Genomic DNA, 144,179 nt, shown 5'->3' on the forward strand with positions numbered 1-144,179 from the left:
AGATTTCATTAATTGAAGCACATATAATGTTATGTATCTAGTCATTTAAAAAATATTGTAATGTAGAGCTGATTTTCTGGAAAAATCACATTGACTGCTGTTCATTTGACTCTGTTTAGCCCAGTTGTAGCTCTCTTTGTTGGCCCCTGGAGGTGGAGACACATTTGCATAAAGCTTTCTTTCTAGGTGGAAAGTGGCCTGATATTCTACACTCTTAAAATTGCAACCTAATATAGCTGTTTTTAGTCAACTGATATTTCTCAAACAAGATTAGACAATGATATATTAGTATATGTTCAAAGTTTGTTTCATTTACTGAAGGTCAGAATTATTTGATTCATTATGTGGTCTGCTGTTTGCTTTAATCACAGCTTGGACACAATCTTACTGGGATCGGTTCTACAGGTTTTTGCAGAAACTGAGAATCCACATCATTCCAGTGCTCTAAGAATGTCTTGTGATAGTACAGTCTGTCTCACCTTTTTCCTTTTCAAATGTTTTCAAAGATGTTCAGTGGGGTTGAGGTCTGACTACAGAGCAAAAGCCATGCCAGTCAGCACTCTTCACTCTACCTTGAATTTGACATAAGCCTGGCACGGCTTTGATGCATGTTTAGGGTCACTGGCCTTGTGGAAAATGAATCCTTTTCCATGCAACTTTAAACCTGAGGGGATGGCATGCTTCTGCATAAAAGACTGGTGCTTCTCTTTAGTCAGTGTGTAGCCAGCTCCACAACATGAAAAACATCCCCACACCTGAACTTTTGTACTTCCATGTTTGACTGTATAGGTTATACATGATTTCAACCTCTGATTTTAATCTGTAAACAAGACTTTCTTCAAGTCTTCAACAGTGAAATTTTGGTTGCTTGACCCATGAACTTTACTCTGTTAAGGGGCTTTCACATAGCACTAGGTGTACTGGCTACGGCGCTGGGTACCGCACAGACTGGTGCAGAGTACAGCGCCGAGTAGTTGCTGGTTGCTATGTGACCGATACAGACGCTTGGAAGTAGTCAATCATCTAAATTTCTAAATACACACACCTTCTGTCTGTTTAGAAAATCATTTGCTTCAGTTTACAACAGTATTGGTCTTTAATTGCAGAAAAAAGAAAAAAAAAAAACGCCTATTGTGGAAAGGAAAAACGTCATATATCTGCTAGTTTTTAAACACACCTGGTATTCCCAAATTGTGGGATATCTCTCTCCATGCCTGGGCTTTTTTTTTAACAATATCACGGTATGACTGCAGTCCAGTGTCCCACAGCTCTGCACACAGAGAGACAGCCACGATGATGCTTTCCTTCATTTTTGTTGTGCCTTTCTGCCAAAATCCGCCTATTTTTTTCCCCGAATCCAATATTCTCTCCTATTGGACGCGCCGAGGTGATGTCACAGGGTGCTGTGCCCAAGTTGAAAATGTTTAACTTGGGCGCAGTGCCCAGTCTAGTGGTGGCGCCCTATCCAGCGGCGGCGCCAGCCTCGCGCTGCGCCCTCCTTGGCAACCAGCAATCACATACACAATGAATGGTCGGTGCCGAGCGTGCGCTATGTGAAAGCCCCTTTAGGATCTCAAAGAAGTGGTTTGGAAACTGGTGCTCTCCTTTAAAGGGATAGTTCACCCATTCTGAAAGATGTGTGTAACATTATTTCACTTCCCCCTTGCCTTCCTGTTATACATAATTCTGACATTGTTAATTTCAGAACTATTTTGTGTGTGTGTAATGATAGATGTAAATGTAATGTAATGTAACAAATGTTATGATATAATATGATATAATATATACATGTATTTGTATATACTGACATCATTTCTGCTAAACTGAACTTCTAAAACTGATAAACTAATGGCTTATAATATTGATGGAGCTCTGCTTGTGTATGTGTGTGCGTGTATGTGTGTGTGTGTGTGTGTGTGTGTGCAAATGTGTGTGTATCAGGTTTTACTAATGTTGTGGGGATGTAAATCAGTGTGTGTGTGTGTGTGTGTGTGTATCTTTTAATCTTTTTTCCCTATTTTGTCTCGCAAAAAATCTTAATGCATAAAACCTCATTACAATGCAAGATTGTGCGTGACATTTAAAAAAAAAAAAAAAAAAAAAAGCTTGACATTCAAAGTGACTGTCAAGTGAATGAGGTGTAAAACCAATAATTCCCAGAGGAACACAACAAAAGAGAGACTGCGGATCACAGATACATCACTTATAGTTAAACAGCGAGGCAAAAGTAGCTAAATTATCATTTATTCGAGTGCTATATTTAATCTTTTAATTTCTATTTCTTTCTGTATTGTGTGGTAAGCTGGTGGGAAATCTGAAAAGGTATATTCCATGTTTGAGTGAATCACTTGTGGCAAAAAAAAAAAAAAAAAAAAAAAAAAAAAAAGCTCTACCAATGAGACTCAGGGATCTGCTACTGAAGTCAAAACAGCAATTAAACATAACTTTATTAAATAACATGAAACAAAATACATGTAAACATATAGTACCTCAGGCACTTTGAGGAGCTATCAAGTTTACCCTTCATCAGACACTGCAGCTAGATTCCCTGCTTTCTAATCAGTCCACCACTGTAGGCCTACCTACTGAGACAACCTCTTTCTAACAGGGCCTCACCTTACTCTAACCATTGCTGCTCACAAAACCACCTGGTTGCTGTCAAATAAAGAAGAAATAAATAGAAAGAAAATAAATAAAAATGAACAAAGAAAGAAAGTAAACTACTGTCCACACGCTGCCACTGATCCTTTCAAGAACAGTCTTCTGAGCCACTCTGCTGGGCTGCTGCATGTGTCTCTGTAATCAGCAGCACCAACCCAAAGTGCCTCCCTGTTCATCTTCAACACACACACACACACACACACACGCCCAAACACACACTCGCACTCAAAGCTCCCTCAGCTCTCCTCTGGCTCAGTCTGAGTAGGCGGCTGTCTGTCAAGAATGCTAGCTAGTGTTTTGAATGGCTGTCCCCAGTCACTGAGGGAACTGAAATCCTCTGATCCCTCTATGGCCCATGATTCCTCTATGGAGCTGAGCGAGCCAGCAATCGAACCCTCGCCCTCGTAGGCGTAGGTCGCCAGCGAATCGTACGGCGGCGCGCCATAACCCAGCTGGCTCTCCTCCAGCCGCTGCTGGATGAACTCTCTGATCATATCCGCGTCGTGTTCGGTCACTTCGCCGCAGGAGATGGGCCTGTTCTCTACGGCGGGGACAATGCCGGCTGTTTGTCGGTGGATGTCAGGTGATCTCACGTCGTCGTGGCGGCTGCCGAGGTGCAGCAGGACCCCGTTGCCGTAGCCGTTTTTCTCCTTCTTAGCCGTGCTGCTGTGACTGCTGCTGCTGGCGATGTGCGAGCTGGTGCGGTGTGTGTGTGTGTTGCGCAGCGTGCCCATGTCGAAGGCATGAGTGTCTTCCTCTCCGCCGCCTTCATCATCGTAGTGAATGACGTTATCTCGGATGTCCTCCTTCGATGACATCAAGGTCTCCTTCTCCTTGTGCCTCCTCTGGCCCATGTACAGGGCAGCCATCACTGTAGACACAGACACAATCAAGTGATGGGTTAGGGAAAACATGGCTTCTGCAAATGTTTTATTTTCATGCCTGTCTGTTTTTTTTTTTTTTAATTTGTTTGATACTTGTTCTATTTATAGCGTTATTTTTCTGAAATGGTGCATATTAATCAACAGCAGTAAGAAAAGAAACTATAAATGTGCATATGCCTAAAAGGGTTAGGGTTGTCCTATGCCAGGTCGTAATAGGGATAAAAAAAAAAAAAAAAAAAAACATAAAACTGTTTTTAAATGAAGATAATATTTTCTTTAATAAAGCAGTTATGGTTGATTTAGAGAATATTTGTGTTGAGTTTTGCACCAGCTCTTCCTTTCCCTATGACCAAACTTTCCACAAAGTTTTCCCATGTCACATGAATTTGTTCGGAAATGATGCACCTTTTTGTGGTAGGCCACGCCCACCGCCACGCTCCATTTTGACCAGTCACCATGAAAAATGAATCAGCTCTGCTTAGGGCTAGGACTAACCTTTTCACAAATGCATCCATATCTTTTTGAGATATCCAGCCAACAAACAAACCAATGGAATGGGATGTAAACATAAGCTCCCGTCCAACTCCATTGGCAGAGGCGAAAATATGGAAGAATAAAGGCAACCTCAACGGATAATCTAACTATGAAGCTGAGTCTTGAGCCGTCACACAGTTCCAGGTAGTGGGAAATCAGCTCCTACATTTATTTCCCCATCCAGGTTCCTGTGGTTGCCATGGACACAGGGAGAGGCGAGCTAGAAAAGTTGAACAACCATCAACAAAGGCTGCAGCAGCATAGAAGCCAGCGCGTACAGGAGAGCAGCAGCCGCCTCTCTGCTTGCCATCATGTCAGCAGTGGAGACAGTGGAGGTGGCAGTGGGAACCGCTCGCTGTTTGAATCCTCCTTAAGACACATGGCTTTGATATTGTGTAACGTCTGCAATACCTGGCCTCATGAAGTAAAGTGCTTCCTGAATTTATGTTTTCCTGCTCATTCAACATTTTCAAAGATTCATTTTTCACCACCCAGCCCACCTTCATTATTTTCTTCCCAACTTCTATGCACTCATTAGTCAAAATCCTATGAATTCATTAGTTGACTGTTTAAGGACTGTTTCCTGCTTATTTTGGTCTTGGCCTTGAACAGGACTTGATTTGCTCTGGACGTGGTCTTGACTTGATCTCATTAATATTTATCCTCAATCATTCATGACGGCTCCTGGTATTGTAATTGATCTGGACTCCCCCACGGTGGTCTTGATTACAGCCTTGTTTGCTTTAATCAATGAGTTTACCCAGGCCAAACATTCAATTGCAACAATTCCATTGCAACAAATCATTTTGCAAATCATGTGGGGTTACTAAAGTTTCACAACATTTAGTCATATTGATTTTCAAATGTGAATTTTGGGTGAAAAGCCCCCCTTATTATGTTCTGTTTCTGCAGCTAACAAAGTCATCATCATCCATAAACCACAGAACTGATAATTGGCTGTGTCAAGCAAACATTTTGAAAGTCATGAAAATGACTTTGAACAGTGCTGCTGCTTTTAGGAAAACTAACATGGACAACTTTATTACAGTGATGGAATACTGCTGTGAAGAAAGTTTGAAGTCTCTGAAAGTTCATTTTCATTTTCATATCAAAAGCATTGCTTAAATTATAGTGATCCAACAGTCTCTTTTGTACTGAAGCGAGGAATTTTCCAGAGGTTTCACATTCTCTCTACACACCACTACACACACCATTTTCTGAATGTTGTCTCTGGCTGATGTTTGGGGCAGCCAACAGAGCAAAGGCCCATGAATGGATTAGTGAGAACATAATAAGACTGGTTTCGAGCCTGCTGTCTGTGTCAGATGTACATTGCAGAACAAATAGTGCTGTGGATTAGTCTCACAACTGAAACTCATTCTACAGTGGCAATGCAAACCTCTTCCATGAAGCCACATGCTGTTTGAATTTAAAAAGCAGTATACAGCACTATGCATAATATGCCAGCACATGATTCAGCCATGCTTTATTTAGCTCTCTTGAATGTGCAAGGGCATCCATTATTTTCAATATTTAATATAAATTCTAACAATAAATACAAACATGGAGCAGATCTGAGAGAAAGCTCTGTCACATGACACAGGCCTGTATTATGTGGTGCACAGTAGATGGTGACGGATGAAAGAGAGGAAGATGGGGGATGACAAGAGGGAGGTCATGAGTATGATTCAAACCCACAATGTCACTATTACATGTTCTCTGAATGCTCAAGGGCAGCCATAGCTGGAAAAACACAAGAGGTAATAGCACTGTTCCACCATTAGAAGATGATGCCCTTCATCACCTCGGTCTTTTTCTGCTTGTTAAACAGCTGCACCGACTGGAGAGTAACCAGAGAAGTGACTGGAGACTGAGACAGAGTGGAGAGGGCGGGCCATAAAGGTCACGATTCTGATTGGAGCCCACAATGTCACGAATCTGAGGGGGACAAGTGTAAATCTTGGCTTTCTGGATCATCACCCCACTGTTTCTGAGATGTTTTAATTCCTATTTGCACTTTGGACTAAAAATATGACTTGGTGATACCCAGTGATAACTGAAGTTAATTGCTGCTTAAGGTGCTTTTTAACACTGTAATTAATTCCACAATACCTCAATGTCTCTTCGGAAATTATCTGTCAGATTTATTACTGTGCATGTATTCATTCTCACCTTACAAAGAGCGAGTTGCAGGCAGACAATGTTACCTCAGTTGAAATCAAACTTTTACATGTACAGCTAATATGTTTTGGAATCGGAGTTATTATTGTTTTGCATTTTTTATTAGTCTTTATTTTCATGACATTTTGAAATTTTTGGTTGTCAGTTTCAGTTAAGTTTTAATTAGTTCTTAAGGCGGGTTTGTGGGAATTTGTCAGGGGTGAGATTCAAAAAGGTCTCGTTTGTGTAACTGTGCTGACAGAATATTACCCATCTGCTGCATGAAACTGACACAGCTAAAAAAATGGAAGATGGATTTCTTATCCACCCAAAGTGCTAGGCTTGAGTATGAAATAAATTGACAAAGAGGAAAACTAAAGATTAAATTAATTATTATTCTGTAATTTCAGTTTTTTTTTTTTTTTTTAATCTAGTTTTGTAAACTCGCAACAGTTTCAGTTGGTTCAGTTGTTTTTTTTTTTTTTGTTTTTTTTTTGTAAAGCCTTATTTGTAATTTTAACTTAGTTGAAGAAAATGTTTTATTCACACCTAGTTTTCATTCCTCTGTTAGTTTTCGTTAACGATAATAACCTTGTTTGGAATTTAATTTGTTTTATATTATTTGATGTACTTTATTTTATGTTATTCTCTGCTGCAGTTATGAATTATTTGACTTTGTTTGATGTTCCCAGTGTTATTTCTGTGCAGCAAAATGCAAAGCCTTATATGCCATTGCCTTTCTGTTTGTACATGACTTCTGTTTAAAAAAGTAGTGCGTCCGTGTTGTTGAAGTGTTTAAGAGAGAACATAGCTGTTAGAATTGGGGAAGCTATAGATATCCCCAACTGCCTTTCAAAAAGTTGACAAAAACTGTTGTAATTTTCTTTTGTGTATGTATTTTTGACATCATAATACCTTATCAATGACTTGGCTGGGCCTAAGGTTTATGATAAACTCTATATGATGACTGAGCTCAGGGGTTATCCAACTTTTTGATGCTAGGATCAACATTTAGAGGTGCCGTTTGTCCCATGACCCAACACACATTTTATGAAGTGATCAGCTTTCAGAGCACTTATGGCCATCTTTATAGTAAATCCTAATGATCCTTCAGTATTTGAAGTCTGTATTTGCAAAAACAGATACCCCCAGTTGTGCTGTTTCTTTTTCTTTTTTCAGATATCAATGAAAAAATCATATCAACAGGCTAATGTATAGTCAATATTGGCCTTTGCAACAAACTTTTGGATTCAGATGGAATGTCAAACAGAATTTACAGACATCATCAAGTTCCTTTTTCCAAGTACGACGTGCCTATTTTTGCAGATAAATGTAAAACATTCTCACATTTCATACACCATTACTATGTGGAGAACATTAAATGACAGTTACATTAGTTCAACTAAAAAGCATCAACCTCAAAATATTAAGCTTGAAAATATTTTAAAACAGGCTACAAAACTGCTATAAATGATCCAGTGCACTTCCTATGTGGGGCCTTTGGAGTCTATGGTATTTATTATAAAACAAAAAATGTGTCGATGTTGTCAGCAAGCCAAGAGGCTTGCTAAAACTCTTTACTCATTGTCACTCTGGGCAGGGCATCACAGTCGATGGAGCTTTTAGTGGTGTCTGATGGATGTAGAAATTGTGTCACCTATCATTACAGGCCCACAGCCCATGCTTCAGAAATTTTTATCTGCCATTATTGAGAGAAGAATGTCCTCATGTTGCATTCCTGTGTCCCCTGTTGCCACACTGGGACCAACCAGTGGGTTGGAACCCACTGTTTGAAAATCACTGCCTTTTGTAATCTAATTATGAAAAGCAGAAAAACATGGACATTACAACTAAGATACTTGAAAAAATAGTTGCAGGGCAAATAAATGCCTTCCTTAAAGAAAATAACATCCTGGAGGAATTTCAATCAGGCTTTAGAAAATATCATAGCACTGAAACGGCTCTTGCTAAAATTGTCAGTGACCTCAGACTGAACTATGATGGAAATAAAGTCTCAATTCTTATACTCTTAGACCTTAGCGCTGCGTTTGATATGATTGACCATGACATCTTAATCAATTGCCTTGAAAAATTGGTTGGTCTTTCTGACTGTGTGTTACACTGGTTTAAAACTTACATCAAAGGGAGAAAGTTTTACGTCAGACTGGGAGATCATGTGTCTGGGGAACAGGACAACTGCTATGGAGTTCCACAAGGGAGCTGCCTTGGTCCATTACTATTCTCACTATACATGCTGCCACTCAGTGACATCATCAGAGAGCACAATGTATGTTTTCATAGTTATGCAGATGACACACAACTGTATATTTCTGCTGAACTAAATGTGGCCACAGCAATAAATTCCATCACTACCTGTCTCATGGCAGTGAACAAATGGATGAGCGAGCTAAATGAAGACAAAACAGAGATCCTGTTAGTTGGCCCCAAAACAAAAAGAGAGATGCTGTCCATTAACTTGGGGAAACTGGCACCCAGGATTAAATCTGAGGTTACAAGTCTCACATTAATAAGGTGACGACGACATCATTCTTCCACCTTAGAAACATCGCTAAAGTGTGACCATTTATATATCAAAAAGACACTGAAAAACTAATACATGCTTTTATCTCAAGCAGACTTGACTACTGTAATGTACTTTTTGCCGGCCTCCCAAAGAAAACTACTGACAGACTTCAGCTCATCCAAAACTCTGCTGCTCGCTTATTAACCAGAACCAGGAAGAGAGAGCATATTAGCCCGGTCTTAGCTGCCCTACACTGGCTGCCTGTAACATTTAGAATTGACTTTAAGGTTCTCCTACTTGTATATAAAGCACTTCATGGGCTAGGACCAAGCTACATTGCCAACTCCCTTATTGGCTATGCACCCCAAAGAACACTGCGATCGTCTGCTGCTGGCTTATTGGTTCCCTACAACAGTCGAAAGAAAATCGGGGATGCTGCCTTTGTTACTTACGCCCCTTATCTTTGGAACACACTACCTTTAGACATCAGGGAAGCCAGCTCACCAGATATCTTTAAAAGAAGATTAAAGACCCACCTTTTCACTTTAGCCTTTAACTAGCTCCTATTTTATTCCCACACTGTGTTGTCTTTTACACCTGTATGGCACCTGTAATACACCTGTATGACACCTGTAATACACCTGTATGACACATATAATACACCTGTATGACACCTGCCTGCCACCTGTAATACACCTGTATGACACCTGTAATACATCTTTATGTCTTTAACTAGCTCCTATTTTATTCCACACTGTGTTGTCTTTTATTGTTTTATTTACAACTTCTGTTTTATTTCAAAGTTCTTCATCTTTAGCCTTTTCCTTTTTTAACACCACCCTGTGCTGTTTTATTCCTTTTAATGTTTTATTTTTATTTTATGTGTTTCAAATGTTCGTCTTTTTATTGTGAAGCACTTTGAGCTGCAATTCTTGTATGAAAGGTGCTATACAAATAAAGTTTTATTATTATTATTATTATTATTACAAAGTTTCTGCAGGGGACTGACCATTTACACAGTCAAATAAATCTGCACTACCTTCATCAGAAAGTCTAAGCATGGCAACATCAATGGAAGGAAGCCAAGAATGTGAATTAGGTATAGGACAGAGGGCCAGTACCCAAAGATCTCATGATCCATAAGCAATCTTTTGCACCATCTGCTACAGACAGCCCTTGCTCGAAACCCTGCATATAGATGTGGACTTACATACACCATATCGGGGAACTGCACCCCTTTTCCCCCCACTCCATTACAAACCACTCGTGTGATCTATGAAGCAGATCTGTGCACAAAGAAAGAAAAACAGCAACATCCCCTTGAGGCTATGTGCTATAGAAACTAAACAAGGTCATGGAGCAGAATAGTGGCTGGGTTAATAGGAGCTCCTGATATGTACTGGAGTATTGATGTTTCAGCATGTTCTGCTCTTTGGGAGACTTAATAGAAGAGGGTCATGTGTCTACATCAGGCTGTTTTTTTTTTTTTTTTTTGGAAAATGCTTGCTGCTGGGGAAATTGACTGAATACGGTACAACTGAGTAACAATAAAATGGAAGTAACACAGGAAAATTAATAGAGGCTCTGGGTCAGATAGGAATTCAAATGAGAGGAGACAAAGTCTGTAACCTGTCTGGGGAAATGCATGCATGCTCCCAAAAATATTCACTGCCTAAAAATGTTGAGGAATGGGATTTCTTTTGAATGTGTATGATACAATAATGCAGGTTAATTCACCCTGAAATAAGCTCTTTCTTGACAAAATAAGTACAGTCCGTACAGGGGTAATTGTTTTTTTTTTTTTTTTTTTTTTTTTTTTTTTTTTTTTTTGTTGTTGTTGTTGTTTTTTTGCCACTTTTCTCTTAATAGTGTTCCCAATCCACCCTTTTATTCAGCAATATTGATGACAGGCAAATTCAGACAATATAGTGCATAAAATTGAAGCCTTAAAATCTTCATGTATAATAAAAAAAATATATAAAAAATCAAGGAAACAAGTGTACAAAGGGGTGACAAAATAGCAAAATGTAAAACTGAAAAGAGGCCTTATAATGTAAAATTATCCGGTACATTCTGAAAAAGCAGTCCTTAGTATCCTTGTGCAGGTGAGAGGATAATGCTGTGTTAGCATTAGTAGAGGATTTATTCAGAGTTAAGAAGGGTGGTGTGGGCTTGGTGTTTGTGAATGTGTGTGTGCAACAGAACTGATCTAAGCATCAAGAGCTTCCATTCGTCCATTTTCTGCTGCTTATCCGGGACCGGGTCATGGTGGTAGCAGGAAGAGGAGGTCAGCCACATCAACCAGCTTCTCTTGCTAGATCCCAAGACATTATAGAGACAGCGGATACATAATCCACCCAGGAGGTCCTGCGTCTGCCCTGGGGTCTCCTCCCAGTTGGTCATGCCTGGAGCAACCTCCACAGGGAGGCGTCCAGGAGGCATCCTAACTAGATGTCTGAACCGCTTTCAATACACAGGACCAGTGGCTCGACTTGGAGCTCCTCACAGATGTCTGTATTCTTCACCCTATCCCTAAAGGTGCACCCAGCCATCCTATGGAGGAACTAATTTCTGCTGCTTGAATCCGCCACCTCATTCTTTCAGTCGCTACCCAGAGCTTGTGACCATAGGTGAGGTTGGAACAAAAAATGACTGGTAAGCGATCACATGACTGCCATTGCCCCAGTGCACCTATCAATCTCTAATTCCATTTTACCCTCGTTCGTGAACTAGACCCCAGGTTACTTGAACCTTGAACTCAAGCAGTAGAGGCAGTAACTCAGTCCCAACTCTGAGAAGACAAGCCACCTTGTTTAAACAGAGAGCTGCTTGGTCTAATGAGCAGTGTTGGCTGGGTTTCTGACAGCAGCTTGTCTTTACAATGTTAGGTAGAAGAATGTGCTTAAGTGTAAAAATGAAATAAACATTTCTTGTAGTGAACATATATTCAAATGAATAGACCGTAAAGGTACAATTAAATATTTTTTTTATTTTTTAATTTTAACTGGTATGCTGACTCTTATGGAAGGGCGGGAAACCTGTTCAACTGTTGGCAGTCAACTGAATCCTGCCCAAAAATAAATTGATTTAAACTTTAATAAGTATTTACACTATAAACATGAATCCCCATGAACAACAAATAAACCTAACAGAATGAAATCCAAATACTACAGCAGTGTGCTACAAATATAATATTAACCTGGTCATATTGATGCCATATTGATTCTGATGAGTGACAAATTAAATGGGAAAAAAGTGTCTTTGTAAAGTGTTGGACCACCATGAGCTGCCATATACCTTCAAAGCTCCTTGTCATAGATCCTCAAAGTCTCTGGAACTCTACTAGAGCGACTGAGCACCATTCTTGCAAAACATATTCTCTCATTGGGTGTTTTGATGATATTGGTGGAGAATGCTGTCTAACATGTTGGCCCAAAATCTCCCAGAGGTGTTCTCAGCTGGGTTGAGATCTGGTTGCTGGTCTTTACTAATTCTCTTAGCCCTCGGTGCTGCTTTGATACCGCTGAAGAATCTAGGAGAACTGAACCGGATCCTACTCTGAATCTGTCTGAGCTGAACTGTTTGATGATAAGTTTCTATTGTGATTTCCAATGCCTCATCTGCTTCAGCGCCTCTCTGTTGTGGTGTTCTACTAGAGTCACCCACAGGCCCACTGACCTCCTTTTATATGCTCCCTGTCAGTCACATTTGTAAAAAGAAAAAAAAAAACATAACTACTTTACGTTAAAGACTACCTTGAGGATTGCTTGTTGGACATTGAAGGCTGGATGTCAAAACTCAGTCAATTCAATCTCAAGTTGAATGACAATAAATGTATGTTTAACTGTTAGTGCTGCTGTAGTTGCAGTAACATGTAAGTGTATTGCAAGTTTATGTCCATGTTTCTCTATAGTTTTGTGCTCCTGATTCATTGGGTCTTTTACAATCAAATAGCCTCACACACCACACATGCACTGTGCAGCTGTTACAGGTTTCTGCCCTCAGGATACCATTAGCAACAGTGCTGGGGAAAACAAAAAGGTGGCAAAGTAACAAATTACTGTAATCACAATAGCTTTCCCAGAATCACAGTAGTAGTCTAATACACTATTGTCTGTTAAGTAATCACATTACAGTTACTCGCCAGTACATTTTTTTTTACTACCATTAAAGACAGAATTTGAAAGGTATTATGCACAAAGCTTTGAATTGAGACAATCTACTTAGCACCTGATTGCAGCTTCAAATTAATCCAGTAATTAGCCCAAGCATTCAATCAGAAAACATCACTGGAATCTCTTGAGTCTTGAACCGGCTCCGTTTGGGATTCTTGGAGGTGCTAACTGGTGAACCAGTCCATGTTTGCACCAGTTTGGAGTGGAACCATTGTGATAGAGGTGTCACCAAGACCACTTGGTTAAGGTTAAGGAAAGGTTAGGTTTAGGCATAAAAGCCAATTGGTTATGGTAACATGGTGTAACAAACACCACTGTCGCTTCATGCAGGACCTGAACTTGGGTCATCGGGGTGAAAATCAGTTGTTTGACCCATCCACCAACTTGCCTGCTTTCTAGCATGGACTTCAGACTAGGTGATTACAAACACTGTTGTGTTGCAATACAACAATACTCTCTCATAACACCCCGTCCAGCACCACTTATCACTAGATCCTTTTTGGAAGCTCTATACTCCTTCAGTTTTTTTGGTCCTGGATCTAACAAATCCAACCTTCACCAACTCTTCAGCAATTCGAGGATAAAACTGACTTTTTTTTAGTACTCCTGAATTTCAGGAGCTGCTCAAATTGAAGGCAGCAGTTTTTTTTGTTGTTGTTGTTGTTCTTCAGCAGACCACTGCAGACTCCGCATTGATTTCTCCCTCATCTCCATCTTGCAGAATAATAATTCACCTACTCTTGTTGTTATCACTGTTCCCACTTCAGGGCCTATTATTTTTGGTTTTGGTTGGGAACCAACTTTAAAGGTTCCACACCAATTTTTGGTGGGGTCCACAAACCTGCATAGAACCAGTTCCACTTGCGAGGTTCACAGATAGGCCTTTTCAACCAACAAGGAAGATCCCTGTCCCAACACACCAACATATGATGGCAAGAATGCCTCAATCTTTCCTAAGCAGGTACAGACTGATGTTAAAATGTGCAGGGAACACAGAGGGAAAGAAACAGAAATTAAGGGGTAAATCAAATGGAACTAAGCAAGAGGTTTCAAAAGCACTGAGGTCATGAAATGACTAGAGAAGGGCTTTGGCTTGTGGGAGGCAATGTAGTGGAAGAAATGCTGCCTGTGTCTACAGAGGAAAGCTCTGTCTTCCAAAAGATAAATAAATAAATACATAAATAAAATAAATACTAGTGACAGGAGGAAGCCCAAGTGTCACTGGATGGCAAGAAAAATGTGCTACTTATTTGGATAAATATTTTGCCGACATGGAAGCTGAAAAAAAAAAAAAAAAAAAAAACTCTTGGAAGCTTAGAGGATGCATAGACTACAGCAGATATTTGAACTGCAACAATAAAAGTTTCCATGGGATGACAGCCCTCTGGATTAACCCCGGTACTTTTAAGCATGAGTCGGCAGCCTGTAAAAGACTACGAGGAAGAGGAAGACACATGGCATGTCATAAGCTGTGAAACTGTCACGCCACTGAAGTAAGTTTTGCTTCATAATACATGAAAAAGAAGTCATTTGTCAATGCACCATCCATAATAATCAGGATTAGAGGAATAATTTGTTTTATAAAGTAACCTAAAAGTAAAGCAATGCGTAATGTGATAACTTTCCTCCCCTTTCCACTTCCTCCCAAACACTCATACACTTAAACCTTTTTTTCTTTTAATTCTGTGGATTTGTGATTGTTGTGACTATGAGGTTTGTTGTCTTTTGCCAGTGCACAAATGAATTTCCTTGTGGAAAACAGAAGTGCAATACATTCACATTCACATACATTAATATGTAAGTCCCTCGATTCAACTCTCCTTGGAAATTCACCCAAGAAAAAAAAGTCCTGTTTTTGTGAATTAATGAGATCACTATCTCTGAATTCTGAAAAAAGTTTTCATGAAAAAAAACTTCTCTGTTTCAGAAAACAGGACTGATTCCTTTCCCCCAATTAAAACTTTTCTCAAAATTATCTTGTTATTTCAGAAAAAAGGGCAGATTTTCTTCTCAAGTCCATGTATGACGCCTCCATGGAAAACAAACTTCAATTTGAATATGTGTTGGGACCAATTCTGGACCTCATGCTCTTGCTGTAAGTTTTCAGGTTCCAAAAGGTCTCACCTCAGACCCTAGTGACCTTAACTGTCACCGAGGGCCCTCAGCCTGTTCCTAGATCCAGGCTTAAAACTTAGAGAGCAGGGTTTTGCTGTCAGAAACTCTTTGGTTTGGGACAGCCTGTCTAAGGAACTCCACCAGAGTCTATGCCATCTCTTAAATCCCTGCTTAAACCCGTCTCTTACAGGAAAGCCAGTTTTATCTGTTATTTCTTCTCTGACATTTCTGACTTTGCTTTTTTCTTCCTTGATATTTTGTTCTCACTATTTGTCTGTCTGGTGCTTCTGTTAGATTTTTATTCTCTTTTTCTTCCATATCTTTTAGAGGCATTAATAATTCTATGTGTTATTAATGTCATTTAAAATTTTAAAAAGTACATTGCTGCTATTTAAATTTTTAAAAGTAAGAGTAATATCACCATTGTAATTTATGTGTGGAAAGCTTGTCTTTCTGTCAGCTATGGCAGGCATGGAGGGGAGAAGGTGGATGTTATACGCTAGCAGCCATTAGCCCATCCTCCATTCTTCCTTTATGCAATCATCCCTTCTTTCAGTTATCCCCTCTTTGCAGAAGACACCGATAAAGGAGGCACAATGGCCTCAGGGAGGCTGTTATTCCTTTCTGATGTGCTATCTGTCAGTCCAGTACACACACACACACACACACACACAAACAGAAGCAAAGACCTGCACGCATCTTTCTCTCGATAGTGATGATTCCATTGGAGAGGCAGGATAAAAAATGTTCTAACTGCTTTCATTTCATGTGCTTTATCTGTATCACAACTTGCTCACACATACAGACACACAAACACACACACACACACACACACACACACACACACACACACACACACACACAAACAGGCTTCCCTACACACATGGATGTGAACATACATGCACAGATGTGTTCACGAAAAAAACACTGCAACACACTGTCCATACTCTGTTGTTGCTAGACAGGTGATTATGCAACTATAATTCACTGAACAGACATGACATGAGAGGACAGGACAGGAAAGGGGAAGATAAGTGCATCAGAAAATGCTGTCTCTCTCAGTGCACTTTGACGTGTCCCTAGAACAGGGAGCCCATAGCATACCATAGATTTCTGGCACCATCTAGTGTTACATTAAACGCATGAATTCAGGGATACATGCCTCAGTGCTTTGTGGCATTGGTGGACAGCTGCATGTGAGCAGACTAAAAAATGGCCATCTACCTCAACCCTTACAAAATTATAATGCGGGATAACAGGCATCATGTGCTGTCAATACCACAAGGTTTAACAGAAACACATTGTCAGTGTGCGCTGACTGTGCACAACAACAACCTACAATGAAAGTAGATCCCGTAAGCGTTATTTTCAACAAATCAGTGGGCACAATATCTGCTACTACATCTCCAGTGTATAGTCCCATAAAATACTCAGTTAAACCCTCACACTCCCAAAAGGAAGCCATTGTCCTTGCTAGAGTGGATATAATGTATTGCTGCTGTCAAGTAAAGCGCTTACCAGACCCTACTCCAGTTTTGGGGATTTTAAAGGGTAAGTTCATCCATTTTGATAAATGTGATATTATTTCATCCCCCTCCCCCCCAGCTGTTCTGTAGGACAGTAGTGCTGCTATCTTCCTCTCACTGTTACTGAGTGCTGGATAATGACTGCATGCTCAAAATGCTAACTGTTAGCCTCCTGCCATTGCACTTCCCCCCGGCTATGGCTCTTAAAAATAACAGCCTTAATCCGCTCTGATTGTTAAATAAACAAGGTGTATGTTTGATGATATGTATCAGAGGTTTTACGGCCCAAAATGACATAAAACGATGACATGATGTTTTTTTTTAACTGTCAACGTGTTTTATGTTTTTTGATTTTCTTGTGTGGTCTAAGCTCTCTGTGCTGGTCCTCAGTTTAAAAGGTGGCTGGCAGGAGCCTGAGAGGTTTGTGAAATGTGTGATAGAGGGGAGCTGAGGTAAAAAAAAAAAAAAAGAAGAAGAAGAAGAAGCTAGCCACAACATGACCTGCCAGCTATCTTTTAGTAGCTACTTCAGAGAAAGTTGTTCAGAGAAAATTGTTGCGATCTACTTTCTGTCTCTGTGGTGGCTACTGGAGTGATACATGAAGTGCAGAAGTTACTGGATCTTTCTGGATGTTGATAGCAGGAAAAATACAGTTATAAATAGTAATTTGAGCAAAACTGTGGTGTGTGTGCCCATGGTAGTCATGTGTGCATTTTAGTTTCGGAAAGTGACACTTGCAAAGTGATGTTAACCCTCTCTTTGAGTGGATTAAAGCAGTTATTTTTCTAAGAATGTTAGCCGACTAGGGGGGGAGTGAAATAACATCAAATTTAGAAAAATGGAAGAACTATCCCTTTACAGCTGTACTCGGCTTAAGAAAATGAATCTCAATACCCAGATGTGATGCAAGGCGATGCCAGCGAACTGCATACAACACGCTTGCAGCTGGTCTGTGATACTTTATAGCAAAGGATATCAAAGTGTTGGGAGAGGCTCTGCTTTCATGCTGGCACAGATTAGACCCTCTGCTATTGATCGGACAGTTCAAGAGCCTCATCTCAGAGCTTGTTGACCTTGATAAAAATGTTTCGTTTTTTTTTTTTTTTTTTTTTTCCTGAAGTTCATTATGATGAATATCTCATTTTCTGTTTTCATGTTTCATCTAGTGATTTTATGTGTCCTCATAGATGTGGGCATTTGTTATATTCATTTGCTGTTCTGTGTCTCATCTTAGTCTCCTTGGTTTTTATGAGGCCTACATGTGTTTTATCTAGAACTAAACACCAGTGTAAAGGAGGAGTCAGTTGCTCTTTTGCGTTGAAATAAAGGTCTGACGATTACTTTGTCATTGTCTTTTTTTTCCACCAGTAGCTCTAATGACTATAGAATTTAATTTTGGTGAGTAGTGTGAATCTATAGGTGACTTTCACATCCACCATGGTTATCCCTGTGGTTGGTAGGCACAGTAGTCAGGGGAGAACACCCCGGGGCACTTTTACACTTAGCAGAATATTTGCATGTTGTTTGATAGCTTATTACATTCACACTTGTTTCGGCTATAATACAGTGAGAACAGAACTGGCTTTTACTTTTATGGCAGTCGTCCTCCTTTTGTCTCGACATCAAAGGAAGATTAAAGAAACAGAACTGGAGAGACTGATATGACTTACTTCAGTGAGGACACCATTCCAAAGAAGGCACACTGCCATCACAACCTGGTGCTGATGTAAAAGGCTGCGGTGTCATGATTTCATAACTGATTTACAAAAGACCCAAACAAGGTAGTCTGCTTGAAAAGCTAGATCTCTGATTGGTTCTTAGTGAGCTCTTGAGCGGCTCATGTTAACTGAGATTTTTTTTTTTTTTAATCCTTGTATTTATATATTTATTTATGTATTTATTTAGCCTTTATTTAACCAGGTCAGTCCCATTGAGATTAGAATATCTTTTTCAAGAGAGACCGGGCCAAGAGGGGCAGCAGCATATGAAGTAGTTTCAAACAAGACAAAAAATAATAATATTAATAATTCAGTGAGAGATACGAAGCTTTGGCATTTAAGATAATTTTGCAAATGATTCTAAGCAGAGAGAGTAGAAAATATGAAGGCCTTGGAGCCCAGCTCAGTCTGTGCTTTAGGTATAGTCAAACCATGACATACTGTGCCAGCACTGTGAACTGTGGACTGGCTGAGAGTAATTTATAGCATGCTGTGCCTCATTTGTCTCTTTTGTAATGCTGTTCTGAAATCATGACACTGCAGTATCCTTCTTTGGCTGCACAGACAAAAGGAAGATGCCTGCCACAAATGTTGAGACAAGTTGTATCGTTAAGTATAAGTTCACGCTCTTTGACCAATGATAAGCAAGCAGTTAACACTCTGGTTTACATACAGCAGTCCACTTGTATTTGAACTGTTTGAAAGTCAACCAAGTGATAAATAGTAACAAACTATCAAATGACCTGTTAATCACGACCAAGCAACTATTCTGACTATTAGTTGTGAAATGCCCTTGGTATCATCACATAATGTGGCTGGTAGTCATCTAAATGCCACTCAGGAAAATCTGTTTTCCCTGATAAATGCAAATTTATGTAGAAAGGTTTTGGTGCATCCTCACTTGGTAATTTAGACAGACAAAACAGGTGGGTTTTTGCATGATAATCGCTGATTTAGTTATTGGGTCAGTTTAAACCTGCTGTGGTATAAGACTGTTACAGTATACTTGTCAGCAAAGCTTTACACAGCCAAAGAGGAATCTATGGGATAGGTGTGCTTACCCATAAGTATGACGACACACAGCAGAATAGCCATCATAGCTCCAGTGCTGAGACCCACAGGCAAGAAGACGGCCTCGGCCGAGCAGGAGAGCAGGAAGCCTCCCGGCTCGCAGGAACAAACTCGAATCGTGAGTGTTGCTGTGCTGCTCTGGGCTGGATAACCGCTGTCCTCAACCACAACAGGAAGCACGTAAGTGTCCTGCACACGCCGCTGGAAGCCCAGGCGTCGCGTCACGATGCCGGCTGTGTTGTCTGGAAACCACAGTTGCATACAAGTATGAAATTACGAGTATGAAATTACAAAATAATATCCTGCATAACTAGTACTTTGAATGTATACCTATCAACAGATAAAGACATATCAGATCCGACCTTCCCACTATGATTATGCCAAGAATCTAGAAACATTTACAATGGGGACTGAGGAGTGTAGACACTGGTAGCTTAGCAATAAAGGCTGCACTTTTACACACACATACACACACACACACACACACACACACAATCCCTGAACATGGCAAAATTGGTTGAGAATTTGCAGGTATAATTATTGCTGGAAAGATTTTTTCATAAACGTGGACTGTCTATGCAGTAGAGAGACAGAAATATTTTTGAAATTGGTGCTACATGATCAGAGAAAAAGGGGCTGTGTTGGGGCTGTGTTATGCCCTTTGGGTCAAAAGGAACAGAGTGCACTGCACAGATAACACCACTGGGTAAAAAACTGGGGCAGTGTATGTGCTAAGCTAGTCTTGAACGGATCTCATGGAAAAAAAAAAAAAAAAAAAAAAACTGTAACGTTTACCATGTTGGTAACAAAACACTGTTGCTGCTGCACTTCAGATGACCATTTTGCTCCGCGGACAAAAAATGTGTAATTACAAGAAAGGCGTCATCAGCAAATGAACAGAGAGGCAATGCACAAAGGTCTCACTCACTTCCATACGAACTGGCTTAGATCATCATGCTGCTTCCAATTTCCCTACCCAGGACACACTCACACAACTTAACGCACACACCTGATGGCGATCGGCTGATAGCGATCGGCTGATGGCGATCAGCTGATAGCAATCGGCTGATGCCGATCAGCTGATTATCCCGACAGTATAATTCACCTGGCTGTGAGTGCCAGGGTTTGCCTCCTGACTGTTTGCCGAGATCACAACATGTCTCCTATCTCCTGGCCTGCAAACTTATCCTGTGTGCGTCTTCAAATGTGAGTGTGGATTTTCTCATGCCTTGCCTTTGATCTTGGCTGTATCCCCGACATCTGCCTTTGGGCGGCAAGCAGCAATAATATGAGCGATGCCAGTACCCGGAAGTAATGTAGATATGTAAATATGTAAATATATATTCTCCAAGTATATTGGTTTAATTTCGTAATTTATGTTAATGTTGCCATGGTAGTTATGTAACTTTACAATGTTATATTGTGCTGTTCGAACAGTAAATTAATTATGCGATGTGTGAATGTGAAATGTTAGAATGGAAGGCCATTAGGGCCAAAAAATTCAGATTATGACTGTTATGTTAAATGTGCTGATACAAAGTGCTATGTTATGTTAATTATGCATATGAGTTCTGATGGCTATTTTTTGTTTCCTCTTTTGTTGTTACAGCACGCATACAAATTAAGCCTCTACAAGAACGATAAAGAAAGCAAAGATGAAAAGAAATCAATAAATGCCCGTTTGCGGCTACACTGGACTTCTCTCTCCTGTGTCCTCCTTCCAACTCTCCTACCATCTGAACGTGGTTAGCCTGTTCCCCAGTCTCTTAAAGTGTCCCAGACTCTGTAATAAAGCATAACCTGAAGTGGGCGTGACCATGTGTCAACCAACTTGTTGGCAGCTAAACATCGAGTCAGAGGACACCCCACAAGGCCCCTTTTGGAAATACTGCAAACAACTCCAGTGTGTGTGGCCTATGCATGGCCTGATCCATGTCCCAGTTCAGACCCGGTGTTTTGTATCCAGAAAAACGGCTCAAGTGATGGGATCTCAATGTGTCTTCAAACCATTTTGAATGTGTTCACACCTGTATTTGGTGTTAATGCCAGGTCTGAACAGCCTGAAAGCGGATTTCTTAGCCTGGGACAAACCCTGCAACGAAATCTTGCTGTGTACCCAAACCTGACGTTATCTGACTTTTTGTGGTCACACCAAGCTAACCTCCATGGGCTCTTTTGACTGAACCGCCTGAAGAGTTGATCAGCTTTTCGGTGGCCTATAAATCTGCTCAAAGTTTCATGATGACATGTGTTTCTGTTCAGACATTATGAGCCTGTTATGCCTGTGATATGCCACATCCTTTCTGGCCAAGGGTTGTGGAAAGTTGATCATTTCTTCCTTGACCCATGACCAACCTCTCCAGCAAATCATGCAGAAACTATGACCCCTCCTCCCACCCACCAACCCACCAACCCCCCCCCCCCCCCCCCCCCCCCCCCCCCCACACACACACACACACACACACTACATTTTCATCCAGTAGAGGATAAAAAATTGATGTGTAGTTGATATAGCTAGAGCAAAATGTTTAAAAAGATTCAAACCAGTGACTGTTAGACAGCCTTTCAGCATGAAGTAAGTGTGTGTGTGTGTGTGTGTGTGTGTGTGTGTGTGTCAGAACAGATCCACTCTCCCTTGGTTGGACCGAGATCTAGCTTGACAAGGTAGAGACCATTAAGGCACCTTGTTCCTGTTATACACACACACACACACACACACACACACACACACACACACACACACATACACACACACAAACACGCACTCACACACTCACACACATGCTCCAGTTCTCCTTGGTGGCTGCAGGCCTCTATGTCTCACACTATCAGCCCTGATGCTGACTGTATGGGTACAAAAATACAACAATGCTTGTTAGATGGTGAGAAGCAGCAGGGAAAAAACACAGAAAATGTCAGCGGGGGCTTTGTTAAAGCAGAATGCTTCCTGGCAACTGTCTAAGGTAAATGGATTTGGGGGAAAGGAACTAATAATTGGCAAAAAAAAATTGCCTATTTTTGTTTGCTTTTATTCCCTATCATAGTGGAGACAAACAAGTAAGAAAACCTCTGCAACTAAATGATGAAGACAGAGGACAACTAAATTAAGGCAAAAAAGATGCTTAACCTGGTTCTGATAAAACATTTCATTTTATAAATGAATAAAGAAAAAAAACAAAAGTACAAATAAAATGAACAAAGAGCACAGCATTGTGTCTTATATGAAAATGATGATGAATATTTATTTATTTATTCATTTTTTTGATGTTGGCTTTCTCCTAAACTCTCTGTCTTGTTTTGTCTGCTTTATTTTGCGTCTCAGGATGGTGATCTTCAAACTCAGTCCATTTGGACTTTTTCGTATTGTTTTTTAAATCTTTTTCTTCTGTAAATTAAATATCTGCGGTCAAGATGATAAGACTTGTGCACAAGGTAGCAATGTCCTTCCCAAACCTGACACACTGAAAGGATCACTTCAGGACAGTCAGCTTTTGGGTAAAAATTTGGCTAATTTGAGGTTCTTAAATATTTGTTAATTCCTAAAGGACTCTGACAGCATTTGGTTTATTTCTGGAAGGTCTCATGTGAGTCCAGTAAGCTGCACCCCTTTGAGATGGAAAATCCTCATTACTTTTGACCACCCTTGCATTTTGCACAATAATGGAAGGCGAGCTTGTGCGTGCCAAGGTCAACTGCGTTCCCATTGTCACTTCCAGTGACAACGGGAATGCAATGAGTTTGATTGCACCTCAGTGAGCCTATGTCCAATCCAGTTTCCAGGTGCTAACTAACCCAAGGCAAAAAGTCCACTTCAGTCAAGTGGCAGCGCTTCACCAAATCTAGGGTATGGCAGAATAATGACACAACAGCAATGGGCCAGACAGGGCTAACCATGCCCTGAGACAGAGGCAAGTCTCATGGGCAGGGATTACCTGGCTTTGGGCGGGGAAATGGTGTTGCTGATATGTAGAGATGTCAGTGCAGCAGCTTGTTTCAGTTGTGTATGTGTGTATATATATATATATATATAGAGAGAGAGAGAGTATATCTATATCTATCTATCTATATATCTATATCTATCTATCTATCTATCTATCTATCTATCTATCTATATATATATGTGTGTGTGTATGTATATATATATATATATATATATATATATATATATATATATATATATATATATATACATATATATATATATAAATATATATGTATATATATATATATATATATACAGTACAGTGTAGATTCTCACTGAAGGAATCAAAACTATGAATGAACACATGTGGAGTTATGTACTTAACAAAAAAAAAGGTGAAATAACTGAAAACATGTTTTATATTCTAGTTTCTTCAAAATAGCCACCCTTTGCTCTGATTACTGCTTTGCACACTCTTGGCATTCTCTCGATGAGCTTCAAGAGGTAGTCACCTGAAATGGTTTTCACTTCACAGGTGTACCTTATCAGGGTTAATTAGTGGAATTTCTTGCTTTATCAATGGGGTTGGGACCATCAGTTGTGTTGTGCAGAAGTCAGGTTAATTACACAGCCGACAGCCCTATTGGACAACTGTTAAAATTCATATTATGGCAAGAACCAATCAGCTAACTAAAGAAAAACGAGTGGCCATCATTAGTTTAAGAAATGAAGGTCAGTCAGTCCGGAAAATTGCAAAAACTTTAAATGTGTCCCCAAGTGGAGTCGCAAAAACCATCAAGCGCTACAACGAAACTGGCACACATGAGGACCGACCCAGGAAAGGAAGACCAAGAGTCACCTCTACTTCTGAGGACAAGTTCATCTGAGTCACCAGCCTCAGAAATGGCAAGTTAACAGCAGCTCAGATCAGAGACCAGATAAATACCACACAGAGTTCTAGCAGCAGACCCATCTCTAGAACAACTGTTGAGAGGAGACTGCGCGAATCAGGCCTTCATGGTCAAATAGCTGCTAGGAAACCACTGCTAAGGAGAGGCAACAAGCAGAAGAGATTTGTTTGGGCCAAGAAACACAAGGAATGGACATTAGACCAGTGGAAATCTGTGCTTTGGTCTGATGAGTCCAAATTTGAGATCTTTGGTTCCACCCAACGTGTCTTTGTGAGACGCAGAAAAGGTGAACGGATGGATTCCACATGCCTGGTTCCCACTGTGAAGCATGGAGGAGGAGGTGTGATGGTGTGGGGGTGTTTTGCTGGTGACACTGTTGGGGATTTATTCAAAATTGAAGGCACACTGAACCAGCATGGCTACCACAGCATCCTGCAGCGACATGCCATCCCATCCGGTTTGCATTTAGTTGGACGATCATTTATTTTTCAACAGGACAATGAGCCCAAACACACCTCCAGGCTGTGTAAGGGCTATTTGACCAAGAAGGAGAGTGATGGAGTGCTGCGGCAGATGACCTGGCCTCCACAGTCACCGGACCTGAACCCAATCGAGATTGTTTGGGGTGAGCTGGACCGCAGAGTGAAGGCAAAGGGGCCAACAAGTGCTAAACACCTCTGGGAACTCCTTCAAGACTGTTGGAAAACCATTTCAGGTGACTACCTCTTGAAGCTCATCGAGAGAATGCCAAGAGTGTGCAAAGCAGTAATCAGAGCAAAGGGTGGCTATTTTGAAGAAACTACAATATAAAACATGTTTTCAGTTATTTCACCTTTTTTTGTTAAGTACATAACTCCACATGTGTTCATTCATAGTTTTGATGCCTTCAGTGAGAATCTACAATGTAAATAGTCATGAAAATAAAGAAAACGCATTTAATAAGAAGGTGTGTCCAAACTTTTGGCCTGTACTGTATATATATATATATATATATATATATATATATATATTTAATATATATATATATATTTTATATATATATATATATATATATATATATATATATATATATATATATATATATATTATTATTTATTTTTTTTTTCTAATAAATAATAAATGTAGCAACTTCTGATCAACATACCGGTTAAGCCCCACACATTTCCGGTCGAACCACACCAACTTCCGGTTTAGGCACCGCCCGCTCCGAATACGATTACGAATAATGTAGATGGTTAAACAGATACAGATACAGATACAGATACAGATACAGATAGTGGTGTACTCGCTCATCCCTAGTAGAAACACAAATGGATTTTGCTCCTGTGGCTTGCGGCCGTGGGTCATCAACAATGTCTGGCTCGAAGACAGCCCTAGCTATAGTGCAATAGTGGAAAGAAGGCTGTTTATAGTAAGCCAAAATCCAAGTCATAGTAGCAAAGCAAAAGGTCCCCTTCAATCCAGTAGTGGTGTCTCACTAAAACCTAAGGTATGGTGGATTTATGACCAAACACAACTACAGTGTATGCCTCGCACTGAAATGTTGCACCATACCTAACACTGGCTACGTTTACATGCGCAAAATTTCTCCAATCCGGTCTAAACCTTGGTTGATCGGAAATTCCAAATCCACTGTTTACATGTACACTAAATAAAATGATCCGATCATGACGTGCGTATACATGCACCAAGCGTTTGATCAGAATAAATCATTTGGGCATGCGCGGAGTCGTCTAATTTTCTGGAAACAGTAGTAGAAGAAGAAGCTGTACTTCCGCCTGTGTTGTAAACAAACGCCGTGTTGTCTGCACGTCCTCAGCTCGTTCACTCTTTGTGCCTCTCACATTTTATTTTCCTCCCCTCTGGCACAGTGTCTGTTTATGTAGGTTTTTTTTTTTTTTTTTTTAATATGGACCTTTTGGACCGTTTGCTGCTTGCCGAAAAACGACCGGCTGCCGCAAAGGCGGAAACGCATCACACTGACGTAACACAATTTTACCCCAACCAGGAAGACAGGATCCGAATGGATGTGTACATGGACGCCGTTCAGAATAATGATCGGCATAAACCACCTCTCTCTTTCGGAATGAAATTTCTTTCCGAATGGATCGTATCGGATCACAATCTTCCGATTGACGTGTTTACATGAAGCATTTTGAACCTGATTTGGCCTTTATTCCGATTATTTGTGTCCATGTAAACATAGCTAATGTAAGGTCCCCATAGAATTACATAGACTCGCAGAACCAAACAATCTAACCAGAACAAGCAAAACATAAATTCAAATCTAACAGTGACACTACCTACAGCCAGAGAAAAGAGACCAGCTCTGCGGAAAGTCTCCACATGAATACAGTTCAGACACACCATGTTGGACGCTGTTTCTCTGACTGAGTGCTGTTCCAGGCATTCCGCTGCTCAATAAGGAACTTTCTTGTCCAAAATTGTTGAAGAATGACTGCTTAGGTGGCCTTGTCCCCTTATTTTTTTCACTGCTGTCCGATGATAGTGCGCAGATGAGAATGCTGAGCGCTCAAACTCAAGCAATGCAACATCACAGTGGTTCCCATGGCAACCGGTTAGTGTGAGAGCAGGGCACTGGTGCAACATTACTGACCCTTGGAAATTTTCCGGCCCATTGTAGATTTTAATTAGTCATTTATCCTATTGCGTTCAACAGGAAATTTAGTACACATTGGTAACTTAATCACAGATTTTCCTATTTTGGTTGCCACGCAAACTCAAACGCAAAGGTTGCCCTTGCTTCGGTCCGTCTCTTAAGGAAAACTGCAGCTTTCCCAAACACGGCAGCAGCCAGGCTAGAGAGCGACTTGCACACAGTTGCACTTGTTGAAATGCTTTGAAAACGACTGGAGCGAGGAAGGCAACCTGTAACATAAGAGTTGAAAGCACAATGGGAAAAACAGGGAGGAAGTGGAAGTGGAGCAGGGTTCAGTGACAACTCTGAGGCAACAGTTTGAGGCTAAGACAGACTTTTAGAGGAAGGCTTTTTTTTGTAGCAAATTTGTTTTTTGCCTGTTGTCATCCTTTTTTTTTTATCAATTTTATTTCATTTGTTTTCAGTATATACTTTGGGATTATGTTTTATGTTTTGTTTTATTTTTTCTCTTGTTTTATTCTGAGTATGTGTTTTATCTTGTTATGTGAGGAACTTTCTAATTTTGTTTTGAAAAGCACTATGCAAATAAAGTTATTTATTATTATTATTGTTATATTTGGCATGTTTGGAAACCTTGGACCAAACAAAACTGTGAGTTTGGCTGCATCTGTAATGGTGAACACCTCGAAGGAACTGGCAGAGTTGTACAGGCTAAACATGGAGTGTAGTTGAATTCTCAAACTTTTTAGAGGCGTTTCATGGAGAGGTCATCACGACTGTGCAGCATTTTTGAAACTGGTGGTTGCAAAGGCCGCCCCACCCACGCACACCCGCAATAAATACACACACACACACACACACACACACACACACACACACACACACACACACACACACACACACAAATACGCCAACCCGGACCTGCGCACCTGAATCAATGCAGCTGACTCAGTCATGCTGAATCCAGTAGGGCAACTGGTACACCACCAGCATTTATTTATGTATGTTTTCAGTATAGATGTGTGTGTGTGTGTGTGTGTGTGTGTGTGTGTGCTAACTCAGTCGCCTAACTCAGTCACCTAACTCACTCAACTCACTCACTCACCTCTTTCAGCTAATTGATTTAACTAACTCACAACTCATTCAGTTAACTCAGTCACCTGACTCACTCATTCACTCTCACTCAACGAACTTACTCGAGTAACTCATTCACTCACTCGCTCACTCACTCATTCACTCACTCACTCACCACTTTTAACTAACTGACTTAACCAACTCAGTTACTGAGCGAACTCAGTGACTTCCTCACTCAGCTCACTCACTCTTTAAACTCATTCAACTGCCTGGCTCAACTTTGACATAAGTACAGCATCACTGATCAGATGTTTGAATAATAACATAATTTTAATAATAACAGAGCCAGTGGCCTGGCTATTGTTCATGCTGGCTCATTGCAAAGGCTCTGCTCCTGTGTCTGTGTGTGTGTGTGTGTGTGTGTTTGTGTGTGGTATGTTTCTAGTAATTTTCTTGTAAACATTCTATTGCTGCTATTTTTTTTCTAATGTTCCAGTAACTTTGTTCTTCTGCTGCTTCTTCCCCTTTTTTTTTTTTTTTGAAAGAAATCAAGTGATTTTGATCAGATTTCAATGGGTTAATTGTAACTGAAGCTTTTCCATTGCACCAATTTTCAATTGTAAATGAAGGCCGGTTTTGGTATTTGTGGAGCTCAAGTTTTCAGAAAATATGAGAGAAAGTAGAGGGGTGATAGAATAGCAACAACCGCTATACAAACACTTCTAATTTAGTCTAACCAGAGCTCTCTAAGTGTTTCTCAGTTGACATATGGCATTTCTACAATACTGTGACTCATCTTGTGCAGCCAGTGTTGGTCTTGGGAAGCTGACTAATCCTTCCCCTACAATAGAAGTGTGAATCATATGCAAAAATAATCAAATGATGTGGAGGCACAGTGAAGTTGCAGAGAACTTGAATAGCATTATGGATCTGCATTTATCTACGCTTAACCTGTGGTGTAAACATGCAATAATATTAATTGATTCGATTCATATTAAGAATTCAGAGCAATATTTTTCTTCTGCTGCTGCCATGGAAACACATCAGGATTCCTTGGCCCAACAGTGGGCTGGTGAAGCACCACTTATAATGTTTCTCCCATAACTAGTGTCATTAAATACACAAAACAACTCTAAATATGTTTCTAATATTTAACTCATATATATTTTTTACATATATGTATAATGTAATAAAGTTTGTGCAAACTTTTTGTAGAGTGACATATTTGCTACCTGTTTTTTTCAATCTTATCTTTGAGACAGGCTCACTCCAAAATTTGACCTGCTTTCTGCTTTGTGACCTACAAAACGAGCTCAACATTTAATAGATTTCCACTGTGAAAAATGCCAACAAAAAATAAGAAAAAAAAATCAGCCCATCAATTAAAAATTAAATTAAACGAAATGAATTTAAATTGAAATTCAAAAATAAGTAACATAACATGAACTTTTGAGAGTGAGTGACTTTCTGGATGCTTGAGGTGTCTTGCATCTATAAAGTTTTTTTGTATTTGTGTTCATATTCAACATATAAAATTTTCAGCCTGACAGCATGAAAGAATTTTTTCCCCTGTTTTCACAAGCGATGCCTCACCTTTATCTAACTGCACCCAGAGGTTCTCTTTCATTTTTTTCTTTCTTTTTTCCCACTTTCAACATGCTTTTTGTTACAACAGTTCATAAACAATGCTGTCAAAATATCAAAACATCAAAACAAATATCATCTCTCTCTCTCTTTCTCTCTCTCTCTCTCTCTCTCTCTCACACACACACACACACACACTCTTTCTCTCTCTCTCTCTCTCTCTCTCTCTCTCTCTCTCTCTCTCTCTCTCTCTCTCTCTCTCTCTCTCTTCACTTGTCCTTACTTCCAAAATCTCGTATAGTGAAGTTTCTGTTGCGGAGCTCCTTGGGGGATTTGAAGAAGAACCTCTGGCCAACAGGAGGAAGGTCTTTGTCTGTGGCACTAACTGTCTGGATCACCTGGTCAGGCAGAAAACAAAAGGAGAAGCATTCCAGCATTCCCTACATACATAAAGCTTTACAGCTGCACTGTGTAAGAATCCATCTCTTTCTGTAAATATCCACCTGTGTAAATCACAAAGTGGGACCAAATCACAAAAGGATGCACCATCATAACTTTTGATTCATTGTATTTGCCAAGGTTCAATTCTGAATGCACAAAACCTCTAGACACAGAAAGTGCCGAAGTGTAATCAGAAAACAGATTTTTTTTTTTTTAACACAAAATTAACAACAAAAACAAATAATACAAGGTATCAAGATACAGGGTGACCCAAAAAAACGGGAACTTTTGAAGTGCGTATTGGCAGACATGAGCAAGTGGCAGCACAATTTTTAAAAAATGAAAATTCCATCATTGTTTCTTAAATGGCATGTCTTCAGGTTTCAATTACTATGAATAAAATATTTTTCTTCCATCACTCTTGGTTTTATTGGATTGTTAAAACGTTCCATTTTTTTTGTGTCACCCTGTACTTCAAAGTAAGACATTCCTACTGTTTATTGAACATATATGGTATGAAATGATGGTAATATATGGCAATAAGATGGGCCTGCTCCTGGTGCATTATTTCTGAGGACTGAAGTCCTATAAATTTCATCCTTGTACAAAAACCAGTACATTCTCATTCCTAGGTCATCAAATACCACAGGTTTGTCATCCCCCTTTCACTTGTGATGCCTATACCGGACGCAGCCTTCAGCATCAGGATGAGAAGCATCGGGCTTTCTCACTTTCATCATGTCTGTGTCTGTTAGATTACAAAACCACTTGGTTAAGGTTAGAGAAAGGTTAGGTTTAGACAACATAACCACTTGGTTAAGGTTGGGAAAAGGTTAGGTTAAGGCATAAAGATGGAAACTGGACATGGTCTCAGTCACTCATGACAGGTCTCACTGGAAACGGGAATGGAGCTCAGGTCTCGTGTGTGAATGCCCTGTGCCATCCACCCCGACCACCTCCTTTCACAGACCTTCTTCTTCTTGTATGACATCACCATGTCTTCTACTGATGCCAAATGGTGCCTCTGGTTTCTAATGGGCACCCTTGGCATAAGTATAAGATGAAGAAGTGCATGAACAGGTTCCAGTAATTTGACACCCTGGGAACGAGAGTGGGCAGACAAAAATCGTATAGTGCTGCTTTAAAGCAAAATTGAGCTTTGATAGCATGGTGGGCTGTGGTGGGCACCTGGGCATGATTACCTGGGCATCCACATGGTCGTGAAATCTCCTCATCAGTTGCTCTGTTGTCCCCTGGGCTGCTAATCCACAATACTGGATTTGTGCCACTCCATTCACTTCCATAGTGCAGCAACACAAAATAACACTTTTAGCTCATAAACAAATGTGAACAAAATGGATTTTGACAAACTAAAAAACAGCAGGTCCTGATACCCATTTTTGGTCAAAGTGCTAACAGGCTGTTTCTTCTTGGTGCAGGGATACTATGCAGAAATTTCCTACAGATGCTGTGTTCCGGGTCTAGTTTCTAGTCCAAAAAGGGAACTAATAAGAAAAGAGGCGTTTAATATCCTAAAAAAAAAATGGGTACCAGGACTTGTTGTTTTTTATAGTGGCATTATGTGTCTTGTTCATGTTTGTTTATGTGCTAAAAGGGATACTTCGTGTTTGCTGTTTTGTTGCGCTATGGAAGTGAATGGAGAGACACAAATATGTCTGTATCATGGAGGAACTAATGAGGATAGATTTGGATACACTCCACCAAATCAGTTTTGCTTTCAAAAGACATGTACATACACAGTCAGACAGCTGTGCTTACCTGTCCTGCTTTGGCGTTTTCGCAGACGAAGGTGTCTGATGGAACAGCCAGCTCAGGGGGGAACTCATTGACGTCCAACACTTTGACTATCACCGACACCTTGGTGGACAGCAGAGGGTTGTCTGCAAAGTTCCACACAATCTAATGCTGTTATACAGTCAGTGACATGGCCTAGTGACAATTACAGCCTAGCATCAAAACTGACAACAAATGGATTTCAGTAGAGACGATGGTTAAACCCACATGATATGTGGGAGCAGCAGCACATTAAAAGCTGATGTATTTGTTGAACTTTTACATCTTTTACATGTATAATTACACTAACTAGGTTCTGTTTCGACTCTCACATATCTTGGCATTCATTTCTATAGCTAACTTTTAAACTATTAAACTATATTTTACTTTTAACTTTTAACTATTTATGTTTCCTATTTGCCACTTTTTGAAAATTCCTTTCATCTGTCCTCTTGCATAACTTAATATTAAGCATATTACATCTTCATACTTTTATCAACCACTATGAGCTACATCCTCTGTATGAAAGGTATCCTATAAATAAAGTTTGTTGTTGTTGTTGTTGTTGTTGTTTTTGGTAACCCTAACCCTAACCCTAACTGCACCATATGAGTATGCTCATTGAAAATATTGACTTCAAGTCTGAAATGAGCCATGGTGCATAATGTGACAGTCACACTTGGTGCTTGGGCAAATTAGTAAAGCTCTCTCACACAATGAGAAAACCCAGCTGATTCATCGAGGATAACAGCATGCCGTGATGCACAGATCCAACATTTTCTTTAGCCTGGAGAAGCTGCACCCAGTCACCCAAAAGAATGTCAGAAGAGCTTTGTTGTCTAAATACACCTTCATTTGTAGAAATTTCATAGAAGATTCTCTGGGAATTTTCTTATTTTTTTCAATGACATAAAAAGCTTCTGAAACAAAAAAAACTATTGAATGTTAAAATTGTTAAAATGTTAGAAACATGGTAAAGCCCCTTATTATGTGCCACATTCATTTTTCCCAGCTAAAATTATGTTGCAACTCCTTTTCCAATGAATGACAGTTGTTGTTATCAGAGTCTGCCACTAGATGGCGCCAGACGCTCAAAAAGGCTTTATATAGTCTCTCCTGCTGTGCACGTTTCCTGATCTCTTCTCTAGAAATTGGCAGATACGCTTTTCCAATTTTTTTCATTTTCTTTTCTTTTCTTTTCTTTTTTTTTGGGGAATAATCTTGACATTTCAACATGATCCTCATATTTGCAAAAGCTATATATTTTTTTTTTCAATTCCAATGCATCATTGTGACAGGGTTAGACACAATACATTGTCGCTCCAGCTATTAAGGAGAGTTGGGAGATTTGTGACTCGCCACCCTTTGCCTCCACAAGAAGCTTAGAGGAGCAAATCATATGGTGCAGAGACAGTCTGGATGAGTTAAGCTGCTTGCTCAAATTTACTAAATTTAGTTTCCACCACAGTAACTACAGCTGCAGTCCAACAAAACATGCAGCACAGTGGGGGAGACAGTGGCACATAGCAGTTGGAGAAGTGTTACAGCTCTTTTCTAAGCTTTCTATGAGATGGACGGCCAGAACACAGTCAGCGTTTAACAAGGAACAGTTTCATTCTCTGACACTGCTTGCTTTTTTATGCACAGGGCACTCTAATAGGACATTAAAAGAGAGCTTATGCTTTGATACTGCCTAAGTATTATTGTATATAAGTATTATTGGGCAACTTCTGGGAAATGCTGCCCATCCGATTTGGCCAGAGGCTACCCTCTGTATTACTGCTTTTATCACCATGAAGGTGCCTCATATTCTTACTGACTTTGGCCACCACCACCGATTACACACTGTAATCTGATTAAATATTAGATATGGTGATTACCCAAGCATTACAACTAGAATTACTACTAACAACAACTACTAAGTTTTATAGTGCAGAGGTTTTCAAAGTGAGGTCCGCAGACCCCCAGGGGTCCTTTAGGGTCCGGCAGGGGGTCTTCAGCAAAATGAGGAATAGTTTAATTTCACTGTCATTTTATTCACTATGAATTTTTACGATGCAGAAAACGCATGAGGGATCTTGTAAACATTTTCTTCTTTCAGGTTTAATCGCATCACGATTTGTCAGAGTTCAAGCAGACATCTAGACAGTTTAACCCTTTGTAACTTGTATAAACTGACTTATTTACATTCAAAAACATGGGGAAAAAAGGGAGGGAAGAGGAGAAAAAATTACAAAAAAAAAAAAAACATACAGAAAAAAAAAAAAAAAAAACGGAAAATTACCCAAAGCACAACAAAACAAAATAGAAAATTAGCCAAAAAAAAAAAATGAAACAAAAGACACAAAACAATTATATACTAATCATTAAAATGATATATTTCAACTTCAGATCACTGATGCTTTGACAGCAATTGATGGCAGATCATTTGTTTTTATGCTTGTGAAACCATGTAATAACTCTTGATATAAAGCCAAATATCTCTTGCTATAAAGTCCCATAGGGCAAAATCCCTTCAGATGGGGGTCCACGGCTTACTGAAAGTCAAACTGGGAGTCCAGAACATTAAAAAAAAAGTTTGAAAAGCCCTGCTATAGCGCATTAATTGTTGTAGTAAAGCTGTGCATTTTCTTCAGACCCTGACAAACTGGTGTGAAATTGAGGACATTGTTGAGTGAGATGATATTTGTGGCCGCGAGTTAAAAAGCCATTTTAATTCACCAAGGAGGGCCAGCTCTTTGGGTTCTCTTATGAAGCAGAGGGAGAGGAGAACATGAAAGCCCTTCTCCCTAATTTACTGTTGACCTTATGGGCAGACAGCAACAACAAATCCTAAGGTTGTGTGTCAGTAGTATCCCCAAATTTGGTGGATTAAAAGTAATTTAAGTGCACAAATAAGACGATAAGACGATATAAATGAAAATGTATGAATGACTAACTGTGACTTGAGAGAGCGAGCCAACAAATCCAAGCATTCAAGACACAACAGAGAGAGTGCAAGCCTTTAACTGACATTAATGAAACTGCATTCAAACAGCTAATATCTCTTGGAGGTGATATTGCACTGGGTTGCATAAATAAGGCATGTGCTCTGGTACCCAGCAGTGACTGGAATTATTTTAGTCCCCTTTTTTGCGCACAGTTTGTGTTAATACTTTCACATACTGTTACATATATTGTTACAATTGAGCATATTTCAATTTGACCCCTGTCTGCAGAAAAGCATGTTCCCATGCAGCTAAACTGCATTCTTAATTACATTAAGGGGTAAACCTATTTTGTCACAGATTATGTTTGTTTCTGACACATCACAAATCCGTTTCTAATCAATATATCTTTTATATTATGTCGGGCAGCATTTTAGCTGATTTTCATACCTTTAACCCCCAGAAGTTCTTTGTTAAGGTTAGGGAAAGGTTAGATTTAGACATAAAAACCATGTGGTTAAGTTGAATAGGAACAAGATATGCTGTTAGAAACATTTTTATACATGTTTGTATTTGTGATAAGAATGCAGCTTAGTTGTATGAGATCATAAAGCTAACAGGGTCAGTTATTACATACTCATTTCATCAAATAGGTGACCATGAAATTTTATTGATGTAAGCTATATTTAGTTCTCTATAGTCCTCTATAGTTAGTTTTATGTATTCATTCATCTTTTTTTTTTTTTTTTCAAGGCAATGTTCAGTTCCCCTCACTGACTGAAATGGACTGAAATGGAAGATACAAACTGACATGAGGACAGTATGAAGGGGGGTGAGGACAGCATATTGCTGACTGAGCCTCCCTTATGAAAAACTCACATGTGAAATAAACCCCATGTGGCTTTGGAACACATGTGATCTACCACCACATGTGATTGAATTATTTCACATGTGATTTCCATGTTGGTTGTGTTGTCATCTGCAACCACATGTTATTATTTCACATGTGAAAAGGCATATTTCACATGTGACATTTTCAAAAGGGCCCTCATATGAGAGGCAAATATTTGGAATATGAAGCATTTCACACTCATTTCATTTTTATAAAGGGAATGGGTTGTTGTCACCAAAGCCAACCATGAATTGTGTTTTGATAAAGCTGAACTGTGCCTCTAAAAGCACAGTGACTAAAAACACGCCATATACATTTGAGGCAGGAATTAGATTGTGATTGGGACATTTCAGGTTCTTGTGTCCACCTCTCAAAAACATCAGAAGTGTCTATTTGAAAAACAGGAAACCGATGATACAGTTGCATTTGTCCCATAGATTTTTGTTTTTATCCGGGACAAATTTCCTACGACAAAAATGTTCCATGTTTGGAACTGCCTTTTCAGAATGATACCGCATAAATCCCAAACTTTAGTAAACTCCCACAAAGAGCAGTTCAGAGAGCTGTATGTAGCGTAATTTCACCAAACTAGCACCCGAATGGTGCAGGCAATGTAGGCAATGAAGACAACGTATTATTGCAAAAACTGTTAGAAAGCACAGTTTGCAACTTTTTTCATTTCATGACACATTTGACTTTGCAAGTTTCCTGTTTTCAAAAAAAGGACATTCATAATGTTTGTGAGACCAAAAACCAGTGCACATTTAACTGTTTGGAAGCAAAGCAACACATTTCTCATCTCTAAAGCTGGCAGTGAAGTTGTGCTATGAACAATTAGAAATAATCCACATTGTAATGCGAGTTGGTTTGAGGATACCAAATCTAGCCATTTAACATTTTGTCCAAGTCCAACATGGTTCATGTTGGTGTGTAGAAAATGTTGCTGCTAAATACTTACTGACTTTGGTTGCCACCACAGTGATATTGTGCTGAGTAGCTGCCTCTCTGTCCAGGTATTCATTAGTTGACAGGGTTCCTTCAACTGTGTCAATGTCAAAGCAGCTATCAGCTTCTCTCTGCCACTCCAGTGAATACCTGCCAAGAAAAATCCTGTTATGTCACAGAAACACAACTTGCTAAAATCAAACTATAAGACTGAATACTTATAAATTATTCAAGTAGGAGCCATACTACGCAAAAAATAGTATTACTTGAAAACCTGCTCCAGCTCAGTCCCAGAGTTCTTATAATTAGATCATTTCCACCTCTCTCCAAACGAACAATGACAAACATATTCCTATATTATACATACAGGGCAGGCGAACTGAAAGGTCTTTTAAAGCTAGGGAATAAAATATTAAAGATACAGAAATGTTCAACTGCAACACGTTGTCATACAATTTTGTAGTCTGCCTCTACAGTTTTCTACTATATCAGCTGATGTTTGGTAAGAAAAAGAAAGAACACCGACTCTCATAAAAGACAGGAAGAATAATGGAAATTAGTTGATTGTTAGGAATCTTACATCAGCCCTACTGTATTAATGTTTGCGTTGTATTTTTAAAGCATAGTATGCAGGACTGGCATATATTTAAGTTGTTTTTGGAGCCCATTATTCCTTTATTTTGGCAACTTTGCATCACTTCAGTTGCTGTCTTTGATAATTACATGAACTATATTTGGAATGTAATATTGAAGTGTTAATACCAGTATAACACATTTATTTTACAACTGATGTTTGGCAAGTTTCACATGTTTAGTTTCAACAATTGTTAACCTGTGTTTAATGTAATGTAGGTACAAAGGTTGCAATTTACGCCATGCAATTTATTACATGTAGAGATGTTCCCATAGTCATTGGATTTATTGTTTACAAAACATTTGTATCGTATCTTTTTTCAGTTCCACGCTGTAGCTCAGTAAATCGATCCAATGGATTTCACTCCAATGGATTTCACATCAGCGTATAATTATGTTTTTGTTCTAAATTAAAAAAAAAAAAATAGTGTAATTAATGGTAAATATTTGAAATCATATATAGTGATTACTCAATATCATTAGCCCAAGTGTCTGGTATATATCCTCCTTGTTTAGCAAGTGCTCAGCACTGCCCCCAGTGGTCAAGACTGTACTACACTGTTTTTTGTGTTTTGTTTTTGCCTTCTAACAGTGGCCAGTGGCCATGGTTCCCCTTTCTCTTTTGATAGGTTTTGGCTGCATAATGTTCTCCTAACTTAACTGTAACTTAGTGGCTCATCCCTGTAATGTGTGTAACTGTGTGAGTGAGGAGGATCCCAGAGTGGAAAAGGCATTGCTGGAGTTCAGCATGGTCATACTGTTGGTCATGCTGGTCATTTTGAAGACTCAGTTGACAGCTGTACCAGATGAATGCTGCAGCACAGAACGGCTGCATCAGGGGACATCACCAGGAGGGAAACTGATCAAAAATGTACTCAATACTTCTCAACCTTTCTTACAAGAAGGTTGATATATCTGTATGAAACTGACATGCTGGAGTGCTATTAAGAATTGCAGGTAATGGTGAAATGTTTAAACAGAATTTGACAAAGATTATCACTTCGGGGTGAAGGTTGCTAAGCAACACTCTGTCCCAGAGAGAGTAAGCAAGAGTCCCACAAGCACAAACTGTGTGGTCTACAGCATTATCTTGTTATTAGCCAAATTATTGTTTTAACTAAAAAAAAAGCCACACAGTTCATTAGACCCAGTGCCATTAAAAAGATAAATGTACATAGATAAAAACATTAAAATGCAAGAAGACAGAATTGAGGACACTCACAGAAACGGATAATTATGTGAACATTCTGTTTATTTTCCCCATAGAGAGACTTGAGATCCAGAAGTCTATATTTGGGCAAGGCTGAACTCTTCAATACTGGTTCTCAGACTAGCTGCTGAACTTGTACATCAAATGATTCTAGTGAGCAAATAGTAAAGATAATAGGTTTTGTTTAAAGAAGCTAGGGTCTACCAAAAGCCCCGCAAAGCACTCTCCGAAAAGCATCTATACTTAAGTGTAAAATGTAATGTATAAACATAAACACATTAACAGACATCAGTTAAGCACAGGTCATTACAAAGCAGTGGCTAAGAAAGCTGGGACCTTTTAGTTTACCAGCCTTTACAACAGAACTCCTAACATTTTCAGTGAGTTTATTCTCCTCTGTGCTTTGAGGATGCTAATCAGTGATATTATCTGGTTTTAAACGTGATGGATGACATCACTATTAGTGCATTAATTCTCCATAGTAACATGGCAACACTGTAAATTTAAGTTGTGGGTTGGACTGAAAACATCTGATTGACAAAAGCAGTATACGTATTATGAAACTGCAATATTGCAATAGTATCCTGGTTTATCTGGTAGCAGTTCTCACAGAGTTATGTAATGCTACACTGCCTTAATATACTGTGTTTGCCTTGCAAAGCTGTGCTGCTGTTGAGTAAATCTCTCTGTGTGTGTTTCTCTCACTATATGCATCTGGCCTTGACTTTCAGCATTTACAACTGTGTCACAACTGTGATGATGCCACAAGTCAGTGTGATGGGACAGCCCAGGATTACCAGTCTGGACATGCAAGGTCCCAGTATGGTATTATATCCAGCTTTGCTAACACAGAACCTAAAAGTTCATTCCCATTCAAACGTGCAATTTATATTTATACTGTAAATTTGCACATTGCCCACATCTATGCACATTGTATACATCGATGCACACTGGTTTTTTTTTGTTTGTTTTTTATCATCTATTTATCAGCTATTTATCATCTGTTTATACTGTAAATTTGCACATTGCCCATATCTATGCACATTGTATACATTGATGCACACTGTTTTTTTTTTGGTTTTTTATCATCTATTTATCAGCTATTTATCATCTGTTTATACTGTAAATTTGCACATTGCCCACATCTATGCACATTGTATACATCGATGCACACTGGTTTTTTGGTTTTTTGCACATTGTTTTTTGCACATTGGGTACTTAGATCGTTAGAGCTCAAGTGTCATCTTTTATTCTTTATTTTTTATCTTTTATTCTTTATTTTTTATTTACTTAATCTTGTACTCTGTGGATACTGCTGAAAACTGTGAATTTCCTTCGGGATGAATAAAGTATCTATCTATCTATCTAATAACTCAATTGTAATTTGTGTGGTACATTAAAGGAGCTACTTTGCTTCTGTATAGGGTTATACAGTATATTATATTATATAGTATCACTGTGCGGCGGCTTCATGTCAGCGCTGAATGTTTGTTTACATATCTGGTATGTGGTCTATAATAGTATCCTAGTAGTATAATTATTTTAAGGATAAGCAATTCTTTGTTTTATTGTCCTATAGTAATCAATACATTATCAGACAAAATACATGGTTACAAGGTTAAAATGTACATGCGTGTTTGGTGTGCTACTCCCTGTGCAGGCGACATTATAGGTAAAATGTGAGGGTGTGTGTTGTTTTTATTATATATTTTGAACTGCTTGTGCTTTGTGTTGGCATTTGCTTTTGGGTCCTGGAATTTTCATTTATAGTGACAAACAACCCTAAACCAAAGAGCATCCCTTTAATTTAACTCGGCACGAGAAGTGAATTCAGATCTTTCAGAGACTCAAATTTGGTGCTACAATATGATTAGTCAGTGCTGCTTTATATAGTTTAAGCAAAAACATACTCATATAACACTTACAGCTCTCACATAGAAGGCAGGTGCATGATGAGGGGCAGTTATCATGACTGCTGCTGTAACATATGCAGCACTCAGTAACAATGAGAGGAAGATAGCACCGCTACTGTGCTACATAACAGCTGGGGGGGAAGTGAAATAATATCAAAGTTTTCAGAATGGGTGAGCTTTCTCTAGGCAAGACATATGCAGGTTGGGGGTCTGTTACTATGGCTACCATTGTAGTACTAATGGGAACTTCATTTTGTGGGGTACCTGACAGCGCTGCTGCTGGCGTCGAGGTCGTGAGCCGTTACTGAGCCAATGATGGTTCCTGGAGGAGTGTCCTCATATACATCCACAGAGTAGAAGGGCTTGGTGAAAACAGGGGGCTCATCTACGTCCAGGACGTTCACTTTGATGGTGGCTGAGTCCTTGAAGGGCCCCAGGTGGAGGAAGCGGGGATCCAGCTGAGCATTGGATGCCTCCACTTTGAACGTGTACGACTTCTTGGTCTCATAGTCCAGAGTCTGGATGTGTGGACATGCGAAACAGGAATCATGTGAGAGGACATATAAAAAAGTTTTGAATGTATGAAACACTGAAGAAGGGTTGGTCATGAGCTCAGGAAGAACTCCACCACTTCATACAAATTGGCCAAAGAGGGGGCATGAAGTTTGTGAGGCGTCTCATTAAAAGACATATAACTTTCTTGATACCACAATACTTGTGGAATGGTTGGTCATGCGGTAAGGAAGAACTCATTAACTTTCCACACTAATTGGCCAAAGCTGGGCATGGCAGTGGGTGTTCTCACAAAAAGGAATATAAGTGTTGAATGGAATCACAGAACACCATCAAATTGTGTGCGCCTGTTTATATCGGTTTGGACATAAGAATCCTTCCAGTTTTTCAAAAAGTCACCACAGTGGTAGAGGGGCACTTTTAAAGGCCACTGAACAAGCAACGGTACAGATTGGCTATGTGGTGGTGTGATAATCAGCATAAAATCCTGGTGACAAGAATTTCAACAATCATATCTAATTTCTGAACATTTCAGCTTCTATCATACTAGCTATTGTAATGAGTATGTGTGCATGCACTGACGTGAAAGACTTTGATAATGGTGCACAGAAGGAATTATTCAGTTTTAGTAAAACTCAGTATATAGAGGTGACATAACTTGGCAATCGTGTGCACTCTAACAATTGCTGTCTAAAGTGGAAATGACCAGTTGAACAATAATCATATGATATCAAAACCACATTCACCACGGTTCATTCTTATGCTCATTTTTACTTTGCACATTACCAAGATTGTATCTTCACCAGTCAGAGGTGTCCTTAATTAGCCAATCAGAAGTCAAAGAGGCAGTGTCCACCAGGCGTTAGCGAATCAGAGGTTAGACATACAGTATCTAAACCATCAGAGGCCATAGAGACACTGTTTTTGTCCTTTTCACTGAATTATTGATGATTTATTTTTACTCTTCACAACAAGAAATGTTAATAGACAGGTAATATGACGGCACCATATTGATCTACTTAATGGCAGAGTTGGCTTAGTGTCATGCTAGCAAAATAAAAAGGTGTAACTTTGTCTTCATGTATGATCTGAAACAACATTACTTTTCAGAAAAGAAGAAGAAAAGAAAAGATCTGAAAATGGGGACCAGGACTTGGTTTTTGTATTTGCATAAAGCACTTTGTTCATGTTCGCCTGTGTGCTGAAAGTGTTACTGTGGGGGCTGTTTCGCCTCACAATGGAAGTGAATGCAGAGCTAGAAATCCAGTCCTGTGGATTAGCAGCCAGGGAAGCAAAAAGCAACTAATGAAGGTATTCCACCACCATGGGGACTCGTATCACGTCTAAGTTACTATACAATCCAACACTCTATCAAACTTCAATTGCTTTAATATGAAATTATTATGCACACGGGTACCGGTCAGGAGATGGTCATTACTTTAGCAACAGCTTTAGCAAAACCAGGAATACAATTATATTAGCTTTATTAACTTTCCTCATCATCTAATCAGCTCAACTCGTCTAAGGCTTCCTCCTACCTCCACCTGGCAGTACAGGCATTCAGAGGCATCGATGGCTTTTAAATGATTATATTCAGATTAAATCATAGACAACATGTGATGTACGAATGCAGCACACTGTATTTAACTCACATCTCATATCTCTTTTCCTTAGGTTAGCCCTTATTGTACATTTTAGTTTTTAGTCTTTATAGTCTTTACTGTATATATTTAGCCTTTATTCTTTTTTATTTAACTTTATTGTATGTTCTACTGTTGCAGCTGGAACACCAGAATTTCCCTGGTTGGGATCAATAAAGTATATCTATCTATCTATCTATCTATCTATCTATCTATCTATCTATCTATCTATCTATCTATCTATCTACCTATCTATCTGTCTAACTAACATTAGTCAATCACACACCAATATAGCCACATATTTCTTCATTTTCCTATTCACTTTGAACACATAGTTTTATCACTGAGATAAGGTTGAAAATAAGACAGAATCCCCAGTTTCTTTTCTCCCAACATTTCGCCACATGTTGCAGCTCCACAGATCATATTAAATTGTCTGCACATGGTATTTAATTGTGCGTTTGCTTAATGTTGCCTGACTTATCAGTTGGATGAAGTTTAATGTTTTGAAGCACTGTGTTTGGCCTGAGGCTCTAAAACACCTTCCTGCAAATCTGATGTAAATAAGTAACCAAACCAGCTGTTTGAGCGCTAAGTATGTTGTAAACCATCTGCACTGCACATGTGTTGTTCTGTGACTGATAAAACAGTCACCAACGGTTTTCTTTGACTGTATCAAAGCACCAGTCTGAAATTTGGACATAAACCTCGTCAGCTCAGTATTGAGTCTATAAGGTGTTTCAAGCTCTGCTTTTCCCTCAAAACTCCACTGGGCATCTTCAGCGTTAGCTCCTCCAAATGGAAGCAACATAGATTCCACGCTGTTGTCTTTTATTGTTTTAGGGCCCGAGCGCTGGAACAGCGCGAAGCCCTATTGTAATTGCTTCGTTTTTTATTATTATTCTTACGTGTCATTTGGCCTTAATTTGACCCCCTAAACATGCTCCAAAACTCACCAAATTCGGCACGCAGGCCAGGTCTGGCGAAAAATTTGATAAAATGGACAAACGGACCCCCTAAGTGCAAAAATGGGCTCGGTAGCGCCACCTAGGGACACAAAGGCAGCTGCTGTGGCCCACAGGAATGTGATAGAAACACCAAACCAACGCCGAAATGTAGGTCTCATGAAGGCCTACAAATCACGCGCTGACACCCCCCCTCTAAAACCAACAGGAAGTCCGCAATTTGCGTTTGAACATCACGTTCTCGCCCAAAATTCCGCTTTGAACAAAATCTATCTCCTCCCAGGGCGTAAATGCCAGCGGCTTGAAAATTTAATAGATGACAGAGGACACAGTGCTGAACAAAAGTTGCTAAAAACTCCGTCATTACTCGATTCGTTTGGATTTTATAAGCCCTCAAAGTCAGAGTGGCCAGAGCCAAAATCTCATTTTTTCCCATGGAGTTTGGTGTGCAGAGGCTGACACTTGGCACTAATTAGGCCCCTGGACTCTAAAGTAAAAGTCTGATGGCTTTGAAAACTATGCAGATGGAAAGAAGACGAAAATTCCTACAAAAATATGTAGTTTTGATGTGGATTGGACCAAGTCTGTGGGAGCTGTGAAGAGTTTTCAAACATTTTTGACTCTGGTGTGCTCTGCTCTGCACTCTGCCTGGACATGTGACTCACTCTAGCTGCCTCAGGAATGCGCAATACACACCCATTGTAAGAGCTCAGAGGGAGCAGAAAACACTCTCAAACTAAAACTGCCATAACTCAAAAACGGTAAAAGATAGCAAAATCATGTAAATGGGAGATTTATAGATCCGAGTCTCGTGACTCGTTTAAACTTTGAATCAAGTCTGTCACTTAAACGGTGACCGAGCTGTGACACCTCAAAAAGGGGTGGGTTTTCTGGATTTCTCCATTAGATTGAATGAGGATTTCTCTGTCTGCCTGCATTTTGGTGTGATCATGCCACAGCTGCCACTACTCAAGTCAGTCAGACACTAGGACATGCTAAGGGCGCCATCTGCTGGAGGGGCGCTGCTAGTGGCCAGAGGGGCACCAGCAGCGAATGTACTACCAGTGGGTTTTTTGTTGGCGTCGTGTGTGTGTGTGTGTGTGTGTGTGTGTGTGTGTGTGTGTGTGTGTGTGTGTGTGTGTGTTTGTGCACGTGCACGTGCGTATGTGTGTGTGTGTGTGTTTGTGTGAGTGAGTGAGTGAGTGAGTGAGTGTGTGTGCCTGCATTTTGGTGTGATCATGCAGCAGCTGCCAGTAGTCCTGTCGGTCACACGCTAGAACTTCCGCGACCTTTCAAAATAAAAGCCCAAAACTCTTTCACAATAAAAGCACCGAAAAATACCCTTAAAACTGGAACAAACGGACGAATTGTCTGCGCTTCGACACGCGCGCCGTCCCCGACGTGCACGGGGGGGGGGGGCGAGGGCCCGTCCAACGCTGCTTGCAGCTTTAATTAGGCCCTCGCCCTCCATCGGAGAGAGGGCCTATTGTTTTTGTATTGTTTTTTATTATTCTTATTCTTATTATTATTATCGGTACGTTTTTTTGACGCTTAATTTGACCCCCTAAACATGCTCAAAAACTCACCAAATTCGGCACGCACCTCTGGCCTGGCGAAAAATTCGATAAAATGGAAAAACGCAGCCTCTAAGTGCATAAATGGGCTCGCTAGCGCCACCTAGGCACAAAAAGGCACACGAAGGCGGCCGCTGCGGCCCACAGGAACGTGATAGAAAGACCAAACCAGCGCCGAAACGTAGGTCTCATCAAGGCCGACATTTCACGCGCTCGCCCCCCCGACCTAAAATCAACAGGAAGTCCGCAATTTGCCTTTCAAAGTAAAAGTCGGGCCCCGAAATTGCGTGTTGAACAAAATTGATCTCCTCCGAGGCCGTAAATCGCGGCGGCTCAAAAAGCTAATAGATGAAAGAGGATACAGTGCTGAACAACAGTTGCTAAAGACTTCGTCATTACTCGCTTCGTTTTTAAACTATAAGGCGTCGTTTTTCCCATAGAGTTTGGCGTGAAGAGGCGCACACTTGGCGCTAATTAGGCCCCTGGAGTCTAAAGTAAACGTCGCACGGCTTCGAAAATTATGCCACACGAAAGAGGACGAAAATTCCTACAAAAATATGAAATTAATTTTTAAATTGGAACAAGTTTGTGGCCGCTGTGAAGACTTTTCGACCATTTTGAACCCTGGTGTCCTCTCCTCTGCACTCTGCCCGGTCATGTGACTCACTCTAGGCAACGGACAGTTCCGCAATACACACCCATTATAAACCGTCAGCGGGAGCAGAGAAAACAGTCAAACTTAAACTGCCATAATTCAAAAACGGTACAAGATAGCAAAATCATGTAAATACAAGATTTATAGAGCAGAGTCTTGTGCCTCGTTTAAACTTTGAAAAAAGTCTGTAACTCAAACGATGTCCGAGCGGCGTTACCTCAAACATGGGTGGGTTTGATCGATTTCTCCATTGGATTGAATGAGGATTTCTCTGTGTGCCTGCATTTTGGTCTGATCATGACACAGCTGCCAGTACTCATGTATTAGCGCAGTACTCATGTCACTCACACACTAGGACATCCTGGGCCTTTCAAAATAAAAGCCCAAAACTCTTTCCAACTGAAAGCACCGAAAAAGACCCTCACAAATGGTAAAAATGGATAAATTGTCTGCACTTCGATGACACAAACATCGTGGCGGACCGGCACCGGTGCGAGGGCCGACCAACGCTGCTTGCAGCTTTAATTAGGCCCTCGCCCTCCATCGGAGAGAGGGCCTATTGTTATTGTACTGTTTCTTTTTTTTTTTCCTATTGTTACGTCTCTTTGAGGCTTAATTTGACCCCCTAAACATGCTCAAAAACTCACCAAATTTGGCACGCACTCCAGGTCTGGCGAAAAATTCGATAAAATGGCAACTCGGACCCCCAAAGTGCAAAAATGGGCTCTCTAGCGCCACCTAGGCACACTAAATCGGCCGCTGCGGCCCACAGGAACGTGATAGAAAGACCAAACCAACGCCGAAACGTAGGTCTCATCAAGGCCGAGATTTCACGCGCTCGCCCCCCCAACCTAAAACCAACAGGAAGTCCGCAATTTGCCTTTCAAAGTAAAAGTCAGGCCCCGAAATTGCGTGTTGAACAAAATTTATCTCCTCCGAGGCCGTAAATCGTGGCGGCTCAAAAAGCTAATGGATGAAAGAGGATACAGTGCTGAACAAAAGTTGCTAAAGGTTTATTATTAATTTGAACCGTTTGGGATTTATAAGCCCTCGAAGTCGGCAATGCCGACTTCGAGGGCGTCGTTTTTTCCATGGAGTTTGGCGTGAAGAGGCGCACACTTGGCGCTAATTAGGCCCCTGGCGTCTAAAGTAAACGTTGCACGGCTTCGAAACTTATGCCACACGAAAGAGGACGAAAATTCCTACAAAAATATGAAATTAATTTTTAAATTGGAACAAGTTTGTGGCCGCTGTGAAGACTTTTCCAACATTTTGGACCCTGGTGTCCTCTCCTCTGCACTCTGCCCGGTCATGTGACTCACTCTAGGTAACGGACAGTTCCGCAATACACACCCATTATAAACCGTCAGCGGGAGCAGAGAAAACAGTCAAACTAAAACTGCCATAATTCAAAAACGGTAAAAGATAGCAAAATGGTGTTAATACAAGAATTATAGAGCCGAGTCTTGTGACTCGTTTAAACTTCGAATTGCGTCTGTAACTCAAACGATATCCAAGCGGCGTTACCTCAAAACGGGTGTGGGTTTGATCGATTTCTCTATTGGATTGCATGGGGATTTCTCTGTCTGCCTGCATTTCGGTCTGATCATGACACAGTACTCATGTATTAGCGCAGTACTCATGTCACATGCCAAAACTCTTTCCAACTGAAAGCACAGAAAAATACCCTTACAAATGGGAAAAATGGATGAATTGTCTGCACTTCAATGACACAAACATCATCACGGATCGTGGCGGACCGGCACCGGTGCGAGGGCCGACCAACGCTGCTTGCAGCTTTAATTAGGGCCCGAGCACTGGAACAGTGCGAAGCCCTATTGTTATTGCTTCGTTTTTTCCTTCTTCTTCTTATTATTATTACGCCCAAATAACGCTTAATTTGACCCCCTAAACATGCTCCAAAACTCACCAAATTCGGCACGCAGGCCAGGTCTGGCGAAAAATTTGATAAAATGGACAAACAGACCCCCTAAGTGCAAAAATGGGCTCGGTAGCGCCACCTAGGCACACAAAGGCAGCCGCTGCGGCCCACAGGAATGTGATAGAAACACCAAACCAACGCCGAAATGTAGGTCTCATCAAGCCCTACAATTCACGCGCTGACACCCCCCCTCTAAAACCAACAGGAAGTCTGCAATTTGCGTTGGAATGTTCACATTCTCGCCCAAAGTTCCGCGTTGAACAAAATCTATCTCCTCCCAGGGCATAAATGTCAGCGGCTTGAAAACTTAATAGATGACAGAGGACACAGTGCTGAACAAAAGTTGCTAAAAACTCCGTCATTACTCGATTCGTTTGGATTTTATAAGCCCTCAAAGTCGGAGTGGCCAGAGCCAAAACCTCATTTTTTCCCATGGAGTTTGGTGTGCAGAGGCTGACACTTGGCACTAATTAGGCCCCTGCAGTCTAAAGTAAAAGTCTGACGGCTTTGAAAACTATGCAGATGGAAAGAGGACAAAAATTCCTACAAAAATATGTAGTTTTGATGTGGATTGGACCAAGTTTGTGGGAGCTGTGAAGAGTTTTCAAACATTTTTGACTCTGGTGTGCTCTGCTCTGCACTCTGCCTGGACATGTGACTCACTCTAGCTGCCTCAGGAATGCGCAATACACACCCATTGTAAGAGCTCAGAGGGAGCAGAAAACACTCTCAAACTAAAACTGCCATAACTCCAAAACGGTAAAAGATAGCAAAATCATGTAAATGGGAGATTTATAGATCCGAGTCTCGTGCCTCGTTTAAACTTTGAATCAAGTCTGTCACTTAAACGGTGACCGAGCTGTGACACCTCAAAAAGGGGTGGGTTTTCTGGATTTCTCCATTAGATTGAATGAGGATTTCTCTGTCTGCCTGCATTTTGGTGTGATCATGCCACAGCTGCCAGTACTCAAGTCAGTCACACACTAGGACATGCTAAGGGCGCCATCTGCTGGAGGGGCGCTGCTAGTGGCCAGAGGGGCACCAGCAGCGAATGTACTACCAGTGGGTTTTTGTTGGCATCGTGTGTGTGTGTGTGTGTGTGTGTGTGTGTGCACGTGCGTATGTGTCTGTGTGTGTGTGTGTGTGTGTGTGTGTTTGTGTGAGTGAGTGAGTGTGTGTGCCTGCATTTTGGTGTGATCATGCAGCAGCTGCCAGTAGTCCTGTCGGTCACACACTAGGACTTCCGCGGCCTTTCAAAATAAAAGCCCAAAACTCTTTCACAATGAAAGCACCAAAAAATACCCTTAAAACTGGAACAAACGGACGAATTGTCTGCGCTTCGACACGCGCGCCGTCCCCGACGTGCACGGGGGGGCGAGGGCCCGTCCAACGCTGCTTGCAGCTTTAATTATTATTATTCTTACGTGTCATTCGGCCTTAATTTGACCCCCTAAACATGCTCAAAAACTCACCAAATTCGGCACGCAGCCCACGTCTGGCGAAAAATTGGATAAAATGGACAAACAGACCCCCAAGGTGCAAAAATGGGTTCGGTAGCGCCACCTAGGCACACAAAGGCAGCCGCTGCGGCCCACAGGAATGTGATAAAAAGACCAAACCACTGCCGAAATGTAGGTCTCAGCAAGCCCTACAATTCACGCGCTGACACCCCCGACCTAAAATCAACAGGAAGTCCGCAATTTGCGTTTGAACATCACGTTCTCGCCCAAAATTCCGCTTTGAACAAAATCTATCTCCTCCCAGGGCGTAAATGTCAGCGGCTTGAAAATTTAACAGATGACAGAGGACACAGTGCTGAACAAAAGTTGCTAAAGACTCCGTCATTACTCGATTCGTTTGGATTTTATAAGCCCTCAAAGTCGGAGTGGCCAGAGCCAAAACCTCATTTTTTCCCATGGAGTTTGGTGTGAAGAGGCTGACACTTGGCAATAATTAAGCCCCTGGAGTCTAAAGTAAAAGTCTGACGGTTTTGAAAACTATGCAGATGGAAAGAGGACAAAAATTCCTACAAAAATATGTAGTTTTGATGTGGATTGGACCAAGTTTGTGGGAGCTGTGAAGAGTTTTCAAACGTTTTTGACTCTGGTGTGCTCTGCTCTGCACTCTGCCTGGACATGTGACTCACTCTAGCTGCCTCAGGAATGCGCAATACACACCCATTGTAAGAGCTCAGAGGGAGCAGAAAACACTCTCAAACTAAAACTGCCATAACTCCAAAACGGTAAAAGATAGCAAAATCATGTAAATGGGAGATTTATAGATCTCGTGCCTCGTTTAAACTTTGAATCAAGTCTGTCACTTAAACGGTGACCGAGCTGTGACACCTCAAAAAGGGGTGGGTTTTATGGATTTCTCCATTAGATTGAATGAGGATTTCTCTGTCTGCCTGCATTTTGGTGTGATCATGCCACAGCTGCCACTACTCAAGTCAGTCACACACTAGGACATGCTAAGGGCGCCATCTGCTGGAGGGGCGCTGCTAGTGGCCAGAGGGGCACCAGCAGCAAATGTACTACCAGTGGGTTTTTTGTTGGCGTTGTGTGTGTGTGTGTGTGTGTGTGTGTGTGTGTGTGTGTGTGTGTGTGTGTGTGTGTGTGTGTGTGTGCACGTGTGCGTATGTGTGTGTGTGTGTGTGTGTTTCTGTGAGTGAGTGAGTGAGTGAGTGAGTGTGTGTGCCTGCATTTTGGTGTGATCATGCAGCAGCTGCCAGTAGTCCTGTCGGTCACACACTAGGACTTCCGCGGCCTTTCAAAATAAAAGCCCAAAACTCTTTCAAAATAAAAGCACCGAAAAATACCCTCAAAACTGGCACAAACGGATGAATTGTCTACACTTCGACACGCGCGCCGTCCCCGACGTGCATGGGGGGGGGGGGCGAGGGCCCGTCCAACGCTGCTTGCAGCTTTAATTTTATTTGCATCTTTTGTTTTATTTCAAATTTTATTTCAATGTTTAGCCTTTTCTTTTTAATTCGACCCTGTGCTGTGTTTTATTCTTTTTAATGTTTTATTTAATGTTTTCAAATGTTCTTCTTTTTATTGTGAAGCACTTTGAGCTGCAATATTTGTATGAAAGGTGCTATACAAATAAAGTTTTTTTTTATTATTATTATAGAGCCTTTTAAATATTTGACGTGCTCTACCAGGGAAGACGCCCCAATTTGAACATTAATTGAATGTGATCTGGGATAACTTGCACATTGAACTCTTATGTTTACAGGTCTGACCAGCCTGTCATGCTTTATATGAAAAGACAAGAGCTTTCTCTGAACATAGCATCTTAAGTTTCCTGTATGGAGAATATTTCCCACCAATGACCATATAAATGCCAGAATTTGGGCAAAAGGAGTGAGTCTACGATGCTTGACACTCCTCTCTGTTAAAGCACGGCTTCAACTGATTCAGGCTTATAAAATTGGTTCATTTTTACAGAAAAGTGTCGCCTAGTGCAACTTTAAGTAATCGCAGTACATGTGATGTATAGATAAGCAGGCGGATAGATAAAAAAGTGCAGGCATGACCACTTTTTGATAATGTAATTCACACCCCAACAGAAAGGCTAGACTTCAAAGGACAGAATATTTGATTATTGATGTCCAGTCAATCTGATGAACGTACTACTCATTAATTGATCTGGAAGAAGAGGAGGGTCAATTTCTATTCTTCACCATGCCTATCTAGTTAGGAATGCATAGCACAACGATGCAGGAGACAGCCACTTTGATATGGTAATGTAGCCGCAAACTGCACCAAGACACATTCATATACATATCAAACTCGGTTTGTCTCATGCTGCTGAGGCCAATTCACATTCCTGAGCTCGACTGCAGCTCTGTACTGTATATCACTCATAAGGCTGCATGGATGTTTTGGCTTTTATGGCGCTTTTACCAACTTTAAGGGGGCTAAAATTTTTCTGGATCAAGCTTGAGGACTCGCATCAACACAGCTGGCTATCCCGCTGCAGTGAGTACTGCCGGGGAGGCTTTGAAAGTTTTAAGAAACACGTCTGTCTCTCTCTCTCCCTCCTGCTCCCTCCCTCTCACACCAAAGCATTCTCTTTTTCTCACACACATACACACACGCACTCACAAAATTTAGAAAAGGAGCTCATATGCAAACACACATGTAAAGAATTGTGATGAGGAATGCTGTTCTCTTGGGGGGATTGGGTCCCTTGTGGAGAGTAAACCCTACATGATGACTGTCAGGATGAATCCAGTGATGCATCAACAAAGACTCAAGAACCCTTGTTGTCAACTCTTACGGATACTTCATATCCACTGGACCGACCAGACACCTTTGCCCTTTCCTACTCATTTCCCATGTCCTTGTAGCTGCCTTTCATCACACACACACACACAAAGTCACACATGTGCACACAGCCCACGCACACATCAATAAAACTCTGCTGCCCATCGCCTAGTATACACTTCCTGTGACTTAGTGGACTTTGTTGTTGTTTCCCACAACCCCCCTGTATTGCTGTGAATCAACTTCATTGATCATCTGCAATGGAAAGGAGAAGACTAGCATTTGAGCAATGTATGTTGCATAAAAGATAATTTGAGTTATTTTTGATCTAGGTTTGATTTTCTTAGCTTTTTCCATCGTGGAGATTTATTGAGTTCAACATTTCATCTCTTCACAATGAGCATTCCACAGATATTTTACAAACATGTAGGCCTAGCTGACGTTATTGCTGGACCCCCACCGTGTTTTTATGAGACATTCTGGGTTCTGGGAAGATGTGCCCAGTGGGTTAAGGCTAGGGTTCCAGTTGAGTGGGGGCTTATATCAAACCTTTTTTAGCAAATGGACAACAGGATAAACAAATTTAATAACCAGTCACAGCGCTGAATATTTGTATACATGTTGTAGAAATATAATTCATGGCTTATTGATATTCTACTGAAGTCTTGCTGATATACTAAATGCACCATCTGCACTCCTCCATGTTTAAAAATTTTATTTTTTATACAATCAATTAATCAATCAAGAGGGAACCACATTTTAATTTCATTATACAACCTGTTGTATAATGACCAATAAACTTCCTTGTGTCCTTGTATCCTTGATATGTAACATATATCAACTGAAATTCTGTTGAATATCTGGAGTGTTACCATTAACTGTATAAAAATCATGTCTGCTCTTTATTGAAAGGTATCTAATAAATAAAAGCAAGAAAAGTAAAAATGCATAGATATGATTTTCACAAATTATTACCATTATCATTTGTCTCTTTTCATATGCAGATCACTTTGATGGGCTCTTTGTTAGTTTTATTTGACTTTCATTTACATAAACTGCTACCACAGTGATGGATTTCTTAGCAAAGCACACTGTTGTGTCAGTGGTACTTCTCTGTGTGCAATATGTTATAATTATTAATCTCCTTAGAAGAGATGAAAGCATCTCATCAACAAGGGAGCCAGACGCTGGGCTCACATTCTAAACGGATAATTAATCAGGTTAATATGTCACAAATACACCTGCTTTCCAGCCGTCTTCCTCTCGCTCTCTGTCTCTGTCTCTCCCTCTTTCACACACACACACACACACACACACACTCCTTCATCTGTCACTTTTTCTTTTTTCTTTCCACCCGTTTGTAATGGTGACGTCTACGATATGAGGCTGATTCTAGTGATGACCTTGCCCAGTTTAAGGGAACTTACAATTTAATATTCCATTAGCCAGCCAAATTTGTTCACAAGTAATTTAAACCGTAGAGAAATGTGACATGAAGAAATCTTGTAAGGAGTGTCTCTCAATGGAGGTTTGTCACCTGCCCTTTTGGATTTTGCCCCCCATGGACTGATCTGCCTTAGGGTCAAAACATTATCCAAATAAAGAAAAATGCATATGGAACAGGAGTGTGTGACATTTTATTATTTTTTTCAAAATTCATTGCCATTGATCCGCGCCTCACAGTTACCTTAGTTGTGCATTAGGTTTTCATTAGACATAAAAAGGCTCACCTACCCTAGCCATTAGCCTTATTGGCGCCACCAATCCCAGACCCTCAATAAAGACAAAGAAAAATGTCAGAGAAAGACAGGAGAAAAATCTGATAAGGAAAGCAGAAACGTGGGCCTACCCAAGAAACCTTGGTTCATTTCAGTAATTAAAATGCATTAACCCCTCCCCCAGCCTCCCTGATGGAAAACCTGCTGGGTCAATTTTAAGAGAGATCCCCGACAGCAGGAGGGCTGAGCATGCAACAGGGACAAAATAAGAAAATGGACAATGACACTGAAAAAAAAAAAAAAAAAGACTGAGAGAAACATGACAAAGCAGAAAGCTGGGACTTCTGTCCTGCTGACATCCACTAAAGCTACAGCAGCACCCACTTCCTCTGCCAGGTAAAATCACAGTGTAAGATGTGCCTGAATGAGACGAAAGACAAACAGACAGCCTAATGACCCACACACTGGAGCAGACAAATTCAGCCACGTTCAAAATCACACAGACAGCAGGAAGGCAGTGAGTGGAATTATGCAGACAGACCAAGAGGTAAGCCTTGACTTGGTTCCCAGTGGCTGATTCCCATATTAGCTGAGATCAGCTGATCAACACTTTTAGCTGTTCCACTGGAAAGCAAGGGTGACCGTGCCTTTTCGGTTACAGTCCCCCGGCTTGCGAACAGCCTTCCCCTTAGTGTGAGATTAGCACACTCCACTGCAGCTTTTAAGTGCTTCCTTAAAACTCACTTTTACAAGCTGATCTACCCTTAATAATGTTTTCCTTTTCCATCATCACATCACTTTCATATTCCCTCTTTATATTACTATTTTATGGTGATTTATTTAATTTTGTCATTACCATCATTGCCAAATTTGCACTTGTTTTAGTATCACTATCTGCTTTATATGAGATTATTACTTATCTATGTTATATGAGATCATCTCTCATATTTGATTACATATGTGGTTACTATATTAAATTCTACATTTTACTTATTTACACATGAAATAATTTCCTTTATTTTTCCTTTATTTTTCATCTGTTTCTGTACAGCATGGGCTTAGTGGTGCTTGATATATGTGCTCTCATTATTGTATGTCCATTATCATTATTATTATTATCATTTACATTTTTAATTTGTAAATCCTTTAATCTGGAGAGCACTTTATGCCTAAGCTTGAAAAGTGCTATATAAATAATATTATTATTATTCTTTAAGTTAAAGGTTTGTCACTCCTGAACAAGACAGGGTTTTTGGTTTTGGATTTAAAGATTTCCAAAGGACTTCATTCCTTAATTGCAAGACCAAGTTGGCTCTGAAGATAGAGAGCTCCATAGGAAAATGCCCTCCCTGCCAATGTTTTCTTGATTGTTTGGACAATAAAATAACAATCATCTCATGATCAGATTGCATTTTGGGGTATGGAAGGCATGACGAGGTCAGCATAATATAGCATAATATAGTAACATTGTGATTTAGGATAATTTCACCAATGTAGCATGTAAATAGAGAATGGCAAGAGGCCTTGGATTGGACCTTGTGGTACACCAAACTTCACTTCAGAGCATTCAAAGATGATGATTTTGTTCCGAGAAGCGCTGTCTGTCTTCCATGCTCTGTCACACACAGAGCATGGAAGGACACACTGCTGCCTACAGTGTTCCTGTAGCCTATAGTCACTCAAGGGTGTAAGGAGGATGGTAAGCTACACAGCCCATGCTGCCACTAGAAGAAAAAAAGTATTAGGGAAACACTGAAGAAACAGCAAATGTAGGCCCGTTATGACCTAAACAATATATTTGCAGAATATTATGTACATTTATTTAATGCTTAAAAACTATGGAAGTAATAAGGTACCTGTACCAATATCAATAATTGTGTTTTGTGTCCTCATCATTATGCCAAAGCACTGTAATTCAAAGTGGCATACAGTTCAAGTGTCAGTGGCATAATGTATATGCATGCAGCCTCCTCCATTTTACAGTCTTGAGTCTTGATTGAGTGTACCATGCATCTCTGTGTTTCATTACAACTACAAATTGCAAAATCCTTTACTCCCCATTGCTGAGTTCCCCATTGGAACTCAGCAAAGATTTAAAACAGAAATGTTACAGTAGCTGTCAGCTTTCAGAGTCAACCACTATAAATAAAAAAGCACAAGCTTCATCGTAGACTCACAGATTTACGGCAGTGTTAATCAAACAGAGAACAGAGAACTTCAGCATAGAGGAGAAAGAACACACTTCTTCCTCTCCTCTTCTCCCATGAAGCTCCATTGTATCCATGCTATCACAAGCTGAAGCTGCTGTCTTTATGCATCACATGTCATGAGTTTACAAACGGGAAAAAAAAAAATACATATGCCCTAATATATTAAAATGCTACTAGAGAATGTAAGTCACCAAACACTGTTTTTCAACAGTGTTAATGAGGTTAGGATAGATTTTGTGTGCAAAGAGGGTCACGAAGGTAGATTGTAGGTCATAGTGTGGTGATAGCATTTGGTTCTCTTAGTATTGATTTCCTGTTATTTAAGGACAAATCTGACTTTACTCCATTTGTTCACAAAAACAACGGTTGAAACTGCAAAGTAGCAAGACAATCTCCACGGCATCAAACAGGAATCAACACCATCTCTATTACTTTTGTGATTAAAGAATTACTTCCTCGAGAATGAGACAAAGGCTTAAGGCAGATGATCCGCAAGTTTTACTTCTATGGCAGAGTCAACACGCCTGCCAGAGATGTCAAGACGAGTAGTGTGTTAGCAGCGTTGTTCTATTTTGAATTTAATGAAGTAATGATCTGTTAATGCCTGTGGGCAAAACTAATAAATCAGAGATGGTAATGAGGACCATGAGTAAGGACCTAATCAAAGGCGTTTGTCACCATTGTATTTTCAACGCATTCTCATTCCCAGGTTGTCAAATAGCAACGCTTTGTCACGCCCTTCTGTCTCTGTTACAGACAGAAGAGAAACCCTTTGGCATTAAGATGAAACACACTAGGCGTTAGGTTAGGGAAAGGTTAGGTTTAGGGAACAAAACCACTTGCAGTGGAAATGGTAATCAAACTTGGTCTTTATATTACATCACCACCCCCTGTGTCTCATACTGTCACCAAAGGATGCCATTGTCTTGTAATGGGTGTCTTTTGCATCAGTATAAGGTGCAGAAGGGCATGACAAAACAACAGAATTTGATGCCCTTGGTATGAAAATGGGTTGGTATTTTATATATATATTCAAATGCAATGAGTAAGAAAATATCTTTTTTTTGTTTGTTTGTTTTGTTTGCTAGCATCTTGTAGGTTTTTCATACCTTGGCTGCCTTCATGGCTTGAATTTGGCTCTTTTTTTATGGCTAGTGAGGCGAATGGTATTCCCACTTAAATAACACTGGGAGGCAGTATCCTTACCCACATGTGACTGATTGCTAGCAGTAAGATTAAAATGAAGTGTCAAGGCATTTTAGAATCTCTATTGGCTCACTATACTTGTTTTATCAGACAGGATATAGTTATAACAAAACATCAACATCAATCAGTCAACAGCATCTTACTTCTGACAGTTGAGTAGGTAGATCAACCGTATTAGCTGACCAATAGCCAACCAACAACTGGTCAGTTTGCTCAGGTCTGCAGCAAATCATTGAAACACAAGGCTTCGACTCAAGTGGTGAAGAAAAAACTGCGAAAGTGTAATGTTTACTGATTCTATTCAGAATTCTGGTTCAGTAGTCTACCAAACTGCTACTGCAACATGCACTTTGGAGAAGAATTCAAATCCAACAGTTAACCCTATAAAGCCTGAACTATGAAAGAATTGGCAGAAAATTCCAATTTTTTGAAACTGAACCCTTTATTTAGTCCTATAACAATATATATATATATATATATATATATATATATATATATATATACATATAAAATTCAAAAAATATGTTATTACACGACCTTTCTGGTGTATGATATATGATGTGTACTTGAAGTGCCAATGGTATGGTCCAGGGTGAACAGGGGAAGTGTTCAAAGGTATACAACAGTATTTTGGTCAAGTATTCATTAAACTGAAAACAAAAAACGGAATTGAAAATGTGTATCATATATGATACAAATGGCTTTATTGGGTTAATTTAGTTTCACTGTTTTCTCTCTTACATTCTACAGCCTGCTGGCTAATTAATGGAGAACCATGTCAAGCAGTAGACCCTGCTAAACTAAACAGTAAAAAGAGACGAGACAATGGGACTCTAGTTGACCGGGACATTTCTTGAATAGATAAAGCTGATAATTACCCTAATTGGTAATAAACAGAGCTGGAGCGCAAACATTTATTGTGATACAACCAGGCAGAATGTGTCCTCTAAAGATTTGTTTAACCAGTGGAGGTAATAAAAACAATTAAAATTTTTAAAAAAAAAAAAAAAAAAAAAGAAGAAGAAAAACATTGAGATAATTTGAACAGAAAAGTAAAGCAAGATAAAGTTGAAATGTTGTCTGTACCAAATGAGAAACACTTACAAAAAAAAAAAAAAAAAAAAAAAACTGAACTGTTAATTTGCTGGCAGGGTTAGTTTGTTGGCTAAAACAACTAAACAAAATAAAAGTAGCATAAACTTACCTCTGGTCTATTTACCTTCTTGTTGGAAATGTCAGAGTTTTCAGAAAAAAAAACATAAGATTCCTAGTTGTAATTATTCAGTTTTCATATTCCCAATGCATATTTTTGCGTACACCCTTTGCTGCCGCCCCTTTTTGTGAAGTAAACAGTGATAATGAAATCCGGCTAGGCCTTTCTCTCCTGTCTTCTGTTCAAAATGTCATCACTTCATTGACTGCAGAGCTACTTCCAGACTGCTGCATGGAAGAGCTAATCTGCAATACACACTGACGGCCAAAGCAATCCAATCCAAAAAGCAATTACAACAAATCATTTTAACAGAATAACACTATCGAACACTGCAGCTCCACATCTTCAAAATTCAGATCCATACAACAGAATGTCAATAGATATGTCAATATGTTGCTGAAATCTAATTTATGGCTGATATTCTACTGAACTCTTATTGATACTTACGTATCATTCTGTTGAATATCTACTGGGGAGTAACCAATGTAACCAAAAGTTTGACCAAATTAAGTTCATCACACTATGGTGAGGTTTGATATCTTCCAGCAGTGAAGTGTTTCTCACTGACCTGATTTTGTCTGTTGAAGACAAATGATCGGGGAGAGAGGGAGGGAGGAAGAGAGAAGAGGAGAAAAGTGGAGGGAGGGAGGAGACTGAAACTTCTCCTTCCTTGATCAATAAAATCCACTCTGCTTTTCACTTAGCTAACACCTAGACTTCAGGGGTTAAGTGAGGGAAACGGCCCAGGGAGGAGGACTGATTGGCAGTGAGGGAACCTGGGAGGATTTAGGTGATTGGCATCGTGCCATGGACAGTAGAGAACACCAGGGAGAGAGACAGATAAAGACGATGTAGAGGGAGAGAGAGAGAGAGAGAGAGAGAGAGAGAGAGATTTAAAGCAGCAAGCAGATAAGATTAGGAGGAGCGATGACAGGTACAGTGAGAGCAAGGGAGGAAAAAACTGAGTGAGATGAATGAGGGACTGAGAATGAGAGAGTGGAGATTGAGTTTTTGGTCACCAGAGTACAACACAACAAAGCACCCAGTACACCCAGTATATGCAATCTTTCCACAACAAAATAACAAGAAATAGGCTATATTATTCATGTATGTACTAGGGGTGTACAGCCATTGCACTATTTGTATTCGTATTCGGATTCAGGCTTTTAAAAAAAACTTCTGAGTCGTTATTCGGATTCAGGAAGAAACTGGAAGTGGGTGCACTAGAGACTTCCGCCGAGCTAGTCAGCTAACTTCCGGTTTAGCTCTCGGCTAACTAGAACAGGAATAAAATAATTTAATTGTGCGGCTCTTCACGGACTGAATGGATCAAATTCTGCGAGTGAAACGAGTCGTTTCGCGGGGGTTGTGACACTCAAAAACATGTATCCACCGTCAGGGACGGTTTTTGCTATGGGCAATGTGGGCAACCGCCCAGGGCGCAATCTACTTGGGGGCGCACAAGCGCCGTCCAAAAAGAAAAAAGTGCGTCCGCAAAAAAAAAAAAAAAATCGTTTCTACACTAATATCGCTCATTTCCATGTCAAGTTGGTGCAGTGGGCGCTAAGGCGCCCCTACTATCACGTCAACTTGCTGCTGAGAGTCATGTATACAGGTCGTGTGTGTCAGAAGAAAAGGCAAGGGGGAGGGGGGCGCGGGGGATCAACTTGCGACTGCAGAGGCTGTGCGCAGGTTGTGAGTCTCAGGAAAAGCAAAGGGGAGGGGGGCGGGGGATAGACTAACCTCTGATATGAAAGATCCCAGGCCAAACAACACAAACTGCTGCTTCCAAATAAATTGTATTTCATTCATAAAATTAATATAGACCCCTTATAGCTACATGTAATTTATTGGGTTATGTGAAAATGCCAAACAACAACAACAACAACAAAAAGTCAATGGAGTATCATGGACAAAAGGCCAAAAAAAACATCAGGTGCCCAGTTCAGAAAGAGAAGGAGAGAAGAAGAGGAGAAACGTTCAAAAGATAAAGGTATGCAAGTCTCTATGCGTGACGTTAATTGTGCATGTAATGAAACAGTAGCCTATACCCTATTTATTAGCCTCTTGCTAATATGTTGCCACTTAGCCACAGAAGTTTTTTTTTTTTTTTTTTTTTTGGTTTTTAGTTTTGCTGAACTAGCAACTATTAGAATTTTAGGCATCATGTCATGGAATTAATTTCACCCATAGGCTAGTTTGTGTTTGCAACACAACAAGTGCAAGTTCACATTGGCCTGTTAGTCTGTGGATTTGGTAAACAATACGTCCTGACTGTGGAATTTTTTATTTTTTTTGCTATACGTGGGTCTATGGTAACCTAAATAACTTCCTATACACTGACATGACATTTTGTAAGCTATATGTGATACAGCTTTATGAGTAATTTCTAGTGTGTTATTCTTAGTTAATAGGATGTTAACAAATGATAGGCCTGATGTGGTGGGGGTGGGGGACGGTTCGCCCAGGGCGCAAAACTAGCCAGGACCGCCTCTGTCCACCGTTTTATAGCCGCTTCTTTTTTCATTATTGTCCATGAGAAAAATGCTTATTGGGCCACAGTGCATCAAGTGATGCTGCAATTCTATGTTTGGCCACTATGTAAAAATTGACTTCAACATGCAGCGCTTTTTTTCTTTAGAAAAAAGCTCCTGAATAATGAGGAGAAACTTCAGACAGAAAAACTATTCGGGATCAAAGCAGTGTTTGTGTACTTCCAAATATCATATTCGGGTTCGGGTACATACCTAGTATGTACGTGTGTGTGCCTTTATAGAGATTTCTGGGTGTGGCTATAAAGGCCATGTGGCCATGGAGCAGGGTCATAACAACACTGGAGAAAGGCAGAAAGAAAGCAAAGTGCAACTTTCCACAACAACAAAAGACCAAAAAAAAAAAAAAAAACAGTAAACAGTAAAAGACAGTGTTGCCTCTCTTGTGGCATATTGGCTGTGTTTGCCGTCAGCTTCTTCAGCGTCTGTGCTGGCTTTATGAGATGCAGATACAGGAGCCTGGGGCTAGATGCCATTTCAGGAGAAAAGTTGCATATTGTGGTTTGCTGTCCAACAGATGAGGAGACAACAGTGGTGTGTGTGTGTGTGTGTGTGTGTGTGTGTGTGTGTGTGTGTGTGTGTGTGTGTGTTTGTGTGTGCGTGTATGTATGTGTGTGTGTTTGGGGGGAGTGTTATGTGGTTCTTTTAAGATGAGACAGAGGAGGACAGAGAAGAAGGCACATGTTTTTCATGCCTTTCAAAAAAGCTATTTGATTTCACCTCAGCTTGGTCTAAAGGCCACTTTTTGAAATGTATGTCAGTGTTATGTAGGCAAAAAAGCATCATAGTTTAATTATTATTTTTGGGGCAGTAAAGAGAGACAGGAAAGGCAGGGGAGAGAGAGGGGATGACATGCATCAAAAGCCCTGGGCTCGCATTCTAACACAAGACGCTGTGGTCAAGACTCAGCCTTGATAAGTGGTATGCGCTCTACCAGGTGAGCTACTGATGCACAAAAGCATTTTATTTTAAACACTGATGCCTCACTGGACCTGCTGGTGGTGCAAGAGAGAAGGTCATGGAGTCACCTAAACTGTCAGCTTACGTCCTCTAGCCAACAAGAAGTATCACTATGTAGCCAACATGAATACTGTAACTAAGTTTTGATTCATTAGTGTACAAGATTCAAAATGTTTCCCACTGGTAGCACTAGAGAAAAGGTCAGAGGTTCACCAAAATTGCCAGGTGTCATTCTCGAGCCAACATTAATATCACCAAATGCAATGGTGATGTAGCAAATAGATTTGGAGGTATACCTTTGGACCTAACTTCTGACAGACTGGCCAACTGACGGACTTCAGTTTTTACCCAACTTCCTGGCAGGGCAAAAACTGGATACCACTTACCTATAACATTTTTCAAAATGCAAATGCCATAATCTCTGACTGTGCCTAGCCCATCAGCTCAGTCTTGCTTCAAGCCAAGAAAAACAGATAAAAGCACATTCCCCTTTGACATCCTAAATGTTGGTAGAGGACTCCTTTATCCTTCGGCCTTAGATTTCTGAAAGAGATGTTAATCCCAGTTAAAATGGAGATTTTCTTATTTAGTATTATTCTTGAGCACTATCTTCATCATCCACCAAGATGTAAGCATTCCTAAAAGTTAAATAGCAATAAAATGCAATAAAATTGAGTTTTAGGGGCTGCATTTTCTACAGTGATACAATCCAGCAGCGCTGGTTGGCTTTAGTTCCCCTCACAGGGTAACAATATTGTTATAGCTCATCTCTCCAGCAAACAGGAACTCTTGGAACTGAAGTAAATATGGGTATTATTAGTCCTGCAATGATTAGTAAATTCTTCATATCTAACATTTCTGAGGAGCTTAACTACTGCAAAGTTACACTTACAAGGAGGCTTGCAGTAGCAGAGGTGACGTGAGAAAGTCCAAATCTGACAGCATTAGACAGCATCTCCACATCAGATTTTAAGTGCTTTACTAGCCCTCATCTAATAGCTATTGCTAAAATGTTGTTTATGGAACAACACAAAATTCGTGTGCCATGTTAACAAGATAACAGTTACTATCGCTACCGTTTGATGAACGTGGTGGAAGACTGAGGAGTCAATCAAAGAGGGGCGACAGGTCATATTCTGATTGGATCACTCCAATCAGAGCAGATCTGAGGAGAAAACAACCCACAGGCCTCGCTCTGCACAGAAAGGACTTCAGATTCTCACTGTTTCATGATGTTTTCTATAATCAATGATGACAATAAAAAACATATTACAGTAATGGAAAATTGCACATTTTAGTTGACCACTTAGTTGTCTACTGTTTGTCGACTATAATGTCATGATGTTGACAGCAATGATGATTTGTCTCATGCTGCTTGCCTGAAACTCCTTGTCTTGACAAATGATTGTTTTACCTGTTAGTCTATGTTGTATTTGCTGCCAAACAACATGCAACTAAAATGTGAACTTTATTTGTGACTTGAAAGCTGCACATGCATATATACACTATATTACCAAAAGTATTCGCTCACCCATTCAAATGATCAGAATCAGGTGTCCTAATCACTTGGCCTGGCCACAGGTGTATAAAATCAAGCACTCAGGCATGCAGACTGTGAAACAAGACATTTGTGAAAGAATGGGCCGCTCTCAGGAGCTCAGTGAATTCCAGCGTGGAACTGTCATAGGATGCCACCTGTGCAACAAATCCAGTCGTGAAATTTCCTCGCTCCTAAATATTCCACAGTCAACTGTCAGCTCTATTATAACAAAATGGAAGCGTTTGGGAACAACAGCAACTCAGCCACGAAGTGGTAGGCCACGTAAAGTGACGGAGAGGGGTCAGCAGATGCTGAAGCGCATAGTGCAAAGAGGTCGCCGACTTTCTGCACAGTCAATTGCTACAGAGCTACAAACTTCATGTGACCTTCAGATTAGCCCAAGTACAGTAGGCAGAGAGCTTCATGGAATGGGTTTCCATGGCCAAGCAGCTGCAGCCAAGCCACACATCACCAAGTGCAATGCAAAGCGTCGGATGCAATGGTGTAAAGCACGCCGCCACTGGCCTCTAGAGCAGTGGAGACGCGTTCTCTGGAGTGATGAATCACGCTTTTCCATCTGGCAATCTGATGGACAAGTCTGGGTTTGGAGGTTGCCAGGAGAACGGTACATTTCAGACTGCATTGTGCCGACTGTGAAATTTGGTGGAGGAGGAATTATGGTGTGGGGTTGTTTTTCAGGAGCTGGGCTTGGCCCCTTAGTTCCAGTGAAAGGAACTTTGAATGCTTCAGGATACCAAAACATTTTGGACAATTCCATGCTCCCAACCTTGTGGGAACAGTTTGGAGCGGGCCCCTTCCTCTTCCAACATGACTGTGCACCAGTGCACAAAGCAAGGTCCATAAAGACATGGATGACAGAGTCTGGTGTGGATGAACTTGACTGGCCTGCACAGAGTCCTGACCTGAACCCGATAGAACACCTTTGGGATGAATTAGAGCGGAGACTGAGAGCCAGGCCTTCTCGACCAACATCAGTGTGTGACCTCACCAATGCGCTTTTGGAAGAATGGTCAAAAATTCCTATAAACACTCTCCTCAACCTTGTGGACAGTCTTCCCAGAAGAGTTGAAGCTGTAATAGCTGCAAAAGGTGGACCGACATCATATTGAACTCTATGGGTTAGGAATGGGATGGCACTTCAGTTCATAGTATGAGTAAAGGCAGGTGAGCGAATACTTTTGGTAATATAGTGTATCTATAAATTACAAGTTCCATAGGACTTCAAACATGACATAGTTTGAGGTTCTCATGTTGTAACTCTACGCAGTTATTTCTCATTGTCAGTATAGCGCTCTTCACAACAACACAGACACAGGTCACTTCTTTGAAACACGCATTTATTGCCTTCATATGTCTTGTTTGTCTGATGCACCCACATCTTTTATATTATTTGGGTATATTTATATTTATATACTATATTTGTGTATGAACACAGTACAAAATATGTCAACAAATTATACAGTACATCATTACATGAAAACAAATTAAATACTATATACATAGTTCCAATATAAAATAAAGTGCATTTTACAGGTAAAACCATTTACCTTGTTGGCTGCTTGTCATGAAAAGAGGTTCTTGAGTCCTTGAAAGTCCTTCAGAAGACTGTCTGCTTTGGCTTGAGACATCAACAAATATGAATGTAGAATGAATGTACTGGAAGCTCATGAAAAACACTGCCCACCAAGTGCAGCACTTCCTGGTCTTTTTGAGAAAGGACCTAGAAGTATTGTCAAGCTACCCTTTTGCCTGAGTGTGCCTTGTTGTATTTTAACTGTGATAAATGAATTTACTACACATCTAAGCACATTGAATTTCAATATTAACCCTACACTAGATAAATTATTTATGTGTCTATGGCACAAAATTATGGACTCAATTGTGGATTATGAATTATGCATCACGAACATAGAGCATCTGTGCAACAGCACTTACAGTCACAACATGTCATTCTACAAAATGAGAAATACAAATAGTCATTTTACTCATTCACTGTTAGAGTGAATGCAATATCTTGGAAAACAGGTTAAGAGGTTTGATCTATTCCAACCTGGTTGAAATCCTGCTGAGACGCTCTGAGAGCAGATAAGAAATTGGACTAGTATCTGTTCTGTCTGCTATAAAGTGACCCCAGTCTGCGAGCAACCGTCCACTCTGAAACAAGCACGGCTATCATGGTATGCCACCTCAGTTCCACAGAGCAGGACACTCAAAAACAAACACCTCAGATTCTGCTCTCCAGCCAGCAAATGTTTATACAAAATCAAGTGCATACAATAGTTTTGGCTGTAATTGGTTTATGAATTTGTAGCCTAAGTCAGAAGGGGTTGCTTTTAGAAAATCTGTTATTTTTCAACTGTCACTTCATACATTAACACACTTAATCCATCGGTCATGGGCAAAACAGTAACTGCCGAGCTTCTTTTTCTTCTTTGCAAAGAGGTAGTAGTCAGAGGATGCCAAATCAAGAGAATATTGTGCGTGTGACCAATTCAAATTCACATTTCGCTATCATAGCCATGGCCATTGTGGATGCATAGGCTGGAGCATTGTCCTGGAGGAGCACTCATCTTGTCATCTCTCCAGGCAGAACCCTCTTGATTTTGTTCCGTTTCTGTGTCAAGAGATTAGCGTAGTTGGTCCTGGTGATAGGGTGACCCTTCTCCAGGTCATCCACTCGTAGCACTCCTTCTGCATCCCAGAACAATGGTAGGCATCACCTTGCTTGCAGCCGTTGCTATCTCTTTCTCCCTGGGAGGTTAAGAACATGCGTATTTATACTGCTTGAATGTTCTTTTGTTCTTTTGTTCTTTCATTATGAAAGTGATGGGCCCAGGTCTTGTCCACAGTCATGAATCCCCAAAGACAACTCTCGCCTAAAAAATGGCAACACTGTTCCTTGACATGTTGTCGCAAGTCCACTTCTGATCAGGTCCAAGAAGATTCTGGACTTAATGAGCTGATGCCTTGGATACTTGGAGTTTCTTGCAGATGACTGCATAGATGTATGCCAGGGAGATACCGAGCTCAGTGGCATGTTGCACTTGGTTAGTTGTCGATCTGCCACGATGATGTCATGAATCTTGTCGGTGGTTTCCTTTGTGGTGACAGCGCACATCTTCCAGGCTCTCCCTGCTACTTTATTTCTTTACCATGCTGTATGGACAGGCATCCTCCCCTAGAGTGGCCACCATGTCCTCATGGACCTCCCTGCGTGCCCTTGAGATTGGGGTAGTGGATGACTGGATGACTGTTCCGATCCAACTGTCCAGAACACAATGTTGCGAGTGGAAGACAACTTTCTGGCTCAACCCATATCTAAAATAAGAGACGTCGCTGGCAAAGTTCCCTGTTCAAAAAGTAGCTGTCATGTCTGTTCTAATTTAGAGGACAGCCTGCAACGAAAGCTTCCATGGCTGTCTGATGTTTAAAGGCTAGATGTGATGTGACGGGTGTGTTCTGTGTCTTCCTGTTTTTGGGTGTGGGTATGTGTGTGTGTGTGTGTGTGTGTGTGTGTGTGTGTGTGTGTGTGTGTGTGTGTGTGTGTGTGTGTGTGATACAAGGCGGTATCCTCTAGACAGAACCTTTAACAGCTTTTAAGTTTCTCAAGCCCTCATATGACTTTCTTCTTAGAAAGGCTCTACTCTAATCTACTCGATCTGCTTTCCTCCTAAAAGCTTGGGGACGAGCTGAGATCAAGCTGTCTCAGTGAAACTGGACACTGTTGTCCACCAGGGAAGGAGGTATGATGTGTTTGGGCTTACTTTTTAGGAAAGAGGAATGTAAGGCTTGTTTTCCACCGGGGCTTAATGGATATCGTCCAAAACCAAGTTCTACCTTTGAAATTGCTTCAAGTCCAAAATTTACTTCTGTCTTTGTTTCCTCTTTCTGTCCTGTTCTTCATTTCCTCTCTCTCTCTCTCTCTCTCTCTCTCTCTCTCTCTCTCCATTTCCTTCAAACAACTGACACTGCAGAATGAAGAGTGCTGTGTGTTTTGTGTGCATGCACGAGTGTGTTTATTAAGCATTAGCTTGTCAAATAGCTGCCAGAGGTATGGAGAGAATGAATGTGATCAGATCAGCATAGTCATGTCTGCCACCTCTGATGACACAGTTTGTTTGAGTACACATTCACTGAGGAACTTATTGCATGTTCAATATATTTTCAGTAGCAGTCTAAAAATCCGTAATTGTTCAAACCCTAACAGAACAAAAAATGGTCCTGTACAATACCATGAACTCCTGGCCCATAAACACACTCATTCCACTACGTCTTCATTTTCACCAGCAGGTTATGTTAAAGGTAGTGTAAGAAGAATTTGTTGGTTGCAGTTGTAAACACAACATTCGATACTGGCCCCCTCCCCTGGCTAAACTAACTGCTGGAAGCGAGTTTTCATTTCCTAGGGATGGTGACGGAATGAAATGTAAAACATTCCATTGCCATCCGAGGGGAAAAAAAACAACAACTTTGGCCCACTGGCACCCACCTGTTCAACAGAAAACAGGCCAACACCACATCGCTCTTCATCCTTATCCTTTCCTTCAGTGCTTGCCAATAGGTGAAAACCAAGCCCAAATTCACTCTCGTTGTGGAACGAGCTTCGTCCACTTGGCATTTCACCTCGGTATATTTCTGTTTTGGTCCACGTTTGAAGTTTTTGTTGCTCTCTATTGAATGTCATTCTATCAATCTGGCACTGCACACTGTTATTAGCGGGGAGCTACACACCCACTGCCCAAAGACACCCAGAAGAGTCCTGAACAGAGGAAACAAGAGGGCAGAAGGCAGGGTCTCTGCAGATACATATACCACCATACACTTCTAGAGGCTCATAAGTGACGATTGAGTGGGATTATTTTTGTATGAGTCTATACATTGTTTTTTTTTTTTTTGTTTTTTTTTTTTTAGGAAAATCCTACTCATTCTGCCTTAATTAATTTTGTTTCAGTTGTCATTTAAGACCATGTTGTGCTATGCTGTCATTTAGTTTCACTTGTGTCTCTGTTTTCCTTCTAAATACTGAGATGACTTTTCCAAAACTCTTCATACAACTGTCTCTACCAATGTGCAACTTTGACACAACAGTTCATTCATTCATTCATTTCCCCTGCACTCATTGCATGGAAGGCTCAGAAACACCCTGGACAGGTCCCCAGTCCATCGCAGGGCAACAACAGTGCTTTCCATGCCCCAGATAAGTAACAAATGCTGCACACACATCTCTCAAAATCAAATTATTCCACGAAAACTCAAGCACTAGGTTCTTCCACAGGTTATTTTGGGTCTTCATCTGACCATGGTTTCATAAATATCATAACTTATGTGATAATGAATGTATGTACCTTTTTCAAGACTATGATTCCCTCCTGACTTTGGCCATTAGAAATGATGTCAAACATATTGCCCTCGTCTCCGGGAACGATGGAATAATCCACCTCAGCATTTTTGCCAGCATCCAGATCGTGGGCACGAATACGACCCACCGCTGAACCCACAGACGCAGACTCTGGTATCCGAAGATGAAAAATGCCTAAAAAAAGGGCAAGAGAAAGGGTGAGAGAGAGAGAGAGACAGAGAGAGGAACAGGGCAAAAATATAAGAGAAAGAAAGACAGAAAGAAAGAAAGAAAGAAAGAAAGAAAGAAAGAAAGGCCTCATTCACTCATTTAAACAAGCATCCATCCATCCACCCATCTATCCATCCAACCCAGAGGTGCAGTATCTTTCAAATGACATCACATCCTCTTCACTACAGTATTGCAAACAGCAGATGGTGGTCAGGAAGACAAAACGAGATTGGAGGGAGCGTAGATTAGATGCCAAAGTGCCATATGCTTCACATCAATCCAACAAAGTGAAAAATCATACCTTATATCGTTTAGGAAAGGTAGAACATCACAAAGGGGCAGTAGCGGTTTTAGGCACGGGCGAACCGGGCAGCCGCCCGGGGCGGCATTTTTTCATGTCACGTGGGGGGCGGCACGAGCGCCAAAAAAAAAAAAAAAAAAAAAATCATCAGCGCTTCAAAGCAGTTTTCTATAACCGTATTCATCTGAATATAAGACCAGTGGTGGTTCTGCCTATGTTGCCGCCCTGGGCGAAATCACTGGCTTGCACCCTTTCATGTTACTACTCCAACCCCCCCGCCCCCGCAGCACCATCAGGCGGCAGCACGCGAGCCGGCCGCGGCACCAGCTGGCATCAGGCCACTCACCTGTCAGATCCAGCAGACCTGACCGGGTGGGCGTGGTACCGGCCGGTGCCGCGGCCGGCTGGCGTGATGCCGATTGATGGTGCCGCGGCATATTGCGGGTCAATACGGTAGTCTAGAAAACTGGCGGGTTTTTTTTTCTCGTGCGCCCCCAAGTAGATTGCGCCCTGGGCGGTTGCCCACACTGCCTATAGCAAAAACCGTCTCTGTATAAGACGATATTTTTTCCATTGAAAATGCCCTGAAAAAACACCCTCCTCTAATATTGGGGTCTAAGCAAATACACATGTATTGTTGCATATGTAAACCAGTAGGTAGGCAGACCTGACAGGGTGGGCGCGGTAACACGAAAGAGCGCAAGGCAGTAATTTCGCCCAGGGCGGCAACATGGGCAGAACCGCCACTGCAAAGGGGCCAAAGAACCATCCAGAATGTCACCATGAGAAATGTCTTACAAATTCATAGCTGTGTTTTGGACAACCGAGTTGGGGTATATCTGTGTATGAATGCAGTAATGGCTTTATTAAAGGTATGTGTTAACCATTTCCTTGTTTTATTATTATATCGCACAAAGCAAAGCTTGTGTCATCCTTTTCTGCAATTATCCACATCTTTAATCATGTGATAAGTCAGTTCATTTAACCTCTGACAATGGTTGACCTGTGACAACAACAAACCATATACAGTTTGTAAAACAGACCTGCCAGTCATCACAGATTGAGAGAACAGTCAAGCCAGTGAGCTTGACAAACTCATATGTCTCTGGAAGACACTGGTCCTTCAGCACTTTGGTTCCCAAATCATCTTCCCAGCCACCAGGGTGGACACGCATTTACTGTAGCAGACATGGGTTGGCCTGCTATATATCATAAATAGGTCAAATGCAGGCATTCCATCATGAGTTTTACTACATAGGCCCGACTTTAAAACAATCTTCAGACTACATCGGGGAGACTTAAGAAAGACATCAGAGAAACACACCTCAGTGTGCTCATGGATGTTGAAAGAAGATTTTTTAAAAGTGGGCATTTCAATGTTTTTTCAGAGGCACAACAAGCACCTCTTTTTAGATTTTTGTGAAGATGGTAAAGCCAGTTGTGGTTGTGAATTTTAAATTAAAAAAAAAAAAAAATCAAGTTTCCAGGACAATAGTTTACTGGGCCTGCAGACTCAACAACTGGTAAATATTCAATTTCCTGGGAGAAATAGTTCACTTTCTTCAAGTATGGATTGATGCCATCATCTTTAAAAAAAAAAAAAAAAAATCTGGGATTACCTCTTTCTTATATTAATTTCCAGATTCTTAAATAACCAAAGGACCGCTCTTTACCCTCATCTTATATCTCTGTTACGTCCTGACCACCATCTAACTATGTCATAAACAGCGCTAGTGGGAAAAGTCACGTGGTTGCAAACAATCTATAAATCAACCATTATCTATTGATTGATTAAACTATCCACCCATCCATCAAATCAAACACAAATGTGTTGGTGAATTCAGTAAATCAACAATCCATCCAACTAATCAACTATCAAAAATCAATTATCCATGGATCCAGTCATCAGTGCAAACAACCATCTATCAAGCAACAATCCATTTGACAAATCCAATGACTATCCATCTCTCCTGTCAATCAACCAATCAGAGGTTATTGTTGGGGTGTTCACTCACTCTTGGCAAAGCGTGGTGGGTTGTCGTTGACATCGCTTAGGGTGATGTTGATGGTGGTGGTGGAGGCCAGCCCCCCAAGCTGACCTCCCATGTCCTTGGCCTGGAGGAGAACCTGGTAGTCCTCCTTCACCTCCCGGTCCATGTTGGCCAGCGCTGTCCTGATCACTCCTATTGGAGGACAGGGAGTGGGATGAGGGAGGAGAGACATGAGGTTGATGAAGGAAAAATGGGGAAACAACAGGACCAGGGGCATCGAGAGAAAAGAGAGAAAGAGAGAAAGAGAGGGAAAATCAAATTCTATTCAATCAACCACAGAGACAAAACACAAGTCATACTCAAAAGGCCAGGCCCACTGGAGGGGGGAAACATCTGCATGAGAGTTTAGTTTTGTTGGGGAGAAATGTTGCATAATATTATAGATATGAACACCTTTGGATTAATATCATTGTGCTAGACAGATATTGCGCAAGGCCAAACCAGTGGACTGAAAAACAGGAAACAGGAGCAGACGCACAGGACCCCAATGCCGGGAATGTTCTGAACACACATACTCCCACCACACATACTCCTCCTCCATGCACACACACACACACACACACACACACATACACACACACACACTTCTTGGTAAGACCTTCATGGGAACATTGGTGTACACTGACATCTTGTTCTGGTAGACAATTTGGGAGGGTTGTTAAAGGCTAGAGAGACTGGCACTATATAAATTGATTCATGTAATAATAACCAGGACTTTGGCTGCGGTTTGCTGTGTGTCTCTAATAAAAAGTTTCATCCTGTCTAAGGACTACTGTGGCACCCTGTGTCCACTGGAAAGGAAGAGGAGTTTGGGAGTTTAGAGAAGCACAGTATTTTTGGTCTATTTTATCAATTTTTGTCTCACTTCTTAAAACAATAGTAATTCAATATAAAGTCAATGGAGAGAGATGAAGGAGGGGTTCCCCCCTTTAGCTAGCAAATTGTATTTGTGCCCCATCTGTTTTCATGTCATCAGTCAAGTCATAAATCTGCCATTCATTCTATCAGTCAACGGAACGTCCATCCAGCCAATCAGCCAAAAGCCATTCAACTTTCAATCCACCAACCATCTATATAACTAATCAATTGATAAGCCATGCATCCAATCAACCATTCATTGAGCCAACCATTCAATCAAGCATGCGTTTCACTGTCTATGGAGAGAGCAAGAGTTCCGAGTTAATAGTTTATATCTTTGTCGTAAAATGAATACTTGTGTTAAAATTAAATAAATAAGAGAATCACGTTTCATTTTCATTTTAACGGCTCACACCACAGAAAGAGACAGTGAGAGAGGGAAATTGCGTCTGAATCCTAAAGCGAGCAAATCACAGCTTCATGCATTGTCCATTGCCCATACAAGAAAGACTTCTGACATCACTCAAGTGACTAATTAGGTCTTAGTGCCATTGCTTAGGCAGTGAGCCTTTGATCTGCACTGAATCAGCAAGGAGTTCAAAGGTCAGGATGGGCCACTAGCAAACCAGACAAAAGAGCAAAGTTTCAGGCGAAGATAGCCACCAGCACTTGAGGAGGATGAGGTAATAACTCCTGGAGGTTCTTAAACCAGGTTGAAAGACTCACTGTCAATTAGTGCAAAGGCTTGTTGGCTTTGATGAAGTGGTGGGAGAGGTGTGCTGCAGTGCACTGACTAGCTGATCAGGTACAGTGCCTTCAGAAAGTACTCAGCCCCCCTGTGTTTTTTTTCTGCATGTTCCAGTTCGACAGCCTGAATTCAAACATGATTTAAAATGATAATAATAATAATAATAATAATAATAATACACATGACACTCAATTAGTAAATTAAATAGAAAACACAGTTTTAACCCTTTATAGGGCAAGTGACTATTTTTGGTAATTTCAGAAATTTTACATATCAGGCCCATCCCCTGTCTCAGTTAGTTCAATAATCATTTGGTCTTCACCCAGCCAATCAGCAAAGATTGCTCTACATCCCAGGTCACATGATTGTGGCATTTGATCAATCTCAATGGCTTTGATTTTCTATAGGAAAATGAAAATTTTAGAAAAATTTTATAGAAGTAATAAAGTCCTGTCATGTTCTCTAATAACAGTCTAGGGTTGTTTTTTTGAATTTCAAAGTATTTCAACGAGTGCCCTATATAGGGTTAATATTTGCAACTTTATTGAAAATTATGTACAGAGACATCATTCATTCATTTTTCATACACACTTACTCTCATGTGGGGTCACAGGATGGGTCTGAGTTTCAAAATGTTGTACTATCCTTATTCCTATGTTGTATATTATCACAGGAATAATTCCAGATTTGAAAACATAACCATTGCCAGTGCCTTTTATTTGTGACTACATTGTCTGTGTTTGCTATTTAGCTGCATTGTAGACATATTTGTACAAATTTGGGCCTCCATATGAATTCCGACTAAATCCTTTGCTTGACTTGAAGACTTGAAGAGCAATGACGAATGGAATGAAGGTGTTAGATGTTTCACTCCTCCATATTCACATATGCAATTTCAATAGCTTTGCAACAATCTTTCGTATGAATGAATTTTTGTCTCAAACTTGGGCAGGACCAGCTGAAAATCATTTTAGAGTGATTGCATATTTGTTTGAGTATTAAAGTTTCATAAAACACTCTCCACAGAATTTCAAAATGTTCTGGAGGAAAAGGAAAATGCCCTTGTCACCTGATAACAAATTGTCGATTTGTTATCAGTGTAAATCATTATCAGCATCATTGTTATTGTTATCTTTGCACTCAACTGAACTATGCTTACAAAATGGTCACCCAAAAGGCCAACAATGCGACGTCATCAAGTGAAGACAAAGTCCTGGCGTGAAAAAAAAAATACACATGTAAGACATCATCATCTTCTCACCTGTCTTGGAGTCAACCGAGAAATAGGGCTGGCCGTGCAGAATGCTGTAGACAATACGAGCGCTGTTGCCATATGTAGGGTCGTCTGCATCCGTGGCCGTCACTTGCGTCACATATGTGCCTGGCCAAAGATGCACACACACACACACACACACACACACACACACAAACATGCATAGAAAAAGGGAAAAACACATACACACAGTGCTGCTCGTCATAACCATTGTAGGCTGGGTTTTAGGTTGTAAGTGTTGATACTCCCGTTGCTGCTCATTATGAGTTATGCATTTCACATTTTTTGACAATTTATGTTAGTGGCTACCTATAGAGGAAAATTCATATCAGGCTCCCTGGTTTCCTCATACGCAAAGCTGCCAAGTTGCAAGCATTCAGCATGAGGCTCAAATGGCATGTTAATGTTTGTTCCCTCATAACGCCTCCTTTCCTGTTTGTGTGCTTGTGTGTCTGAGAATTAGGAGGTATTAAAATCCCAATTAAGTCATGTACCGTGACTTGTATGTATTGCATTTACATATTTTTCATTTAGAGTCCAACAGAAAGCAAAAAGCATTCATGTCTTGAGTATATTAATCTATCCATTATGCAAAAGACTCTTTTAACTTAGCAGTAGGCAGACATCTGATCACAGATTATTCACACTTCCATGTTCAAACTATTAGTTGTATGAAGTAACTTAACAGGTAAATTTAGGGTTGTTGCTCCAGGTGTGATGGCAGAAGCAGCCTGCGGACTGAAGCTACTGATAATCGTCGATGCAGAAAGCAAGAAAAACTAGCATTATCAAATTTATTTTACACTGTTTGAGTGTGAATACATAAAACAAAAAAATTACGATAACAAAATGAAATTGCCCTGCGGGATCCAGTGTCTAGAAAAATGTTTTTTCTCCTGTTTCTTTAAAACTGGTGTTAGTAACTGTGTAGAATGGGCAAACTTTTATTTAAATGTGACCTCAGAGAGGTCAAACAGCACCTGCCTGAGATTCAGTACCACGTCCAAGCCCCTCCCACCCCCCCTGCATGCTCATACATATGTCCGATGTCAATGCAATGGCAGAAAATTAATTGGGGAGCCACCTAAAGCACTGTATAGCTGCAGTAGGCTACACAGGGAGAGAAGAGTGCATGCACAGCAGTAGTGTGTGTGCACAAGAGGTCATTGGACAGAGGTACTGATGATTCCTTCAGGTGATTGGTTGTTTTAACTTGTATCTTCACTTATAAAAATTTGTACCAGCAGGTTTTGCTTCCCATACCTTGTTAAGTATTTTTCCAGTCTAACTGTGATGTACACATAAATATAATACTAGACTTGCAAAATCAGTTGCACCTCCCAGTGTCTCATACTGGGCTCTGTCACCTGTTAGATACAATATGGCTCACTTATGGAACATTTATAGTTATACTGCATTTGAGTCTATAGCACCCAGTTTTAAATAGGTCCTGCTGTGTGAACCAAACTATCCTGAACTGATCATATCTCACTAAAACTGACTTTTTCCTCCTCTTTCTCTCTTTCTCTCCCTCTCTAAAACTCGTAAGGAGCTGACTGAGTACACACACTCACACCACTTCATTTCATTTATTTCCTTTATGTTTTTTGCTATATTTATGCTTAACCTAGGTCTGCTTTTTACATTTATTTGCTTTTTCGTTTACATTTGTTGATTATTTCATGGTTGTACTTGCGTCTCATTTTTTTTTTTCTGAGGTGAGATTCCTTCGATAAGTCTCTTGGGGGGTTTTAAATCTCATCTGCACAACTTGCCTTTTTCGAGCGTTGTTCTTCTGCTCTTTTGTTCTGTTGTGCAAATAAAGAAACTCTAAATCTAAATCTTTGATTCGTCCCAAACAGATTTTAGCAAAGGAGATTACAGACCCAGGAGCTGGCTGGAGGGCCAGCTTTTTTTTCCCAGTGCATTTAGTGTGGCTTGGATCCTCGGTGTACAGGTGATTTGTCAAAATTATGACAAAAACAGTTAGGGCGAAGCTACAACACTAGCTCCTGTGAATGAGTGAACTATACCTTTCAGCACCTCCAAAGCTCAGTTAGTTCTGCAACTTCTTGTGGCTTTATGAGGGGTAAAAATAAAAACTGAATATGAAATTTTAGTTGTTTTAAATGCAGCAACTTTTGGAACTATGTATTTTTGAGTGTCTGCTAGGCGCACATGGACAACAATGATTGGGACAGAGGTGCACATTAAATGCCACACTTGAGGTATGAAAATAACGTTTGTCATCTCTTCTTGGTAGTAGCTGTCTTCTCACAGATAGGATTTTTTTTATGTTATGGATACTTGTGGAGCTTAGCATTGTGGCTAATCCGTCAAAGTGTTTGTTGTATTTTGCTGCAACAGAGACATACTGGGGTCGAACTCGTGTCATGTCAGAGCACTTTGGGCTTCAGCTGAGGCATTAACAGCTTAAGGTCTTAAGACCTTGACTGTTAAATTACCTCACAGTAATGGTATTTAGCAGACAGATGGGCCACTAGGCTTGGCTTAGTGCAGTCTGTGTTTGTGTGTGTGCAAGTAGGAATTCATGGTTTCATACGGTATAGGTGCACTGCAAAGCCATGTGGAATAGAGCCAAACTGAACTAAAGAGACTGGTAAATAAAATCCTATGATATTGTGTAAGTTTTTTTTAATCACTTAAGAGCAGGGTGCCCTTAAAAAGGACACTACTTAACTGACTTCTACCCTGCCTTAGCATGACTTTATTCCCATTATTTGACATTTTTATTTTTCAAGGTAATAATTAGGCCATAGCCAAAGTATCTTTATGTGGCCCTAAGGCTCAGACGCTTGATTTGTTTGCTGATCTCACTGTAAGTCGTGCCTTGTAACAGCATCAAAAACAATCTGAAATATACTTGTTCACTGGATGGTGTGTGTGTTTAACTATAACACGTTTCAGTCGAACCCCCTGCTCGTGGCCTCACCTGTTGGAGACATCTCGGGGACGCTGGCTGTGTACGGTCCATCCAGGAATCGAGGCTCATTGTCGTTGATGTCCTGCACCTTGATGATGAACTCGGACTCTGGCTCCAGCGGATGACCCGTTTCCATGTCAACAGCCTGGGCCCGAAGCGTGTAATACGACTTTTCCTCTCTGCAAAACATCAGGAAAATGCACAAAATATGATGTGCTGCTGTGTTTTTCTCATGTAATATTTATGAAAAAAGACCCAGGTAGCAGAAATCATATGATGGCGGCATATTTGGCGGAAATATTACCAAGAATCACATGACAATATGTCTGGTGAGCATCTCCAATGTTTGTACCTGATGCATGCATGATGTTTGGCTTACTGTGCAACGCAAACTCCCCTAGGGGCTGTAAAGGTTTCATTTCTTCATTCATTCATTTATTTATTCATGTACATGAATCATAATATTATTGTTGTTATTATTACAAGGGGAGCATTTACGTATTTAAAATTTGAGTATTTTGTTACTATTCTCAGAACATTTGCTTTACTTCTCCATTCAGTGACACAATTTTTTTTTTGTTTGTTTGTTTGTTTTAAATGCCATAGCCTAGATTATGGCACCCCACCTCATCATTATCAGTCAGTCAATCTTTTACTTATTTATTCATTCATTCATTCATTCATTCATTCATACATTTATTCATTTACTTACTTACTTACTTACTTACTTGTATTTGCCATTATTATTACTAAGGCTTGTAGTTGCTAAGCTTCGAGACTCTATTGTATTTCAAATGACAACCTATACAGGTGTGCCCACCAATATAAAATAAAATCACTTTTCTTTTCTGAAGCAGAGAAAAGTGACCTCTTCTTTAGAGGTTTCTGTACCTGCTGCAGTGCCATGCAGGTTCAAGATGTCAGCTTGTGTTATTGTCAACATCCTGAGCTTAAGCGTGAATGGTAAGGCTGGATTTACACAGGAAGAGAAAATCTGATTTTCAGCCATATGTTTTGCAGATCTGATTGTAATTCCTGGGCAGCACTTAGCATTAAAAAAAAAAAAAAAAAATCACCATGCCTTATAAATCCACACTGTATGGTGGAATACAACAAGTGATAACAATTAACACACATGGGGTTTAACAAGTGATACACATGTACACACACACGACTACAACCACTGACAGACACACAGGCTACGGGTGAAAACATGTCTGGCTCTTTGACGGATCAGGGTTAAAGTGTCAAGGTTTATGTAAGTAGGACACTGACGGGGGTTTGGGGGAGGGGGGGTTTAATGCATTGTATATATGTCCATGCATTGTATATACGTCCACCCATAGCACTTTGCCACCAATATGCTAATATCCAATGACTTTCAGACTCAAAATTTTCCAGAAAACACAAGAATTAGTAACATTGTTTTCTTGTACATGATGCCTGTGTTAGTGGTTATTTTCACTAATCCAGAGGATTAGCCGTGGGACAGGATATCATTGGGTTTTCCATATGACACATTTAAATCTGCACCAGAGAAGAATCTCCACTAATAGGCCTTAAGTCAGAATTTAAAGGCCCCATGGCATGAAAAATGCAATTTCCGTTGTTTTTGCGTGATAGGGAAGGTCTCATAAATACTGTCCCATGCAATAAACCTGTAATAAATGGAGAGGTGCACACAGCCCAAAACCTTTTTGAAACCTTTAAAACACGCGGACTGCACTTCCTCCTTTTTGTGACGTCACACATAAGGCGACTCCTTAACAATTAACAATTAACAAGAACACATTTCCACTGATCCAGAGTCCAGTAGCAGCGTGCCTTACACCGCTCCATCTGACAGTTGGCATTGTGCTTGGTGATGTAAGGCTTGCATGCGGCTGCTCACCATGGAAACCCATGTCATGAAGCTCCCAGTGCACAGCTTTTGTGCTGATATATATGCCAGTTAATGCCACTGGAAGTAGCTTCATTTGCACAATCCTCATTATTTATTGCATGAAAATCCCTCTGTAAAGCTTCTGAATGTTTCTATATCTTTTTAAAGTGGGCAGGCTGTTGTCAAAAATTTGAACTCAAATAGTTCAAATAGCATAAAGTCGCTCCCATGCATAGGCACATTTGTGTGTGTGGCTCCAGTAAGAACTGGCGACCTGTAGCTACTGTAAGCTAAGCTATTATTGCTAAGGTAGGCCAGGTGGAGTTGTTTTTTTTTTTTTTTTTTTTTTTTTTTTGGTTTGGTTGGACTGAGATCGCAATCTTGAGGTGATTGACTTTTTGAATCATCCTGATCAGATTTTAACAAATGAGATTACAGACCCAGGAGCAGGACTACATTGTTTTCCTCAGTGCATTTAGTTTGGACCAGACTCTCTGCGGATAATGGTGGTTTGTCAACGTTATTAAAGAAAAGAAGATACTTATGCAACCTTTACGTCAGCTAATTCTCTTTCACTGCATATGCATGTCTTTTGTTTCGTGGAAATGGCAAGCTCCCTTCACCAGAGTATTTTAAACTGAAAAAAAAATCCACTTCTTCAATTGAATTAGGTTGAATTCATCCCAGCTGTGCATTCTTGTTGTTATTGTTATTGTTATATAAGACCACCTTTTGTCTTCATAAAACTGAAATGAACAACAAAGTCCAAGGCACATCAGTATGCCACAGTGAAAGGTTTGAATAGATCTGTGCGTGTGCAAGGTCAATAATTTCAGATAATTACCTAGCTTGGAATCAATCCAGTCATCCCAGTGACGGACAATTCTAATCACTACTAATGCAACAAATGTGTAATCATCTTCATCTTGTTGCATTCTTGATGAGAGCAGTGCACTCTAGGATGACAATTCCTATCAGCAAGGCAGGAGTGGGTTGAAGCGCATGCCAACAATGTCAGTAATACACCAATAGCTTTTCAATAAGCTCATATGATCCCTGTTGAGCATTTATGAGAAATCCTGAAATGGTATTTTAGACGTGTTTTCCATCATAATCAAAGCATTATGTAAGCAGTGATTAGTATTGTCTTTGGCATATAGGGAATGTACAGGCCATATCAGGAAAAGCAACCCATTTCATTACAGTTGCCATCATAAATACCACATTGATGTTTTGTAATATACATAAATTGCACATTCTCTGCACAAGTCAGAGCATGACATTTCTCTGTGTTCATAACATGTCTTGCATAAATTGTAATGTACACGTAATCACAACTGAATTATGTTTGAGGGACAACTACATCCATACATGTAAGTAATCGATGCTCTTTCCCACATATTTCCACATATAGTTAACCATGTTTTAATTCTGTTTTGTTGGTTTTATTTATTTATTTATTTATTTATATCACAAATCCATACATGAATTATGCTTAAAAATACACCAATTCATGCATGAATACCTCACAAATTACCAGGGATTAATATAAATTCAAAGTTTTTCATTCATGACTTCATGAACAACATATTAATTAAAGGATTAACTAAAGTAAGCACATCATAAATTATGATTTATTAAGCATGATCATGATGTATTTTGTTTGCAAAAAACCCCAAAACAAAACAAACAAACAAAAAAACAAAAAAAAGAAAAAAAAAAAAAACACAGCTTGAACCAAATCAAACCCACTGCACCACAGAACACGTCATGAAATCGGAACTAGTTAAGAATCACATATTCATGAGTTCATCATGTTCGTGGCCCTTCAGATAAAGTGATCAAACATGTTATATTTATTATCTAGCATGTTATCACATAGCATATAACAAGTTATGTTATAAATAATAATTTATGATAATATGCTTACTTCAGTCAATGCTTCACTTAATGTGTTGTTAGTGCACAAGATCACAAAAGAAAAAGTTACTTCACAATTATTACTGAAAATTCATGGAGGTAGATTTGTGTCGATGGACACAAATTGTCTTTTTTTATTTGTGCATAAGGACACAAATTAAATTTGTGCCAGTAAAGATAAGTTTGCCTTTTGCCACACAATACATCAAACAGCATTTCTTAAATTAGTAGCACATACAACCCACGGCTGCGCATCTAATACCCAGAGGAGGAAAAGTCTTGGCTAAGGTTTGGGAAAGGCTTGTTGTAATGGTTAAGGTTAAGAAAAGTTCATGGTTAGGGTACTTTAGATAATGTTAACTAGTTAACGTTAGCTATTTAAAAAGGAACATTGCTCTAGCTTGGATTTGAACTCAGGCTGGCTGAGTGAAAGGCATGATGACTGAACATGTGTCCATGAACACAACTTTTCCTTTACCAGAAGTGGCTAAAACCACTTCTAGAAGGGGCTGAATTCTGGTAGCTTTGCCCAACAAAACCATAGATCCAGGTGGGGAAAGGCGGAGTTTAAGGAGTTTAAGCATAAAAAACAGAAACTGGACACAGTCTTGGGCATGTTATGAAAATGTACACTGGCCTCACCTCAGATGAAGTGAAAGTGGTGTTCATGTTTTGCAAATGTACATATTTTACATTACGTTACTGTAACCAAGTGGTTTTTATGCCTGATCTTGTCCTAACTTTAACCTAACCTCAAAAAATTAGCAACCCTGACCTCAGTTTTGTGACTAAAATATCTTGATTAGAAACATCCCAGATAGCAAAAGTTGTTAAATCAACATTGATTTATGGTCAAAAATGTTGATTTTTGGTATCGGCCAGCGGGCTGGCTCTGTGTGACATGGAAGGCTCTGGGTGAGGCATGGCTCAGGAGGTAGAGCGGTCGTCTGATAACCGCAGGGTTCCCAGTTGGATCCCTGGCTCCTCCAGAGTGTGTCAAAGTGTCCTTGAGCAAGAATCTGAACCCCTCACCGCTCCTGATGGACAGCTTGGCACTTTGCATGGCAGCCTCTGTCATGCAAATCAGTGTGTGAATGGGTGAATGTGAGGCAAACATTGTAAAGTGCTTTGAGTGGTCAGTAGACTAGAAAAGCGCTATAGAAATGCAGTCTTAATGGACTGCATTTCTATAGCGCTTTTTGAAATGTACATGTAGATTACTATCAGATGATGGTTGAATCCATATTGATTCAGTAACATTGTTCAACTAAAATTGTAATGTAGATTCCCATCTAGATGATGGTTGAAGCAACATTGATTCAGTGTCAGCTGTGGTTGAAAATCCAACATCTATTCAACGTCAAACCGAGGGGACACTTTCTGTATAATTTCAATGTCGGGTTTCAATGTGGATTCCATATTTCTGCCTGACCACATTTCAGCATTGTTTCAATCATATTTTGCTATCTGGGATATTTGTGATACACAAGACATAAACATAATCTGTGACAAAAACATACTTTAGGATGCAGTTTAGTTGTACAGGAAGATAATTTTGAGGAGACAGGGCTGCTTTATGACTGAAGAATTATGTGGTTTTGTCTGAGAACTAAGGCTGAGGTCTGAGGGTGTCCTAAAATGTACATGTAGGAAAATTGTATACCCAATATATTTGTTTGGTGCTAATTCCACCATCAGAAACTTCAAACTGCACTTTTGGTAATGTCAGTGTTTTACTACTTGTTTTATTCCTGAAGAATACTGACCTGTCGAGCCCCACCAGTGCATGTATATCCCCTGTAATCTGATCAATGGTGAAGATGGAACCAGCTCCTTCTCCTGACAGAGTGTACTTCACCAAACTGTCCCCCTGGTCCATGTCAGTGTGGAGCTGTGGGAAGAAAGTAGCAGAGAGGGCAATATTTGGTCAGACTGTGCCACGTATTTATTTACTGATTTGTTCAATGTAGCTCTTTCAGTCACAGACTCCCTATACACTAGTGATGGTCGGATCGATGCCGAAGTATTGATGAATTCTATAAATTCTGACATTTCTTTCTCACAATCGATCCCCATGTAAAAACAGTGATTCTATGTGTTTTCTTTTAGTTTGTTTTAAATTATTGATTTTGATGTTTGTTTCTTTCTGTATCCGTATCTGATGCTGAAAAATAAAATGTTGTAGCAGAAGAATTACCTATGATGAGAACTGACCCACTTCTCCCAGCCGCCCAAGCACACAAACACAGTCACAGACACATACACAAAACAAGGCGGAGAGTGATGGCAGAAAAAATACTGGTGTACTGTTTGGAGCAATTTCAAGCAAAACAAATATGACATGTACCAAAAGTGAGTGAGACACTGTGGCAACATCCCAAACCTAATGAAATAATGGGAATCTACCATGCAAAAGAGCATGAGAGCAGCGGAGACAATCAGAGGTGGGGGAAGGAGGTGCCAGAGTCAGGCGGTGTTCACCGACAAGAGGCCTTTCAGAGGTGAAGATATGAAGAACATTTGTTGAATGTTACAGAAAATGTTTCATAATTGCTGTTATTAAACAGAAAACAAAGAAGTCTGATCTTCTGCAGTTTATTCAATACTAATGCGCAGGCTGTCAATGTCATTTGTGATTATCTTATGTATCTGTTGACCTTACATACAGTAACAGCAGCAGCACTGTGTCCAGTGGAAATTAATTGCTACTTATTAGGGAAATATTTCAGTTTAGGTTTCACTAAGCCTTTCCTAATATATTGCTGTCTAACAGAACATAATAACATAATGCAAGAGACCAATTTTATGGGGTTTACAAACTTTCATCCTCTGACTTTTTTTTTTTTTCACAAGCATTTAAACACAAGAGATCTGATGTTGATTCAGTGTCATTGATCTCACCTTTAAAAAATTGATTTTAACAAATATAATCATAGCTTTGTAGTTATTTGGTTTGGCCAAGCCACTACATATGGTCCCTCATGTGTCACTGTGTGAGGTCAGTTTGTTCAGTTAACTTGTGGTTTAGTTGCTGTTGTATTAAGTTTAGTGATATTTAGTTGCCCTCTTTTACAGACCTAGTAATTCAACCCAGTTTTTAATTTACAGCTCCTGTTTCATCATCCTCATTGCCTCACAGCCTGTTTCAAAACAGTCCCTCACCACCTTCAGATGTGGTTTGGGCGATCGGATCACAATCTGTCTTCACTTTATGTTGGGTGCATTTACACATGTATTTTTATGTGGTCAGGCACTATCTGAATGCTACCCCATCACCTGAGATGCATGTTCATATCAGTTGTACAGTCAGTTCATTGCTGAAATCAGCTTCATTGGTAATTAAATGTAAACAGAACCTACATCCAGCAACAAGTGCTTTACAAAATGACAAAATGTGTCAAAGGGGCAACAGTCACATTCGTGCATTTTCAACTACTTGCATAGATGGAAACATATTAGATATAGATATTTTATGCTCGTATGTAGATTTAACAATATGATTAATGTACACATCTCTCTTTTAAACAGCAGGTGGGTAGAGATGATAACTGGATCACAGTGAGAAAAACATCATCTATAGTCTGCCTATCTAAGAGATGGTGTAAATTAATTACATCCATGTGATGTTTTTGTTCAGTGTGATCTCTGAAGAAGAGCAGCAACTCAGAGTGTGGCATGGACTGATAATTAATTTAAACTGTGGTGGGCGTGGAAGAAAGATTCTAAATTCACAGTATGACTTCAAAACAGAATGGATGTTGAAATGAAGCTTGGGCTGTCTAATTACTGTAACACCGAGTTAATGGGGATTCAAGGCTTTCATTTAACGGCAGCTATATCCATTAGTGACTTCGCATGTTCCTTGTCCTCTACACTATATTATACAAATGATAATTTTACAAGTAATTGGCTGTAGTGGAGCAAATAAAGTTCATCTACCAGGTGCTGGTTTAAGAAACAGCAAACTGCATAAAAGACATGAATTCTTATGCTGGAATATTGCTCCTGCATAGAATTTACTAAGCTTCACTTCAGTATTTCACATCAGTGGGGATTTTGTCAACTCCAGGGTTCAGATTGTTAGATCAGATTCTGACGAAGACCTGGTATGTTGATTGAGAATTAATAAGTCCTGGCAAAGACCCAGTGGGGCCGAAACATTCAAGTGCACATTAAAGAGGAACCGACAAAGACCCCATGGGGCTGAAATGCTGATGTTAACATTAATAGGGGCCCAATCAAGACCAGTGGGGTTGAAACTTTTGATGTGAATTTCAGTAGGGGCCTCATGAAGACCCAGTGGGGATGAAACACTGATGTGAAAGATAATAAGGTCCTATCAAAGATCCAGTGGGGTTGAATCCTTGATGTGAAAGTAAATAAAGAGTTGACGAAGACCCAGCGGGATCAAATCACTAATGTGAAATTTAATAAGGACCTGAAGAAGCCCCAAATTGTGTCCAAACATTGATGTGAAAGTAAATAAAGATCTGATAAAGACCCAGTGGGGCCAAAGCAATGTGAAAGTTATTGACGATGTGGCAAAACCAATAGGGGTCAAAATGTTGATGTGAAAAAAGGACCTGGACATTGAAAGTTAATAACGGCATGACAAGAAAGATCAAGTGCAGTCAAAACATTGATGTGAACGTTGAGAAATTCTTAACAGTGGAGAATCATGACTTTTCTTTTATTTTCATCTGTAGCATGAACACAGCAGCACTTCAACAGAAGCATGTTCTTCTGCGTTATCAAAGCTAAAGTGATATTCACCCCTAGCATCATGAGCAAAACGGTTGCAAAAATGTCTGTTTATTGCCTGTTTATTTTTCACGTAATAGCTATCTGCTAAATAGCCAGATATCAGCAGGGTTTCATGAAGTCAAATTCAAAGCAAACTTGTTGGGTGTGTGTTGGGTTGTATAGTTCCCTGGGCAGTAAATTAGTCCACATGATGGTGAAATACCCTCATTAGTTGCTCTGTGCTCCCTTGGGCTGCTAATCCACAATACTGGATATGTCCCTCCTTTTCCTTCCATAGAGTAGCAAAACACTTTTAGCACATTAATGAATATGAATAAACTGGATTATGCCAATGTAAAAAAATAATGAGTGCCAGTACCCATTTTTGAGGGAATTAAATAGCTCGTTTCTTGTAATTGTGCCGTTTAAATTGAAAAGGAGCTCAGGTGCAGGAAAGATCCACACAGTAGTGTTGCAAGAAAAAAAGGTTGGGACAGTAAATGAAATCCACATAAAAACACTGAGCAGTAATTTTTAATTTTATTTTGACTTCTATTCGAAGAAAACAGTATAAAGGCAATGTATATCATGTTGTAGATAATCATCTTAACTGTTTTTGAAGATATACATGTATTGAGAAATACATTCCTGCAAAATGTTTCGAAAGTGAGAAGTTGAAATTACAAGGTGATGTGAAACAGGTGCTGTTAAACAGGTGAGACAATAATGTTATCATATATGAGGAGCTTCCAAGAAAGGCCTTGTCCTTCTAGAGCAAGGACCGAATAATAAATTAAAGGACACCAGTGAAATCTCGGTGTGTAAAGGGAACAGCTGCAAACCACTTCTGAATGCATATGATCTTTGATCCCTCAGACTTCCCTGTCTTAAAAACCTTCATGTGTCTGTAGAGGAACACTTTACAGGGAACACTATTTCCCGCTGCATTTACAGATGCAAGGCTTTCCAATGCAAAGCAGAAGCCATGCAGAAGCCTGATGAGTCAACATTTCAGAGTTTTTGGAAGAAAATTGCCGTTGTGCTCTCCAGGTCAAAGAGGAAAGGGATCATCCAAAGCTGTTACCAGCATCAGGTCCAAAAGCCAGCGTCTCTCATGGTATGGGAGGGTGTCAGTGCCCATGGATTGGATGACTTGCACATCTGTGAGCGCACCATTAATGCAGAAAGATACGGACAAATTTTGGAGCAACAAATGCTGCCATCCAGACTCTGTCATTTCCAGGGACGTTCCTGCATTTTCCAGGAGGACGACATCAAACCGCACTCTGCCCCGACTGCAAGTGCATGGCTGCATAAACACAGAATACAGGTGCTAGACTGGCCTGGCTGCAGTCCTGATCTGACTCCTACTGAGAATGTGTGCTGTGTTATGAAGCACAAAATACAGCAGCGAAGACGTGCAGCTGAAGACCTGCGTAATGGAAGAATGGGGCAAAGCCCCGCTTGCTAAAGCCAACCAACTGGTGTTTTCAGTGCCCAAATGCTTAAAGAAAGGGTGATGTTACACAGTGGTAAACACTCAACTGTCCCAACTTTTTTAGAGCATGTTGCAGTCATCACATTTGAAATGAATGTATATATTCAAAAAGCAATTAAATTCACATGGTACAACATCAAATCATGTGTTGTACAGTTTAGAATATAGTACAGGGTGAATAAAATTTACAAATGACTTTTACATGACTTTGCATATGTCCCAATTTTTTTGGAACTGGGTTTGTAATTGATTGAAAAAAATGGGGTACCGGGACATGTTTTTTTTTTTTTTTTTTTTTGAATATTGATATAATCTGCTTTGTTCACATTTATTAATGTGCTAAAAGTGTTATTTTGGCAGATGTTGTGCTATGGAAGTGAATGGCGAGACAGAAATCCAGTGTTGTGGATTAGCAGCCCAGAGGAGCACAGAGCAGCTGATGAGGAGATTTCACCACCATGTGGATTCCGATAACAACCAGGGAACTATACAAGCCAAGACTCTACAAATAATCAATTTTGCTTTAAAGCTTTTGTATTTTTTTCCAATAAAATGCTTCTTATTGCCATCACTGGTTGAAGACAACATGAGACTGCAACAATCTGTAGCCATTTCTATGGAGAGAGAGGCCTGTCAGTTGATTTCTCCAGAGTCAAACAATTGATTTTGCTGGGGATTAAAAAGTTACTTTCACCCTGTTTGACACAAGTTACTTTCACACATAAGAGCAGAGGAATCCAATCAGACTACCAGTTCAGTTTTCATCCCTCTCACCCTCTGACTCTTCAGCAACACCTCTCATCCTCCACTGGCCTCAGCAAACAGGTAACAAGAAGTGTCAGCTCAGCAGCACAGCAGCTGATTTTGCGCTGTTCCTACCTACAAATCCATCATTTTGCCGAGGATTATTTTTTACCAATCTAATGTAAAATGGGAAGAGTCAAGGGCTAGTGAAGCGTTTCAATCTCATGTGGACCTCAAGCCTCCAAATTGGAAGTTTGTAGCAACTGAGCTCTACAGGAACGTCAGCTGGGAAAATATGTGCTAACATATTGCTGCACCAGCCAGTAAGACCCTCATTTATGTCAGCTCCAACATGCAGAATATGATGATCTGTCTTTTATGATATCTCTACAGTTGGTATGCTGAGAGTCGTACCCCATGAGGGGAAGTAAAGACACCCAGCCCTACTGGAACATTTTACTGTATACATGCAAACCATAAAACTGCATTGTATTACAATTATTGACTTTTAGGAACTCTCAAATCTTAGTAGTCAAGAATAACACCAAATACATTCCAGAAAGGATCAAATGATGACGCAAGGATACAAGAAAGAGAGAGAAGAGAGTGGCAAAGAAAGGGAGTAAGATAAAGGAAAGAGGGAAGACATTGACAGAAACAGAAACAAAGATAAATGCGAAGATAAAAAATGAAGATAGAAGGGAAGAAAGACAGAAAGTAGAAGAAAGGAGCTGGGAGCGCAGCAGACAGCAGACAGCAGGTTTGATGCTTATCTGATTAGAAGCAACCAGCCTCAGCCTAGTCACCAGGAAGTGTTGGCATTTTATGTTTCTGCAAACCAACCAACAATAAAAAACTGAAAAGGTGGCACATTCCAAATTTTCAAGTCAAGGAGGACAAATGCTTACAGTGTTTAGGTAGCTCTCTGATGAAGCTCTGCGCCAAAACGCCAAGGTGATGAGAGCCACACAAACAGGTGAGATCAAAGTATTTTGTCCTTGATTCAAAATCTGAGATGTGCTACCTTTTCACATTTTTTGAATATGCCCACTGGATTTTGGGTCTAGCACTCTCTTTTGAGAATTATATTGTTGAGGCACAATATCCATTCCTACACAGTCTCCTAACGTTTAACCATGATGGCAAACCCTTCCTTAACACTAAACAAGTGCTTTTGGTGGCTAACAAAGCTAATGAAGCAAACAAAAGCAGCTAAAGTACCCAGCGATGCAATGCAATGTATTTTTGGTTCAGCAACACTGACATTTTTTGTTTTACAGAAATGTAAAATGGCAACATTTTATCCTAGCGACTGGGTTACCTGTCTGATACAGTATGATCGTTACATTAAATGACATCATTTATTGCAATATTAAGATCATTCATCCCGTTATATGTCTAGTCTACACTCCACCCAAATATAATGGGAATTGACACCATCGATTAAGAGGCTTGTGTGTGTAATGACTTTGGAAATGAGGCTGATATTTAGACCGATTGTTTCATTTGGCTGTAATAAAGCCATCCCTTCGTCTGTTAATTCATCACAGATAGATTAAAGTAACTCTCCAGCCTGGATTTGATGGATGCATCCCGCCTTCAAGGGCTTGCTTTTGTTTCATGACTCCTTTGTGCCCGCAGTATTAAGTGGTTGAAGGATAACTTATCAGCCACCTTGCAATACAATGAATACCAATGTTGACATTTTTAAAATGGAAACCACACTAAATGCATTTCTGGGTGGCCATTTCTCATGACACGTATGATAGATGTTGGTATTTAAATGACGAGCTCACACGTTGCACATTTGAACTCTTATTTTCATATAGTAAGAGTCATGCAGACTTATGATGAATGTTGATGTTCGTGAATTATGCTCTGGAGTGGCCACTTTGTATAGTAGTCATGCCTTGCTGTGACAGATGGATGTGCCATTCAAAAGGTCAGGCAGACATATGTAATGACGGAAATGAGGTGATATATCTTCCTTCCCCAAAAGGCCACAAAGCTGCACATGCATCCTGCCGGGGTCAAACAAAAATGCAGTCTGGGTGAAGCATTACTGATTATAGTAATACAATTAGTGTTATAATTATTTGGTTTGTTGCATTATGGAGAGCAAGATGTTGTTTTGGAGCCACATTAAAGAAAAAAAAAGATTGAGAATAAAGTTATAGTAGTACAAAAATACAGATATATATACGTATATATATATATATATATATGTGTGTGTGTGTGTGTGTGTGTGTGTATATATATATATATATATATACATACATATAAAATATTTGGGGAGCAGTCATAATATTATGACAATAAAGTCGTAATAGTATGAGAATAAAGTTACAGTGTTACGAGACTTAAGTTGTAAAATCATTCTTGAAACAAAATTTTTGAGAATACATTTTTTTTTTTTAGAATATTAGAGAGTGATGTCAAAATCCTATGACAGTGAACTTGTAATAATACAAGCCCTAATATTATGAGAATCAGTTTCATTATTAGCCTAGAAACGTCATAATGTTACAAGAATAAAGTCTAAATTTCCTGAGAATTTTATGAAAATAACCTAATGTTATAATTATGAGAATAAAGGTCGTATTTTGAGAATTTTAGGCTACAGTGAGGAAGGTTACAAACCAGAGCACGCCTACAGCTCAAAATGCTGAGGGATGTGGAAGATGTGGGTTGCTGTTTGTATTGTTTGCCTCCTTCCACACCACAAAATCTTAAAAACCCCTCAGTGCAGCTATTGCGTACAATACTATGGGGTTTCTGTACATGAAGCAGTACGTCATATTGCATTGGAGGCTTTGCTCTGGGCAGCACTGTTCCACTCCCTCAGGTGCAACAAACCACATGTCCTGCTGGACGTAACAGAAACAGCCTTATTGATGACCACCACTTGCTAGTTCATCTTCAACCAATGAGTTCATGTGGTTCGTTCTTCTACATAAATGCAGGTTTTTGCATAATTTCAGATTCCTACTTCCTGTAGTCACCTGGAGCCTCATTTATAAAACTTTGCGTAGGATCCATACTAAAAGTGTACGTACGCCCAAAAGCCGAAAATGGCGTACGCCCCAAAAAATCCAGACTTATAAAGCCATGCGTACGCACACCTGCAAGCAATTTCCCTTTATAAATCACAGTCCACCTGAAAGTTTGCGGACAAGATTGCGTCTCATCCTCCGCCCGCTACACGCCCACATTCAACCATAAATGGCCAATGCAAAGCACCTCATGAATGTTGATGCATATGTAAATGATACAGCTGACCAATGGTGTGTTACGGTTAATCATGGCAACCTGGGAGTGAAAGGCGGAAAAAACGGAATTTTACAGATACGGAAATCGAGGCTACTGGCAGGCTGTAGGCTGCAGGTTATAGCGGAAGAGTGCATCAAACTTATTGTAGAATTTCTACAATAAGTTTTTTTTTTTTTTTTTTTTTTTTTTTTTTTAAATTGACTTACCAAGACGCCAGCAATTGCGCACAGCGCCCACCTGCAGTCTGTTCCCTACACGGCTGTGTGTCACGATGAGGGAGTCATGTGTTGAGCCAGGCCATCGTGCCACTAAATTTGTCAGGTGCATGTTGGGGTCACATATGAGTTGTACATTAATGGAATGTGCATGTTTTCTATTAACACACACATTCATTGTCATATGGAGCTCTTATAGCAATATATGAGTGCAGTTAATTGCGTCGATCAAATCTGGAAAACCGGATATTGCTGCAAATTGCCTTTTATTGTTGGCCTGTTCTCTCACAGTGAAGGGAAATCTGATATATCGACTGGTCATATTAACAATGCCATCCAAGACGGAAGGCATTATTGCGCTTAGAGCCGGCTGCGATATCCCAGACCTATGGATAATGTCACAGAAATATCCAAGAGTGGCTTCAGGAAGAGAGTTGAACATTATATTGTTGATATTAAACACATAGCTGTCGGCCAGTTCGCGCTGGTAAGAGTCGGTTGCCAGAAACCCCAGGGTTTTAACACCTGTAACTGAACAGGGACAGCGTGGTTCCGCCCGGTTGGCCTCTCTGATAATGGACACAGTTCACCACACAGATCCAAGAGCATTGCTCTAGGGAATCTAAATCATCATGGGCCAGGAAATCTTCATGGTCTCTGAAATCTTGTTCCCTCCTGATCCTCCCATTTGCACAATGTTCCAGCAGTGCCAATGCATCCATCGCACAGCATTACGCACGAGTGTCACCACGGTATTTATATGTTTACAGCAATTAGACTGCTTGCCTCAAAACTTGTCACAATTTACATTTCAATCTGTGATATCCACCACCCTGGCATGATTTGAAGACAGAAGTGTGACAGGGGAACGCACTGTGCTGCAATTGTTTAATGTCATTTGTGTAATTTGTCAACCAGTGATACTAATTTCATCAGTTACACTTGTTACAATATAGTTTTTTTTTTTTGTTTTGTTTTTTTTTTAATGCATGTTCCTTATGCAATAGTTATGGCTCAGTAGCGCGAGCACAAATATCACTGCTGTTTGGAATGTTTGTGATGAAGTGGATTTACAATTAACATTTGATATGGAGTGTAAATAAATGTGTGAGACGAATCATGATGCAGTTTGGATTCAATTCACCATCTGCGTGGCCAAATTCCCCTTGTCTCCAAGATGTGCGTAGGCTTACGGATGGTTCAGAATTTACGTGGAGGACCGCACATTTTTCCGTCAAGTTTTTTTTTTTTATAAATCACAACCTTTGCATGGAAAGTGGCGTACGCCAATTTCAGGCCCCGTTTTGTGCGTACACAATGTTTATAAATGAGGCCCCTGGTGCTAACCCACTCCTCCTATCCTGAACTCTGCAGTACGTCGTTCCCCTTCTCCTCTCTCATTCATGGACTACACAGCACTCTGCCTTCATGTTCATGGACTTTCATTTCCCATGTCCCCCCACCCCACAGCGCTCTCTACCTTTTTTTGGTGTGTTTATAATACTCATTTATTCAACTCTGACCAATATCCAGATTATTGAGCACTGTCCCTTAAAAATTATTTTGCCACACAACTCACAACTAAAATGTATTCTCAATTTCATTTCGAGGAGAACATATTTTGTCACAGATTATGTTTAAAGAAAAGCACAGGGCGACAGAGGCGAGGAAAAAAAACTTTTAAACAGGGCCAAAAACCCGAAGCAGAACCCGATTCTGGGTGGGTGGCCATCTGCCTGGACAAGGAGGGTTGAGAGATGGACAGAGAGAGAGAGAGAGAGAGAGAGAGACAGAGAGCGAGCAGGGAGGAGCAGATTGCAGGGAATAGAATGATGCAAGTTCAACATAAGGCTGTATAGTAATACAATGGTGATAATAGCAGTAATGACAATACTAATAGTGGTTACAACAGTAGTAATCATAATAACACTAAGAGCAATAATACTACTACTTCTGATAACAGTATTAGTAGTAGTAGGAACAATGATTGTAATACTAATAATTGGAGTAATAACACTATGACTAATGACAACTAAAATACATATTGTGAAATGGGTGTTGATGAGGATCACGGGGAGGCAGCAGGTGCTTTGACACGGATGCAGACTCTAGAGCTCCAGAGGCAGAAATACCTGCTGACACTTAGACGGAAGTGCCTTAGAAGGAATGGAGAGAGAATTATGAGAGAACATGGCAGATGGCGATAGGAAGGGAAGACCTCATGCAAGACAGAGAGGCTCACGATAGCGATGCGAGGAGAGCATGAGCGATGCAAGTAGTCTTCCTGACTGAACATACGGTTGAAATTACATTTCAGTCATGAAAGATTAGTATTAAAATAAACAAGACCTGCGGAGCGAGAAAACATATTTATTAAGCCAATGAGAATAGGGGGATAGGCTTGTGAATGGCAGAGCCATTCGAAAGTAGAGAGATGATGGTACCTTGAGAATTGGCTGGTATCCATCCCCCTAAAATAAGGAAACTCAGGGCAAATCATTCGACCTGAAATAATACAATGAGAAAAATAAACGAGAGAGAAGAGCTGGGAATAGGAGACTGCTCCCCATGACATAGAGCATCAGCTGAATAGCTACAGGAGATGGCTCCCTGGAACATAGCAATAGCTAATCATTAAAGAGGGCGGCTTCTCTCAGACATAGCTGTATTGCTGAGGACGGCTCCCCAGGATATAAGGCAATAAGGTCGCGAAAGGGGACGGCTACCCTAGGGAATGTGGTGAATTTTTGGGGACGGCTCCCCAGGACTTATAGGAAAGCTGAAATGCTGTAATGAATGAGAGAGTAGGGAAAGGGATGACTCCCTGAGAGCTGGAAAAGAGAAAAACGTGGGTAAATTGATGGGGACCGTTGCACAGCTGAGATAGCTGAATGATAAGGCCTGAGGTAAGAATTGAAAGCTAAAGAGAACCAGCGACCTATTTGTTGCAGGGAAGCTGAGGAGAGGTCTTGCATGGCAGAGGAGGTAGTTGCGCCAAATGTAAAAGAATGGCTGGAGAATTTTTTATTAAACAAGTTACATGATTTCAGGACTTGATTTAAATGGTAGGTAAACCAGGCTTTTCTCATGGGACCAGAAGAACTAGTGAAAAAGAGAGGAGAACATGTAAAGGCACAAAGGGTGCTGCAAACCAGCACTTACCATAGAGTGGCTTTAGAGTGTAGAAAAATGGAAGCGTAAATGAGGTGGAAAACTATATCAGAAAACCAAATGTCAAATGAAGGACTGAAATTAGATGAGGAAGTAAATCACCCAGCTCTGAGCAAATCATAGAATACCAGCAAAAATACTGCTTCACGAAGCGAGTTAATGTAGGGGGGGAAATGCCTTTGCAAAGAGCAGAAACAAATTGATCTTTACTTTACTTTTTGAATGAGATTAGAGATTATGAAGATTATAACAGCAGACTGGAGATTTTTGAGACGTATGTCTCAGGTGGGAATGTTAAATGTGTCAGTGATGAGGTGACAAAAGGAGCTGTTGCAGTGGTGTGACTCAGGAGGTAGACACTGTTGTCTGGTAATCAAAGGGTTTCTGGTTTCTGGTTCCTGGTTCGATCCCCGGCTCCTCCAGAGAGCATGTCAAAGTGTCCTTGAGCAAGACACTGAACCCCTAACCTCTCCGGAAGGGCAGCTTGGCACCTTGCATGGTAGTCTCTGCCATCAGTGTGTGATCATGTGTGTGAATGGGTGAATGTGAGGCAAACATTGTAAAGCACTAGGAGTGGTCATCAGACTAGAAAAGCACTATAGAAATGCAGTCCATTTTCCATTGGGGTGGTGTGACAGCTCTGCAGCCAGAGCTGGAATATGGATGGGAATGGAGGGATGATTCTTTAGAATTCCTTGTGTTATGACATAACACTTGCTACCATCCTTTGCTGGCTGTGGTTGGGGATGAGGAGCAAAGACCTGGCGAGGGTACACTAACCGGGGTTGTGCATCCTTTTGCAGGTGCCATAGGAGGAGCTGGAATGGCAGAAGCAAGGGAGTTTGCTGGGGCAGGCTGCAGTGGTGGTGCAGGAGCCAGGGTAGGAAAATCTGAGAAATCTGAAAAAAGGGAAAGTCACCAGATGGAGGCAGGCCCGGAGGCTCTCAGGGCAGCATTTTAGATGTGCATCAATGGAGGACAGAAAGTGAGAGTTTGCATAGTTGTCAGGAAGGAATTGTCGGTCCCAGGAGGGAGGTGGAGGTTGAAGGGGGTGGAGAGGAAGGAGAAGCAAGGTCACAGCAGCGTTCTGAAGCTGGGGCTCTGGCTGGAGATGATTTCCTGGATCTTCTCCTGCTGCAGGATGGCAGAGCAGGATCTGCTATGGCAGCTAAATCGAGCAGTTGAGAGGCTCGCAGCCTAGAAGAGGGAGAAATGCCCTAGGTAGGCTGTGATGTCTGATACGTCAGGATGAGACTGGCTCTGATCCAATGATCCACAATGCAGGAACTTCTGCAAACAGCAGAAGGTGGCAAAATTGAACTGAAATGAATTGACACTTGCACGAGGTTGATCTGAGTTAGACATGATGTATATGCATGATGAGTCAGATCTGAAGGACAGCACAGACATGAATGACTGATGTACATATATGAACTGAGTGACAACTAGGTAAATGGGAGGCAGAGATTCTGATCGGATCTAAGAGATGATTGGCTTTATCTGAGGGGGCCTTAGACAGAAGTGCCTTAAAAAGGAATAAAAAGAGAATTATTAATGGGCCCATGAGAAAAGTAAATGGTAGAGAATTACAGCACAAGAGTGGGTTCTTACAGAAAATGTTTCCAAGAAAGACAGACTCAAGCAACTTTTGGCAGATTGTAAGAATTGGTAAAAGGACAGGACACAGCCTGTAAGAATAAAAAAAAAAAAAAAAAAAAAACAGACACTGTATATAAGTGGTGCATGTCACCCACTGATCAACCAGTTACTAGGAGGGACACGCAAAGATTCGGACACGAACACTCTAACAAGTCGAGCAATCCTTCACCAGATTCCAATTCCACTAGCCTCCATTCTGAGAAACAGAGAGCGACATGTCTATGATCCTGAACAAAAAGAGGGAATACAAGGCGGCTAATAATTTGACAAAAGTACACTGTGAGGAAGTTCAAGCTTTGAAGGAGGATAAATCCAATAAAGGGGGTGCTATTGTTATACCAAATGAGGATGCATATGACCAGGAGATGAAACAACAACTTTCCAACAGTACAGAAAATTGCATTCTAATCCCACTACTGAAGTTAGAAAAGATATCCAATGTAGAATTAATGACCTCCTGGAATAAGGTGAAATAATTACACTTGAACATTCAAATATGACTGTCTAAGTCCCAGTTACGCCAGTCTTCTGAAACATTTACAGATATCCCTCCTGGTAGACCTATTACTGCTGCTATTGGATTTCTTACAGGAAAAAAAAAAAAAAATCAGCTTTTGTGTGTATTTCATACAACCTCTGGTTACCACACATTTTTCACATACTAGAGACTCCATGGATGGAAGAGGTGTCTTGATGATAGTTTGTTTATATGGATAGGACTAGAAGGGACTAGGACTACAATTCACCATGTCACCTAGTGCACATAAAATGAACTTTTTGGACATACTGACAATTAAAGAAAAAATAGACCAAAAACTGATCTATAGCATAAACCAACAGATAGAAACTCTCTGCTTCAAGGTGAATCGTATCACAAAGCTCTCTCAGAAAAAAAAAATCAACTGAATCAGACAGATTTTCAGAAAAATGAGGACTTTTAGAACCAAGCAAAAGAGCTAGAGAAAATCATTTCAGACTATAAAGAGGTATAAAGAAGGATATAAAGAGACTTGGATTCCAAATTGCTCGTAACATTTTTGTCTCCCAGCTGAATGCCTTGCTCCTACTAGACCAAAAGTCACAGTGGTTTGTAGCTTGAAAGCTATAGAGAAAGCTATGAACACACTGGCAACACTGGCAAACACTGGCATATTCAACATTTGTTCTGCATTTGTGAGTTACTTCCTGTGTCCAGCACCCATCCAACTGGGCTGTGGGATGTGCGTGACATTTTCTTTCCTTTTGTATCCTCTCCTCAGTCAGCCCTCAGTATTGCATAGTGGATCTTTAAGTAATGTAATGTACCTCCTCTTCCCCAACACTGCTGGTGGGAAACCAAAGAGGATATAGACTCTACATCTTGAGGACGTTTGATAATTTAAAAAAAAGATCTAGAGAATGGCAGTCACACTGAAATGTTGCTCACATCAGACATCATCTCAGATGTAGAACTCAAATAGTAGTTTTATTGGTGGAACAAAAAATACGTCCAAACCAATGATGTTTTAGGGCCGAGGCAGGCTGAGTGCTTTCCTAAACGGCAGTGAGGAGCGTTCTGTCCAAGAAAGCTGGGCTCAACAGCATCAGCTCTTTCCCCTCTCATGTCCCTCAGGTATTCTTTGGTATGAGGCATCACAGACAAGCCCGGTACAGCATATCATTAAAAAGTTAAACAATTACTGGCGCAGAAGACCTTTTCCTACGTTCTACCTGTCAAAGTGCTTGTAAAACCACAAAAGAAACAATAGACTGGGTGGTCGTTGTTCGGAACAATAGTCTGCAACTTTTACTCTATGGTTTCTTTTCTATCATGCCTGGCTAACACACACACACACACACACACAACCTTAACTAATCTTAGCCTATAAATACCTAATTTTGTTCCAAAAAATGTTCACAATGGGTACAGTACAAGAGCATGAATTCCCCACCTTCCCATACAGCAACACACACACACACACACACACACACACACACACACACACACACACACACACACACACAGTTCTGCTGGGCTTGCATTATGAATAATATACCCTCATTTGTCACAGATGATCAGTAAAAAGAGAAATCCAAGGAGCTTCCACCTCAATTGCTCGAGTAACCAGCAGTCAGCAGACCGTTACTGTGTGCGAGTGAGTGTGGCACATGACTATTCAGTTTTTATGCGGTGTGTATTCTGTGACGGTGCAGTGCATCTGTCCTGTCCACAGTAAAGTAAACCTTCCTGTAGAGGCGTCTCTGAAGTGGAAGAATAGCTTTGAGCGCTTTGAATGTCTTTGTTTTATTCATCAAAACCGTTTACTTCACTTCCATTCATTTCCGTCCCCACCCCACGAGCTGCCAGGTTATATCCACAACTTTTGCACTTAAGGAAAAAAAGGGCATACATTCCTCAGTATTTTAACAGTCTGAAAGTCTTAAAGGAATACAGCAAGTATTATTATTATTTTCAAGTGATTCTTTTTCTCTTATATGGGCAATGGTCTGATCGATGTTTTATTCAATGATGTTCTTTGAATTCTTAATCTTAGTCTCTCCTGATTGAGATAATAGCCTCCATTGTAATATGTTGTTAGGTCTGGCAGTTCAGCAAATTTATATGCAATCCCATACTTTATTGAGTTATCTATAACTAACTTTTGCCTGACTACACTGGAAAGTCATTGCACAGTGGATGAATATGCATATGTGTGTTCCGTTCATGTGTGAACACACATGAGCGGTGCGTCCACGACGAGCAAAGTTTTCCAACTGCCTTTATATCAAAAACCAGCCGGTAAGAGTGAGCAGATGGTTAAAAAAAAAAAAAAAAAAAGCGTTCTGTTGGCAGTGAGAGACGCGATGCGAATCACATTCAGTCTGTCTGCTCAAACTGCGTCTGTTACCAGTCAAGTTTAGCAGAAACTCTACCAACTATCAGTGATTACAGACCGAGGGAAGAGCGAGCTGAAAAAACACCTGACCGCTACTGAAGAGAGACGCCACGTGAGCTGTCACACCTGAGTGAGTGACAGAGAGGCTGTCACTGTGTGTGTGTGAACTGCACAGCTGCAGTGAACTGTGTGTATGTAAGGGAGGGGCGCTGTGTGTGACTGGCCTATCACACAACGTGGACACAGTCAGCTACCCAGTGAGGATTTTCATTCATCACGAGCACAGATATCGACTCATAGTACTCGGATCATACTCGTACTCATTAAAAGTGCTTTATCCCTACCGGATACTCGTTTCAGCCGAGTATCCGGCTCATCCCTAGTCTTTACCATGGCGTGTGTTCATATACCCAATGAAAATACCTGAGCAGATCATTTCATTTCTTCAAAATCACTGGCAAAAGAGCAATTACAAAATTAGCCAAAAACTGTACATATACATATATAAATATACTGTGTGTGTGTGTGTGTGTGTGTGTCTGTGTGTGTGTGTGTGTGTGTGTGTGTGTGTGTGTAAGTGGTGTACAAATAAATAATAATAAAAAAAAAATGCTTCTGCTTAAATTCTTAAACCTGAGCAAATTCACTTGGTTTCCTTCAAAAACATGGGGAAAATGGCAATGACAAATTAGTAAAAAAAAAAAAAAAACTACAAGAAAAAGATCAGAAAATGAACTGAACAATACAAAAAAATGTAAAACATAAAACATAACTGTAAAATTACACTTGTATTTAAAAAAAATAAATAAATAAATAAATAAAATGATTTATGATGTATCTGTTTAAATAACATTACCAGAAAAAAAATCCCGAAATTTGTCAGGAAAAAAAGAGAGCCAATTACTGGCCTTCTAGTTATTACTGGATTATTTTAGTGATGTTAGTTTTAGTTATTTGTGATTTCTACATACCATATAGACAAGAGCACAATAAACAAATGCTATCAGTACCAGGGCTTGTCATTATTCCTTTATTCAGCAGGGATTGAATGTCCTGAGATGTGGTCTATATAGTAAAAAACAACTCCACGGCAGTATTTGAGAGATTTCAAAAAGCCCTTCTATATATATATATATATATATATATATATATATATATAGGTGCTAAAAAACTGAGAACATCAACTAGGAGTGAGTCCTGTTAACTAAATATTATTGTTCATCTGAGGGTGTGGGATCTGGTCAGTAGTGAGAAGTCTGGTAACATTTGTTTGTGTTGTCCCTTTATCGATGCAAATGAATAATGTGTTCTGGTGCTGAATGAATGATTTTTTTGTTGTTTTCAAAAATGCCTCTGGTGAATAGATGAGGTTAATATTAGAATATTACAATACTACTAATATTACTAATATTCAAAGTCTTTGCTCTATGCTGCAGCATAGGGGTAGGCATTCATATTCCATGAATGGCAAAGAGTGTGCAAGTTTTCCTCCAACCAAAGATTACACCGGGAGATTTCACCCTTCAGCACAGCTTCAAACAAATCTTCCTACTATGACAATTTTATTCTTGTAACAAAATACAAGGTGATGATTTCCAAGAATTTCACAAAGATTCAATTTCTAAATAGATAACAACAACAAAAATTTATTTCATTATACAACCTTGTATCCTTGTATCCTTGTAAAAAACTGTTCTCAAAGCCCTTGACACAGCTAGTAACGTAAAAGCTTTTCTTTGTCCAGGACAAAATGGCAGCAGAAGGTGGACGCAGGAGACATGTCCTCCAAACGCTGAATGACAGTGAGCTAATAAAGCGCCACAGATTAGATCGGTCAGGGATAATGTTTGTGGTTGGTCTCATTAGAAATGTGCCCACATCTCTCACTCAACAAAATGAGGCTATTGTGGCCGAAATTAAACAGTGCAGTGACAGTCCTGAGCTGATGATTTGGGTCTATCTAAAACCTCCATCAGCTGAATACTCACACAAAGAATTACAGCTCTTTCACAGCCTCATATTGTGGTGCACCCTGGGAGCCAGCTAAACAGCATCTATGGATAAAGCACACTTCCCCACTGTTGTCAGAGTTTCTGATGCGGCGCAAGTCTACATGGGAGCATATACTTTCATCCAACAAAACTAGCTGTAAAGGCTTACAAATGCACGTCTGCAGTTGTACTGGTGTCTTGAGCCATTTTCTAATTAAACACACTCCCTTACTCACGGGATCGCAGTTAGCTGTAGGGGTGCTCCATTTGGTCATGACAGTTGGTGGCAAAGGAGTAGCAAAGCATTTCAAAGGAGTGCAGGCAGAGCCCTAATAGCTACTGCCTCTTACACAAATTGTGTAACTGTAGCTGTGAAAAATGAACCATTATTGGGTCTTCATCAAACCCAAATTTTATACTCATCTTTGAGATGCTGCAAGCATTGTAACAGTAATCCAATCTTTGAGAAGCAAGCTTAATCCCACATGCATCTATCAAGTTCATGCCCATGCACAGGTGTAGTACTCTGGTCAGTTCGTTACTTATGCCTCTGCTCATTTGGCTGACAATTTAATTAAAGTTTTAATTGTGAATTTACATGTTAATTCCAGTGGAACATACAGTGGAGCGTACTGCGTGTCAATCTGCCTCCCAGTGCACGCTAGTCATGGCTCCCTGGAGGTGTGCCTTGAGTTGTCACTTTGACCATTTTATTTAAGTTTTAAAAACTGTATAATACAAAAATGCACTGGAACTTCAAGAGGACCTTCGTGCTTGGGAATCCGCCTCCAACTGCATGTCTCACAGCTTCTTGGATAGATGGTCCCTGCAGGTGTCTTACCTCTTACCTCGTGTTGTAGCTCAGTATAACCTGACTGATCTATTCTGTAGCGCTTTATTAGCTCACTGTCATTCAGTGTTTGGAGAACCTTTCTCCCGCCTCCACCATCTGCTGCCATTTTGTCCAGTATGAAGAAAAGCTTTGTAAGAGTCCTCCTCTCTGTGCTTTATGGGTTTTTCCATTACCAGTTGTGATGGTTACTGAGACATTGTCAGCCTAGGCTGTTGGGATACTTCCATCACAGGTTAGTTTCACAAAACCTATGGCAATGTCCAAACATAGTAGCTTACGATGCAAGCTATACCTTCCTGCAAGTAAATTACTACATACTGTATATGATATCTGTGAAACACAAATATGTATAGGCTTTGGGGTTAGGGGCATCTAATCAAGGGTATAATGCCTCTACATAATATTATATTTAAACTAAGGGTCTAATGCCCCTTCAATCACAATCATTTTCTTTAGTAAAATGTTATAGGATGAAGAACACCTTCAGGAATGTCTGTGCAAAATGCCAAGATGAAACAAACAAACAAAAAAGTAAAAAGCAGGTTGTGCATTTTCATCTGATAGAGCTGGACAGCCGTGTGGTTTCTCCCTCTGCTCAGATCTTGCGATCTTGGCAAAGTCAATTATTTAGCCAACCAGCACAGTTTCACCTGAACATTTTCCTAATTGAAAGGCCTTCATTTATGTCCAATCTGACCACTGATCACAAGGAAACATTTTTGTGGATTAAGGCTGGGGATCAGTGCAAGAACAAACAAAAACTTATGGTCTGAACTAAGGAAGGAAAGACGTTTGCCTAACGAAATCTTTTAATCAGTCCCTCCACCTTTCTGCCCCCACTCCACCATACAGCTCCATCTATGACACTCAGTGGGTTTACATGGACAGCTGTAATTTGACAAAAGTCTTTAGCTTGAAGATAAGATTTAATTGGACTAATGTTGTTGTCCCAGTATACATGACCAAGTCAAAAAATGATTTACTGACAGAAGCAGCCTGTGTCAGACGATCTGACAAAGACTTTCTTCAGGTTAATGATAAAAAGACTTTCTTCTGGTTGGCCTTTTGTGTCACAGCAACCATAGCAACAACAGAACAATAGATAGGAGTGAGCTACAGAAATGTAGAATTTGACAGCACTCTACATTTTGTACATTCCATACACTTTAATTTCAGTACTTATGAAATCCCTGGTACTTAAGGGGATGTCTGAAGACCAAAGATGACGAAGTTTGTTCCTGTAGTTTTCTAACTTTGCAAGCTCTGCTTTGCTGTGCGTTCAACATCCGGGTCAAATACCTGTGGTGCAGAATCTCTAACCGTCAGAACATGCACAGAATGTGTAGGCCAAATGTTGACCGATCAAATTGATCCTTGATTGCATTTTCTAGGTCTGTTAGTCAAACTCTGAAACAATCCAAAAAAAAAAAAAAAAAAATGTGAAGAATGAGTTGGTACAATTTCAGTTGGACTACCGTATTTACATGACGTTTGAAAGAGTTGATTCATTGGTTGTAGCCGAATGGAGACTAACTATTAATATGCATGTAAACCCACTATCAGTGTTTCATCCACTCCCTGCGAAAAGTTGCTCTGAAACCTGGGACTCCTCGCTGGGACATTTTAGGCTACGTTAGGTCTCTGAACAGATCTGCTGAATGTTTGTGAATATCGAGTGTAGTCTGCTTGGAATGACAGCCAGCAGACGGCACACAATCGCCTATTCCTGCTGTAGCTCCTTTTTTTTGAGCGTGACTCTTGCTCTGCCATAAGCCTATAAACCTGCCTGCCTCAATAAATCCAGCCAGGACTTTTAGTATTCAAAGCTCTCTCCGAAACCAGCAGTGCCTTAAGGTCATCTGATGGCCTCCTCCTCCCTCCTTACATCCCCACTTCACTCCCTCCAAGCAGCCTCGCGTCCTGTGGAGATTATCAAGCTGTGATCCTTCATGTTATCCCCTATTAGCACCAACTGACGATTAATCAAGGGTCCTGGGCACCAGTCCATTCTGGCGGAGTGTTACTGGAGCTTGGCCTGCCCAATCTGTCTACCCATCAGCCATTGGGCGGCGAAGGGGATCAAGGTAAATTCCAAGGAAAATCCACTTTAAAACATTTCAACACTGCTGGAAAACTGTTACAGACTCCATTGCCGTATGGTCCCAGAGCTTATTTCTCTGACTATTGAGAATGGGATTTGACATTATCATCTCTGTCACTGTCTCTGTTTATTGCCTATAGAAGTGCAACAAGTCCACACACCAAGAAAAATTGAATTAATTTCATAATTGTGAGACTAAAGTCAGAATTCTGAGATCAATCTCATTTTTGTGTGACTCCAATCCTCCTCCATATTGGGCTATTCTATTTCTGTTACCATTTTCACACTTTTTTTTCCCAAGACAAAGCTGTCGGTTTCTAACACCTTGCTAAACAGCTGCTGCCAGCTCAACTCCAACTGTTCCAACTTCTCTCTTGCAACAGCAGCAAACTCGGACAGACACTCCTTTTCTGGTCATCTTTAAAAAAGTTGACACAATAGCCAACAAAAATGACTAATGCAGAGACTCAGCTGCTGTAGCTTATCTGCTCCAAAGTGTTTAGCTTGATTTTAGCAAAGCAACAGCTTTGACTTGAAAATGGTTACAGAAATCAGATATAGTAGGATCTCGATTATCTGCTCTGATAATCAAGTGTCTGATAATCAAAGTTCTTGCAAACAGCTGCTGTTTTATTGGCCTGCATGCTTGTTATGTAGGGCCTGATGTTTGTACAAATCTAAACGCTGTTTGTTCTCCAATAAATAAGTCTGTTATTGATCGGACATTTTGTTCCTTCACTCATGTGTGTGCACCACATGATTGAGTGATACTATTCTTGTCCCAAAGTATAATTTTACTACCAGGCCTGCATATTTATTATGTAATTTACAGGCTGTTTATACCACAAAATGTGAGGTACTAAAAAATTCACAACAAATAATCAAAATCCATCCAATTTGAAGTCATCAAAAACCAGCAGTGCTGCTGCTGTTAGGAAAACTAATGTGGAGGACTTTATTACAGTGATGTAACACTGGTGTGAAGAAAGTTTGAAGTCTCTGGAAGTTCATTTTCATAACGTAGTGGAATGAATGGAAACCAATAGCTGAATAAAAGGGATGAAAAAAAATACAACAAGTGTTCTAAAATGCTTTGGGAAAAGCTTAGCAGAAATGTGACATACAGTATATACATGTAGATATTATGCTTAACATGCAAAATCTCTAAGCCAGTTAAATTAATTAATATGAATATTCCACCTTTAAAGTTGCGAACTTTTATTGCAGGGGAAACAAATTATCTCAGCAGCAACAGCAATTACTGCTCACCACCACGTTCCTGTTGACAAAGAGAACCTGGAAGCTTTGTGATTCTGAGTTTGGTAGAGTGAGAACCAAAACTGAAATCTTACTGCAGCAAGATGTTTCCATGCCACAGTAACCAGTGGCAGTAAACCAGGCATCTTAACCATGGTTTCTCCTAATCAGTGTATGAGCCTGCCTGGTAATTCTAAGTTAGTCATGATGTTTAAGAAATCCCTGTGTATGGAAACACAGCCAGTGTGTGACCAAATTCTCTCCCTCTGTCTCTCGGCCAGCTGGAGCTTTCAGGCCTGCTGCTGAGAAAAAGCTGCTGCCAGTCAGTCATGGGAGCCGGGCTGGTGGTGGCATGTCAGTCTGCCAAAATGATCCCACCCAGAGCCCCATCGCACAGGCACCGGCTTTCAAAAGAGCTCCTTTTTAATACTTTCAGGAGTGTCATTTGGAAGTGGCATGGTAAAGTCCCTCTCAGAACCAACCCCTCTGTGATTGCAAATGACACAGCTCAGAAAATTGCACCTTCATGAGTAGGAAATATGGAGGAGCAGGGGCCCATACAATTTAAAAAGGAAATAAATAAGCAACTCAGATTACCAGTACAGAGCATCCTCACAAACAGCTGACAGATGTGCTTAGGACAAGGTACTTAGTTAATGTGCAAAGGTTTGACACTTTACAGTCTGGTGATTCTCAACTGGTCATTAAGTCACGGACTACATGTCAAATAATTTAAGAACCATTCATTTTATTGTGCAAAATGACAAGTGCAGCAATCCAAAATGCTCTCACTGTGAACTCTCTGAGGGCAGATTTTTTTTTTTTTTTTTTTTTTTGGACTATTTTTTTCCCATGGCATATTTAAAAGGCTAAGGAGAAAAAAAAAAAAGATTTCATTTACTTTTGTATTTTTTGAATACATTTTTACAATTAAAAATAGTTTTGAAAGAATGTATATGTATTATATGTATTTAGATTTTTATTACTTTGGCAGTATTAAAAATATCTTTAATTTGTTATTTTTAATTTTTAAATATTTTAGACAATTTTTTTTAGATGAAGTCCTAATGAAGGGCTTAAGTTGTTTTTTTTTTTTTTTTTTTTTTTTTTTCTTAGCTTTCTTTTTTTTTTTAGCTCCACATGCCTGAGGGCCACTCAAAATCAACCTGCAGCCACTGATGTAAACCATCTGGCCTATATTATAATTGTGTTTGAAGAATGAATATTTGTACTGTTATATATTAGTCACAAATAGCATTGAGATTGCTTCAAAAGGCAAAGATCATTTTCTGATTCATAATGTAATTCCTAATGGCCCAGCTGTAATGACTGCTCATGAGTCTATCTATAATTTTCCTGTCCTCAACTCTGTTACTGGATATGAGCTCCATTCTGTGGGTGCCAGATTTTGTAAGGGTAACACTGATGGAGTGTCATTTGGATCTGCTCCAAACTCAGCCTCAGCATCTACAGTAGATAATTAAAGAATTCAGTGCTGAGAAGATTGCACAGCCCAGCCAGAAAATATTACCATAGCACCCTAATAAAATAATCCCTAGTCTTATAAATGTCACGCAATGAGTGCAAACTTTGGAGCACAGATTGCATGTTGTGGACATGAATTATGCAAACACTCCACTAGCTCACCACAAACTGGATTATGTGTTAACTCCACACATTTGGTTATGACAACATATTTATTGATTGATTGATTGCTTGCTATCAGCTCTGTGTCTGTGGCAATTCTCACAACTTCAGCAAGTCTAATTTTTAACTGACTGATCTTATAATTGGGCAGAGAATGTTTAGCTGGGGGGAAGTCCACCTGAACGGCAGGAGGCTAACAGTTAGCATTTGGAGCATCCAGCCAGTATCCAGCACTCAGTAACAATGAGAGGAGGATAGCACCACTACTGTCCTACAGAACAGCTGGTGGAGAGAAATAAAATCACCTTTTTCAGAATGGGTGACCTATCCCTTTAATAAATTTTAATTTGTATTCTCTGTGTTCCATGACCAAGACCAGATGTTTATACCCTTGGTTTGTTCAATAGATGAGCCATGACCCCTCTCAGACTTGATTGGCCTGTGCTGATCTTCCCTCTATGCAGACCGTGACCTCACAGACGCTGCTGAATGAAAAGCCTTACAATTTACACTTTACGCTCTTTTTGTGTACTCATTTTCAAAATACTATTTCAGCTGAAAGCGGCCCTGACAACTGCCCCTTCGACAGCTATTTTATCTCTAAGACTTCCTTGCTTTCTGCCCTCAGATGCTGCTGTTTTCAATTACTGAGCAACACTGCCATCGATCCTGGACAGAAAGCCTTCAGTGAAGAGACAGACAACAAAGAGAAGTGAGAGCCTTTAGAACTCCCCCTCAGTTTGATCCTTAACCCTTACACACTGTCATCAGAGACCAACGAGGAGGTTAAAAAGACTGTTGGAGACACATAAGCCATGGAAATCCTCTGTCATCACTGGCATTCAGGATTTTCCCCAAACTCTACATACCAATAATTACAAAGGCAGGCTAAATTATTTCCTATGAAAACTATGATCCAGAGCACAGCGGGCCAAATGTGTAACCAGGTTGGTTGTTCCTTGTGAACATGAACAATCTCCTGAAGGTTTGCGACAGTGAAAATCAAATGGCAGATGCAGAAATTTTTGTTGTCTGTGATCTAATGATAAAGCAAACAGGGCTAAGTCTCAAGAGAAATGAACCAATCTGTGAAAACGCTGGCATTTTAGTGCCTTTGGCTTATTACATTTGGGGTGGGAACATAAAATAGAGCAAAGGAAATATGAAAGTGGAGAGCGGACGTAATTAAAACAGTAAGTGTGATTTATCTATTCTGGATGCTCACAATTACCTGCTAATTATGCATACTCGTTTGGTGCTTGAAAAAGCTCATCTTAAAGCACACTATTTTAAAGAAGACAAAAGGGCCAAATGCATAAATGTCTCATGTTTAAGACGTGGAATATTTTGCCTGTGGAGAAACATCCCAATTGGAAATATCTTCATTGAACTGATTTGTAGTTGGTCTGATGCGGAGAAAACAGCACCGTGCAGGCTTACTGGCAAAAAAGCTCAACAGGACATTGGTACAATATTAGGATTACAAGTTTAGATGCAGCAAAAATAAGTGAGTCCGCATGGTGGTGAAATATTCTTTTAAGCTGCTCCATGCTCCTGGGCTGCTAATCCACTGGATTTCTATTTCTCTTTCACTTCCATATGAAACCAGTCCCAAAATAACACTTAATGAACATGACATAAAAAACAAGACCCAGTCCCCTTTTTTTCATGAAAGTATTTGTGGAGGCACCGCCAGGTTGCTTCTTCCTGACACAAGGCTACTAGGCATAAGTTTACTGAAGACACTACCTGCCAGATCTACTTTCCAATTCAAATAGGGAAATAACAAGAAAAGAGATGTTTAATTTCCCCAGAAAATGGGTACTGGGACTTTTTTTTAATTATTTTTTATTATTATTATTATTTTATTTTTTCTGCTTTGCTTTTGTTTGTTTACGCACTAAAAGTGTTATTTTGGGAGCTGTTTTTCTGCACTATGGAAGTGAATGGAGAGACACAAATCCAGTGTTGTGGATTATCAGCCCAGAGGAGCACAGAGCAACTGATGAGGAGATTTCTCCACCATGTGGACTCAGATCACACCCAGGTAACTATACAATCCAACACTCCAAATACACCCATGTCTAAGTTTGCTTTACCATAATTCACACAAGCATAGACCCACTAAATAGTGAAGGTGTGGTTACTGAACATTAGCCCTCTTCAGTATTGATATATTGATGGTAAGGTTACAAAACCTTAGACCTAGTCACTAGTGATGGTCTGGTTATTGAATTTCAGCTCTAGCCATTAATGATGGTATAGCTGGTCAGTACTAATAGGTTGGTTAATGGTTCATCTATTGCTTTGGCTCTCTTATTTCCAAGTGATTAACTGTTTTCTTTGTGTTCATTGTGTCTGGTCCCATACTTTACTCCCATACTTGCCTCAAGTTACATAATTGGTGAAGTCCAGAGTTCCAAGTTTAGATGGATGGCTATTCATAAAGATCTACTATAAGTGTAAACTAAAATGGAAGATGTTCAGCAAAAGTGAAACATCACTAGGGATTCTGGGCACTAATAACACTGAGGATAATGTTGCGCTATTCTGCCGAGGAATTTACTGGGTCAGCAGGCTAATGACATTCTCCTCAACTCTATCTTAATGGGTTCTGCATTGATCAAAGTTGGTTTAAGGAAGATAAAAGTATCACAGAAATAAAACGGTACACCATCGCCAAGAGAGACAAATCTGCACAAACATGCATACACACACACAAAATACAAACCAGAACAGTTTCAAAGTTGCACTACAACAGAAATCTAGAGAACATATGCAGATTCACTTGCCTTTCCGACATACTGTGGTTCAGATCCCATGTACTCCTCCAGCACAAAGAACTGGTTCCACACCCATCCTCGCTTTACTCGCTGAACCCCTGACTTGCCGTGTCTCCTCAGCCTCACACTGTCCCGCAAAGATGTCCCGACCCCCACTGAAGCCATCGCACCCTTATTTCCTGTCCCTCCAGTGGGCGATGTCACGCCCCCCTTAGTTCTGCCTTGGAGAAATGCCTGCAGAGGGTTCTGGGAGCTGTAGTCCAACAGGAAACAGGAGCCCACCAGAAACAGTGTGACGTATTCCCTTGTGATCATCAGGGAGTGTTGTGCGGAGAAGGTGGTGGCAGAGAAAAGTTCAACAAGGTGCCTATTTCCTGTTTGAAAATAGACATGCATCCAAAGCTGGATCTGATCCAGAGGAAAGCATTAGCCAGAGCGTTCACTTCCAATATGGTTCCTCTGGATGATTAAACCGCAATCTGTTGATGCACCGCCCTCACTGAAGTGTTAGAGTTTCTGGAAAGCATTATGTCGGAGAGACAGATTCTTTGAAATACAAAGATGGTCAGGTCACGGTCAGGTGAGCTGAAGTTGAAATCCAGTGAACTTTATGGTGTCTGTCAGAGGTGGCTCTGCTTTGAATATGAAATGAGTCTATGGTCTGGTTATATGATGTCCAGGAAATATGCCAAGTTTGTCAGCTGAAGAGCCGAGATAGCCACCTTGTCTTTCTCTCACTTCTTGTCCGTCATTCCTCAGCTTATGTACCTGGAGGTAAAAGTGCACAAAACAACAAGATTACAGTTCAGTTTGCATCATTTTGCATGAATGTACAGGATTTCACACCAACTGGCGAAAAGGGAGTGTGGTAGTGGGTGTGGCCTAGCGCAAGAATGTGCGTACCTCCCTAAATCAACCACATACACATAAATGGTGAACGTTTCAATTTATTGAAGAAAAAAAATTTCAGTTAAAAGAAAGAAAAGTAAGAATTGACAAATTGTGTATCTTTGAGAAATGCTTAGCGGTGGTGGAGGTACACACTCTACTGAATGTCATCGATCTAGGGTTAGGGTTGAAGTGATATCAATGAAAATGTGAACTTGAAGAAACCTCTCTCCACAGATTCAGGCAGCAGTGATGGGAATTATTTCTATCTCTAGTAATGGGAAGCGGCTCCTCTAAAGACCAGCTCCTGTCCTTTTTTTTTTTTTTTTTTTTTTTTTTTTGGATATAGCACCAATATCAGTTCCAATATCAAGGCGATTCTGTTGATGACATTTTTATCAATGATTATTTTTCATTTATACTTAGTAATTTTTTTTTTTAATCATTTCTCTTTTACTCTTTTTATTTATTAATTCAAACTTTGTTCTGACTGTTTGAGTTTAAGCCATATGGGCATAGATGGTGCTGCTGAAATATGATGTCTTACAGGCACAGAGGTCGTTGTGTTTTATTGTCTTTTTTCTCTCCTTAATGCTCTATTCTGATGCAGTATAATATATATTATGACTATTAATTTAAAAAAAAAAACTTTGTCATTCTGATTACATTCCAATACAGTTCCAGACAAGACACTCCTGCCACTGGTCAGAAAATGTGTTGTGCTGATTGCCTATTGGCTAAAACTCCTTAAAGTACCCATGCAATGACCTCACATGACTTCTCCTTGCTGCGCAACAGAGGATTTTAAGTAGTGACATCATCCTGCACTAGTGGGTGTGAATTAAAATTTCAACCAATAAAGATTTAACCAATCTTCTCCTCCACCTGTCCCTTCAAATCAAATTGTGTTTCTCTCCCAAACTGACATCCTGTTGGGTTAGGGTTTGGTCTGTCCTGTTGGTCTACACTTGTGAATGATCCTTCCCTGCACCATGTCCCGCCCAAACATGCTGTTTCAACAGGAAATGCATATAATCAAGAAGGTCCAGAGTCTATTTCATGGGGACTTAAACATGACAGCAAATTCATCATGACAGGCATAATGCTGCAAATGAATACATAAATCAATCAATACATACATGCTGAAAATTTCATCTCCTTATTTATATTATATGGCACTTTTCCTGTGCTCAGCTGCCCCATGACACCATCACACAACCAGGCTGTCATGGATCAGCGCTCCCTGAAACAAGAGATGGAAAAACTGCCTCTCAGGGGAGCTTTCATGTGTGTGTGTGTGTGTGTGTGTGTGTGTGTGTGTGGTCTCCAGAGAATTTTTAGCCCAGTCAGCCACATAACTTGATATATCATATTTTTTTAAAACGGAGCAAGTCAAGGAGCACACCAGAGTGAGTGGAATACTGCTTTGTACTTGATTCAATGAAACAAAAAGAGGAGTAAATAAAGCATCAGCAGAGTGCGAGCTCCAGTTAGGTCGGTCCACTCCATTGATCTGGCAATTCTCAAACAACATTTGTATTGGATTTGAAATCTGATTGAGTTTTACTTTTAGTTTGTAAATGCTGAGGAACGACTGGTACAGACTGTCGTGTCATCTCATTTTTGGGTTTATTCAAGTTTGCGTTTGTCCTGACAAGGTCATGGCCAAAGTGTCCAAAAGAAAGTTGATTTTGGTGAACACTTTATTCTAAGGACACCATTACTTAGGTTGATTTCATTTGTGATTTATGAATTCATTCAAATCACTTGGAGCTTGCTACACTGGAAGAAGTTGAACTTCTGCAAAGGTTCCCTCAAGATAAACATAGTCCTTTTTTAGGCATTTCTCCCCACTGAAGGTTGGGGAGAGAGAGGGGATGACATGCAGGAAATGGCCTGGGCTTAGATTTGAGCCTGGGACGCTGTGATAAGGACTCAGCCGTGATAGGTGGCATGCACTCGGGAGCTACAGGGCGCCCCCAGTAAACAAAATTCTAAACTGACTTTGTTTAGGTATTTAGGTAGATTGTTAAAAAAAATAAAAAGAAATTAAATCTGCCATTTTACATAATGCAAAATCACATGGCTGTAAGACAGAAGAATGTTAAGATTTTTTTTTTTTTTTAAGTGAAGGAATGTTTCAAGCTGCCTCCCAGAAACTGGGATCCAAACCCAATAAGGCCAATATCTGTTCACAAAGGGAGAAGGAAGTGCTACGTGGCTCTAGTGGCTCCTTAGTGGCTGTTTCCTAGGCAATTGTGCAGGTATGGGGGCCATACTTTTGGTTTAGTGCCCTCCTATGACTTGGTACAAAACCTTAAAGTGTAGGGTGAAATGCTACCCACAGTTAATACATAATTACAGTTAATTCTGGGTTTGTCAGACCCTAAAGAAGACTGAGAGTCAATACGCATTGGCATTGCTCAAAGAATAAACGACTTCACTGCATTCAAAGACGGAGCGCCTTAGTTTTTTCCATGGTTGTCTGCATCACCTAAAGATTAATATCGAGCAAGACTTCCAGGATTTTGTTTCTAAATAAACCCAGTATCTGGTTTCATCACAGTGTTGTCTCTCGATTGGATGTCCTTGTTTCAAAATGTAACCGCTCAGGGCGCTCCCGTAGCTTGCCTTGTAGAGTGCATACTGCATATCAGGAATGTCTTCACTGCAGAGGCCTGGGTTTGAATTCAGTCCAAGCCCTTTGCTGCATGTCATCCCTCTCCCCCTGCCTTTCCTGCATCTGTCTACTGTCACTATCAAATAAAGCAGAAATGACCAAAACAAGAATCTTAATATAAAAAATAATAATAATAATAATAATAATAATCACTGTGCTGGACATATTTAGTGTGTTAACAGCAAGGTAAAACAAACTCACATTGTACAACTGCACCATGAAGATGTAGACAGAACAAGCTTTTCCTTTTAGGCCAAATTATTATTATTATTATTATTTTTTTTATTTTAAATGGGTTTCTCAAATAAAGCAACACATTTGACATACATTTGAATACACCCTCATCTTGGTACTAGAATGTGTTGAATGTTCTTATAGGCTTCAGAATCAGAATCAGAAATATTTTAATGATTCCTGTGGGAGTTCCTGAGTACTTGCAGGTGAGTATACATGTGCACATCTTTTGGAATATCTGAGCAAAATGCCATCCCACCCTCTTTAGATCCAGACGGCGAACACGTTTATTTGCAAAATTCAGGATGGCCAGCCCCGCCAGTCTCTCCTGGGCCATGCTGCCTCTGAAAATACAGACAGTATCACAAGACGTGCACGTGCACTCTATATAATTGTTTTTTTGTTTGGTTTTTTGACTTGAAAAAATTCTTATCATAATACTTGTTGACAGGTGGTGGCATGGCCTGTTTGGATGGCAAAGGAGAATTGAATAGCTGGAAGCAATCAACTATCAATACTTTTTTTTTATTTTATGACTTTTTTTTTAACTATTATTTGCTAATTTCATGGCAGTTCTGTGTTGTTTTGCTTTTTTTTTTGTTTTTTGCTATTCTAAATTCCAGTTTTAAAAAAAAATAATTTCCTTGTCATTTCTTGTCGTCTCCTTTCCTCCCATGTCTCTGCAAGAAATGAGGTGAACCGACACAGGTCTCGAAGGTTACCGTGGCACAATTCTCTGTTTATGCACTTTTCGGGAGGGAAGCGCTGTTTCATCAGTTATTATACTATATTCATCACGGTAGAATGAACCTGCCTATTCCTGTATTTCTTCTTCTATTGCACACATCATGGCCATTCCCCCTTTCATGCTGTCTTCACTTAGTCTTATAAATCATGCTTATCTGTCTTCCGGTCTCATAACATTTTGGGAAATGAGACTGATGCAATGCCGTGTCTCCCTCTTGCCATGCCACCAAAGACTAGATCTCCCATAACTCGGCTCACACTCCCATTTAAATTCCATTTCCATATTTTAATAGCGTGAGTATTGTTGTGCTCAACTCAGTCGACAAATGAGGAATGATATCCCTTCCTGTCTCCAGGCCAAAGATATTAACAGCTTAATTCAGGACACCTTCTCATTTGCATTTGCCACCTTCTGTTTCAGTTAGTTGATGAAGGAGGTCAAACCACTGGAGTCATTTTCATCTGCTGTAATACCCCAAGTACTGGGTAGCAACCTTAGCTGACTCTTTCAAAGAAGGCAAAAAAAAAAGCAACAGCTCCACACTAATATCCTCCCTAAACACTTGCACCAGTTTGCACCAGTTTGCACCAGTTTGAAACAGTTTGAAACAATTGCAACAGGACAATGAAAACAGCCTTACTATGCAAGTTGGTGTCATGTTTTTCCTGTAATGCCTTTGTTTTTTAGTTACCACCCTGGGGGCCGGCACAAAAATACTGACAAAGCATGTTTAAATGCCAAAAATACATGGGTGGCAGTGGAAAAATCAACTGAATTTTCCTTTAGAGGTGCAATGTGCATCTTGGGGCATTTTGTGTTTCTCAACATTAAGACCACATTTCCAAATAAATATTGCACCATTCGGTTTGAGGAAAAAAAAAAAAAAAAAGGCCAGTGTCAGTCTCTGGTAACAGCTTGGGCTGAACAATATGCTTAAAAAAAAGGGAATGATCATTTTTCTTATGTCTTGAAACTGTTGAATAGCAGATATTCATGTACATTTCCATTCGTGTTTTATTTTCAGAAACATCTTTTTCCTCATCAAGTTAAACCTATTGCCGTCACTTGCTCTCTGACAGGAGCCATATAGTAGTCAATACATTTAGATCCAGCCATTCTTTCAAGGTTAAAATCCCAAACAACCACAATTTATGATGATTTTTTTTTGTCACACATTTTACTTTATCAAAAAATTGCATCTCCTCCGATTTGGATATTGCACATATTGCCATCTTGGTAAGACCTAGTAACAGCTGATACGTATTCTGACCAGGCCAGCTACCATCGACTTTAATAAACTGTTAAGAGGCAACAGTAGTGTAGAAATAATTTATATATGCAATTCCTGTTCCTGTTTTGTGCCAAAAAGCAGTTTGTAACTTCTTGCGGAGGCTGACCCAGTGGCACACAATGTAAAATGGAGCATAGAGGCCCGTAGAGAATACCACTCCTCTTGCTAAAGTCTTATTTGTTTATGGTAATTGTACTAATTGTCTCAGCATTAATGTGCTAATGACAGGCGTAGCGGACAGAGGGACATAGGAATCTGTCCCCTTTGTTCTCTGCACTTTCTTCCAGCTACTAATTGTTATGGTTAGTCCATTAACTAAATGATTAACCAACACCTCATCCCTATTGCAATTTTTTTTCTTCTCTCTCTCTCTTTTTTTTTTTTTTTGTTTTGTTTTGTTTTGTTTTGTTTTGTTTTGTTTAAAGGCCATTACATGAGTAGATAACCCTTGGCTTCTTTCATAAAAAAAAAAAAAAAAAAAAAAAAAAAAAAAAAAAAGACAAAATGGTGACAAACAAATTAGGAGAAAAAAAAAGAAACTTGGAAAGAAATTAGTCACAAATTTGCAATGAACAGAATTTGATCTGAATTTGCTGTATTTTAAAAATTCAACTGCAAGGAATGTGTGATATTTAAAAAAAAAAATTAAAAATAGACCTCTTGATTTATTTTTATGTAAAAAAAGAAAAAAATGTCTTACTCCTGAGCAGTCTGTCTCTCTGGTGCCAATGATTTACTGAGGTGAAAAAACACACAGAGGGCACCTTTAAAGCTGACTGTGGCGGTTGTGTTTACTTTCAAGACAGTGGTTCAACACTGTGCTACAGTGTGGTTGTATGTCACATGTGGCTGTGAATGATGAATGATCATGAGCTGAAGCTGATCTGGATCTTGACCCTCATCCCTCCTTCATCACTCACCTCCTCTTACTCGTATTCCCTCCCCAACCTATCCCCTCATTTCACCCTATCCCTCCCCCACTACTAATGCAGCCTCAGCCTACCAAGTTTATTTTTAGTATCTCACACACACACACACACACACACACACACACACACACACACACACATACACACTCGCCCTCTCCCCCTCCTGTGTGTAATAATTTAGAGAATAATATCATTTGAGAAGTGATTGTTGTGGCTGCTTGGAATGTAATTCTGCATCTACAAACATGGTCTGTGGCTCTCTTAAGTAAAAAACACTGTTCCTGCAACAGTGTCACAACACATCTTCCGCATGCTCCACTCACTGAAGGAGGGGACATCCAGTCACTGAGCAATGACTTAATGCACCACTAGTCTCTGTCAACTTGCTGAGCTGTTATTGTTGGGATGTGTTATTGCTCTAATTGTCAGGTGAGACTGTTTCATTTCCAGCATGGCCCAATTCAACGGCTTTTACTTAGGAAGACTCCCAAGCAAATTGCAGCATTTATATTTGGTTCTGGAGTACTGAAGTGCTTGTCTATACACTTAGTGATAAAAAAAGGAAACTCTGGTTTACAGTAAGGCAAAGTGCAAAAGGTTCAAGTGGAAAAAAACATCCTGGAAGAATGAAGAACGGCTTCCCCAGTCTGAACTCAAGTGCTGCCTTGTTACTGGACTTCTGCACTTGCCATGTTTTGTCCCTAATAAACACATATGGACCTAAAGTAGCTCAGATGTGTATTTGGAAGGAACACTTTGCAACCTGACAGATGTCCTCTGTGGAGAGGCAGGGCCAGGGGATTTGCAGGGATTCACCCATTTCCTCGGTGGAAGTCACCTTTTCACCAACGAGGAACTGGTTCCATTCCGGTTTGCGAACCTAGTTTTGAACTGTTCTGAGCATTTTGAACAAAACTAAATTGGTTGTGAACCTGAAAACTTGATTTCCAGCTGGAACCCAAAAAAGTAGCACCTGAAATGAGAATCAAAATGATCACAGGAGTGGCCATGTATTATTTTACAGCGAAATAAGGAGATGACTAACAAATCAAAGAGTGTACAGTGGACTGCTGAAGAAACTATTGCTTTAAATTGAGTTTGTTGGGGTTCATTAGAATCCAGGACCAAATTATCAACAAGTTAAAAAAAAAATTGAAGAAGTGTCACTGGATGTGAAAGCTCTCGACATCAGGCTGTCATGGCTGACACATCCCTTCAAAGTCACATGGATGTCAGAGGCAGTGCCCATTGAGTGGCAGATGTGGCTGGTGCTTCTGATTTTTAACAAGGGGGACCAGGGGATGTGTTCTAGGTGTCAGATCACACTGCTCAGCCTGATGTGCTTCTATTGGCTTCATCAAGGTGGGACCTCCAGCATGCACCGGAACACTTGGGTGTAAAGCAGTCAGGGTGACAGTCAGCACGAAGGTCACCAAGTCCAAGGCCATAGTGCTCTGCATGCAATGAATGGACTCTTTAGGAGAACCGTTTAGAATCAATACACAAAATCAAATAAGTGCTGATTTTGAAGCTTGGTTCTACATTACTAACTGCTAAATTATGCATTGCATCTAAGTTTAATTGAAACAGTCCATAGCTCAATCAGCTCTCAGTTTTGCATAGTGCACCATTTACGGTCCAGCTTTTACCTGTGCTCATGAGATCTGGGTTGTGCCCGAAAGAATGGGATCATGGACACAAGCAGCTGAACCGGGCTTCCTTCACAGGTTGGCTGAGCTCATCATTAATAAGGTGAGGAGCTCAGACATTTAGGAGGAGCTTGGAGGAGGAGTACAGGTGCTGCTCTTCCATGTTGAAAGTAGCCACTTGAGGTGGTTTGGGGATCTAATTAGGACACCGCCTCGTTGCCTCCCTGTGAAGGTGTTCTGGGTACATCCAACTGGGAGAAGCCCCAAAGCACGCTGGGGAGATAATATAATAGGACCTGGGAATGCCTCGGATCCCTCTGAAGGAGCTCAACCACCTTGTGTGTGTGTGTGTGTATGTGTGTGTGTGTGTGTGTGTGTGTGTGTGTACAGCATGCCCAGTGTTATTTTATAATGTAACTGTATAACTTTGCATGGATATAAACTAGTTTACTCTCATACAGTGAATGTACATGTCTGCACTGTAATATTGGTGTGTGCATGTGTGTGTGTGTGTGTGTGTGTGTGAGAGAGAGAGAGAGAGAGAGAGAGAGAGAGAGAGAGAGAGAGAGAGAGAGAGAGAGACTGTGTGTGGGTGAGGGGTTGGGGGGGGACAGTACTGGCTGATGCATGCGGGGTCAGTTCCTTGGCTGTGATCTTTAAAGGCCGCGACAGCGTCACAGTGACTCAGGCTCATCAGACACCTACCATGCCACAGCAGCAGTTTGAAACTTTTGGGTAAAACAAAGGACACAAGAAAGAAGTCGCTTTATGTTTGTGTATGTGTGTTATGCAGACACAGTATATATCACTAGATCAGATGGAATTTTGCACACACACACACACACACACACACACATATATATGTATATATATACTTAATGCACCATCTACACTCCATGTTTAATAATTTTATTTTTTTATACAATCAATTAATCAATCAAGAGGGAACCACATTTTAATTTCATTATACAACCAGTTGTATAATGACCAATAAACTTTCTTGTATCCTTGTATCATAAGACATGCATGACCTGCATGTGTTTTGGACTGTGGGAGGACACTGGAGCACACAGCAGCTTCACAGAATGACTACAGCAACCACACAATGTAGTGGTGCTATCTTCCTGTCATTGTTACTGGATACTGGCTGGATGCTCCAAGGTGGACTTCCCCTCCAGTCAAATTCCACTCAAAATTTGAAATAAACAAATTTAGTTTGAACATGCATACAGCATAAAAAGGGCATCAAAATTGACATTATTGTTCTCCAACACTTGTACATGTATAATAAAACAAATGATAGCAAAGTCAAAAAATCTATTTCTGTCTCTGTGGTATTATTTTTAGTTATTTTTAAGAATGTTAGCAGGGGGACGTCCACCTGAATGGCAGGAGGCTAACAGTTAGCATTTGGAGCATCCAGCACTCAGTTACAATGAGAGGAAGATAGCACCACTACTGTCCTACAGAACAGCTGGGGGGGAGTGAAATAATATCACATTTTTCAAAATGGATGAACTACCCCTTTAAACAGTTCATGGTGAAAATATTGTCAGACCCCTTAAATAAGATGAAGTGGCTTTTAAAAATGCGCTGCAGGGCACAAACCATGTATAACAACAAACCAGTGAGTGTATTTCAGCGAGAGGTGCTGCTATGCACATTTGAGCAGCATGTTGATTTGACTGCAGAGCATCTCCTCTACAGCAGAGACAGAGAGGAAGGAGGGAGAAACAATGAGAGATACAGCTCAGTGGAAAGTGTGTGGTCAAAGTGTGGAGAGAGAGAGAGACAGAGTCAGGGAGAACAAATAGCCTGCACTAAGTTAGTAACTCATGCTTGTGGCCTTAAGAAACTGAACTTAACTGAATTTTTTATGCTGTGTTGGAGGTATTGTTCCTGATTACCCATCATCACAATCACTGTTGGGGGTAATTATATCACTTGTGCTCACATTACTGTAATTACATTACTTTTCCTAGCAGTGTAAGGAATTAGGTTTTAATTTTCAGGAATCACATTGCAGTCATTGTTCTAATCAAATTCTCATTACTTCTGTGACTTGAGGCCACAGGACTTCTTGACTTTTTGAAATAGGCCTAATATCACCTGAGCTGAGGTCTAGTCTGGTGAAAGTTTGACCCGACCAAACTAGAGAGTGGATCGGCCTGCACATATTTGTCTGAACTCGACGCGAGACGGCAGCACAGTAACTGAGCCTGACCCCAGCCTGACAGGCATTCTTTTTTTACGTCTGAACTCGACCCGAGCCCCAGATTTTACTTGTCCTCCATCGTTAGCTAGGTTACATTTTCCCGCATGTTGCCTTCAGTGTAGACACGTAGACTCCAGCACTGTATAGAAAGCTGCCCAGAGCAGACAGTAGGTCCATCATTTTTAGTCATTTTACACTAGAATTTCGATAAAATAACGCCGACGTGACCGAACTCGAACCCGAACCCGAGCCCGAACCCGAACATAATTTCTAAATTTTTGTCCGAATCCTGTCAGGTAGCCATGCTGATCCTGGGTTATTACTCATATGATCTGATGTCCTATCTTGTGCTCTCCTTCTGATAAAGCCTGCATGATCCAGGTTTTAGAACAGGTTTTGGGCAAAGGTAAAGTAATCTCTTATCTCATTAATTTTCAGTGGTAGTAGGTCATAAAACTTGTGATTACAATTTGTAGAAAGTAATCAGTAACGTTACTTGATGACTTTTTGAGAATACTTTACCCAAGACAGATCATAAATAACAGAATAGAGGATTGCAAGCAGAGCCAAGAAGAGTTCTTGGCTCTGCCTGGGAGACACACAGAGGAAGGAAGACAGAGAGAGACCAACAAAAGGGCAAAGAGAGAGCTGGGAAGAAAAGACAGAGCAGTGGAAACAGGTGCAAATCCCAGAAAACCCAGAAGTCATCAATCTTCCATTGGGGTGGAACAAGGCGAGCTGCCCCAGTTGGAGTCATACATAAACTCTCCACCCTGCAAATGTATCAGCCACATTCATTTCCATACATCGCCAGCACTTCCTCCAACATCACACAAGCAATTTGCTTGGAGATGTAGATAGCATATTTTGGTGGAAACTATTCCCAGTTATATTTTTTTATTGTTTATGCATGGATGACGGTTGAACAGCATAAAAGGACATAGGGAAGACATGACAGTCATGAGCACATTTATGCGCACACTAGTAATTCCACATTATAGGAATTGTGATGTAACAGCACGTTGATTTCTACTGTAAATTTTGAATTGGTGATGTAATTTATTTCAGACAAAATCAAGCATCAAAGATACCACCCCCTTTCAGTGTATCATGATTAATGAAAATTAAATAATTAATGCTAATGATGCATGATCATTTGGAAATTAATAATTAAAATGATGATAATGCCCTTCATCACATACATCGTAAATATTGTATGATATATGGGTTTCATGGCTTAGTGAAGCAGGGAAAATGCAACATTCACAAAATGAATGTCTGCACAGTACATAAACATGTCAACTGGGCTTTTATTTTGAAAGAATTTATTTCACCCTCCTAATAAAATTCCTAATTTTAAATGTAAATTCATAATAATTGATGATTCCCTCATAATATACCATATATAAATTAATTAACTATACAATATAATATATAATATTTCCCTCATGATATAATAACTTTATTAAGACTTTTTTTCTAGTTTTGAAGTAATTATTTACAACTTTTCTTGCAATTTTTGTTTGTTTGTTAGTTTTTGGCCATTTTTAGGTCATTTTCTGGTAATTTTCTTGTATCTTTCACTATTTTCTAACAAATTTTCTGAAAGAACACACAATACTAGGCATGAAAGGGCGCAAGGGAGTAATTTTGCCTAGGGCGCCAGTGTAGGCAGGGCAAATGTATAACTTCCCACCAAAGTAATAAACCATAAATGCAATAACAATTTGCACTGTAATAATCAAGTTAATGTAATAAATTTCCTGCAGACATAATAAAAGGTGTGTACTGTTAATCTGATGCATTTTTTATAATAAGTTTGGGTGTCACCTGTTCAGGCAAGGGATGTCTGATATAGATTGCAGAAAACTACAGGAAATGTGGATTATTTCATTTTACAAACTGTTATCACATCAGTGGTTTATTAAGTTGTTGGGAAGTTATTACATTGACAGCTGTAACAGCTGATTCCAAAGGTTTAAAATATGGAATAATTCAATTATTATCAAGCGAACAACTGACAAACAGGATCCAAATATCTTACCATACTCTCAGAAAAATACTGCTTCTTAAATGGTTCCTCAAAATGCTCTCTGGTTCTTCAGAGAACCTTCACCAACTGAAGAAGCTCTTTATTTAGGGTCTGGTTCTTCAAACACTTTCTGTGGTTCCTTAAAGTACTGAAGGTTCTTCAATTTTATCAGAGTTATTTGGTGGTGGCAGCATGAAATTAGGACTGCAACTAACAATTATTGTCATTGTGGATTAATGTGCAGATTATTTTCTCAGTGAATGGATTAATGTCTTGCTCTATAAACCATCAGGAAACAGTGAACAATGCCCGTCACAGCTGACATTTTTAATACCTCGTCTGGAACTGAATGAAGGAAAAAGGAATGTCAAGGAACAGCCTAAAGGAACCATTTTTGGATGTTTTTTTGTGCCACCTTTGGGGGATCTTTGAGGAAGCATTCATAGAAATGGGTCTTCAAAGAACCCCTTGCCAGAATGTTCTTTGTGGAACCAAAAATGGTTCTTCAGAGTGATGACATAGAACCATGTTTGGTTAGCAACGTTAATTTTTTGTGTGTGGGTGGAAAAAATGGAGATAGAACTCAAAAGCCCTGAAATGACACCTTTCAATACAAACACTCCTTATAAAGCAAGTATCTAAGCTGTTTGAACTGAAATATTCATATTTGTGTGCATGTGAGCACATACTCGCTGAATTCTCAAACGGCTGCTGGTGGAGACAAAAACAGTGTGGCAGCTTAACAACAAAACGAGCAACATGTTTTAAAGCGTGTGCACCCAGCAGCACACAACACATGCCATGACTCAAAGAAACACCAGGCTCATGTTGTTCCATATTACAAAACACAGATGTGTTGTAAATGACAAATCCCTAAAGCGAGGAAGACTGTCGATGGCAGTGAACCGGAGAGCTGGAGCAGGCACAAAGTGTGTGATCAGCAGAAGGCAGCGCTGACCCAGCGCTCCACGCGGCTCTGTCAAACTCACTGAGCCTCAGTGTGTGGGCCTCTCCCACCACGCACCAGCGTACACAGATGTGTGTAAACTTGTGTGAGCGAGTACTCTCACTCAGGTTTATCACTGTGAGTGTGTCCTCTGGTCTACTGTATTTGCATATGAATGTGTGTTCAGTCATGTATTTCTTTATAAAGGGATAGTTCACCCATTTTGGAAAATTTGATAGCTGGGGAAAATGACTGAACCCTATCTATCTCTGCAGCCATCATCCATGCTCTAGAAGCATTCAGCTGCAACTTGCATGGTGAGCACATGACACACACGTGCCAGATGGAAAGGAGCAATCACATTTGGTGCGATTTACCACCAGCACCCGCAGGATTATATAAAGAATAGAATAGATGCTATATTTATCTATATAGAATAGGCCTACTAGCGGTGTTATTAATGCAGGAGGTTAACTGCTAATGTGATTAATATGTTTTATCCAGCGGGCATTGTTAGAAACTGACAGAAAGTTACAGAAAGATTTGTAGGCATTGTCCTCAGGGGGAAATCTTTAAAATTCCAACAGCAAAATGCATCAATCAGGGGCACTTTGACTTGAACATGCATATCGGTCTGAAAGAAGCAGCACAATAAACACCCTGAACAGCAGTGACATAATGTGGGGTGCTGAGTCTCTCTCTTCCTCTGCGTCCATATTTCGTCCTCATCTCTTCATCTATCCTGATCTATGACCTCTTCTCTGTCTTCATCATTAATAAACAGAGACACTCTTGTCAATGAATATACAAACTTTATAGGCTATATGATCATCACATCACTCTTAATCTGTGCCTTCCCAGTGAAAATGCATCCAATCCACGTCCGGTGAGTCGTATTTAACCAAAAGTTGTGCCTCTCTATATTTCACCAGCTCATGATATCATAACATCATAATAGCAAACTACTTTTATTTGTTCATTAAATGTGGAAACATATTTCACTGCATTTCACATATTTCACATCTTTCCATGCTTCATCACATATACACACGCTGAATATTTATGGACTATGAAAAAAAAAATGTAGAAATGAAAAGTGCATATGAAAAAAACATACATTTTTAGTGTTCATGATCTGTTTTTGCGTTAAGCTATTTTTTTAACAACTCTTTTCCATTTTACTGCTATATTTATTTAATTTGCATATTCTGCTAAAAATGAAGAAGAAGCAAAAGCTTCCCTCGGAGGAACAGCGTGTATCTTTGGCTGCTCATGTTTTCCAAAGTTAAACTTTTTTCAGACAAGTGGTGTGTGGCGATGGGGAGACTCAGAGATTCTTCACCCAGTCTCAGGAAAACCAAGATCACCCTAAAGTATATCCTCAAAACAGAGGAGCAGAGCCTTACTAATGCTAAATTAGTGATGGAAATAATTATTCCCGAGCAAACAAAAAACAAGCAACTTTCTGTGCGTGTGTGTGTGTGTGTGTGAGTGTGTGTGTGTGTGTGTATTGTAGGTCTATGTGTGTGACAGACTTGAAAAAAGTAACAGAAACTAAGAAAAAGCCAGTTAAGTCATTTTGACTTAAATATGTTTTCTCCAAAGTTACAGCCATAATATGAAAAAATTCAAATATATTGAAAAAATGTGCAGGGAACAAAGGTGGTGCACCGGTCAGAATGTCCACAGAGACTAATTACGGGCAAAGGAGGATGGAAGTAATGTACGAGACTGCCCGGTAGAAAGAGCCTTATTTCCAGGAGAAGCCAAAGCCAATTTTGGCCACGAGGCTTCATGTGAATCATAAATCAGTGCAAAACCCCTGCCTTGCTGTGGCTTTTGATACAAACAGTGGTATGAAAACCCAAGGGGTGATGCCTCATTTTAAGGCTTGATTTTATTAAATTTCAGCCAGGTCTCAGTTAAAGTTTAGGTCTCAGTTAGCTTAGAAAGCCATCAGTTCATCAGTGGAAAAATATGTCCTTGGCCACTTAGACTATGCATGTGTCATAAATGTTGGGTGTTCAGTGTATGCCAGGCGTTATTGTGTGATAAAGTGTTGTAATTTACTAATTTGTATTCTGCCTTTCCACATGTTTTCAGTCATGTAGCTGTAGACCAATAAAAATAGTGGAGCTTGAGTTTTTCTTGCCCCTTAAGGCAAACATGAACTTTGGTAGAGTGCTGGGTTCTCTAGTTTCCTAGGCATAGGTATCCGCATGGTGATGAGTCCACATCATCAGCTCCTAAAGTAACAGTATTAGCACTTAAATGTCCACCGACACAGTGAATTATACAAATATAAAAACAAAAACTCCCATTACACTTTATTCGAGGACATTAACTCTTTCCTTGTTATTTTCCTATTTGAATTGGAGAGTAGATCAGACAGGTATCGTCTACAGGAAACTTCTGTGTGCTAGCCTTGCACTAGGAAGAAATTATTCCTGGTATTCATTTATGTGCTAAAAATGTTATTTTAGTTGCTGTTTTGCTGCATTATGGCAGTGAATGGAGAGACATGAATACATAAAGTGGATTAGCAGCCCAGGGGAGCACAGAGCAACTAATGAGGATATTTCACCTGAACTCATGTCACGCCCAGATAACTGTACAACCCAACACTCTGCCAAAGTTCAGTTTTGCTTTAAACCGTGCCCTGCAGCTGCATTGCATTTTGGTCCATCGAGGCTACTGACAGTGGGGAATCTAGTATCTCTGATTCTGACTGATTGCTTGAAGTTTGTTCAAAATGTTGAGTCTTGAAAGAAGCCTGTGTTTAACCAGATATTCGCAGTGAAATACAACATGCACCACCCATGTCCCAAGGGACCCAGAAATGCCAAGTACATAATCAAAAGCTGCTTCTTTTTCAGTTTTTAAAAACTCTGAGGGTGGATTTTTCTTATCAATTGATAGTTCACCCATTTGGAAAAAAAACAAAAACAAAAAAACAAATCTGATTTAACCCTTTGATGCATGAATTATGAAAGCCTGAGTCAAGATTTTTTTCTTATGTGTTTTTACTCTTCTTAGGGCATGAACACTTTTGTGAGTCTCCATACTTCTTTAAGGATGCAGGACTGGTATTACCATGTCATGATACTAGTAGTAATATGTGTTCAGCAACAAGAATTGACAGTCTCTGCATAAACCTCAATGGAGGGGAGCAGCAGAGAGCATTCTAACAGCTGATATGCAATTCCACCATAGAAATCATTGCATTTAGGAGAAAATGACTTTAAACAGCTGTCCACTGTAGTGACTGCTATGTATGAAAGGGTTAACTTCCCCTCTAGCTGTTCTGTAGGACAGTACTGGTGCTATCTTCCTCTCAGTGTTACTGAGTGCTGGATACTGGCTGGATGCTCCAAATGCTAACTGTTAGCCTCCTGCCATTCAGGTGGACCTCCCCCCAGCTATCACTCTTAAAAAGAACCATTTTAATCAACTTATAACAGCAAGGGGAGAGGTGAAATAACATTTTTTTTTTCAAAATGGGTGAACTATCCCTTTAATGAGGCAAGTTTTGGGTCAGAGCCATATCAGCTTTAAAATGCCAAATTTATGTAGGGTATAGTCTACAAATATGGCTCCACACACAAGGGCCGCCTACAGATTAGATAGTTTGGGTAGATATGAGAAGGTTTGTGAGATTTGTTCATTGCAATCTATGAAAGGATCAACTGTGATGTTCTTCCAGAGTGTGAGTTTCCATATACAGTACATGGAGACCATCTCTGTGCAGAAAGCTTTGTTCTCCCCAGAGGGTGGACTGTGCTCTGTCGCCCCGTGTGAAGCTCCAAGTCAGCCAACCTTTTACGGAAAAGCTGCTGAAGATTCCCTCGCTTTCCCTTTAGTGGAAGGATGATTCAGCTGTAGGTGAACAGCGCTGCTTGCTCGCAAACTGCAGCGATGTTGTTGTTAGCAATGCTGGATTGTCTTTGTCGAACATCATTAATCTCTATATGAGTAACTACCTCTGCATTCGCTGTTGCAGCAACTTCACTGGTGTTCCTCCCTGGCTGATCCAGGGGGCATTTGAGCGGTAAAGTCACCAGCTACCATGGGCTTCACATTAGAATGAGATGGGATGTTTTTTGCCTAGGGAAATCTACACACATTAGACTCAATTTTTGGTTCAGGGTATATTAAATTATGTACAATATTGAAGGCAATACTACCCTTTTCCTCGCAAATTCTAAGTAGTATTTCTCATTTTGCATTTCATTATTTTTTGGGCAGGGTTGAAAGGTCTGTGAAACATCATTCAAACTTCCAATCAATGCTATTTCAAATTATTGTAGTGCAGGATAGCAGCTGACAGCCAACCCCTGTCAAACCTGACACTGTTTCTCCTACTTATTATTAAATTTTTATAGCAGGAGGAATAGTGATTGATGGTGATTTAGCAAGTTATTTTAAGCTTGTATTTCCGGTTAATTTACAAAAGAATATGATAGAACCTCATTTATCAAAATCCTCTTGTGAATTCAGGTCACTGGGGAGTAAAACATTTTCAGAGCTCCCATGCTGAAATGCTTATGTTTTTGCAGACTAAATACTTGTGTTGGATGCATTTATCACACAACCCACAACCAATGGCACATATTTTCTGTAACTGCTATATTTTGTGCTGTATATCTGTTTTACACCAATACAAACCCACAAACACCAACACCCCGCTGGTAACAGAATTGGAACTGCTACCAGACTGATGTAGGCAAATACATGAATGTTAATTAATATATTAATACCAATACTCCAGTACTAAAAATATAAAATCAAAGCAAAGTCACTTGCATTTCGGTCAGATCTCTCTAACAGAGGGAAATGATACATATTTTCGTCCATTGTCCCCAAACTAAACTTTTGGTCTGTCCTAGCTCTGTAGCTGATATCACATGACAGGCCAGATAGTTAAAGACAGTTACAGTCAAATCCAGTCCAACTATGCGTTCACTGTATTCCTTGTTAAGCATACCGCACTTCTCCATCTTGGTTCACTTGCATCACACTTTCACCTCACCACCCTCGCATTCTCCACGCTCAGTTGTATCCACTAACTACAGATTCCACTCCACTGCTTCAGAGCAAACAATACTGCAAAAGTCTTGCCATTCACTGTAACCCACCACATTTTATTTTCTTTCTTGAGCCTCTGTGTCATTTCCGGATCAGGTGATAATTGTCCAGTTACAATAAATATTACAAATGAGTATCAAATTTAGATGACAGGCTGCTCACTTCAGAAGTGAAGAACTGTTAATATAATTAATCACCGAAATAATAATTTGTAGTTGCTAGAGCAACTTTTCAGCAATGTGTCATAAAGATGACCTGCTGATGATTTATTTGCTGTCAGCATGATAATTACTGTATCACAGGCACTGCTGAAATCTTTACTTTCAAAATATGACAACTGAAATGATATATTCATAAACGTCACACATCAACAACTGGGTTATTAGGCATGGTGCTACATCTGAAGTAGGGATGAGCATGTACAGACATGGTGATCATGGTAAATGGGCTAAATTTCAAAAGTTAATGGAGTAAGACCCAAATGAATGGGAAATGTATTACATTAAAAGGATTATTACACGATTAACTGTAAAATATTACTATAATAATTGTTCTTTTCTTAATAGGAGGATACAGTGAGTTTGCTCACCATTCATATTACAGCACAAGCTAGCTTGTACTATCCACCAACCATATGCTCCATTAAGCCGTGTAGCCGTTCAGTAAGCCGTGTAGACAACTAAATGAATCCCCAACTCACCGGGGACAAACTGCGACCGAGCCTCCTGTCACACAACAGTAAGTTGATCAAAGAACAGAAAATGTATTTTTGACACGGGGCTGTGAACGGGCTCTCCTAGTTAAGAATGCGCTCCATGTCCTGATTGCAGCTCCTCTACTGTAGCTGTCACTTCTTTAATTGATTTGTGAGTCAAACCCCCACCCCTCCCACCCTGCTCTCTCCTCTTCTTCCTCCGTCTCTCCCTCTCGTTTTAAATAGTTACGTTCCACAATAACCTTGATACTTCTGCAACAAGCCGGCGTGAACAGAGACATAAATCCCAAGAGTGTAAGAGAGTCAGTTGCAATGCTGAATAACAAGGCAAAAAAAAAAAAACAAGCTGTGAAAGAAGTGAAAAGCACAGGTAGATGCACATACCTCTAGAAAGCCTCTCTGTCTGGGTGTTGATGATGAGTAGATTAAGTCCAAATATTAGCTGTGACTCCCTCTCTGTGGCAAGTCTGCTCTCTGCTACTTAACCCTGTTGGACTTGAGGCTTGCACACTCTCCCTATCTGCCGCTCTCTCTCTCTCTCTCTCTCTCCCTCCCTTATCTGCCTATCCTCCCAGCTCTATCTGTTTCCCCTTAAGTCCCTCCCTCTTTCAGCGTCTCTTTCTCTTCCCCCCCTCTCTCTTTCTCTGTCTCTCTCTCATATGATCCCTTGACCCCCCTTCCTCTCTCTTCCCCTCCCTCGCTGTACTTTCATCCTGTCCTTGCCCATCTCTCTGTCTCCCTCCCTGTCATTCGCTCTTCTCTCATCTCGCTTTTTTTTTTTTTTTTTTATTTCTCTGTCCCTCCCCGTATTCCTGCTCCTCTTTACTCCTGTCTCTCACCTTGGTCTTGTTGTTGAAAATGTTGCCAAACTTGTGATTTCTCTCCTCTCCTCTGGGGCCACCCTCTTCACGCCCCCCTCTCCCCCTTTCCTCTCTTTGCCTCTTATTCTGTCTTATTCCCTTGTTCCCTCCCACACCCCCCCCCACGCCTGCCCCCTCCCTTCTCCCCGCGCCCCACGTCGGTAAAGATGGTTCAGAGTTGTTGACAGAGTATCAGCAGTGAAGATTTGAGGCAAATGGTCTGTTTCTCTGCCGGCTGTTTTGCTGTATTGTAACTGAGACGCTATCTGACTGCATCTCCCCTGAGCTTCTCAAGCAGGGCTCTTTCCCCACTCTTAATCACACACGCACTCACACACACACACACACACACACACACATGCACGCACGCACTCCCTGGCAAGCATTGCTGCTGTAACAGGCATGCACATATAAGTGCACAAATTTGCGCAGCATGAACACTTGCACAGTTGCATACAAACACAATGTACCTACATGTGTGCATGTGTGTATCAACAAAGAAGGTAGCATACATGCACAAACAGGTGCCAACAGTATATAAACATACACACACAAAGACACGCACAAACAAGAGCATACTTTTTGGTTACATACATGTTCACGTATGCACAGCCACAGACTATAAATAATGTATTACTGATCCAACAAGTCATTGGTGACATGCATTTACCCACATGCAGCATGTAAACACACACAAACACACACACACGCACACACATTCGATTGTGGATTAGCTCACACCACCCCCTCAGTGTAGCTAAGCTGTCAGATCATTTGTTTTGTTCATCTTAAGGTTTGGAGCTGTAGGGGTCTGCCATGCTGCGCATACCCTCATCTTGTTCCCATCTAGAGCAATTACCAGTTTAAGATATGACAAGATGCTGTGTTGTGTGTATGTGAGTGAGGGAATGTATTTATTCAGTGTGTGTGTGTGTGTGTGTGTGTGTGTGTGTGTGTGTGTGTTTAGGGTTGTGTTTGGTGAAAGCAAATGAATTCACATAGGCAGCCACAGCTAATATATATTTTGCAAATGACTTAATGTGTGTGTGTGTGTGTGTGTGTGTGTATGTGTGTGTGTATGCATGTCTTGTGGCAAAATGCATGCAGCCTCATTAATTAACAAGATTCAGTTCCTTATCCTTGGCTGAATAGTTTGACAGATGATCAGAGCTGTTATATATGTGTCTTTAATCTAACTCCTAATCAGAAAAGCTGCAGCTCTTGCATTTTTGATAGAGCCTTGATGGATGAGCGTCCTTCACCACTGCCTGACCTATATACAACAGTCTCTCCCTCCAACCTCTCGCTTGCATTTCTCTCTGTGTTTTTCTGTCTCTGTCTCTCTCTGTGTCTGCTTTTATCTCATTGACTGACTACCACTATGGTATCCCTCCTCTGCGTGTGTTACCTCCACTTTGTCTCTCTCTTTATCACCCTCCCTCTTTTCTGATCTGATAGAGACCAAAAAAGTTAAAAAAAAAAAAAAAAAGGAAAAGGGAAAAGGAAAAGGAAAAAAGAAGAAGCAGCAATTTTAAGAGTTCAAATATTACTAGAAATAGTTACTGGAAATATAAACAGTCAGAATCTTAAATTACCCCCTGCAAGCACCAATTGCTGTTAAAATTTGTATTTTGTGGATAAATATATATAAGCGTGATGTTTACATTGGTTTGTCTGGCCTCAAACTTTGTCCCTGCTGGGCACGGTACACTCTCTTTAACTGGAGGGAAATCATATCAAGAAAAAACTCTGACTCTCTATCAGGCTGCTGGTTGGATACTGGTAAGTAGCACCTTCTTATAAAAGGGAGAACATGATAGCAGCTGATATGATCACTGCAATAAGCAAGAAACCACTGAGCATATATTCACAAAGGTGTCCAAGATGCACCAAATAGAGACATCAGCTTGTGCTGCATTTATCAAGGGTTAGGTTTAAGTTTCAACAGCAGCCATGCCTTCTTTACAGAATACATAATTACGTGATTTTCTGTATTAACAATACTCCATCCAACACTGCAGAATGTGGCAATAATGCACCTAAAAGCTCTTTGCCAACTACCATAAAACACCAGAGGAAGAAGAAGAAGCAGAAGAAGGAGAAGAGGCAGAGTAGGAGGGAGGACTTTTATCTTTTTCCCTTGTGGTGATATAGCAGGTGTGAGGCTACCAAAAAGAAAAAAACAATAACAATGCAAAACCGACAGAACGACCGAAGGACAGCATCATCTGCAAAAGGGTTTCTCATACTCATACTCCCAAACAAAAGAAGTGACAAGGTACACTGCTGCTGAAGATTCATCTTAAATAAGATGGATTTTACACCAAATATGCACAACACTCAGTGTGGAAGAGCAGGGACCACATGATGTGTACTGCCAAACCCAGTGCCACATAGTCTTCCAGTACCCCCAAGGGTACTAAAAGTGCACAGCCATAACCCTTTTCAAAATCAACAAAACACATGCTTGTTCGTGCTTCTTGCTTGTTTATTCACAATCAGGGGAGAATTTGTATTATTTCTCATGACTCTGAGGTTCACCAACTTGTTAGTGCCTCATTTCCAGCATGGCATGCTTTCCCAAGAAGGCTGAGAAGTGAGATCTCCTTATAGTTGGCATATACCCTCCACTCTGCTTTCTCAAATATGGGGACCACCACACCTGCCTGGCAATCCCAGGACACTGTCATTGATACCTATGAAACACTGAAGAGCCATAACAATGTACAACAATATCCACTGCCTTTCATCCCATTGCAGACGTTTCTGACCACATCAGTGACGGCAGCCAAGGTGATGGATTCTGAATTCTCTGGCACTGTCTGTGGAATTCAAGAATTCCTACCCACTTCACCTACAGAAAATATTGCCAGTCATGGTAAGCACTACACCATCCCAGCTGAGAATGGCCCCAGCAGTGTCCCACCCTGCCTTCCTGAGTAATGGTGTGCCAGAATCTCTAGGATGCCACCTGCGAATAATTTTTTGCCTCTACAACCTTGAGCAATCACTGCAGCTGTGGTCCTATTGGCCTGCTGGTACCCCTCCAATGAATCATGTTTCTCCCACACTGACTAGTCATGGGAGGCTTCACTTTGACAGCCTTCCTTACCACTGGTGTCCACCAGAAGGTCCTTGGTTTGCTGCTAAGACCAGCAATATCCACCTTCAGACTATAATTCCAAAGTTTTGAACAGGGTGCTGTAGGATTCCTCTCCCGAACCCTCCCTCAGGACACAGGAAAAGGTTTTTCAGAAGTGAAAGTTTACATCTGAGCAGGTCTGTGCAGTGGAGCATGCCAGGCATGTTCTTCAGCTGACCCCACCATTTCATTCAGCTCACCACCAGGTGATGATCAGTAGACAGTTCTGTGCCTCTCTTACAAAACACATGGCCTCAGTCATGAAATGACACAAAGTCTGTTGTTCACCTGCTTAGCTCTGGTCTGGCCAAGGGCACTCAGGTCCCATGTGCATCCCTATGTCTAGACACAGTATAAAAATGTATCCTTTCTACATTCAATACTGTAGCAGTAAAACATTGGCAAGGAAAATTTGGTTATCAAATTAGTGTCAATGATGGACTGGTGCAGTTTTTCTTATTCATATACGTACATATACAAACCTTGATCACGCAACTTTTCGAATTTCACTCCACCAACTAAAAACATGCAGCATCATCCTCAGAATTGAGAAAGAGTTATCAATCTGTCAGTAATTTCCATGCCAAAAGCAACTGCCACTGATCTTAATTCATTATTATTATTATTATTATTATTATTATTATTATTATTGTAATACATTGTCCATTTTGTTAAGAAAGATAAAACTACCCATCATCACGTAGTATTCTTCAAACCTATTTTGGGTTGATTGCTGATATAAATTAATGTATCCAAATGGAAACCAGCTGATCCCATATAAAGTTATTAAACCTGATAAGAGCATTGCAACATGGTTGACTTAGGCTTTAGGCAAAGGATGATCACAAAAACCTGGTTGCCATACTCCAGTAGGACCCCACAAAAACAGTTTTCCATGAATTTGGATTTGTTTGTGTGTGTGTGTGTGTGTGTAACTAAGGTAATTTCATGCCAAGCCCAACTAGGGAATAGCAAATGAGCTGTAATGGAGTTTTTCACATGAAAACAGATTAAATGTAAGTGAAGAAAACAACACTGGACCGGCTTTCAATGAGGCTGACATTTTCAGTTTGCACAACTAGGAAGATTAACAGATTTATGGTGAAATTCCTGTGCTTCTCAGTGGCAACGGTTTCATAGGAGAAACATTTTGGTGCAAAACTCACAGCACATGAATAATATGTAAATGGGAAATATAGGTCTGAGGTCATGCTGGTCTAGTTTGTGTGTGATTTCAAAGTTTTCTGAAGCTAATAGTCTTATTGTCTGCCTGTCTAACATATTTTGTCCTATGTTTTACTCTAATTAAGGCCACTCTTTCCACTTAATTATATTTAAACATAGTGGGAGAGGCAAAGAATACGAGACAGGTGAACCAGTGTTCTAATATTTAGGTGTCTTTGAGGACGGAATATTATCCAGGAACAGCTTATTAGCAATTCATGAACACAGCCAAATAAACATGCAGACACACAAACAAACACTCTCTCAGGCAATTGTCAGATTAAATCCACTAAACAATCCCATCGTGTTGGTCATATACAATATGGATGAATTCATGTTACTGTTAGCTCTCTGTCTTCCTCCTCTGTTGGCTACAGTATTACATTTTTCCCCCATGCATCTCTTAAAGGCATTACTGAATCAAATACACTATCTCCTCCATCAGCACAAATGTATTAAAAGCAGCCTGCAGCCCATACTTAAGCCATAACGCAGGGTCTGTGCTGATGTGTGTGTATTTGCTTTTTAATGCACGTGTACGTGTAAAGCAGTGCTGATGTCAAGCTTTTAGCATGCAATCATGACCACATTGCATGCTATTGTTTGATTTGTTTTTTTTTTTTTGTTAGTTAAGTCAGTTAAGGGTGTCCACTATCAAGTGATTATGGAGGGCCTGAACAGTAGAGTAACATCAGTGTGTGTGTGTGTGTGTGTGTGTGTGTGTGTGTGCTCTCTGATCAACCCCTGCACAGATGGTATGGCATGCCCCTTTGGAGACGGACAATCTAATCCCTGAAACACATGGTGGGCTTGATCTCAGTGAGTGAGTGAGTGAGTGAGTGCGTGTATGAGAGAGAGAGAGAGAGAGAGTGTGAGTGGCAGAAAATGTCTTTGTATGTGTGTGTGTGTATGTGTGTATGGGAGGGGGGGGGGGGGGGGGGGGGGGGGTGCACAGCATGCTGTACAGGAGCGCTGACTCGTAAGAATAAGCTGTGATGGCAACGAATACGAAAATTTTAACAAGCCCAGCATTTGGTGTGTAGTATTAGTGCACGTACAGTCTTAACAGCTTTTTAAATTATGCCCTTTGATAGTCCATAGAAGACATATTAATTAATCAAGATTAATTCACTTACTGAAATGTTCAGCAGAAATGTGGTTAGCAAGCACCATATGGCAGCATTACTGATTGAGTGAAATGACTCTTTACATGCACATTTATTTGTAATGCATTCTAATTAGTATTGCCAGGTCAACCCCTGATGATATATAACAAAAACAAAAGAAAACAAGAAAGCCCTCAGTAGAGCTCATACCACCACCAACATTATGCAGCTGTCAAGATGTGCCAGTTCCACATGTTGGATATTCAAAAAGAATTTATCACACCACCCACTGCACCCCCTTTGGCCAATTAGTGTGAAAAATGATTCAGTTCATCTGTGACCCATTTCAAACCTTTCCACTTAGTTTAATGATGTTTCATATATCTGTTCAGAAGTCAAATGAATTTTTATGATAAGCCCTGCCCCCTGCCACATCCCTCTTCAACCAATCAGTGTGAAAATTTAATCCGTGTTTCCTTACCACAAGACCAACCTTACCACCAAGTTTCATGGTGTTTCATGAATATTTATGAGAAGCTCCACCCACTGCCACACCACCCTCTGTAAAGCCAAATTGATACGAAAGGTAATCAGTTCTTGTCCTGTGACCAAACTTTAGTCCAAGTTGAATGCAAATCCGTTCATACCTTTTTTTGAGATATCCTGCTAACAAACACACCAAATCGGGTGAAAACATAACCCACATCCAATTCTGCTGGTGGATCTTACAGCAAAAGAACCACTTTTAAGCTGTATAGAAGGGTTTATTAGCCAATAAAAAGAACATCCTGACATAATTGTGATCTGGTGGCTTTATGAGTTCAGGTTAGTCCTGATAAAGCGCCCTATGAGAATCTTGCACTGGTTATTGCCTCCTCCAAAGTTCCTGTGCTGTTCCATGGAGAAATGAAAGTTGTCAAATTTCACTTACCCAAACACATGTCTGTAGTCTTTCACACATCTACTTTCAAGGTCCTGGTGCATTATTCATCTCCAATGCACATAAAACCTTTAGACATAAACTATACCCAAAGGTCCAATCCCCAACCACCCCTTTCACCCTCGCCCTTTCCACTTGCCCTCTGTTTGTACATTTACGTGGAGAGTTCGCCACATTAAGGCCCGTGCCAAAAAACACTTTGCAGGGAGTGGAAGTGGACAGTAAAACTCTGATAGGAATTGCACATGGTTGCAGATTCATGACATTACACTAACTTTACCACTAAACAGAAGTGCATGCATAAATAGGGATGAAATGCCATACACATTTAGGTTCTGTCTCATAAACCTTTACTTTGTCATATTCTGTTATATCCCCGAACAGCCTTTTCACTTGTCATGGAATGACATTTGAGATCAAGGAATGTGTAGTGATTAAATGCCATTTTGTCTCTAATTTCAAATGACTTGCAGATTTTATAGACAAATTACAACCATCCATAATTTATCTGATAGCATAATGGGGATTATTATGGTGATGTTACACATTTGCAGGGGGCAGCTGAAAAGACAAATTAGATTATGAGACTCTGAATAAAAATGCATTTAAAATGTCATGCTTTATTCTATTATTCCATTCTTCTTATTATTATCTTATTATTCCTCTTATCACAACTAAAATAGGTCAATTTGTCATCATGGTAAAGAAAGGTTGAAGACCAGGCCAAATGTAAAGCATTTGCGGTCCACCACATACATTTTAGGTAATAGCCTCAGGATTCTTTCCTCAAACATTTTTTAAGAGGCATGTTTTTAATAAAACTGAATTTTGCTTAGTTTGGCATGGTTTTGGGCAGACCCTTAGCCACACTCAGGAGCTTGTTTGTACTGAAGCATAAGTCTCAATACCATTATTTTGGAGTTTTTGGGGTTTTTTTTTTAATCATAAAGGCATTGTTTTTGACACAGTCACTTTAGAAATCTCAACCAAAAAGCGTACTGTATGTGTTCATGTATGTGAGTAATAAGTATGTGAGTAATAAGATGTACTTTTCTTATTGTTTTTTAAAAAGCATAATCCAGCGTTTCTTTGTGACACCATTAACTGATTGGTCAAAGACACATCCTTTGCTGTTTCTGTTTCCTGTGTTCCTCTGCCCAGTGTTAAGAAAATCCTATCTTTCTTTGTTAATAAGATTGATAGCATTAGAGACAATATTTCAACCCATAGCACTCTGCTTGCATCACTTTATGAGTCTCTTGTTATGTTTACTCAGTCTGCCCCTATTTCATTTTAAGATCTCACTGACATTTTCCTACATATATGAACTTGTCTTCTAGTCCCCTAGACATCATCCCCATAAATTCCTCAAAGACGTCTTTGAAAGTGTTTCTCCTACTCTCCTTACAATTGTGAATTCCTCTCTCACCTCTCTCACGTCTGGCTGTATTCCTGATTGATTTAAGATGTCTGCTGCCGAGAACTGTAAAAAAAAATGCCGCAATCCATCATCACCCCAAAACAACAGAGCAATTTCTAAATTAATATTCATGTCCAGAATCTTGGCTAAACCGTTGAAGGGACTAATATATTTGATGAATTCCAATCCAATATTTGCCAGTAGCATAATACTTGAACAGCTGTTCTTAACGTTTTTTAATACTTTCTGATGATAAGGAATGCCTAGTATTCATTTAAAGTCCATTAGCAGTGCTCTTTTCTGGACAGAGATCTCAGTCGTACCTGGAATCTGATGGAGCTATCCTCACAATTTGGGAGTCACAGCCCTGAACGCTCTACTCTCAGTCCCTGATTCTATAACAGCTTCTCATAATCTTTCTTTGTGACACAGCTGTCACTAGGAATTGCCACATTTGTCACCACTGCTGTCTTCTGATCCATTTCCATTATCGCAATGTCTGGCTGGTTGGCCAGTTTATCTATACCTATTCTGAGGCCTCAAGTTTCCATACAATGTGGACATGTTGAAACTAAAAATAGTCTCAGTGAAGCCATCTTTAGAATATCCTCGCTGTGAATGTCTACCCTACTACCATGTGCTGGATCATTTCAGAGATCTCTTTGCACAGTCTGCATCTTGGGGATTTTCTGATGTGGCAGATACCTACGTCTATTGACCTGGTGTTAAGAGCCTGATCTGCTGCTATGATTAGTGTCATGGTGTTATCCTTCAATCCAGCTTTTTCCAGCCACTTGTAGGATTTCACAGCATCAGCTACTTCTGCCATCTGCCAGTGGTCCATGTTGTAGAGGGGCTTAGCTTGCCATGTCAACCCCTCAATTTGAGCCTCATCCTTATTTGTTCTCACCTTATTCTTTATCTGCTTGTTCTATCTGCTGCAGTCTGAGATATTCTCTCAGCAGTTTATCCTCATAAGCTTTCTTTTAAAGATGAACTCACCTTGTGTTTCATTCAGGGAGGTGGCTTTCACGGTAGTTAACCCCCACCCCCAGTCTTCCTGGGCTGGTGTACAGTCTCAGTGCACTGGACATTGAGTGAAATCCTCAGTGTAAGGAGTTTTGGGGTCTTAATATCAGCAAATTGGATGTCCTCTCTTGTCAAACGATGTCTTCCTTGTCTTTTCTTGGCCAGCTCACCATTCCAGTTGGCTACTTGATGATTGGTAGGGTATAAGGGCCGCTAACGGCTGATGGATCTTGTACTTTCCAGTGAGCTGGCATTGAAGACCTATCTTTGTGTTTGGAGGTACTTGTATATTGCTGTCTTTCTTGCCCCCTCATCATGATTTCCGGAGACTGTGGAATACCCAGGGACCTGTGACTGGTGGCTGATCTCATGGCTCTAGACACTGGCTGCAGATACTGAGTGCAAGATAGGGCTCAATGACTCATTCATTCTTGGCATACAGTTTAATGTCATCCATGAGAGGTTGCTGATGGTAGCCCCAACACCTTGTGGCTGAACCTGTATCCATATCCACTGTATCTATAACCACTTGAGATGATTTGACTGAGGGGTCGCTGACGTATGTAGAACACCAGAGGAAAAAGCAAAGACAGTTGTTCTGCACTAATCCATTACATTCTTGATGAAGACTCTTAGTATGTTGTTGACTTTGTATGGTGCCAGGCATTCAAGGATCAAATTATTGAGTCACAAGCTTTCTTGTTGTCAGTCTGTGCTTAGATTGGTCTTTCTGCTCTTAGGGTCCTGGGTGACACTCTATCTATCAGTGTCTACTGCCTAGGTGTTGTTCTAATCCGTGTTTATTAATTGAGCCATATATCCATTGACTTGGATGCTGCTGTAACCAAGGTCACTAATGCGTTGTAATGAAAACCGTGTAAGAGAGAACAGAAGCTTGTATTCCCACAGTCAAAATTTTCTGGTACCAACTTGTATCCAATCAGACCATTACAGCATTACATACAGGTGGCAAAGGCCACGCATTAGTCCTGAGGTATAATGGATATAATGCACACCAAATGGGGGTTAATCATCATAATCTGTGGAATGAAAGTTCCAAATGCCCAAACTGGTAAGTCCTAGTAGAAGCCATTGATGTTATTGTTAGCTAAATGCAAAACTAAACTAAACTAAACTAAATGCAAACGTACTGAATAAAGCTGTAATTTAGCAGCCTAGGTTAACCTTTTGTTTCAAGCAGTCTCTTATATTTTGCCCCTTACGTTAAAGGGACACTATGCATGTCATTTTAAGTGAAATGGAAGTAATAACATTTAGAATGTATTATTACTGAAGAATTATTATCTTATTGCAATTACAGCTATAGCCAAAAAATTAATTGTTGTTGACAGTAAGTTCTGACCTTGTTTGCCTATACAGTCCAGGTTTTTCTTTCAGTATAAACCGAATTTGATGGCACGCCTGTGCCAGCTGATGAGTCCAGGAGCCTAGCCTTCAAGATTCAAGTGTGGATCCTAGACCAAAACTCAGAAACTCTCACCATTCCCCTGCCAAGGCACTGGATGCACTGCAGGCAAAGACCAGCACCATTCATGTATATTTCTCAGCCAACTTACATACACACACTTCCCAGCATGCTCCTATATCTTTCTAACTTTGATGCAAACCCCAATTGACTTGAATGGACCAATCCCTTGGACCTCACACCTATACCCCTGTGCCAGTGGTTGGAATGTGGAACTCCAGTGATTGTGTTGCATAGTGAAAGGGCTAGATCCATTGTTTCATACAGATTTCAGAATGTTTTTGTATTGATATATATTTAGTTATTGCTGAGTGTGGCTGCTTAATCATTGATCCTAATGGTTAGGGGAGAGTGGGGTAATTTGTGCCAAGGGGCAAGTAGTGCCACCCCTGTTATCTAGAAAACCATAGAAGAAGTTGGTCATGTGACCACATATTTTTGAAGAGGCATCCATTTCACTCATCCTGCAAAGAAGGGAGACACATGGCTTGAGAGGTAAGCACATTTCAGTTCAAAAAACATTTTTTTGCCCTCCGAAGTAAAATTTCTATGATCAAGGTTTTTTGATTGCTGTGTTTGAACAATTATAGAAAACTTTGAAAACAGTTCACACAGGTTTTAGTACTTTAGTAAGCTACACCATGAGTCTATACAGTTAGCATGATGTTAGCTGGGGGATGCATTTTTTTCAAAATGGTGGGCTTGGGGTAATTTGTGCCAAAGGGCCTGGGGTAAATTGTGCCAGTGGAATAACTTGTGATTATATACCATATATTACTTTATTGTATTTTATTGTTATTGTACATTGTCTTCTTACGTTTGATCACTAAAACTATTCAGATTCAGATGAAGATGATTTGCAGGTGCTCATTTTGGAATTTTTATTTTGTTCTGGGTATGTGTTCATGTGGCGCTCAGCCTTATTATAGAAAAGTGGCCTGTGATCTTGTTAAAATAATAAATAAATGTTAAATAAACACTTTTGTATTGAGTTTATTTTGCTTTTATATAGCATTATCATTTGTGGGATTAAAATGATCTGTTTTACTTCAATTATCAATGGCACAATTTACCCCAGTGTATTCTCTCTAATGGCACAATTTACCCCGCACCGAGGGCAAGTTGTGCCACAAAACCACTTTTTTTCAAAAGCTGTATTTCTTAAACAGTTTATATAAAATCCAAAGTGATTGTTCCCAGGGATGCACAACATCCTAAACTATTTGTGCATATTTTATTTGGAGGCATTACTGTAATCCCCTCGCTTTAAAGGCACTTTAAGTAAAAATTGGCACTACTTACCCCACTCTCCCCTACTCTGCAGAGTAAGAGCGCAAATAATTGGTATTGATACCTACCTGTCTCAATACTTACCTCAAACTGGATCCAAATCAAGTAGGTGAGGTGCACCTTAAAGAAAACAAAAACGTCGAAATATTTTGGTTTAAACACTGAAACAAAAAATGGGTATTGTGTGAAACAAAAAGCTTTACTAAGAGATGACATAATTGTAAATTTGTATGGCCAAATTTGATCTTTAATGTGCTTGATTTTTTCTACCTTTGTAATGGTACCTTTTCTATCCAATCATGGACTTAGGAGTCATCATTAATATTGTCATCAGTGTCGTTTCTCCTCCTTTTCTGTATCTGGAGTCTTCAGATCATTCTGGTTCACATGGCGGGCTATTATTCATTTATTCATTTCCCAAGCCACTTAACCTTGTTAGGGTTGTGAGGTGCTGGAGCCTGTCCCAGTGCTCATTAGGTGGAAGGTGGGGAAACACCCTGGACAGATTGCCAGTTCATCGCCAGACACTCAGAAAGACACTCAGAAAGACACTCACACCTAGGGACAATTTTAGTATCTACAATTCACCTGACTTGCATGTCTTTGGGCGTTCTTTCTGTGAGGCAACAGCACTAATCACTGTACTGTAACTGACAGCAACTGTATGCTACGCTGTGATGCTTTGCGGGAGTTTCGTTGTTGTGGAGATGCAGTTTATAAGTAGGGAGATGGGTGCTCTAGTTTGCTTAACTTGACTAATCTGTGCTCATCCTTGTTCATACAGTACATGTCAATGTCTTTAACCAGTAGGTATGTCATGTCAGGCCATGGTACTGTCCAGTTTTCTGTTTTCTTTTTTTTTTTTTTTTATGCTTGTTGGTATGCTGTTTACACTGCAGCTGAGACTATGCCTTGGATGGGTCTCTGATCAAAAGGGCATTTAGCCTGTTGGCCTCTGCTTCTCTAGTGTATCTTCTTAGCCTGACTTCATGGCCTCTCTATAACCTCAATTACTGCAAAGAAATGCAGTTGGATAATTACATTTCTTTGAGAAGGACCTGTGCTTGATCTGAGCTTTGGTAATGTCTTTACATGTTGTCCTTTTGTCTTTACCATGGCTCTCCAGTCTTAGTCTCCAAGAAGGACACTATTTATGGCTTTTCTTTCCTGATCTTGTAGCCAAGCATCTCTAGAATCACTGCTGCTGAGGCATAATTGTTGCTGTGGCAACTATTTTTTTCTCAGTGTGTTTGCTGATGGTCTACACATCCATAGCTTTCCTTTACCCCTCATACCTGTTTTTTTTTTTTTTTTTTTTTTTTTTTTTAGTCCTTGCCCCCTAATCAAAAGACTGTTCTGATTCCTTGACATCTGACACAGTTAATCCAGGTGAAGGACTAGATTTTCCAAAATTGTGACTAATCTCAGAATTTCAGTGGTTAATGGCTAATCAATAAAATTTTAATCACCTTTGATAACTGAAAACAGTTTATACATATGGCAGTGCTTAACACAATGGCTTTCATCCTCTCCTGGCTCCCAGGACTGGACTTTTGTGAGAGTTTTTCAGTTGGAATCAGTGTTTGCTTGGCCTCAACACCTTCTCAACTAGAAACAAGGTAACCTATTAACAAATAATCAGCAGTAGCTCAGCACAGTAAACTGTGATAAAGTTGCAGTACTGCTGCTGAATAAGCCATATACTCTGTCATTCATACCTGAATACATCCTCACACATGCACATATAAAAGAAAGCACTTGCACCAAATTATTATTGATGTTTTAGCAAAATTAGGGCCAGACTACATGATTTTCAAAGTTTGATAGGAGATGGGGCATAGTCCTTGGCGGTCAGTTGAAGGTAGTTGAGCTGCAGAGTTGTAGCTCTAATCTTTCTGTGTTTGTGAGTGAGAGCCTCAAATCTCTCTCCCAACCCAAACAGTTGAGGCAGACCCAGAGCCTGGTTCTGCTCAAGGTTTTTTCCCTGTGTAAAAGGTTTCTTCCCCGCCACTGTCACCATGTGTTGCTACTGTGGGAGATTTTGGTTCATGGGATGAGCCAAAATCTGTTGGGTCTCTGCAAAGCGCCTTGGGAATACTTCTGTTACGATTTGATGCTATACAAATAAAACTAAGTTGAACTGAATTGAATTTTTTCTCAATCTTTCCAATCCCAGTTAGTTCAGTTCATCAAACATTTGATTTTATCATCACAATCTGTCCATAATTGTTCAGTGTGTGAATATCAAAGATTCAAATCACAATGGGAATAGCCAATGGAAATTCTGAGCTGGCAGGGGATGGAGAAGGGGAAACGTTTGGACGTTTGGAAAAGCCTATGGTCATATAACTGCAGAGATAACTGTAGAGAGTTGGCATGCACTGTTTACTCCTGTTAACACATCACATAATTTGTTTCCATTTTTCCCTCTATTTTCCTGTGCAAATCACACACACACACACACACACACACACACACACACACACACACACAGTATGGTGTCCATGTTTATTTTGTGTCAAAAAACTGCATCTGTCAGTGCTCAGTCTTTAGATTTGTTTGAGACTAATGTCATCCTGAATTCTGTTGCTAAGTGTGTGCTGCTCAGGCTTTTTACTGTCCACAACTGAAAAAAAAAAAAAAAATCACGTTGTTTGGTCCTGGCTTTAGTTGAACAATAAGTTTTCATTTCAAATTTT

General features: G+C 40.2%; 1 protein-coding gene across 8 annotated transcripts; it reads right to left on the reverse strand.

Annotated features, from left to right (window-relative positions):
- Positions 1–2,510: 2,510 nt before the first annotated feature.
- cdh12a (cadherin 12a) lies at positions 2,511–110,330 on the reverse strand. 8 transcript variants are annotated; one of them, XM_030075192.1, is made up of 13 exons: positions 109,581–110,330; positions 82,530–82,654; positions 76,971–77,140; positions 74,006–74,125; positions 71,103–71,270; positions 68,563–68,750; positions 40,499–40,752; positions 36,492–36,628; positions 31,700–31,821; positions 29,763–29,877; positions 19,359–19,610; positions 3,385–3,532; positions 2,511–3,267 (listed from the first exon to the last, which is right to left on the reverse strand). In XM_030075192.1, exons 1-13 carry the CDS (start codon positions 109,965–109,967, stop codon positions 2,898–2,900), a joined length of 2,556 nt encoding a protein of 851 aa, XP_029931052.1. In that variant the 5' UTR covers positions 109,968–110,330; the 3' UTR covers positions 2,511–2,897. The 8 variants fall into 8 exon arrangements, with proteins under 8 accessions (XP_029931052.1, XP_029931054.1, XP_029931048.1 ...); XM_030075194.1 differs by having other exon boundaries at positions 2,511–3,223; positions 3,359–3,532; XM_030075188.1 differs by having other exon boundaries at positions 3,355–3,532.
- Between the last annotated feature and the right edge of the window lie 33,849 nt (positions 110,331–144,179).

The sequence above is a fragment of the Myripristis murdjan genome, chromosome 17 (assembly GCF_902150065.1).
Source record: "Myripristis murdjan chromosome 17, fMyrMur1.1, whole genome shotgun sequence".
Taxonomy (NCBI): domain Eukaryota; kingdom Metazoa; phylum Chordata; class Actinopteri; order Holocentriformes; family Holocentridae; genus Myripristis; species Myripristis murdjan.

Bases quoted from the DNA above. Each gene is read 5' to 3' on its own strand.
- cdh12a (XM_030075187.1), bottom strand. From the start codon at position 109,967: ATGCATGTCTATTTTCAAACAGGAAATAGGCACCTTGTTGAACTTTTC. The intron at 82,655-109,580 runs GCAAGTGAATCT...TTCTTCCCACAG, and splicing joins AACCACAGTATGTCGGAAAG to CTCCACACTGACATGGACCA. The intron at 3,533-19,358 runs GTAAGCACACCT...CTGTGTCTACAG, and splicing joins GTGTGTCGTCATACTTATGG to TGATGGCTGCCCTGTACATG.